Consider the following 144,179-nt stretch of genomic DNA (forward strand, 5'->3'; position numbering starts at 1 on the left):
AGAATGGAGGCATTATATTGCCAACTCTCTCAATCCCTATGCCAAGTTCCGCATAGGTGAAGGGAAGAAATGGGGCCAGAGAATCTAGCCCAGGTTTTACACCGTGCTCAGAGCATGTTACCCCAGAACTTTGTGAATTTAGTCACTCTGTGTGAATGCTCATACAGCATAAAATGGGGGCTGAGGGGAATTTTCAAACATACCTGCCTTTCAATGAGATTTAAGCACTTAGGTAGCTATGTCTTTTGAAAATGGGATTTCAGCTCCTGTGTCACTTTAGCACTTTTCAAAAGGTTGATAAAGTTTAGGTCACTGCTAGGTCTCCTTGATTAAAGGAGTGCCAAGTAAACAGCAATATAGCAACTGCATCCCAGCTGGAAACGGATGAAAATAATGAACTTGAAATTGCACTGACTTTCATTAGATATTGAAACCTGCATGTTAAGACAATGAATTATGAACCCTTGAACTCTAGCTTCAGCTTTTCTGCTAATAGATTCCAGTATGTTACATTTACATTACATGGTCTTCTGTAATTTGCTGACTCAAAGCAAGTCCAGTAGCACCAACATAATCTAGCCTGACCCAATGTTACCTGGAAATGTGAAACCTGACTTGGAAATGTGAAGGGGACTCAAATACCAGTGATTTCTCTAGCATGAAAACAACGAGGAGCTTCATTTGAGAACAATCACTGCATTAGTTTTGGAAAAGAAAAATCTCAAATAGGGTTAAACCTTGTGCTGGAAATCCCTTCCACTTATACGTTGGCTGAGATTATACATTTACCATGGTTTGACGTTGCATTTCTATTTTTAAAACAGTAGAACTTTTACAGAGTACTACAGCTCTTTAACAGTCAAATGCTGTGTAAAGAGAACAGTTACTGTGAAATGGAATATTTGGAATCAAAATGATAAATGTAACTAATTTAATACTTGCATTATAGTTGCGTTCCGACTTTTTTTTTTTTTTTAAAGTGCTGATGGCACTGGCGAGAGCCAGATGTAATGAGGCTATGCACGAGCAAGCATCCTGACAGCTGTGCCACTATCAATCCACCTCAATCCCAACCTGTGGTATCCTTGCTATCCTAGCCTGCTCATAACAGAAGCTACCAGTTGTACTGGATTCTATGGTGGTTCTCAAAAAGGTGTAGACATGTCTGTTGTATTGTAGATAAGACAGACCACCAGATTCAGTTCACCACCTGTGATATCAAATTTGAACAAGTCCTCCTGAAGTAAAAGTGGAGCATATCTAATCCACCATATCACCTAGCTCTCCTCATATTACAACATTAGTCACTTTCCTTATTATTCAGTCAAAATATGCTATATTGAAACAAATTAGATTCTTAGCACATATTTCATACACTGATCAAGTCTTGCAAGGGTTTTCTTTTATTATTTATAAGATCATGTACTGTCTTCCTGCTGAAAATGAGATGGTCTGCATGAGGAAAAAATGTACAAGAAATGCAGAGAAATGAAAATCAGATATTCCCTAATGATATTTAAAAATAGAAATTTTGCTGCTGTTACATACACCATGTTCCATCTTTTGATATTTAATGGCTCTCTTGTGGTTTAATGGAGAATTACTTTCAGTAATTGATTATTAAAATTTAAAATTGCTAACCATCTTCATTATTAGATGAGTGAACATGTTATCCTTGTAATTAAAAAAGCTTGAGATTCACTTTCATCCTGTTGACAGAATGGGTAGAGAGGCTCAGTACTCCAGCTTGATGGTTTCAGGCTTCTTCTTTGACAAAAAAATAGCCAGCAAGTTATTTAATGATGGAAATACAGAACATCCACAGAGAGCATAAAAATGAAGACAAAATAAAAAAACCCGACAAGCTAATTAAAGTTTTCAGGCCCAAATACTGTATGCAGCATTTATTGGATATTTTAATGTACTTCATGCATGTTAAAACCCACACACACATTTTTCTTGTTCCAAAATATACACTGAATTGCATCAAAAACTGGTTCCACTGGATGCACAGTCACATTTGCCCTTTGGAACTCAAAAAGTTAGAATTTGCCAAATGCTGAAGCAGCAGTTTGGGGGTCTGTGAAGGATCAGACGACTACACTCTCTCCAAAAGTGGGGAGGGAAAGGTGTTGTTGGCATGAAGGGAGCTGATTGACAGACTTGGTGCCCTCTAGCCATCCGCTCTATGGTACAAAAATGAGAAAGAGCTTTGAAGATTCCCTGCCAATAGAATTCTCAGCTGTGATCTGAACAGCCAAGTAGTGGAGAAATTTAGGTAAATTTCCCCCCAAAATGGCAAGTGGTAAATTCTGTAAATCTTCAACATTACTGCAACTGAGATACTTGTAGAGGTGAAAGAATAGTTTACTCTCTATGCTCATTCATTGAGCTTTTTGCTGAGACTACACAAGATTTGAAATCCCTGGGACAGCCAAATAGACCACTAATTAAAACCATGGGTTAGACTACAAAACAGTTAACTAAGATGGTGAGCAGGCTAAATTCCTCCAAGTGTGATCCTAAAATGTTGTGCAAGTCTGAAAGGCACAAGGTGACCCTAAAAATATAACATTGTATATGGAGCCAATGTCCCTACTTTCCATGAACAATTACTCAAAATGCTATTGAAAAATGTGAAAAATTTTTCAAATGTTTTACACACCCCCAACTACTCCGCTTATTAGTATGTCCATAAAAAAAAATCAGAATAGAGAGTGAGGGAAAGTCAATCAGAAAGCTTCCCACTTATGCAAGACAAACTTTACATAGCTGTCAAGACCCGAGTCTGAAGTAGAGTGTTCCTTCTGCTATAATGAATAATATGAAGCCAAAGTCTGGCCCATGTTGACTAAAGCAAAGTCTATTGATTTCAATATGAACAGGCTCTAAAAATGGTCAAATTTTGGGGTCATGTACAGACCTGCAGGATCTTATATTTCACTTTATAAGCAGGTAAATATAACAGGCTTTAATATTTGTAAAAATTAAAAAGTTTTAGCTCTAATACAGTAGTGCACAGCAATTAAGCATATTTTATTGATTGTGGAAAGAAAGGATGTAGAAAAAGTGTAAAAATAGTTGACAATTTTGGTTCATTTAAGCCATTACCACTGTACATAACTTCAAAATTATTCTTAAATATAATAAGTCTACTCCCTACTTTTTTTTTTTAAACTATCTGCTTTTCCTGGAGTTGTTTCAAGTTTAAGCAGACCAAAATGTGAAATCTTATTGACTGGCTATTTTTAAAATGGAACTCTTCTCACTAAAATACAAGTCATTTTTAAAGACTATACTGTTAGGATTATGTAGTACAATCAGTATAGGATTTTGCTAGAATAACTGTTCTGTCATTCAGGAATAGTGATGAGTTGCCATCAGCACACTGAACAGCTTCAGCTAGAAAATGCTTATCCTTCCATCAATGCACATGCCTTCTGCAAAATGAGAAAGCAATCACTGAAAATTCACAGAATAGTTATCTACAATTGAGACAGACAATGGGCTCAACCAACTCTCCGGTGTTCTCTTTTGATCATAGCCTTAACATTGGTGAACCATTTTGTCTTTGGTACAGGAACTTCAGTTCAGACACCATTATTTCAAATTCTTCTGGAGGCATATGTTCTCCAGGTTCTTAATTATAACCTGGAAGAACACTACCTACAGTGCTTGCCATTAAAAACCCAGAATTTGTCAGTTACCGCATACATCTGAAACACCATGTAGATGGAATAGGAAATGATTGTGCAGTATCTTTAAGTGTTGACACTTTAATGTCAACCACTGTTCCTTATGTGGCTATGAACCTGCATGCCCTTCCTCTCCCTCTCCCCAAGAATACAGCATGCATTCCCCAACGCTTTGCTAAGTGTATTTATAACCATTCTTGCCAATATGTATCCTCTGTTTTTCCGCTAGCACAAGCCGATTCTTTTCACATTCCTCTAGAGTCTGGTAATATGGTTTGCTGTATTTTTTGTGTCAGCATGGATAGAAGCCATCTCAGTGCAGTGGAAATAGCAGATGGTGAATAATCAACAGCAGGCATCAAGGCACTGACATGTCATTCATTGGTAACACCATGGGATGGAATGCCAATAATGCTTTCTAAATATGCCATTGAGGGAATTCCCGGATCCTTAACACAGTGTGCTTTAATGCATTATGTATAAAGGATAGCATCCAGTTTCTCCATATAAAAATAGTGCTAAAAAGCAAAGGTGGTTGTGGAGGAGGTGGGGACAGCAAGTGCATTAACCTTAAAATACATAGGACATTGGTTTCCAGTCCCCACTATTAAAAATAAGTGTTTATTACTGTAAATGATCTATATAGATGAGCTACATAGAATAAAGAATGGTTTCAGAGTAGCAGCCATGTTAGTCTGTATTCGCAAAAAGAAAAGGAGTACTTGTGGCAAGTACTCCTTTTCTTTTTATAGAAGAAGAAATCCTACTGCTGAATTTACTATAGTTTTATAAAAACAGACTGACTATCTTACCATTAGCAGGATATTACAAAGCAAGGCCACTATTCCGCAATGTGAGCCACATGTGGCTCCATGCATGTGCAGAGCCCCATTAACTTCAGTGGATGTCTTCTTATGTGTTGTGAGCTATGCAAAGTGCACCACATTCTGCACTAAAGTGCCTTTGCGTAGTCAAAAATTGCCAGGAACTGGAGACAAATAGGAGTACAATGTCGGTGAAGTACAATGAGTTTTAAAAAAAAATTAAAATAATTTCATTTTAGAATCCTAGGTACAGTGAGTCTCCTCTGATCATGAATTGGGGAAGATCAAAAATGCATCACAAGTCAATCCTGTGGTCTATGCTCCCACAATTAGACCTACTGAAGCCAAATGAGGCGTCTTTCTACCTTAAAGGAAAACTGCACCTAGTTTTGCCCTATCTAGGGGTCTGGGCAAAACACGTAATGAATAAACGTCAGCTTGCCTAATAGTTTAATAACTAAACCTATCAAAACAGATTTTTAACTCAAACGGTAGTTTATGCCCAGCAAGGTATGGTAGATTTGTTTAAGAAAAGGCTATATGGTATTTTAAACATGGGTTTTCTTTACACCTATGCCTCTCAGATGTTTTTCATTTTTCAAAATTATTTATACTTCACACACATTTGGCCATCCATTTGCTTTTTGAATGATATTTTGATCAGAAGTACAGAATCATGAAACTGGGGTTACAGAAGGAGATTTATGCTAAAAGAAGAAATTCCACAAAATTTTGTTTTGGTTCTATGTCACTCATTGCGCCCCCTATTATGGCCTTGGTAGGTATGTCTATACCTGTCCATACTGAAAGACAATTGTAAAGCTGAGACATCATTTAGACTATTCATACGAGTAGGAACAGGATAGGGCCCACTCTTCAATTTTCTGGAAATAAATACAAGTTGTGGGGCCAATGGGGCTTCCTCATATGGGTAAAAGATGTAGGATCAGGACCCTATTTAGTACCATTAAAACTTCAAACCCTCTGATTTTGAAGCCATGTAAATCTGCACCTTACATATGGTAGCATATTTTAACACATCTTTTTCTAAATCAGACTCACCGAGCCTTGCTGCCAAAAAAAGTCTCCTGAATTCAGCATAGTTTGTTTCAATTAACAATATTTTTGAGTATTGTATTGGCTACATTTAGAAGCAGGCTTGATGTTTTGGCTGGATTACAGACCCACTGTCATCTCTTCAGGTGATGCACTGTATCAGTTGGATGTTGGCTCTGTGCCTAGCTGCAAAGTGGGAGACTCAAACCTTCAAAGCTATCTTTGAGTCTTTCTGCCCACCTGAGCTTAGTTTCCTCTTGTTCATACATAGCTTCTCTGTACACTTATTATAGCAACAGAATGCCTTAAAACTAATCCTGAGCAAATAAATCTCTATTGGAAAGTGATAAAGCAGACATGGACCAGTGAGGCAGGCAATGTATATTTTAAAAGGTTTTTAAGATATGTTGAACCAGTGTCTTTCTACACTTCTACAAAGAAGTATATATTCTCTGGGCTGACCGAGCGGGACACAGCACCAGTCCAAGGCGGCAAGAGTAGGGGAAAGTCTCATTTGCTTTTCCCTCCCTCCCCCACCCCAGTACTGCATCTAGCCAACGATTGTCCTGCTCCAGGTTCTGGTCTGAGTAGCCTTCAGAGTCAGACTGCTTTCTTCTACAAGATTACCAGTGGTCCACAGGAGCCCTTGTAGCTGCAGGGAATGAGACAAGTGCAAAGGTGGCACAGCCACACCACCTGTACTGAAACTGGCAGATTCATAATTTAAGGCCAGAAGGGACCACTGGGATCAGCTTGACTGGCCTTCTGCATAATACAGGTCTTACACGTTATCCAAAATAATTCCTAGAGCACATTTTAAGGATAACATCCAGTCTTGATTAAGATCAGTGATGGAGACTCCCCCACAACCCTTGACAAAAATTGTTCCAGTGGTTAAATTACTCACTGTTAAAAAAAAAAGCCTTATTTCCAATCTGAATTTGTCTAGCTTTGTCTCCCAGCCATTGGATTGTGTTATACCTTTCTCTGCTAGACTGAAAATCCCCATTATTAAATATCTGTTCCCCATGTAGATACTTGGAGACTAATCAAGTCAGCCCTGAACCATCTCTTTGTTGATCTAAATAGACTGATAGACACAAGGAGCTGAACTCTATCAGCTCAGCAGTCATGTACAGGATGAGGGGATAGAAGCCCTAAACTACTAGAGAATTATCCTAATACAAGGGGAAATCTCCATGGGCAATTGAGTTTGTTTTAGGTCTGTTGGGTCAGCATAATGCAGATTTAGCTGTCCAACTCTGTAATTAGAAAGTTCCTGCTCCTATTTAAATAAATTGTGTAACTCCCACTGACTTCAATATGAAACCCCAAATGTTTAACCAACGTGCCACCCCAGTGGAACAGATGTTTAAAGCTACCCACACACACACACACACACGGACTTCTACTTGGCTTCTGACTTAACATCTGCATGTTCTCTACAGCCAATTGGCAGGTGAAAATACAATTGGTGCCCACACATGAGGTAGACAGACTTAGGTCTGTCATTTGTACTCATGATTGGTTACAAATGCCTGCACCTGTAATTTATTGCAGGGGCAAAATTATAGGCCATTTTTGGAAACCTGGCCATGAGAATCCTAATGTATCAACACAAAGAGCCCAATTCTCCACTATCTTGTAGTTATTCTCATCTGTGAAAAGTGAAGGCAAAAATACGTGTAAAATTCTACTGTTTCAATCTGGGGACATTTTACACTGTAGAAGTCTACTTATGGTGCAAGGTAGAGGAGAATCTTACCCACAATTTCCAATTGATCATCAGAAGTGTGTTGATGTTAGCCCAGGTGTTTCTGTAACAAATGCATAGGAGAAGATGTACATGTTCTTAAAACACACACTATGTAATATGAAGGATCTAGTATTCTGTAGATTTATGCATCACCAGGAAAGCATTTGAGCATTTACAATGGAATAATGGCTACATTTAAAATTTAATACATGAAAAGCAACATCCCAAAACAAGGATTACTTTTTACTATGAAGAATCTCCATAGTTGTTCCCAGAAATCTAAAGGTATCCCATTTCCCACCCCTTACACTCAGTCTTCTTACAAGAGACCCTCAACCAAGCAATCATCCTTTTCATAGATATTGTGTTCTGTGGAGCTAGTATGAGACTAGTAATATGGAAATTTTTTTTTAACTATTCAACATTACCATGTTGATTTGGTCTCACACACAATGGGAGTTTTTCCACGTTTACCTAAATTAGTTTCAGGAACTGCAAATCCAATGCATAATTTTCCAAGCATTACCACCCATTGATGTCTGGGTGGCTCAGAATGGCTGAAGTAATAAAGTGGAGAGAGTATGTCAAGCTATTAATGGTTTTTAGATTCCATGCCAACACAGGGGAAAAATGGTTTAAACTCCCTCCCAAAAGTAAAATGCTTCACTTTTTTCTTCCAAAGTCTTTTCCTTTTCTGATGGAAGCAGGGGCAACTGTGGGCACAACATATCTTCATGCAATCCTCCTGTCAGGGTTCCCTCCCCACTCTGAACTCTAGGGTACAGATGTAGGGACCTGCATGAAAGACCCCCTATGCTTATTTCTACCAGCTTAGGTTAAAACTTTCTCAAGGCACAAACTTTTTGCCCTGGGAGGGTACCCTGCCACCACCAAGTGATTTAACAATGAATCAGGGAAAGGACCACTTGGAGTTCCTATTCTCCCAAAATATTCCCCCCCCCCCAAACCCCTCAGACCTCCTTTCCTGGGGAGCCTTGAGAATAGCCTCTTAACCAAGTGGTTACAAAGTGATCACAGACCCAAACCCCTGGGTCTTAGGACAATAGAGAAATCAGTCAGGCTCTTAAAAGAACGAACTTTATTAGAAAGAAAAAAAGGTTAAAAAAAGAGTAACCTCTGTAAAATTAGAAGGGAAACTAATCTCACAGGGCAAACAGATTTAAAAAACAGAGGATTTCCTTCTGGGCAAAAACTTTAAAGTTACAAAGAAAACCAGGAATACACCTTCCTCTCATCACAGAGAAAAATCACAAGCCAAAACAAAAGTAAATTAACGCATTTCCTTGCTAGTAGTTACTCATTCTAATGGAGTTGGATTGTTTGCTTTCTTGATCTCTATATGGCAAGCACACAGGACAGACAGACAAAACCTCTCCTCCCTCCCCCCCCCCCGATTTGAAAGCATCTTGTCCCCTTGTTGGTCTTTTTGGACAGGTGCCAGCCAGGTTACCTGAGCTTCTTAACTCTTTACAGGTAAAAGGTTAGTGCGCCTCTGGTCAGAAGGGATTTTAGAGTACTGTATTCAGGAAGGTTGTTATCCTTCCCTTTATATTGATGACACCTCCCTTGCTGTTTTGTTCTAAAGAGGCCTAAACTATTCCTCTTCCAAAACATAGTCCCTTGTTTTAAGAGCACATTGCAACTGGCCAATAGATAAAATGTCAAAAATAACTATAGAGTGAATGTTTTACAAGCTAGAATCTATTATATAGATTTAGATGCAATTATGGACTATGAAGTGTCCTGAATAAGTAAAATGCTGGGTTGTTGCCTACAAGCATAACAAAGACTTCATTAAATGCTTTCCAAAAAAGGGATCCATTTTGTTATAACAATATTAAGTGATTTGAATTGTGTTATCTTTACTGAGAAAATTTACTGTTTGGCTTTTCCTTCTGTTCTTGTAACCATGACAATTGTTGATTTTTAATATGGCTATCAGTTTAAAAATACCTTCATTAGCATAAAATCAGTCAGTTTTGATGTTGTTAAAAGGGCTGTGACACTGACTGATAGCATGGAAATGAGCTAACTGAGATAGTTATGATAAACTGAGTGATTAGCAGCTAATGTGTTTAATAGAGAGGATTTGCTCAATTCCTCTAAGTTTCCGCCTGGTTTTAAATCCATACCCACATAGCTTACCTGAGGAAATTGATTGCACAGCCCTATGTGAGATAGAGTCTTACACATTCCAGTTCCATTGCAGTGAATTGGGATTTATATGATGGTTTTGCTTTTCTGAAGCATGACTCAAGTAAAGATGCTAGATGGCATTTGATGCGGATGCAGGAGTGACCCAGTACGGCCTATGGACTGCTGTGAATCAGACATGGGCAGTTTTACTGGCAGACATCCAATAGAGACGTGGGAAATCCTCATGCATTTGCTCAGTGAGGTCCAAATCCTCCTGAAGAAAACCCCTGTAGAAAACTCACCATGTTAGACACTCACCGTTTTGGCTGCATGGTCCTTTTTTGGGGGGACTTCCACTCATGGAGGGAGTTTAGGTATCCAAGGTCAGATATATGGCAGACCTCTTAAAGCAAGAGACTTTCTACATACTGCCTCTTCTAGCAACTTTTTTTTGCTTCTTTATTGCATTAACCTTGTCACTATCGCTATCGAGTGTCCTTCATTGCTCACAGGATCAAGAAACAAATTTGTAGATTAGCAAAAGGAAATTTTATTTTAAATTGATTCATCACCCTTAAAGCTCTGCACACTTCAGTACAGCCACCTCCATCCTAACAGAGAAACAGGTGGTCACACAGCAACCCTCAGCCTGGAACCAGAGAAAACTTCATTTAGAAATCAGTGTCCATTGAAATAAAGTTATATTGAAAATAATCCATTTTCTAGCCCTTAAATAGTTCACTTTTTTCCTGCCTAACATGTTCACATAGTACTGTGGCAGTGCCCAATATGCAAGGTTCTGTACAAATGGGTCAGAGCCTCTTACCCAAGCAGCTTACAATTTACAGACAAGAGACAAACCACACCAAACAACCTATCTATGAAATATTCAGGGTGAAGTTAGTCAATGGAGCTCAGTCAAATCTTTATAAAGAAGCATGCTGAACTCTGAACAGATGTGTACAGTACTCGTCATAAAGAGACAGCAAAAACACTTGCTGAACCAGTATCTAGATACGTCAAATAGTTTAGGTCAATTCCTTTAGGCTCCTTTAAAAATCAAATTGTAAGCTATTAGACACATGCCTTGCACAAGGAACTAAAAAGAGTAATCATCTCATAGTATACACAGATAGGCGGACCTGTAACCAATACACACTCTTAATTCCTACTGGCTAAAGTGACAGTCAAAATGTAATGCATTGAGCTATAAATTAAATACACTAATATTTTTTTTTTAACTTGGGCATGCATCTGTGGAGAGATTGGAGCAGAAATGATGGTTGCTTGTTAGACTGTCGTGCTTTTTGAAGGATTTAAAAGCCTTCTGCATTGTTACAGTAGGAACAGATATGATTCTGCACACAGTGCTGCCCTGCCTGATCTGGATATTCTCAAAACCCCACAGAAATAGATGTGGCACCATTTTAAAAAAAAAAAACAAACAAAAAAACACCACACACTCTGGAGAATAGCAAGCTCAGCAGAGTGAAGAGAACAATTGCTTGCTAAAAGGTTAGTAAATAGATAACTCTGCACTTAGCATAAAAATTGCTCAAATTTTTAACCCTGTGACCTCAGTTTCTCATACAATTAGACAGTAGCTAGTTATGTCACTGTAGAAAACTTTTCCAGAGCATCAGGAGGTCATTACTTCTGGAATCCACAGGCAGATAAAACCTATGGCACAGCTGGGCTTCTAGCAGAGTCCCTGAGGATCTCACTATATCCCTTCTACTATTCATGGTCTTTTAACACAACAGTGGCCATACAATGGCCCAACTAGCCCAGCATCCTATCTTCTGACAGTGGCCAGCATCAGATGCTTCAGAGGGAATTAACGTAACAGGGCAATTGAGTGATCCAACCCCTGTAATCCAGGCCCAGCTTCTGGCAGCCAGAGGTATAGGGACACCCAGAGCATGGGGTTGCATCCTTGACCATCTTGGCCAATAGTTATTGATGAACCTCTCCTCCATGAACTTAACTTCTTTTAGACCAATTATATTGTTTGCCTTCACAACATCCCCAACAAGGAGTTCCACAGGTTGACTATGCATTGTGTGAAGTAGTATTTCCTTATGTTTGTTTATGCCTATTAATTTCATTGGGAGACCCACAGTTCATGTATTACATGAAGGGGTAATGACACTTATCTAGTCACTTTCTGCTCACCATTCATATTATAGACCTCTACCACATTCCCCCTTAGTCATCTGTTTCTAACCTGAAAAGTCCTAATCTCTTCTCATATGGAGGCTGTTCCAGATACCTAATCATGTGTGTTACCCCTCTCTGTAGTTTCCCCAATTCTAATAGATCTTTTCCAGGGGGTAAAAAGAACTGCATGCAGTATTTGAGGAATGGGCATACCCTGTGTTTATGTAGTGGTATGAGATTTTCTGTTATTTATTCCTTTCCCAATGGTTCCTAACTTGTTAACTATTTTGACTGCTGCTGCACAGCAAGCAGATGTTTTCAGAAAACTATTTGCAATGATTTCAAGATATTTCTTGAATGGTAACAGCTAATTTAGATCCATCATTTTGAATGTATAGTTGGGATTAGAGTTTCCAATGTGCATTTATCAATATTTTAAATTCTGATGTTCAGTGCTTAAATATTGCTAAAGCCATCTGCAAAATAAAATACCTATAAGTATCCCTGGGGACATCACTTTTACAGCCAGATTTTCACTTGCTCACTAAATGCAGACCTATGATCTCCCCCTGGTCTTTGTTCCGGGAATTCCAAATGTAATAAAAGCGTCCCTCTGTTCCAATAGGATTTTTACTGCTATTAGATTTAAACAAGTATCTTAGCTGCCTGACTCATCAATTGCAAATAGCTTCTAGTCCAAGGCAGACACCTTAATAATGTATTGAGCCCTTCATTATGCCCCTAGTCCAACTTCCTGCTAGCCATTTGGAGACTGTAAGCAGCCATGAAAGGAAAACAGAGCTTCAGGCACTTGTCTTCTCAGGCCTCTCTCGGTATTTGTTTTGTTGTCCACAAAACAATCACAAATCAAAAAAAAAAATCAAAACTGAAACCGTGAGCAAGGAAAGCCTGTGGAAGTTATTGCCCAAAACAGTCACCCTTCCCCATTGGCCCATTTTCCCCTTTCTGCTATACTCTGCCCAAGCTGCCATGTGACAGGCAAGGAGCTATATAAATGTCTTTACAAACTGCTGTCTGTAACAAGGTAAAGGGACTTTCTAGACAAGACAGCCCAGCATAGGAAGTATTAGATATACACATAGCAAAAGTGACCTAGAGTACTTGGAGACACTTGGATCATCATGAATGTTAGGGGTCCTTCCCTGTCAAGATGCCAATTGTCCTCTTACAAGCAGAGCCAAGATAAGCATGTACTATGCCTACTCCTAACCATATACCTGCTAATACTTGGTTAGGTCTATAGGTGGCAATAGCCACATTCTATTTACAGCAAATTCCATCTCTAATGGGTGCACATGTACAGCACTTAAAAGGTCTGAAAGCTTGAGATCTTCTTGTTAAGTTCACTGCTTAGCATTTGGAAGCGTTATAGGAAATCTTTCCTCCTCCCCACTCTCGACCCTTTGAAAAAATTCATACACTTAGTATCATATGTAGAGTGATAGATGGAAGTGCTTTTTCCCCTCTGTTTGCCTGCCATTCCTAAAACCAATGACATTATTAACCTCTGTTTTTCAGCATCTAATAAAACTGTTTTGCTTCTGACATCTAAGAATAAATGCATCCTGGAATATCCTGTTTGGAGCTAAGGTATGCAAGAAGGAAAAGTAATGATATAAGTGATAAATGGAATAAAGATTTTAGGGAAATTTTATTGTATTTAATTAATCTACCATTTTTACTAAGTTGCTTTCAAGTGAAATGGCTTTTTACCAACTCCTTTTGAAAAGGTTAGAAGGGTATTCCCTGAGCTACAATCATTAGCATATAGATGTCTCCAAGTGTTAATTTCTGTTTTCATTGAATGAATGTAATTTAAAATGAGGCCCTTTCAAATCAGTTAACTTTGGTCATTTGAAAAAGAAAAATGGACTCAAGCATGAACCCCAGCAAAACCTGCTTCTTAAGGATAAATATGTCACTATTTAAGAGTCTTCATTTCTACATGCTGCATGTGATGGATTTCAGGAATATTATGGAGAAGGATGGGTACTAGGATTAGAGTCCCATTGCTAGGAGATGGAATCCATTAATAGGGTTAACAATTAAAAAAAAAAAAGGGAGGTTATTGTTCAATTCCTTTTCTAAAAGAAAGTTGAAAACCAGCCTAGAAATTAGAGCTGTGGCAATTAGTTTCATACCTACTGCAAAACCCATTGAAATTTTTCCTTTTCAGTTTCATGTAATAAAAGGGAGAATAATTTAGAGCCTGATCCAGCTCCTAGTGAAATTAATGGCACAGCAGCCATTGACTTCAGAGGGAACAGGACAAGGCATTTTTAGGTTTTAGTTTTAAACTCTTTAATATATGTGTAGTGTGAAATACTGTAGGCCCTTTCAAACACTTGTGCAACAGAGCATGAACCAAGTCATGCTCCTTAACAGCAGAAAGATTCTATTCAGCCTATGGGTCAATTGGACATAAACATGCATATATAAATGATAAATATATGCAGTTTGTATGAATATTCATTAGATGCAACATGCATGCCCCATCTATAGTTAAGGTTGCCTGGCACTTCCTATTTTAAGTTGCTTATATCTTTGTCTCATTCCCTTCTATTGTGTAGCCCACACAGAAAATAGCCTACTACTGCTACCAGCTACTCCATTAGCTCTAGTGGTAGAGACGAGCTGTAGATCAAAGGTCTGAAACTTGATGACCTAAAGTCAGGGTCAATATCATGCCACATGATAAAAATTCTATTTTCTCTGGGGCGGGGTTTAAATTAGGTAATTGTATCCAAAGAACATTTAAAATATTAATATTGCAAAGTCAGGTGTTCAAAAGTTATTAATATTGATATTTCCTAACAATGTAAGGCAAGGCTGAGCTCACAGAAAGAAGTCCTCCTTGATGGTGCCTTCCATTAAATGTGGGAGCAGGGCTAGCCCTTGACAAAAGTCACTTTAGCAAAATGTGATAGATTGAACAGGAACAGTTTTAGGAGCAACAGCTAGTTTGTACTTTATTTTAAAAATAAAATTTTTGCTTGTGAAATATGCCTAGTCAACGGCCCTCGAGAGTGAAGCTCTCTATTAACTCCTAGAACAGGGCAGCACCAGTCCAGAGTTTCCCCAAATTCTCTAGTCACTGTGTCTCAGACATGCCCTAGAGAAGAGAAGGTAGATCAGTACTTTTGTCTAGTCCTGCTGAAACTCTGCTGAAACTGCCCACAAGCAAACCAATTGGCGTCAGCTGTGATAGTAGTCTATTGGGTGAGAAATGGGTTGAGCATATAACTGATGGCAATAACTTTTGGTTAGGACACTGCTGCTTACTTGTTCAGAAAAATTTACTTAATATGTCAGTTATTCCATGACTTTGAAAAAATTGCACCTGAATCTAACATTATAGCTGCTCATTCAAATCAGACTGGTACAGTGAGTGGACACTGCTATGCATGGCTGCTGTTAACAGACTGGATTTGATCCAGCAATTTAGAGGTGAACATACTGTAGACATTACAAGTTTCCAGAGCTATCCAGACCCTGTGTCTGCTGAAGAAAATGGAGGTACATGAATTGCTCTCACCAGTGAGGATACATACTTTTATTGTAGGCAAAATTTTACATACAAGCCAATTTGCATTAATGGTCTATTTATAGGAGTAAGAACTGAACTGGTTACCTCTGAAAAGATGTATAGGATCAGCCCTTGGTTCCTCATGTAAGTAGCAAGTTTATCCAGTTCCACGCTGATTGAACAACTTTCTATCTGCAACACTTTCATGCAAGCATTGAAGTGGCTGATTTACTCATTATCTGCTGATAACCAAGTACTGGTTGCTCTCTCCATTTATAATTGACTCAATTCATGACTGAAGTGAATCATTTTGGTTTCAGAGTTTTATTTAGGCTGACTAAATTACTGTACCAACCTGTACCAGGGAATGCAAAGGTCTACCCAATTATGATCAACAACGCTCTTCTCAAGTCCATACAGATGTTTTTCTACCTATAGAGTGGCATTCTGGGACTGCCTACAACCAATTAGGAGATTATCCATTCCAAAGCTAAGGCCAGCTGTGTATTTGAAATGCTGTCACACTGCCTAGGGAACAGGGCAGTCAAAATAAGTACTTTAGCTAAATGTATATTGGGCAATGCTCCTATATGACTGAGACACAGACAACATGCCACCATCACATTAGGAAACTTGATCAGTTCCATATGCTGTCTCTGGTGTGTTTGCAGGGACAAGATTCCCTATATTGAAATCCTTAATCATTGGCAGAAGTCTGGCATTCAAAGCATGCTTATAAAAGCTCAGATGCATTGTCTGGGCATCTCATTCATACGGCCAAGTTGAGAATATGCAAGGCCATATTTTACAGCCAGCTAAAGCAAGGCACCTGATCTCATGGTGGCCAGTAGAAACAGAGACACCACAAGTCAAATTTGAAAGCATATCAGGTTGACCCCAGCAAATGGGAAACAGCCCACAAACAGAACAAGGTGGTGGCAGATTTGTCATGTTGCCGTTAACTGCTTTAAAGAAAGAATCTTTTATGTGATAAACAGCACAAAATAAAGATACAACTGCCTGGACTAGCCATGGACAATCTTGTCTGTCCTGTAGGTAACTCACAGGTTTCAGAGTAGCAGCCGTGTTAGTCTGTATTCGCAAAAAGAAAAGGAGTACTTGTGGCACCTTAGAGACTAACAAATTTATTAGAGCATAAGCTTTCGTGAGCTACAGCTCACTTCATCGGATGCATTTTCATCCGATGAAGTGAGCTGTAGCTCACGAAAGCTTATGCTCTAATAAATTTGTTACTCTAAGGTGCCACAAGTACTCCTTTTCTTTCTGTAGGTAACTGTTTGTGATTCTCTCATTGGTCTGACTTTGCATATACATGTTCACCTATAGTGATTGCTGAATCCTAGTATGTTGACATCAGCTGTATGCATCATCATCATCATGTAGTAAGCTTAGAAAATAGTGCACATCCACATGTCATTCCCCACCCCCATCCGCCCTTGTTTAAAATTAAACAACTTTGAGGAAAGATTTTAGTGTGTACTCATTTTTCCAAACTCAAATCAGTCTTCCCAATGCAAAAAAAAATTAAAAAGCAGAGGGCAGCAATAAGTTTTGTAGAAATTTCTATTTAAATGGCAGATGAAATTTCTTCAAATTTTCCCCACCAAAAAAAGTTATAAAAAAAAGAAAAACCCCATACACCACACACAGCCTGGCACTCCCTGCCCCCACAAGAACTCTGCGCATGCAGAATCCTTGTGCTCTGCTCCCAATGTGTATATTCTTTAGAAACACAGATAATCAAAAGAGCCACGAGGGACACAAAGTAATAGCATTAACTAATGCCACACAGTAATGTTTATTTAACAAATTGTGTTGCGTGCCTGACATTTCCCCTGGTATCAATTTATTTTGTTTTGCTTTTCTCTGATAGCAGCACAAATGCATTTAAAATGTAAATTTATTTTACACATACCAAAGCATATACACAACATAATAAAAATGTATACATCTTTTTAATGTCTTGGGGGAATACACACTAGAGATGCACAGAAAGCCCAGTGGCCAAAGTAAACAATTTTTAGCTGTTCTAATAGCTACTACAACTGCATTTATCATTGCACTGTATATCACTGCATTGTGTTAGATACTAGTGACAAAATGATGCTGTACATCAGGGTCCAATCTGAAATGAAGTTGGCAAAGGGAAGAGGAGGGGATGGGAGAAGTCCACCCAGTCCATTCAAACTGACAGTTTAGAGAGTTCACACTTGGCAATTTTTAGAAGTACTCAATCAATTCTCTGAAGAAAAATGGGACATTCTTCTCCTGCCAAACCCCTTATTGCATAATTCTTATTCCTGCAACTTCCACTACATCATTATAACCCTTAGTTTTCCATCCCCTCTTCTCATCTGCCTTAATTTTCAGCATTGATTCTTCTCTTCATTTAGAAAGCCAGCCCAGCCAACTAGCCTCCATTTAAAAAAAAGAATCATTCCCCCCCTTACTTTTTGCCCACTGCCCAAGACATCCTTCTGTCTTTGCCTTCCCCAGTTCACTAAATTACATAAATATGAAAGCACAGATTTTATATTTAAGAAATGTATGGTTTAGAGTCTCTTATGGACAATGACCAGAGTAATCATCCCATATCCCCTTTCATTCAGCTTCTAACAGCCCCAAGTCCTTTGCTCACAGTATGAAGGGGCACAACCTCACCCCCACATTACAGTAAAGATTATCCTTTCCACAAAACAATTGCTCTTCTCCTTTCCAGCACAGCAATACCCCTGGCACAAACGGCCCAGTTTCACTTACTGTCACCAAACCCCTGACTACCTACATCATTTAGATGTGCGTGTTTCTTCCCCCTTTATGGAAACAATCAACCTGCTTTTCCACCTCTAGCAGGGGTTAGGGACCTTCTGGTGCACAAAATTCTGGTCAGAAGTTCTGGTGCAGCTAAAAATGCACATTTACCATAACTTAGATGTTTACTTTGGCCATTGGCCTTTGGAACATCTCGTGTGTGTATTTCCACAAGATATTAAAAATATCTATGTTTATTATATTGAGTATACACCTTGGGAGGTATAAAATAAGAGAATGTGTCAAATGTACAGAATCGAGCTTTGAATCCAGTGAGGACGCCACGCTGATGAATTGCATGCATTTCCATATGGACCCTGTGATGCTGTAGGATTGAAGATACCATTTGCATCATAGTTGCTACCACTGTTCTACAATTGCAACTCTTATGCAAAGCGTATCCTGTAAAGTCTCAATGGAAAAATTACAATCTGTCAAGTATAATTATTCTGTTAATATGCATGTATCATCTTTGTATCTGAAGTTTTGAATATTGGTTGTGTACTTGTATCTCAAACAAATGTGTTCCTTGGCAACATCCCAGACAGATTTGCCTCAGGAATAGAGACAGCTGTGTGTTGATGGCCCATTGAGGCCACTCATCCCACCTAGTAGGCTTTTTCTGTGAATGCCTCAGACAGCCAGGAGTCATGGCCACACCTTTGATTCAGGAACCTACTATTGTTGCTACCATAGAAGGATCCAGAATAGGCTGCTGCCATATGGCACGGGTTGTATTTTGCCCAGCTGCCTACTAAATGCTACCATATACAATGGATCATTTAAAAACTCATTTCAATTTGGGTCAATGAAGTTATATCTGTTATGTATGTTTAGTTTGTCTGGTACCAGATGCATGTTAAAAATGTTTGCACACAAATTCCATAACTTTGAAATTTCAGTTTAAAAAAAAAACACCACTTTCAGCAAGTATAGAAAACTCAGTGCATTACATACTAGACAACCCTTACACTAATAAGTTTCTGCTAGCGCATGATCAAATGCCACAATTTCTGCTCCTATTATGTAGTATGTTCATATTCTACATCATTATTTTGCACTTTCCAATTTAAAGAGATTACACTAATTTGATCTGATGACCTCAACTAATCCCATGGCATTGCCTCAATAGGATTCTCTTCCTTCCAATAAGCTATTAGTAGGGCTCCATGTCTTTCATGGAGGTTGTGGAAGTCATGGATACTGTGACTTTCCATGACCTCCAGGACTTCTGCAGGGACCAGTGTGGCTGATCCCTGAGACAGCCACACCAGCCGTTGTTCTGGTAGTCCTCAGCAGCAGTCCCGGGACAGATGGAACAGCCACAGTCCATGGCCCCTGGCATCTGGTGACACTGCCCCACCCCACAGCAGAGCCCACGCCCTCCAAGATTTAATCAGAGATGTTTATAGTACAAGTCATGGACAGGTCACAGGACATGAATTTTTATTTGTTGCCCATGACCTGTCCATGACTTCTACTAAAAATTCCCACAACTAAATCGTAGCCTTAGCTATTAGCTACCAAAGATGGACCCATACATTGAAATGATTTAAAAAAAAACCACACAACACCACACCACCACCACCTTTCCAAGTCAACTACTACATACCTTCACCAGTGTAGCATGATTTACTTGGTTCATCATGCTGTATTCTTCATATTCTGCTCTTTTTGCTTCCCCCACAACAGAGCTCTCGGATGTAAAATTGCTGGAGTTGCTGCTTCCATGGATGAAAAGAACTTTCCAGTCTTACTTAAGTTGGGTCCAGAAATAAGCCATCAAGGTTGTTATACACTCATCACAGTGGTGGTATCTGAGGTCTTTATCATCTCCCCTTCCCCCAAAACATCTCACCCAGATATCTCTTAATTGCTGGAGTGAGTGTTTATAATTGGCCCAGTAAAGCCATACTGGTTTACTCTTCCCCTCCATAGTAGTGTTAGCACTAGACTAAAATACATTTTAGAGTCACTCCATTCTTCTCTCTGCTACAGACATTATGCTAGTCTGCCCATCCAAAGACCATCAGCCTCCATTCCTAGATCAGCTGAGATGGCATCTTACTGCTAGAGATGCACTCCAGGGACTGACTTCACTGATTCCACAGTACATTCAGCTGTTGCTGGATCAAGAGATCTGTGACAAAATAATTTTATTAAGCTGTTCATCACTCCCTTCTCCTGGGTGGACTGTTGGATCAGTTCAAATGTGTGATGTCACCCTCTAGTAGATAAAGCCTCTAGAGCATACCAAAACCAGATTTTGCCCTTTGAGGGAGTAATAAGTTTCCTGGGTTTGCACTAACTGTACATGAACCCCTGGTTACATATACTTATTTTGGCTTGTATACATAAATCTTTTAAAAATTTGATGCAACCCACTTCAATTTGTAATTCTTTGTTTTATAACTCTTATGTAGGCCATTAAGACAGTAGAAATGAGCCCAGTTTGCCTTAAAGGACCAGCCAGCCTCTAACAGTGCCCCATTGTAAAAGTTGGGGACTGCTGCGCTTCCAGGAACCCAGTAAAATCAAATTACTCTTTGCCCAATTGATTTGGGAAAAGAATGCCTGTTTGTATACTCCCAAACAGAGGCAAAGTGCCTGCACAGAACCCTCAGACATGATAAAAGTGGAGATGTCATCTGCACACGGCAACAGACAAACTGGGAAAGCATCCAGCATCCATGGTATAGAGAGCCTGGTCATTTGGCTCCAGGCTCAGGGCATAGAACATCCCGGACAGAGGGCACCCCGATGAATGCCTTTGCATACTAAGTAGCAGCTAAGACCCCCATTAATCTTTAAAACACTAAAAATGGTATGATACAATAAAAATATATGATGTAAACACTGGCCCAATCCCAAGTGCTTTTACATTTTTTAAAAGATAGCTTTTGACAGAGTTCACCATGGCTTTTGCCTGGTCCACTGAAATAAACCCCACATGCAGATTAAGAGGTTTGCTTATTGTAAAAATATCACAAATTAAAAACAAGTTATCAAAAATACAGCAGTTCAGGGATACAATTTGTTTGACCAAGGTGCATCAAAGAGTCCATCTGCCTATTCTATAAAATCCTATCCGGGATTTTAGCACAGAACAGAGAAGGGAAACAGGTCTTATTTCCCTAAATCATAAAGGTTTCTTTGGCAGCAGGGGTAATTAGTGCCCTGTGGCATGTGAGGGGCACCTTCTTCTCCTGGTCACACTTCAACACAACCAGGAAACTATCAGAACCAATCAGATTCAAAAAGTGTTTATGAAATTCAGAGTGTTTAAAAAATCCAGCTGTCTACTGAAACCTGGGATATTACCCATAGAGAGCTGCAGGTCTGCAAGAGAGCTCCTACAAAGACAAGTGCATTCGGATGCCACATCTCCTTGCCACTCAGACTGGGCAATGCCTGGTACAGCTCGTCCATTACCTGGACATCACAGGCTTCAGGCAAATACAGAACAGTAAAAGGAACAGCTGCTGTCCAGATCTCTGTAGTGTCAGTCATCAGGTGACCACCGGGCAGCCAAGGTTGTGAATCTTCTGGTGATCCATAGTCTTTTTATCAAAACCAAAAATAAATAAATAAAATCAAGTGGGAACATCAGTGTCATGCAGCTGGGTGAAACAGGCCCAAACCAGGACTCCCTACATCTTTCCCTTCAGTAAGCACCTCAGAAGCTGATATTTCTCCTACACGCTTGTCTGACTATAATTATGTCTCTCTCTTTTCCTGTGCGTGCTTCCTACTGGCACTTTATTGCTAACCTGTTGCAGAACTTGAATTTCACCCAGGCTGAGTTCTGGTAGCATTGGCAGCCGCAGAAGAAGCCCTTGTGTGAGTCCCTGAGACAGTGATGGGATGTCAGGAATGCCCAGTACACCACAGAGAAACATGAAAGTGGGATATCTGGAGAGACATGAGCCAAGGGGGAGACAATATGCCCTGAACAGTCCCTGAATGCTTCCTAACCTTACTCAGCAACTTCCTGAGAGAGAAATGTTTCCTGCAATTGATACAGGTGTCTCTCAGAATAAGAGCAGCAAAATGGGCAAAGCACAGCAAATTAGGGAAACAGGCCTTAACCTCAACTCACTTCTCCATTTTAGTGCTACCTAAGAAATCACTGATCTCGTGCACACTTTGCCCACCCTCTTGTTCACCCTCTTTGACTGGCTGGGACATCAGGGACCAGCAAGGACTCAGGGCAAGGACATCATCCTCCCCTTCTCCACCTTCAGACTCTACAAGTTCAGAAGAGCATTGCGCTACTGTGGCAGCACCCTCATCACTCACAAGGGAGATGCACTCCATGGGAGTGGCTGACATCTCTCTCTTCTCAAGAGTTGCAGGCATATTACCATTATTGTTTATACCATAACTATAAAATCCTATAGTATTTGTGTTACAGTTTCACCTCAGTCCTTGATCTATAAATGTCACAGCACTCATAGAGTATATACTGTATTGTTCATCAGAATTTTTTTGGTCCTTAATTTCTTAAACTATAACTATGTTTGCTACTGAATTTTGTTGACATGTTAGTCTGTACAAAGGCACTTTTCCATTGGCATGTTATTGACCCATTTTATCAGCTAGGGTTCATCATGTGAATTTCACCAGTATCTCTTAGACACTATTTGCTCTTTGGCATAATACAATCTTTCAGATATATCCACTCAACCAAATACATTTTATACCAAAATAATTTAAATTCAACTTGAACCCAAGTTGCCACATAATGTCAAACTCGTGTATTAGCCCCATAGATTTTCATATTATATTCTTCATAGCATGGAAAAATGTGTGTATGCGGGCTAGAGATTTTTCAGATTTACAAACCCCAGACATTTTAATGCTGAAAAAACACCCAATCACCCTCAGGTATGAGTTAAAAGAAAACTGCTGCATATGGCTGTGGATAGGGTAAATGTTAAGATTTGTTTTGGATTTTGAGGTACAAAATGTGGATACTCATAATATGAATGGCAGCCACTTTTAAAAGCTTTCCTACTCCATAACAAAAGTGATATATCCCTTATCCCCAAAAGGACATTTCATTGCCAGGCCTCTGTTCACTACTCAGATCCAATAAGGAAGCTGAAATCTTCCAGTCACCTTCAAAACAGTGACATTTTCTGATTTGGTTGGAAGAACCAATCCTTAATATTTTGTTGTTGTTCTTGTTTTAAACTCACATAGTAGTAACTACTGCTGAGGGATGGAGGATCTTAACACCTCCAGGGGAAGCTTTGGCCTCAGATCATTAAGAGGGGTGGTAGTCTTGTTCTTTACCTAGACTTCTCACCACTTCAGAACACTGCTGCAATAAGGTCCCTTTTCACCTATTGCAGGCCAGACGGCTACACAATGCTAGAACGCAGACTTGTGCAGCATGACAATTCATTAGTAAAGCTCAATTACTATAACTGACAATTACTATAAAGCTCAAAGCTCAATTACTATAAGAGACAATTTTTAAAATGCTCCAGGTGATAAATCTCAGCAGCCCTCTCAGCCACCCAGGCTGCAGGCACATACCACCCCAGTATTATGCTGTCTTCACCGGCTTGCTGTTGAACTCCACATCAATTTCAAGGTTTTACTCTTCACCTTCAGGGGACTGACCCAACTTGCTTGAGAGATAAGGTCACTGATTCAGAGTGATCTGGATCACTTGGTAAATAGGAAGCAAGCAAACAACTTGTGTTTTAATGAGGCTGATTGTAAATATATACATCTAGGAACAAAGAGTGTAGGTCATATGGACAGGACGCGGGGACGCTATCACATGACTGGGAATAGGGGTGGATAATCACCACCCCTGAACATGACCTCCCAATGTGACGCAGTCACCAAAAGAGTTAATGTAATCCTTGGCTGCATAAGCAGGAGAATCTAAGTAGACAAATTATTTTACCCCTACATTTGGCACTGGTGTGACCACTGCTGAAATACTGTGTCCAGTTCTGGTGCCCACAATTCAAGAATAATGTTGACAAATTGAAGAGCCTTCAGAGAAAAGCCACAAGATTGATTAAAGAATTAGAAAACATGCCTTATAGTGATAAATAGATTGAGCTTCTTGAATTTACCTTAGCAAAGAGAAGGTTAAAGGGTGACTTATTAGGTACCTACATGGGGAACAAATATTCAGTAATAGGCTCTTCAATCTAGTAAAGAAAGGTTAAACATGGAAGTTATACATAAATTCAGACTGGAAATAAACAGTAAAATTTTAACAGTTACTACTGGAACAATTTATCAAGGGTCATGTCAACACTGACAATTTTTAAATCAAGATGGGGTGTTTTTCTAAAAGATACGCTGTAGGAATTATTTTGGGGAAGTTCTGTGGTCTGTGCTATACAAGAGGTCAGACTAGATGATCACAGTGGTCCTTTCCGGCCTTGGAATCTATAAATCTCATCCTATAAGATCACAGTCTCCCATGGCTAGAGCAATAGAACTATCAGCCTCAAGAGTGAAGCTGGAGACAGAGCTTACCCGGCAACTAACCCACAGTTCTGCAACTCTCTTCCAAAAGAGATTAGAATGACCACAAGCCTTAGTGCCTTCAGAAAGAAAAGTTTGACCCATTCGTCCTTTAATACCCCAGAAGTCACATTTTTCAAACAAAGGGTCTATAAAAATTTCTCCCTAACAAAGAAAGTCTTGTGATTAAGTTACAGAACTGAGATTTGGCTTCAGTTCCTGGCTCTGCTACAAACACAGTATAGCACTGGCATGACCCTTAAATCTCTCTGTATCTGTTGCAGGACCCAACTGTAAAGTGGGAATACTACTATCTTGTTACTTCACTGTGGGGGTTGTGAAGTCCATGCATGCCTGGACAGTGCTCAGGTGAAAGCCACAGGAGTACTTAGAGAGACAAAATGGTGAAGGAGAAGAAGAGATACCTTGTGTTCGCTACAATAATGTAGTGTCATACTCTGTAGTCAGATACCAAAGTGATGCTCATGTTACAAAACAGATAGATTCTCATCTTTCTCCTACAGGCAACATGCTTAGTAGTATTCCTTGATTCTGGAATTTCCTCTCTCTCATTTCCAACAGAGGTGGCATTTGCTGAGTTTAAGGACATGCTGCCCAAGGACACAATAAAGGGGACTGCAAGTTTTGTTTCTTTGGGGTGGGGAGGATTTTGTTGTGCCTATTTGTCATTGAGTTCAAAATGCTATGTATGAATACCTGCACTTGCAGTGTGTAAGAGGAGTGATATTATGAAAAATAATCAGAATATTTTTAAAAATCAATGTCCCATATAGAGATTATATGTGAAAAAAAAAGCTGTAACGGGAAAGAAGAGTGCTTCCTAAAATAGTACAAGGGCAGAATAAGAGCTTTTAAAAAGAACTTTCATTACTTTAACTGAACATATTTGCAGTTTCCAAATTTATAGGTGTAGCTGTCAACATGTGTATTTACTTTTATAATAGCTTGCTGGCTTATTAAGTTTGCCTGGAACGATTGTTCTTTTAAATTAAATTACCTTTTGTAAAAGTTCATGCTGATTAGGGTTCCACCTGTTCAGTTCCTTGCACCATCTTGATTGGTGGCAGGTTCATCAACATGAAGGGGGACTTAACTTACCTTTACATTTTAAATATCTGATGAAACTTTGAAGAGTACGAGAACTTCATTCAAGAAGCCACAACTCTAGAACAACTGGCTTATTTATTAAAGTGTCTCTTCATAGAATGTAAAACATTAAAAATACTTGTTGGAACCATTAGTTAGGAAGGGCTGGAGACACAGAAGCTCAGTGTAAAAAACTTGAGTTAGAGAAGGCCACAAAACAAATCAATCACATTGCGATGCTGCCTCATTGCAATTAACTGTCATCACACATTGGTGCAACATGACAAAGCAATGTTAGAATGCTTCATTGATTAGTTTGTCTTTCTCATACTCCATTTTTCTCCCAAGCTTCCTGGCTACTGGATTGAAGGTGACATTTCTTTCTCTCATTTCTTCCTGACTTCTCTTTATTTGTTCTGCATTCCTCCATACAGACTGAACAGGAGAGCAATCTTGTGATGGCTGTTTCTTTCCGGCAGTATGATATCAGCCAAAGCATCAGAATCTCCAGTCAAACAGAGATTCCAAAATAAATCCTTGCAAGGACCCTTCCAGCAACGTGAAGCTCTTGAGCTATAAATTCAGGATTACCGAAGAATAAGACTATCTAGTGTGTCACCAATTAGCGCAAAATTGTTTCCTATACGACTTTCTCCACAACCTTGTATACTCTTAAATTTGAATACCTCCATCACTTCCTTTGGAAATTTGTTCCCTAATCCTCTTGACCTATAGCTCAGACTTTTTTTTCTTTCATCCTCAGTTATTCTTCCCCTTGTTAATGTTCATATACAAACAGTTCCCTTCCTATATTTATTTGTCGACTTTTAATACCCACTCTCGCAGTCTATGTTTGGCCAAGTTACAGTAGTTTATTAGCCTTTGTTTGAAGGTCAGGCCTTCCAAGTTCTTCATCATTTTTGTAGCTTTTCTTTGGATCACTTCCAATGTGTTGATTTCTTCCTTGAACTGGGGGCAAGCAAACTGTCCAGCATTCTCCAAATGCAGGCAAACCACTGCTCTGTGAAGAGGTCAATTAGCCCCTGCTCCATGATGCTATTCCTTGTCTGAACAACCTAGTATTGCACCTGCTTTTTTGCCACCCACGTCACTTTGCAAGTTAATCACCATTACAGTTTATCACCATACCAATTTTTTTCACCATTACTGCTTTGAAAGCATCTCTTTCCCAAGCATCTCAATAAGCACATGTGCAACCCTTCACTAACACCTTTCCCCAGCAGCAGATTTGTCATATTCATGAAACATGTGGGTATAGCACTCAAATTACTTCCAGTTGCACTTTTGTTGTTATAAAACACTTATATCACTCTGCCAATTTACAGAAAATTGACAAGACACATTCCCTGTCCCTGAAGAGCGTAAAATATATCCAGCAATCAAATGCTCCTCCATGATAGGTCATTCACCAGTAGTAGTAGTTCAAAGTGGTTTAAAATGAAAGGTGAGATGAAATTGTGCAAAGAGAAAAAGGATAAAGGAAAAGAAGTTGTGCAGGGAGAGAAAAGAAAAAACCCAGAAAGAATACCATTAGCTAGTTTTTTCTGATCTTTAGAACTAATGCAATGGCAACAGTAGGTTCATTCTTCTGACTCTGAATTCACACAAGATGTTTAAGCCTTAGTTCAAAATGAAAGAAGCAGTAGGAGTGGAACATGTTTCTGATGGCTGATATAGTCATTTTATTCATTATATTACTTATTTAATAGAACTAACAATGACAATCAAAATACTTTTGCAGTAAATGGCACTATCCTAAGCAAAGAGCAAGCTATTGACTTATTACAAATATTTTCTTCTACAGCTTCGCTTCTTTCTTTGGGTCATTTTGTGGGGAATCCCTTTTTAGCACCTCAGCACCATTAAATATGCTGTGAATTGGTGTGGTAATTTTTTTATAGCTACCTATAGAATCACAGAATCATAGGACTGGAAGGGATCTCGAGAGGTCATCTAGTCCAGTCCCCTGCACTCATGGCAGGACTAAGTATTATCTAAAACATCCCTGACAGGTGTTTCTCTAACCTGCCTCTTAAAAATCTCCAACGATGGAGATTCCACAACTACACTAAGCAATTCATTCCAGTGCTTAACCACCCTGACATTCTGTCCAACATAAACCTCCCTTGCTGCAATTTAAGCCCATTGCTTCTTGTCCTATCCTCAGAGGTTAAGAACAACAATTTTTCTCCCTCCTCCTTGTAACAACCTTTTACATACTTGAAAACTGTTATGTCCCCTCAGTCTGCTCTTTTCCAGACTAAACAAACCCAATTTTTTCAGTCTTCCCTCATAGGTCATGTTTTCTAGACCTTTAATCATTTTTATTGCTCTTCTCTGGACTCTCTCCAATTTGTTCACATCCTTCCTGAAATGTGGTGCCCAGAACTGGACACAATACTCCAGCTGAGCCCTAATCAGCATGGAGTAGAGCAGAAGAATTACGTCTTGTGTCTTGCTTACAACACACCTGCTAATACATTCCAGAAGAATGTTCCCTGGTTTTTTTGCAACAGCATTACTCAGTTGACTCATATTTAGCTTGTGGTCCACTATGACCCCCAGATTCTTTTCTGCAGTGCTCCTTCCTAGGCAATCATTTCCCATTTTGTATGTGTGCAACTGATTGTTCCTTCCTAAATGGAGTGCTTTGCATTTGTCCTTATTGAATTTCATCCTATATACCTCAGTCTATTTCTCCAGTTTGTCCAGATCATTTTGAATTTTAATCCTGTCCTCCAAAGCACTTGCAACCCCTCCCACCTTGGTATCATCTGAAAACTTTATAAGTGTACTCTGTATGCCATTTTCTAAATCACTGATGAAGAAATTGAACAGAACCGGACCCAGACTGATCCCTGCAGGACCCCACTTGTTATGCCCTTCCAGCATAACTGTGAACCACTAATAACTACTCTCTGGGAATGGGTGAAACAACAGTTTATTCCTGTTGTGTTTGTTAGCTTCTAATATAGTTTTCATTGATGTGTATAATATGGATTCCTTTTGTTTTTTATTTACTGACCACCAGCAGCATAAAAGGTCCTGTACAAAACAGAGAACAATATCATTTCAAGTGTAAGCATCTTATTACCAATTGTTTATTCTCCTATTTTTGCAACAAATAGCATTAAGTGCCAATAGTGTTAACAATTTACAGAGCACATAAAGAGGAAATAAGGCAAAAAGCTATTTTTGATTTCTCTCCATATGTGTCAGTTAGTGTATATCAGGAACATTTTCATACAGAGCGAGAGAGAGAGAGAGAGAGAGAGAGAGAAAGGGTGTATGAGCTATTATTTTCATTGCAACTACAATTAAAGCATCATTTTATTTCACCAGTGGTTTTCAACCTGTGGTCCACAAACCCCTTGGGGGGTCCACAGACTATGTCTAAGATTTCAGGGGTCCATACGTCCATTCAAAAATTTTTAGGAGTCCACAAATGAAAAAAGGTTGAAAACCACTGGGTTACACCTTCACTGATAGTGCACTGAAGATTTCCGATTTTGAAGTCTTAGATCTCAATCCTGCAAAGACTTGCATATCTGCTTAACTTTATGCACTATGAGTAATGCCAGTGAACAGGCCTAGTCAAGGTACATAAAGTTAAGCACCTGCATAAGTCTTTGCAGGACTGGGGCCTTAGGTTTTCCTTCCTACTACAGAAGCATAAACTGGGCCCTTTTGGGTACAGGTGTGAAAGAGTATTACACTGGAGTAATAAGATGCACAGTGTGGAAAATTAGTCCAATGACACATTCTCAAAATTATTGCTCCAAGTGTTATTATTACTTCTACCTTGCCCCCTCCCCACAGCTCCCTAAACTTCTACAAATAAATATATATGTGGTCTAAGCACCACCTCCCCACACTGTGTAACAGAAGAAGGAATAAATGAACTTTTGAACAGATGATCTGTACTTGTCATTTGAAATGCATTTTTCGCAATCTACTTTCCAGAGCTTTTGCATTTAGATTGCAATTGCAAACTTGTGAAATTCCGTAACTTTGAGTTTGTTTTGTGGTAAAAGTTTACTAAACAAAGAAAACATCAAAATCTTCAGCCACCTTATTCTTATTTCATACATTGTGAATTATGTGAACACTAATCATTCTCCTTCCCGTAGGATTCAGTAATCAGTCTTTTCTTTGGCAATGGCTTGATGATATTAACATCAGTCTAAACTTTCAGCCTACTCCAGAATAGATCATCATAGCCCTTACTTAACCATGCCGTGCAAGACCACCCTTACTCAGATTCTAATTCTTGCCATGATGACAAGAGCAATAGCTCCTTACTCAGTATTCCCTGCTGCAAGTATGTGGGAAGGAATGGGAAGAGGTAGGTATATGGGAGTGTCTTTTGCTCTGCCCCCTCCTCCCACCACTCATTGGCCATAGTAGCTAGTTGGTACATAGAAAGGGGCAATAAGCTTCATGAAAAAGGGGGGACCCCTTCCCTCCACAGCATAGAGGAAAACAGGAGAGGAACTGTGAGTCAAAGTTCCAATGCCTCCCAGAGCTCCTCTTGAGGTAATACAGCTAGGCCAGCGGTTCTCAACCAGGGGTTCCAGGGCCCACGGGGGCTGCGAGCAGGTTTCAGGAGGTCCGCCAAACAGGGCCAGAATTAGACTCGCTGCGAGGCCCAGGCCGCAGAAACGCTTTCTGAAAGAACTATTTTTGATTAACAGTTTGTACTTGCAGCAAACTTGGTATATCAAATAAAAGCTTCATTTCTATATGAATACCTTTTAAGGAAAGAAAGCAGGCCCCATATCATACTCAAAAATTTAGTAATTTTATTTATTTAATAAATTTATTATTATTTAATAAAATTTATTAAATAAAGTTTGGGATTGGCTTTTGGTGGGGTGGAGTTTAACACATAAAAGATAAAAACCAAGACCCCATTCTGCTTCATTTGCACACGTGACCAAAGGGCTACAGGGGCCTTCTTCGGTGTGTAACTAAAAGCAGAATCTGGCCCTGTCACATCATGTGAAAGACAAGAAGTGTTTGAGTAGAAGGTGTTTAAATAAAATCATCTTAAGATGTTTTACTGTAATATTCAGTTACTAACAACTGCTGTTTTCAAAAGTGGGGAAAGGTTCAGTAGGTTTGACAATAAGTATTGGAAAACAACATCACTTTAACCTATATCCATGATGAAAAAAATACAATTTGTATAGAATTAAAACATTGTGTGTAGCCCCATTTGCAATATTAAAAATGCTACTAAGTTGGGATGAGGCAAACAGTAGGAAAAAATGAATATTTTAATTACCCTCAGATAGTCTACATGTTCTCAAATCTCACCCTAAAAATCACACTTCAACAGAATACAGAAGCCAACACACATTTGAAATGGAAATTACAAGTGAAGAGATGTCAAATATATTCATATATTGGAAAACATGTTAAGTCAAAACACATAAAAGCTGCAGCTTCAAACACTATTCACAAGTTAGGAGTGGGAAAAGTGGGGAAAAAAAATTAAGCTTTTACTTTGTGTAGCTCACTATTTATCCAAGCACACTTCAATGTATAATTTACCCATCCTAAATGTACATCTGCCAGAATATCAACATTTAGGCTATGTCTACACTACAGCTTATGCCAGCATAACTTGTCACTCAAGGGTGTGAATAAAGCACACACAAACACACCCCAGAGCGACACAAGTTACACCAACATAAGCACAGAGTAGACAGTGTTTTACCACCACTCATTGGTTTTATTATGCTGTCAGGAGAGGACTTCATCAGATGCAGCGCAGCACTGTAGGTGTAGACAAGCCCTTACTATAGGGTCAAGGTGGGCGAGGTAGTATTTTTCTTTTTACCAACTTCTGTTAGTGAAACAAACAAGCTTTTGAGTTGTACAGAGCTCTTCAGATCTGGAAAAGGTACTCAAAGGTGGAACAGATTGTTTACTATAAGAAATTAACACATATTCCAAGGGATTATTTGAGGTGAAGTGGCCCATTAACACCTCTGCAGTCACAGGACAAAAGTGGGGGTTTTGTGGGTTACAGATTGTTGTATTAAGCCATAAATCCAGTGTCTTTATTAAGACCATGATTTTTAGTGTCTAGCAAAATTAGGAATGTAAGCTTTTTTGAAGGTGTTGTGCAGGTTTCCTTTGAAGGCGAGGACTGAGAGGTCACATAGGGAATGATCATTCTGTGAAAAGTGTTTGCCCTGGGCAATACGGTGTTTGTGTCTTATCATTTTTCTGTGCGAGTTCATTCATGAGCTTAGGGATGGTCTCATTTTACACACACAGTTGTTAGTGGGGCATTTAGTGCACTAGATGAAGTATACCATATGTGATAGGCATGTGTTGGCCCCATAGATCTTGAAAAGCGTGCTATGGAAGGTATAGATCATTGTAGCAGTGGAGATACATCTGCAGGTTTTGCATCTGTTGTTAAAGCAGGGTCTGGTGCAGCATTGAGTTGACAGGCCCTAGTCTGTGGGGATTTTGAAACCGTTAATGACAATTATTTTAAAGGGGGCAAAAAAGCAAAAATTTTCTGTCAGCAAATAATTTTACGACCATCTCATGTGATAGGTTCACTGCCTCCTCTGCATTTAATCCTCTCTCATGTCCTACTCTGCTTTAAAAAAAAAGTCTTTCAGGCTTTTTTTTTTAATTAATTATACAAATCATTAGTATTAAAAAGGTAATGTAATGGTTTCAAGAACAAGCTTCACAGACTATCTGCATATTTAATCATCTCTACTAATAAATTTTTAATCATTCATTGAGTTCAGGTTCTTGTCTTGAAGCTTAACTTGATAACAAACCTAGCAACTGGTAGAACTAATTGGTACAGAACAAGTTAATAATTTATAAGAGGAAAAAGCACTGGGTGTTCTGAAGGTGTGCGGTGATCGCAAGTCACAGATATTTCTGGAAGGAAATAGGCAAACAGCTGCAGATAGTAGGAATTCCATGATACACTGCTGCCATCCGGAGGCCAACTTTAAATATTGTTCACATTTCTTTCAGTTGGACTATAAAGCCAACTGTAAAGTCAGATTCATTGCATTTTAAATATTCATGCATTTCATTAAAGTTAACATTAATTGGGCTACCATACACATTGATTATGCATAGACCATCAAGTCTTTAACCTCTGAAAGCTTGCAAGCTTCAAACAACACAGTGTGTCTCATCTTAGATGACTTTAGTGAAATCTTCAGCTATGGCCTGAATTAGGAAAAATTACATTCCAATGCTAAAGGATAACCATTTAAAATATCAGAGAAATAATTAAATAATTTTTAACTGATTGGGAGACTTGGTGCAAGTTATGTTTTGCTTCCATATATTTGCAAAAAAACTGTAAAACATTTGGAAAACTAATAAAAAGGTAGTAAAATCTCATTGACTGATAGACTACTTAAAGTATATTGTGGAAGCTTCCAATTACATATATATTAAAATGTTGAACATTCAAATTATAAATTAAATTAGTCAGCTGTTCTTTTTTGGTGAAAATGACAATTTCAAATTGTATATCATATTAAAAACAAGATGATTGATCTCTTGAACCAGGAAAGGTAAAGTCAGTTTACAATATTTAATTTAAAAAAAAAATCTACAAAATAGGTTTTTCTTCCCTCACAGAAAACTATAATCCCAAAAATAGAATGCCTACGCTACTGGCAACTTTTGACAGAAGACTGAATTCTTCCCCAACTTCTAGCCAATTATATATCTAATGCTGTAGTATTTATTAGGTTAACCATGACTCAAAGCACTTGAGAATGTACATAACTTTAAGCATGTGCTTTAAGTCAATTTGACTTGAGCACATAAAATGCTTTGTTGAATTGAAGACTTGCCTGTTAAGTACAAAACATTTACAATCTTAATAAAATCTTGGAGTTTTTTACTTTACATTAAAAGAGTTAGGAAATGGCAGATATGTCATGTAAACTGAATCCTGCTCTTTTAACATATGTATTTGATCATCTTTAATTATATAATCAATTTTTCCCCATAGATCCCCTCCCTCAGGGCACAGGATAAAATATGCTCTAAGAACCAGGTAGCTGTTTAATACTTTTTATTCTCATCAGACAGTGTGTGTCACTATGCCTTATTTACTGTTCACCATCCAAGTTCTGCACTGGAATACTGAATTCACTTTTCAGGAGGTTTTCTACAACAGTCAGTGCTGTAGTATCAAACTGTATCTAAACGTTAATGAGTACACGTTCAATCACATGGGAGATAGGGATGTTTATCATCCCCATTTCACAGAGTGCAAACTGAGGCACTGAGACTATGGCTAAAATTGGTAGTACATGCACTAATTATGGTTCCTCAACAACTGGGCACCCAACTTGAGACATCTTGGAAAAATTTTTCAAAATAATATTTTTAACGTACAGGAGTTTGCCATTGACTTCAAAGTGTCCCAAATTTCACCCTTTATACCTTCCATGCACTGTGCAGACACTAACTAATCCTCACAACATCCCTATGAGGTAGGTGAGAAAGTATCATCCATATTTTGCAGATGAGGAAGCTGACAGAGTCCCAAAGTCAAAGTCAGCATTGGAACTCAAAGATTCCCTTCTCAACTTGGGCACCAAGAAAATAAGAAATACATAATTAGGGGCCATCTGGCAGAATTTTGGTTTAAGTGACCGCATCACACTGAAAGTTCGTGGCAGAGGCAAGGAAAGAACTAAGTTATCCTGAGTGAGATTCACCTGTCTTATTCACTACATGGCTTCCAACTTTTACCGGAAATGGGGCACCGTCCACCCTGTATAGCCTCTACGAGTGGCTAACAAAGAGCTTGATAAACAAGTTTGTACAATTTTGCCTGTTTAAGATTTGTGTGGAACACCAATAGTTTCTACATGTTAACCTCTCACTCAAGTTGCTTTTTCAGGTACTTCTACCACTATAATTTGATCAAAATATGTTTGTGTTGTCTTTTAAATACCAACTTAGATTTTTACCTCTTGTAATGTTTGGGTTTTATCAATGCTCTCAAACACTACACAAATAAAGGAAAATGTGCATATTTGAAAATAAGATTTTATATTCTCGGAAGAATTTCAGCTTAGTTTTCTGCTTTAGACTAGTTTGTCAGAAGTATTGTTAAAATAAAAAAGACAACATTTTTGTCTTGAATACTTCCCAGGTGAAAAGCATTAAAAATGTTCAAACAGTCTGCCAGCTCACTATACTATTTTTTCCATTAATTTAGCATTTGTGAAAAGTTCTGGACTGGAGAGCCATGGAGTCCTCTGTCCATAGAATAGATAAAGCAAAGTTGTAAGTTCAAGAGTTTGAACTGCCATTTCTCATCCCTGACCTGTAGGGACCCAAGGTGAAAGGATTCGGTTTCCACTTTCATTCAGTTTTTAACTTCTCTACTGAGAAGGTTGATGACTTGAATGCCAGAATGGCAATTACAGTATTTTTGAAAGTGACATTTTCCTGCTATGAAATGGACCAAAGTAAACAATTTGTTTTAAGTATCAGATGACAACCTGTGATCATTATTTGCCTAGTGATGTGAAGGATGTGTCTCTCTTTCTCACATTTGCAATCCCTGGAGCCGTGCAATACCTGCAAGTAAACCTATATACATGGTTAAATTGGGGTTCAACAAATTTCATTAAATAATGCAATAGCAACTTGGGAGCTTTTTAATTAAAATTATTCTTAGAATAAGATTTGAATTCATTTTCAGGTTTAATTTTAAAGTTAATGTATTTGGGATGCAAACACCTTAAAATTCAGTATTAATTTGAATGAGATGATGGAACACGAGTTGCATGTTCTGGAATGTTGCTTCTTTTCAGCCTGGTCTCTAGTAGAAAATTATGCCAGCTTAACTACATGACTCAGGGGTGTGAAAAATCAATTCCCCTGAGTGGTGTAGTTAGCTGACTTAACAACATAAAGTTGATGGAAGAGGAGTTCTTCCTTTGACGGGAATGTGGACTACCTGCCTCAATATGGAACTTCTCCGGTTGGTGTCGGTAGTGTCTACACTGCACTGAAGTGCTACAGTGGCGTAGATGTGGTACAATACTGTTGTATTTCAAGAGTAGACAAGCCAGGCTCTACTGTCATTTTGAAAACAAACGTTTTTACATTTAAGAGAGAAGGGGCTCTGGTGTGTGGCACATACTGGGTAGGGGTATTTTTGTTTTTGTTTTTTAGTTTTTATGGAAGTACTAGAACCTGAGTAGCTATTTAAAGGCCTTTGGGAAATAGGCTGGAAGCTAATACTGTAAATTTGAAATAGTTGCTGTCCAATTGGTCAATAGTGTTATCGGCTAGCAGACTATTAATATTGTAGCCAATCATTTGGGGGGGGAATTTAAAAAAAAAATATGAACACAGAGACAACCACAATCCAGTTTAACACTTAACCTGGGAAGGAGTAACATTCCACATACCCTTACTTCCAAAATATAACCCTAAAATCAGGGCCCTTTTAAGTGCCCATGGATAAACAAAAGATTGCATATATACACATGCACATTATGTGCACTACAAAATACATATATGCATGCTCAAATGCACATCATCTCCAAATCTGTATAATAAAATGTGGTTCAAGTCACTACTTAAAGGAGAAAACCTATAAAGAGTACTATTACAGCAGCAATAGTACAATTCATAACACAACTGATCCAGAATTAGTCAAGACATTAGAAGTAATTTTAATTGGTTAATTCAGAATATTTTCACTTTTGAATGCAAGACACCACAAAATAGCATTTAAAAATATAGCGCAAAATAGTTTTATTTACAAATTAAGTACAATCCAACTTCTAGAGTTTTTCCACCCAAAGTTCATGTTATACTCCACACATACAATTTCTATTGCACAGTGTAGAGTATTTCTGAATGCAATTAGCTCATTTATTAGTCATCTATTACTAACAAGGAGGCACCCTCCAATTTTATTTTGGTAAATAAAGTTGCATAATATTAAAAATATCTGTTTGCATTTGAAAAAGATTCCAGTGCTGCAACATTACATAATTTCACATGAAATATTTTTTTCTGAAGTTCATTTTTGCAGTGACAATTACAATGCAAAGTACTTTCAGTATAGAGCATATAAACTTTTCTTTGTATCTGAAATTCACAACCATTTCAATATAAATGACTTTTCCCCCTAGGAAATTGCCTTAGAAAAAAGAGTTCTAGCATCTCCTTTTTTTCTGTTTGGTGAACTGACTTGTTTTGGTTAAAGAGCAATTCGGGCACAATAGTGTTTTAACTTGCAAGGTAATACTCCTTTATTGAGCAGGTAGAACTCCACAAGCTGGATGAGATCAGTAAATCTGGTGTGACCATCATCCAGTGTATAGAACAGCTTTCCATCATCTTCTAGCTATAAAGGGGGAAAAAACAAAAAGATAACAAAAACACTATTGAGCTACAGTGTTTGTCAGACATTCAAAATATGTACATTGTTGATCTTTAATGAAATCAGGTCTTGTGACATCTTTGTGTAGATTCATGCTCCTGAGTTATTTATAGTCTGTGGGGAAGGGGAGAAACTTAGTGTTCATTCACAGCAAATTAGAAGTGACCAGTAGAAAAGTAGTGCATTCTCTAACTTCTTGTCAATTTTAGTTAAATACATAAGGTAAAAGGAAGCAAGATTGAATATGTATTAGAACATTAGGCCATGAAGACTGCTAACGTCAACCTATTATGCCTTTTCTTTTATTCAGAGAACATCTGATGACCATTGGCCTGCTAAACCCAGGGTTGTGAGTTCAATCCTTGAGGAGGCCATTTAGGGATCTGGGGCAAAAATTGGATTTTCAGCAGGGGGTTGGACAAGATGACCTCCTGTGGTCCCTTCCAACCCTGACATTCTATGAAAGAGGTGTCATATTATAACTGCCTTTTGCCCTACGCTCGTAATACACAATGTTCTGTGTACCTAGTATATTTTGTGTAGCAGCGAGTGGCTGTATATTCATAATTAGTTTTGTGCACTGATGTAGCCTTTAGTGCAAAAGGTGCTTCTAGGCAGGAGCCTTCTATTGTTGGTTACCATGATGGCAGCAGCATATGTTCATTGATGCCGGAGACAGCAATAGGGGAGTAGGAGGAGAGGAAAAAGAGAAAGACTCCTGCTCTTCCAGATAGCCATTAGCATGCTAGCCACAGGAAGAGAGAAGGAGGAGGAGAATACCCACTGTAAGGTTATCTTGGCTAACTTTAAAATACACCCCCCCCCCAAGATTTACAGGGAACATTTCCAATTTTAAACTATTACAAATGAATAGCCCCATAATTTGCAACACCCAATTAATTCTTAAGCTAATTCTATGGCTAATAGAATAAGATTTCAGATTTCACCAGTCCAGGGCCAAACACTACTAGGTAAGGAAGTGTTAACATGTGTCACACTGTGGGTCTGATCATGCCTATTTTCCAGCAAGAAATATGAAGATGCACGGTCATCCATGGGACTCTATGCATGCATACAATGATCATGCCAACATGATAGACATTGCAGAGCTGAAACATTTAGGAGAGCTGAGGCATTAGTTAGGCAGGAATTAAAATTTAACAATATTTTTTGTTTTTCCCAAACTGATGTATGCCTTGAATTACATGAATATTTCCTCAAGGGAAACAGCTCTTCAGAAGATAAATGAGGAAACCATATAGTGTCCAAGAATCTGACATATTCAGCACGTTTGCAAGGTTGTTATTCTGAATGATTGATCTTTTATTAGAAGATGATTGTCCGAGAACTAGTGTAATTGTATCTCTTTCCTCTCTCAATTTAAACAGCTGAATAGTGATTAGTGTTCTAGATATTAGAAGAGCAGAATATATGCTGATTAATTGGTAGTGGTGGCCCAGAGTCATAAAGCATAAATTGGGAATGGAACATACAGCAATGAAGGATTTTTTTTTAAAAGGAACATTCAAACATTTTCATAGATGGTGTAGCTCATAACAGAGAAATTGTCTCCTACCATACCCCCTTCCAACTTCCCAATCACACATCCATTTGTGAATATGAAACATCCCTTCATAAATTGCTAAATAGAGATTGCTAATATTGGAGAAGTTGGAGAATTGCTGCTCTCCATTAAATCCATTAAGGATTTAATCCAGGAACTCTTTTGATGTGTTCTCTCAGATCTGGCAGGCTAGAGTCCTTGTGCAAAAGCAGACATTATTAACAGATCAATTTAAGTTGGCAAAAACATACAATCCTTTTGGGATCTGAAGCACCTGAAGCAGAATTCCTGACTTTAGTGATCTGTGGGAACTGGGCTTATTGTTTAGTTTGTGTAAAAAAATGACAGTTTGTTTATTTTCCAAATCCCTGGAAAAAGCTAAGGTGAGGAATTAGTTTGGAGGGACAAGTATCCCTGGTCTAGGATTACTAGGCCATACATTTGCCCATGCAGGTCATCCTTCCTTCTAAGCAATTAATTAATGGAGATACTGGAGCCATCAGAATTTGATGGGGAAAATAATTGTTTAAAAAAAAATAGATAACTCCTTTTCAGATCTATTTTACAAAAGTGGAGCATGCCATCCTTCAGACAGGTGGAGGATTAAAATAATCATGTGTTTGAGGGAAATGTCTTTAAAAAAAAATCAACGAAGTCTCAGTGCCCCTGCTCCATCCACTGAGATCAATATCTTCCTACACAGAAAGCACTCTTGGCGTAGGCATAAAAAGGAAGGATCAATATTTGAAATGGATGAGAATTTTAGAAGATTGTCCTTTTGGACCTATTATTTTCATGAGGCTCTGTTTCTTGTGCTCTCTCTTTCTGGCTTGAATTGTTCTGATTTACACTATTTATTCTAGTGACTGTGGTATAGGATAAACTGTTTTGCCTTCTTTACTTTTCATTTTAAGAGAATCTTGTTTGGACTGAAGTGATATAGACAAAGGTTTCTCAGTTTCCAAAATGGTCTGAATAAACGTGATGAGATCTTCCAGATCACCCCATGGAAAAGTTGGCCTGACTCTTGACTGAGAATGCTACCAAGTAGATATTTCCTCTTCCTCCACCAGGGATCTTATTGCAGGAGAGAGAGGTTTTAGCAGCCATGAAGGATGAACAATACTTGTATTTTTTGCACAGTGCTTCTATTTGGCAGAGCAACCTGCAGAGGTGTATGAGAAATGACTGGCTTTTTGAGAAGGGAAGAAGGGGTATATCTGGGTCAGAAGGAAGGGAACTTTCTAAAGAAGAACTGAAGTTTCCTCCACAGGAGAAGTTAAAGAGCTAGGGGCCTGTTTCCTGATAGGGGAAGAGAAGGTGCTCTCTGTTTAGCAAGTCAAAGGGGGCCATGCTGATTGGACTGAATCATTCAGTTTTTTTTATGGAATCTAAAAAGCTGTTTCAACTATATTCCATCTGATCCAAGGACAGATAGGAAACAACTGGATAATGGAGGTGCATCGTCAGTGGCCCTGACTATAGAGAACACAGGGTGGGTCCAAAGAGGAAAGACACTGGTGCCACAAGTCCTCTCCTTGAGCTATTTAGGCCAGAGATACCCCCACCCCATCTGTCTAGGCAGTGCAAAACTGTGGACATTTTTGTCCTGGCACTGACTTTGCTTAATGGTTCACAATGCTTAAGGGGTTATGGGCTGGTTTTCAAGCACTAGATCAGATTTACTGAATCCCCTGAAGTGTTTCAGCTCCATTTTGCAGCAAAGAGGGAGGTTTCTAGGATGCTCGCTACAGGAGCAGGGTGAAGCATGGAAATACCAAATGGTGGCCCTCTGAAATCTCTCACTGGAGCCAGTGAGTGCCAGTGAGTCAGGGGAAAGAGCATTTGGGGAAGTGCCCAGTGTTGCAGAATAGAAGAATTCCCTGAAAAACCCAACAGGGGAACCTAATTATCAAGAGGCCTGGAGATTGTGGATAGAAGACAGTCTGGGAGGGAGGTTCTTTGAGAAGTAGTAGTTGTGGCTCCTAGGTAAAGGCAAAGCACTGCTAAGCAGGGATGAAAATATATTTCAACGTAAAGCAGGATGGAAAGGAAGTGGAAGAACTTTAATACTGCCTCCAGAGTCAGCGGAATGGATAGGATTACACATATGATGTAATTGCTTTCACTGAGAAAGGGAAATATTGCTGTACCTCAGTAAATCCACAAGGGATTTCAAGATTAACCCCAGGTAATTGATCTGTAAAAGCATGATATCAATTTTAACCAAAAAGTGAACGTACACTGAGGAAGAGCGAAAACACCTATCTACCCTACTGGCCTTGTACCTAGAGACATCAAGGCAACATGAGGCAGGAAATGGGGCCTGTGATGCTGTATGGAATGGGTGGGGACTTTAGGATATTATGAACACCAATATTGTAAAACTGCAACGGGTGATGCCAGATATGCCGTGTAAGGTATCTGCAAAAATGTTATAATTTGCCAGGTCTGATATCTTGTTATGTGTTTGTATCACCTTTGTATTGTAACTTATATATATGGTACGTAGTTCCAAACTTGTGCTGTGCATCTGAGTGACACCCCCAGACAGGTTGGCATTAGAACTGCCTACCCTGCTTAACAACCCATTCAGGGACATCAGCTATACAATTGACCCATTGAAAGAAGGCAAGGGATACACCTTGTGACTCAGCAAGGCATGCAGGGGCATGCTTATGGACAGAACTCTAAAGGTTTCCAGGCCATGTGCTGGGCAGCTTGTGTTCGGAACGAAGATGATCAAGCTGCATAGCAAAAAGATGATAAAAGGCAGCTGCACCTTCTGCTTTTTGTCTTCATTCCTGTTTCTTACCTCAGGAAGAATTTTGCTACAAATGAAGCTCTAAACAAGGGACTCTGTGAGTGTTACAGAAGGACTTTCAAGCCAGCAAACTCACCAATTCTGCTAGGAACCTGATAGACTGTGAAGTCTTTGTATGTATGTGACTACTTTACCATCTCTCTTGTTTTTTTTTTCCCCCCTTTAGAATAGACCTTTAGTTTTAGGCATTAAAAGGACTGGCTGACAGCATTGTATTTTGGGTAAGATCCAAACCTATACTGACCTGGTAATGTGGCTGATCCTTTGGGATCAGGAGAACATTTTATATATGTGAGCAGAGTTTTTTAAATAACTACTCACTGTACTGGACCTATGTGCTGACTGGGGGCTCCTTGATAACCAGTCAGGGGGCGGGATGTCAGAAGCACAGTTTGTGACTGGTTGGGGAGTTTAACTTCAGTGTTACCCACCAGTCTTGGTATCTGCTCTCCCTTTTGCAGTCTACCCTGTCCCGGGCATTTCCAGTGAGGGCTGCCTCAGGCACCTGGGTCACAGGGCACTGAACCAAAAAGACTGGGCTCTGAGACATGAAGGAAGCGGCTCTGAACAGAGGGAGTGCCTGTGCATGTGGCTAAGATTTCTAACCTAGGGGGGTCCATCTAACCGAAATTTAAGAAAAAAAAGGCACGGGGCCAGGAGGAAAATAAAACATTTTCATCCCATAAGAGCAGTTTCTATTTAGTTTGAAAATTAGACTTGCCTTCATCTTAGGACAGCTCACACAAAACCCAAACGATATTGCCAAATCTTATAACAAATCAAACCACAAGTTCCATAAATGTTTAATTCTATCTATGCAGGGTTGTTGTAACTGTGCTGGTCCCAGGATATTAGACACACAAGGTGGGTGAGATAATAGCTTTTGTTGGACCAACTTCTGTTGATGAGAGAGACAAGCTTTTCTAGCGTCTAATACCTTAGTACCAATATCTACCATGTTCCGTATACCAGAAAAAATAACTTCAGAAGTTTGGCACGCTATTATACTTTTTCAATTATATACAAATTAACAAGCGTTACTTACTGGTACAATTTGAAAGTGCTTTATTTTTTGTCCATGGCTCATTGACAATACAAACGTTTTGGGGTTACTTTGGCTATCCCGTACCAAGAAAACCCTAGGGAGAGAGATTAGGAATTTTCAAAGTAAGCTCATGTTGAATTGTTAGAAATTTTTTGTAGCTTTCCAATGAACACTGTAATGAATTGCAAACACAGTATTAATGAACATCAATAATAAGTCAATCAATTTTGTAACAAAATTTAATTTCAAGAGTTCTGCTTTAAATCTTCATATGTTTTAAGAAAGTATCAGAATTGGAAATACAAGCTTTAAAATAGTCTATTTAATCAAACACTGTCTCGTGAAAAAATATGCATCTACACAATGATAGATACAGGAGCTGTTATGTATATCAATGTCAAGATGAAGCTCTTTATCACAGACATAAAAACATGTTTAAGAGTTTGTACTTTTAGCAAAGTTTTGCCCAAGATCTTGACAGATAACAAAATCACAAATTATACAGGGGTAGAATGCTAAGAATTGGCAGCCTGTGGTTTTTCACACTGGAATTGTAAAAACTTATTTATTTTCATCAGAAAAAGCCACAGGCATCAATCACCAGTCGATTGACATACGGAAATTTTACCTTAGAAAGTACTTCAGAGCAAAGAAAAAGATTTCAGTTTATATATTCAATAGAATATATCCAATTGATACATTGCTACTTATTTCTTTAAATCTTCAAATAGTATGGCTGGAAATTAAGCATATTACTCTCATTAAAAATCAATGGAATTTGGACATCTAATTCCCTTAAGGGCTTTCGAAAATCCCAGTCTATGTGCGTGTTGCTCATGTGGCATAAGAGCAAAAGCATACAAGATAGCTTGAAAAGTTAGCCGTTCAATGGAAAGTTTATAGGAGATATGGTACAAGACTTGACGCTGGCCAGATTGTTACAGCTGGCAAATATCTGCATACAACAAACATTAACATCTGTAGAGCAGGAAAATTCCCCATTCAGGATCAAACTCTCAAGCTTACAAGTTACTGGTTGTTTTATTGCAAAGCTCAAGTAAATTATTCTTAACTATCAACAGACCCAGTCTTAGTTGGGCTGTTCTAAGATTTGGAAAGCCATTCCAAACCAGGTTTTCCGACAGCCATTGACCTGGGCACTGTTGCAGCTGGAGGGATGAGGAGGGAGGCTGTCAGGGTGCCTCCCTCCCCTGCTTACCCTATCTAGAGCAGGGCAGGACATGACAGGGCTCACGAGGGAGGGAGTTTGGTGCAGCAGCTGCTGTCTTAACTTGCTGATCTACTTAAAAAGGCAGTGTACTTCGAGTGGGGTCAGCGTACTTAAAGGGGCAATGTGTATCTCTCTCTCTCTCTCACACACACACACACACGATGTGTGTCTTTGTCTTCCATGCTGTCTCCTATCCCTCCATTTGTGCTGCCTTGTAGAGTGTGAGGCTACATTAACAATAATGTGTTAACCCTTGAGGGCTCAGCCAAGTGCTGGTTCATCATTTAGCAGTAAGGCATTCCCTGGGTAATATCCCACCCTCTGACTTCACCACCTCAACCAAGCTTCACAATCATCATTGCTATGTATAGCATTAAATTGTTTGTTTACAATTTTTACAAAAAGTTTGTAAAATTGCTGGAGATTAGATCTGTGACTCATTAGTACTCCCTTCATCCCTTGAGAAAGCAGTTGAACCATGATGAGTCTCAAAAAATGCTTTAAAAATCACTGCTATCTGTAATTAGGTTCAGCGCTCTCTTCACGTGATGGCACCATTATCAGACCGCTGCAGTTCCTTTCCATGATAGCCCTTGTTAAACTATTAACTTTCCTCTTTTATAAGCCAGTATGAACACTATTTATCAGCATTAGATACAGCATTAGAACAGCAGCCTATACATCTGTTTGCATCTGCATAGTGGATTTCATTGCCTGGAACAGTTATCTTTGACTTGACACCCACCAAGGCTCTGCTCAAGGAATGCAGAATTTTGCCTGATACATGGGCAAGCCTATACAGAAAGAACATCTTATTATCCTCATGCAAAGCCTCTACATTCATGGTGGTAGATCATTTTTTCAGACAACTAAGCAAGTGAAACATTTGTCACATATTGTATTATCAGTATTTGTGAAAGACTTCTGTGCCAGTTTCCGCTAATGTCTAGTATACAATTTGGGCAGATATATCTGTGTTCAACACAAGCTGCCAGTCCATGATTACAGATACTACCAGTTTCAAATAATTCTAGACAGTAAATTCGACAAGATCCCTGCCACCAAACAGCAATGCACATCTCTCTATAGACACCAGGGTATTATCACACACCAACATGATACAGAGGTACCTTTGGGTCACTTTCTAGGCTCAAATAGTATTGCTCTTTGCTCCCCAATCCACTGTTTCTTTTCATTTTTTTTTCATTTAAAAACAGGTTTTGCATTTTGGTTCTGCTAAAATATGGCTCAACTTTAAATCTGCATACCTCAGAAACATTACTTGCTGGGGTGTATTACTAGAAATCTTACTTCCTTTTATTAGACAAGCTTCTAATATCATTGCAGTGAACAGAATTCAAGGAGGATGGAGCTCTTGGTTTTGCAGCCGAGATTCAGAGCTCCACAATGGAAAAATGTTTTCAGCCCTGTGAGCCACTTTTTGTGCAGCCCTTTCTGACAGATATAGGAAACTGTGTTAAATCAGTGATCTGAAGGGGTTTCCAATAGCATTACTCTGAGCTCCAGAAAGATTTAAAGTGGTGGCCCAATATAATAGGTAAGATAGATGATAAGAGTTCATATCTGGAACGCCAGCAGGTAGGCCAAAATAAGAGGGGAACGTATACAGATAAGTTATGGGACTGAGGAAGCCCTAAACTTTAATTACAAAATGCAGTTGTATTACAGCAGGAGAAGAGATTTAGAAGCAATAAAATAAATATGAAAATTTGGACAAATAAATATTTATTATCTTTGTACTTTTTTTTCCCAGAGAAATACTTTAAATATTCTAAATATTCTATCATTAGAAGACTAAATGACTCATCCTGAAGTTCAACATTTACGCTCTCTCGCAATTACTTTCATAGCATCTCTGCTCAGTTTACAAATTAAATGGATTCTTCCAACAGCCAGTGCTAGAAACTCAACCTTGGATTTGAAAGCCAAGTAGTGTTTTTTTGATTCATCACTAGTAAGAGACGCTGGAATTCAACTTTAAGCCCTGATCTTACAGTTGACAGTGCAGACGACAGACAGTTGTGCCAATCCAGAGCCCATTGATTTCAACATGGCTCTGTGCAAATGCAGCAGTCCATCCACTCAACTGCAGGAGCAGAGCTTTAGAGCACTATTTTATTGTTCAAGAAAGATGCCCAATACAATCCAAATCATTCTCCAATAACTCTAATAATATGAATGTTTTTATATTATTTCCATTAAGTAAGCAGATATCACAACACAAACCCTTCAATAAGCAAATAATGTTTCTATGTAGTTATTTTTCTGACCATACCTACAACCCAAAAAAGTTAAGAAAAAGATCAGCTTACCCATCTACGAGTCCTTGCTGTAAAATAAGTCGTTGAGCTTCATCCCTAGCGATTTTATGGTGAAACCACAATTGTGTTCTATGTATAGCTAGAAAAATTATAAAGATCTTTGTTCTAACAATATTGTTTTATCACAAACATTATTGCATCTCTTCTGGGCTGTAAATTAACTCACACATACCTACACTGGATGTGGCACTTTGAGAAGTGGTAGGACTTCCATGTGTGTTGAGTCGTAAACACCCTTTTTCTCTGAGTGGGGAGAGGAAAAAAAAAGTGTCAACAGCTTTTTGTGTGAGAATAAATTAGAAAAAATACTTTGAAAAAAAGTAGAGATGTTTATACCGCCATGCTAACCCTTCTTCAACTGCAACTGAAGGGCTTCTGTTGGATTTTCAATAACTCTGCTTCTATGTCTGAGAAGTCCATTGCTACCAAGGAATTTTCTGAATGCTTCTCTGGGGGATGGAGGGTGGAAAAGATGGGATTCAGTTTTGAAAGAAAAAAAAAAGTTTAGGAGGTTTCTAAACCTATTTTGAAATATTATATTTTGCAGTTGTGTTTCAAATTTTTGCAAGGTTTTCCCCTCTCAACCAAGATGTGTTTCACTTTGGACAACATTGTAGTTCTAATTCTCTTCAAGGGGGACTATCCAGCTGAACTTTAAGTTTGGCCAGTCAGCAAGACAACTGTGGGAGGAAGGAGAGGTAATGGCTACTTAGTATTGTAAGATTATAATGTACAACTAAATTGTAACGTAGACTTGTTTTTGCATCACTGCAGCCTAAATAACCTGGTCTGAAGATGTTTAAGCTACTGAAGACAGGTCCGCACCAGCTGTAGTTGAGGTTGTGGATTTAAACTATCTCAGCTTGCTATTTAGGCTAGTTTAAGACAGTTGTCATGAGACACTGGACACAAACTTCTGCTTTTGCTTACTTCAACTGATAGCCTCCATCTACCAAAAAAGCCACACAAGTCGAATGGAGTATGTGGTCTCACTATGCTATAAAACTAGATCCTACAAATAACTGTACTCACACCTTCTGAGAAGTAATTTCAACTTCCCGAAACTCAAATACGTACAAAAAAACAAAAAAGCAACACACTGAACCACTTCAAAGGACTAAAAATTTCAAGACTATTCTGTAATATTCCATCACTGTTCTGTGCCTCTGATACATTAAGAGGAGGGGAAGTCAAACAAGGATGCAATTTCCTTTTCAATGGCCACCAATGAATAGAATGGAAAAGATAAGGAAAGAAAAACTGCAAACCATGAAAAAACAATGCGACTTTTTGATGGCTAAATCATTGATGTGACTGCTATGTTACAGTTGTGAAAATACAGCTTTTTCCAAGATCCCATCTAAATTTAAGAGTGGATAGACGATGGGCTTACCTACTATTACTGCTTTTGAAAACTGACTAAACATGCACCGATTAATATGATTTGGTACTCACAATGCAGACCTCTTTTCAACATAACAGAGTACTCAACTCACTAAACTCATTCCATGTGAATAGGCAGGCTGAGATGAGGTATGGGGAGAACAGAGATTATTCCATTCAGGAAACCCATTTTGCTACACAAATAGGAAGCCTATTAAAACTCCAACACTTCAGCATGGACTGAACTGTTGTCCAATGCTGTGACATAGCATGGCCAGCCTGTACAGGCTGAAGTTAACCATGTTTAGACAAGGATTTTTCTGCTAGTGCTCAAAGAGCCAAAAGGCTTATTTTCTGAGACATCAAGCCGTTCTGGAATAGAGAATACCAATAACAATCTTATTTTGTCTTGTGTGGCTTTGGCCACTTTCCTTTCTGTTCAAACGCCCTTTACAACACCCCTAAACCAGGAAGGGAAATTGAGATGCCCTTCAGACCCTGGAGATTCTCATACTCTACTTGTTTCTCCCCCAATCCATTAAAGTCAACAAAATTGTCTAATACTTGGGCTATGTGTGAATGTACACTAGGCTTCACAGTCTAAACTTCCAATCGAAGTTTCTGTGGGACCACTAAGAGGAACTGAGTAATGTAGTTGTATACCTTAAGGGATTGTAAGATCTACTTTAGAGCTTTCTGTTAAGCTTCCTGGCTGTTACGAAGGAGCATAAAAACAGTAAATGCAAGTTCGTGTATAAAATATTCTGAGGGGCAGGTTTGCAAGATGAAAGTAGTTTAATGTTTTATGTAATTGAGTAAACATGGATTCATGAGCAAGGAAGACCCAAAGTTAGCACAAGCACTTATATCTTAGGCATTCAGGTTATAAATGAGCTTGATACTAAGTACACTAGCTCCACAGCAACCATTGGTGGGCACTGGGATATAAATAAATAGAAAAACCTCTACCCTTCTATAATTTGAAGCAATATGTAGAGAACAAAAGACTTGCCTAACCAAAATCTCTGGTCTTAAAATATTCTGTTCAGTTACAACCCTAGAAAGATTATTTTAGAAGTCAGATAAATGGAAGTAGAAGAGATTTCAATACTATGTATTAGGACAGCTTATCCTATCAAAACATTAATTGCAATTTACTTCATCAGAGATCACAACTGAGTGACTCAATCCTGGGGCCATATCCTGAGCTGAAGGATCGGGCAATGAATTACAGCTGCTTAAAAACTTTTTACCAAGGTCAAAACAAGGATGGATAAAAGGCAATGTTTGCCTGTAGGGGAGTTTAGATAATGGGACCTGCATTGCTGAGACAGTTGTGAACTATGATTCAGGACTGTGAGAAATTAACTGCTTTTTATATGAGAATGAATGTACAGAATAATCTCAGTTAATCATTTATATAGCCCTTTTTCAAGAGTGCTGCTGGACTGACTGGTTTCTTTATACAAAAGTGGTGAATTGCTTAATATTCCCTTTTAGCTAGAGCATGGTGCAAATACATTTTTCAAGATTCTCTCCTGCACCAAGATCCACTATTGGCACAGAAAGAGACACAGGGGGAGTGCATGTCAGGAATCAGTAAGGGCTTCCTGGACTGGCTCAACCTCCTCTCCAATGTCAATAAGGGCAGCTGATCATTCTCCCTAAGATTTGGTAAGTGCTTAAAATGCAAGCACACTCACAAATGTTTCTAGGATCACAGACACAGGTTCCATTGCTTCTGCCATAGGTTCAATTTTAAGTAGTTATTTGCTCAATAAGTTATCACAGTACATACCATAGGTGATATAGTCAGAGAACTGCAGCTACCTCTACCTTGATATGGTTGCATGTAATTCTGATACAGCTGCATTCCATACTAGAACCAAAAAAAGAATATACTTTATCACTATTAGTTTATTGTGGGGATTTTTGTAGTACCCCACCTTGATGTATTAAATAAAATGATTTATACAGGAGCTCCTGAATACTATACAATGGATTTCATTTTGAAAATTTTGACTTCTATTAGCTTAATTAATTTAAAAATAGAACTGCCTGCACAGATAATAGTAATCCTTTCCTTAGAAATATATTTTTCCATTATTGTTTTCTGCCACTACATTTAAAGAGAATTCTAAGTCCAAAACTGGAATGTGTAAATTTTGTTCCCCCCCCCCCCCAAAAACACAAAAAGTTGACCAGAATAAGTAAATGGCTACAGTTTTCATTTCTTAGAAATAACTTACATGTATGTTAATTCTAGCCATTATAGGCACCATATGACCCATTCTGCCTACTTTGCAACTAAAACAGGCTCTTCTACCACTCAAATAAGTTCTGCATCATAATCGGCCAGCACCAGTAGCAGCAATGCCAGCTTTTTCTATTGTACTGGAAATTCAATGTCTATCTTCTTTATTGGGAGAAGTCAAAAGAGCCCACAGTGTACAAAATTAAGGATTTGTATTACACTGAAACCTACAAATAATCCTTGCTTCTCTATTCCAGAATGTAAAAGCACTTAACTTCACAGAAGATTGTACCTTAAGTAATCTAATTGCTGTCATCCAGCAGGTCCTACTCTGTTCATCATCTGCACAAAGCTGCTTCAGGTCTCTGACTCCTCCTGCTTTGTTAGGCTAGAAGGCCACAGCACATTGTTTATCATAATGCATATCTTGCAGATAATACCTGTTGAAATAAAAGCCACTAATTCTCCTATTTTATAATAGACAGCTGAATCTTTTTTTAAAAAAAATCTTATAGAAACTTAAGCTTACCTAAGAACTGTGGCTTGCTTTAGCATATATCTATCAAAATATTAAGCCTGTACCTTAGAGCAGAATCCATAGTTTGTTGGTGTTCCAGACGTCTTTTTGCCTGCCAAAGACATATACATATCACTACTGCTGAATTCACTGAAAAACTGCAGATGTCTTGGTTCCTGAAAGGAAAAGCAATATAAACAATTAGACCTTTTACTTTATATAAACCAATGAAGGAATTATAATAAATAACTATATGAAAATCAGAAAAATATTTTATACAGTAAATTATTTAAATACATGATAAATATATCTCCTGGAAATAGAACTATTTTTTAAGATGAATTGTAGTGTATCTATGCTAAAAATACGTCCCTATCAACCACTCAGGTTTGCATGTGCCTAGGCCCTTACCATCAATCAAGTTATGTGCTTTCCATCTATGAGGCTTTTATACATCTGATCCAAATCAGATTTGCATGCACCCAACCCTATCCATCAGGTTAGTTTGCACCTGGCCTCCATCAATAAGGTTTGTGCACAATGCATAAATTTTCATATATAATGTGAACAATGGCCAAAAATGGCCCTAAATCAAAACTAAAAGCTTCCCTGTTGCATCATATCTCCTCAAGTCCTAACTTCCTAACAGGCTTTGCATTGATAGACGGTAGTTTTTGAGATGTCACTTAACAGTGAAAAGCAAACCTCGCAAGAAAAACCATTCAGGTGGAGCTTAAATCCTAATTATTAAAAATGCACAAGGAGAAACCAAAACCATACTACACAGAAAATTAAAAGGGTATAAAAACTAACCTGGTGTGAAATGTCACACCAACTGGCCACCTATTTTTAGAGAAATAGGAATTTTTACTCCATTTTAAAAACACAAACTTGACTGCATAATGTGATGATTATCTCATCATCCAGCATTTCCTTGTGAAGAGGCTGGGTGGAGGAATTGTTGTTTTGGAGGGAGCTGCTGTTCCTGGGGGGGGGGGGGAAGACGACAACTGTATAGTCGTTTTAAAATTACATTCTGTGCATTTGCCCTAAGACACAATAATAGCATTCCTCTTGTAAATAAAAATACCGCACACACTGCTTGAGGAAAATTTATAAAAATTAAACTTGCAATTTACCTTTAAAAGGAAATTAACAGCAAGTTCAGAAAATAAAAAAAATAAAAATAAAAAAAAGAGCAAGTTACATAGAACATTTCAGGGAGAGAAACACTGAGCGTGCCTCCTTTTAGACAGACAGCCTCTTTAAATACCAATAACTACACTCAGCTGAGGCTCTTATCTTGTTCCAAATGGCAGCTTTCCTGATACTATGACAGAAGAAGTTGAACTGACTGAAGAAATCCAGAAAAAGAACATTCTACCTGCTGCAGCAGAGGAAAAGGCCCAAACTAGACAAAGCCAAAAAGCAAAAACTTTCCATTTTTTGTAGAAAAATATGTAGCACCAATGAACTGATTTCTGGAAAAGTATATGAGATATAAGCCATCATGCTTAACAATTCATTACATCTTAAAATGTTAGAACTTTTGAAGTCACTTTGCAGTTTATTTTTAATTCCATCATCAGAACCAAGAAAACAACATTTTTAGCCATTACTGTCCAGTCCCATTCTAAATATTAATTCCATTCCCCAAGTTGAAACCAGTCAAGTTTCTTTTGTTTGATTCTTTGTGTCCTCAGTTAAATGAGGATAGCTGTGGAAATATTTTGACAGCTAACACAAAAGTCCAGACTGACATAAAACCTTTTTTCCTAAGTGGGTTACATAAAAGTTCTCTCATCTCCAAAGCACTCTGTTTAACAGGTGTCAATAGTTATGCTTCCAATATAGACAAAAAAATTGAAGTAAAGTGGGAAGGAGGTATGGATACAAAAGGTCATTATAAAAATTGAGGCGCTCCAAACATTTTCCTACGCATTATTTTTCTGCAAATTTTCTCCTTTAATTTGCTTCAAAATAATTCATGATCTGAAAGACAGGTCCAAATGGTACATTCAGGAACAACAGTTAACATTTGCTTATGTTCTCACCCTTCAAAATTCTCAACCAGTACATCTGAAATGCAGAATTTATTTTTGAAGAGCTCGGGTGTTGACTGACTGAAAATAAATTCAAATTAATACAATCAGAATGAACCAGACTGTTAGGCCAGAGTACTCAGGTTTATACAGGAAATTCTAATTTATTCTGAAGCCCAGTTCTTACATATCCTTACTCCCACCAATCTCGTTTTATCCTTAGAATGGACACTTGAATAGGAAATTTGGGAGCAAGGTTTTTTCCTTTAATTACCATGGATTGAAATAAAATTAGGTTAAACTACTGCAAATGAAAATACATCTACCCTATGCATATTGTTCTCTATCATATTTTATAGTCTTACCTTTGATGTCCCTTAGTGGAAAAATATAGGCCAGATCTTCTCAAAGAAAGTATAATTTTTTCCATGATGATTTCTTCCCCTGCTCCTTTGCATGCAAATAACCATGAATTTCAGGATATGTGCTGGAACTTAGGAACATCTGAAACAAATATTGCATATTTATTTCCCACCTGAAGTCAGCTTTCTCTTCTATTGACATACTATTCCACAGTTTTGCCAACATTATACTGAAATTTAAATGTTTAAAAAGGTGAAAATACACACTTCAAAAATGGAAAATTATACACATGCCTCAAACAGGGGGATCATTTACTTACAACAGCATAAAAGACACTGAACAAAGCTTCTGGTAACTAAAGGAGGAGGTTAATCCTTCAAAGATTTATCAGAAATTTAAAGAAGGCAATAAACAACACTATATAAAACCTAAGTTCTTGTACCCTAAAAGAAAGAACAGCCTTCTACAAACTTGAAAGTTCAGACAGATATTCATGGCAGTAGTTTGTAAGATTAAAAACAATGCTTTAAGGTATTTTGTTTGTTTTTGTTCTATTTTTAAAAGTGGTGGGTTAATGCCACATCTCCCAATTCTAACTCTCACCAGCTTTTTTATCTCCCAATTCTAACTCTCGTCATTTGGTGGTGACGGAGCATATCACCATTTATACATACAACCCTCTCACTCTACCACACACAAACCCAACATACACACTTGAGCACCGACAGAAAACTAAGTACGCATAAAGCGACCCTGAAATCAAAGCTAAATTTCAAACCCTCAGGAGAAAAGTCTTCCTCCTTCGAAAAAAAAATTTAGCTGCATTATTTTGCAAGTACATTAGACTGACAAATATTCCAAGTCCTTGACAAGGTAAAAATTTGTTATTCCCTAGAATAGTTTGCAGATATCTACACAGTATGTTACCACAACGTTCTGGTCCAATGTGACGCTATAGTTTTAGAGTAGCAGCCGTGTTAATCTGTATTCGCAAAAAGAAAAGGAGTACTTGTGGCACTTCTTAGTCTCTAAGGTGCCACAAGTACTCCTTTTCTTTTTGCTATAGTTTTACTAACATTGAAGCTACAGAGAAGCAAATACTATTTATTATGAGGGAATTGACCTTTAATAGACAGATAAAGGGATATATACACTCTATAAAGAGCATTCCTTATTAGTTCAATGCATTGCCCTTGTTATTTGTACTGAATTTTCTAAAGGAATATATCATGCCTTTTGAAAATTTGACAGAATGCCCAAGAAATTGTATCAGATACTGGAACACTTCCTAATTCAACCCAAGAAACAGATTCAGCTCTAGGCCAGGGGTTCTCAATCCATTTCCCTCATATAAATCTCTCATCTTGGAGTCCTTTGTGTAAGTCTCTGCAGCTATTCTAAGGATTTCAGACACCTGGGAAGAGGACTCCATTCACTCTTCTCTATAAAACCCAACTGCTCAAGGAAGGTAGTACCTCCTTTCCACTGCAAGGTATCACAGCATCCCTTCCCGACACAGGTCCTTTCAAACCTCTAAATAGTAGGCATTTTATAGCTCTCTCCGTTCTGCCCTGTACACATCTATTAAGGAAAGTGATGAGCCCTCCTGGGATCAGCACTCCATTCCTTCTTTTCAAGGATAAACAGAAAAGTTGACAGAGGCAACTCCTATCAATCTACCTCTTCCCAGCACATCCCCCTCAAAAGAATTAAATAGATCAGTTTACCTAAAGGAGGAACATATCTGCTCTAAGAGGTTCCATTGTAAATAAAAAAAGGACTTATGTTCTGCTACTAACACAGTAATTTGTTCAATACACTATAACCATGATCCTGCAAAATCTTAAGCAGATGTGTAACTTTATGTACTCTGCAGCAAATTGTGCATCCGAAACACATGTTCTGAAGCAATATTAAATTTATTCTATCATGCAATACCCTTCATTCCCACATCTCTACACCCTCACAAACACATACAGCAATAAATATTGAAATAAAATTATTGATTGCCAGAAAAAACCCCACATCCTGAAATAATCATCATAGAAAACAAAACAAATCTCCACACCATGGGCCTGGACTATGCACAATGTTTTCTAGGCAGTCAGGTCAGAACCACCTTCCCCACCTGAATGGCAAGGAAAGGGGAATGCTGTAGCTATCTGCAATGGCTCATCTCCCTGGCTCCAGAGTCCTTGGCAGTTGTGCTTTTCTTCAAGCTGTCTAGCTCATGAACTTGTATTTCTGGCACTCCCTGCTCACTCTCTGAATGTTGGACACCTGTTGTAGCGTCTCAGCAATAGGATGGCTTCATGGCACAGAGCAAGAAGCATGCACTAAAACTGGAAATAAGGAATACATTTTTTAATGGTGCGAGTAATTAGCCATTGGAACAGTTCAGCAAGGGTCATGGTGGATTCTCCATCACTGACAATTTTTTAAAACAAGATTAGATTTTTTTTTTTTGAAAAGTTATGCTCTGCAAATTATTTTGGGTAAATTCAATGGCCTGTGCTATACAGGAAGTCAGACTAGATGATCACGATGGCCCCTTCTGGGCTTAGAATCTGTAAACTATGAGCCAATTAACTTCCACTTGTAGGGGAAGCTGGAGACAAAAAGCTGCACGCAGAATCCAGGAGAGCAGGAAGACAGAACATAGTATCAGGCACCTGGTTGCAGAAAATGGCTAATTTCATCAGGAAATATGCTAAATTCTTATGGCTACAGAATCACTGAGCCCATAGAGCCTTGAATTATATTAGAGCAGTGTGTATCTCAAAGCTATTGTTTCAGCCTTGCTACAGATTCAGGCAGGCACACTGCTTTAATTATCATCCATTTCCTGTTTCTGAGGTTTGCCCCATGGCCATAAGAGCTAAACACATTTTTTTTAAATGAAAGGAAAGATTGTGGAGCACAATTCTGCAGCAAAAGGTTAAATTCCTCAGTAAATTTTTGCCCACAGAATTGTAGAATAGACAAGGTTCTCTATGTCAATAGTCCCCTCAACAGGACTATACATGCACAGAACAATCTCAGATTCAGGGCCTAGAGCTGCTTACGCAAACCATTTTCCAGCTTTGCTCACAGTTGAAGGGAACGACATCTCCATTCCAATGTAGGCACTGTTCCACAACACAGCTTCATTTCAGTAGCCATAAGTGATATTTATCATGCAAGAGTGCACTTGAAGGAGGCATAAAACTTGTGATTAGTGAAAAGAAGGAAACACTAATTTTGCTTCTTATTGCTTTTGGTTTTCAACATTGCTTGATGAGCCCACAAATATCAAATAATGCGGGCTTCTAGAAGCAAGAAGTTTGAGGCAAAGACATTTTAATCTCAACTTGAAAGTGTACGTGTCTGAGATATTATCAAGGCTAAGAAGGTTTTACGGCAAATGACGAAAAGGAAGATCAATAACGTAAACATACAAATACATTATTTTTCAGGCACATGTGAGTGAATAAAAAGACTATATTAAAGCTGTAATTTAATTCAATTCTACAGACCAAGTTCAAAGGGAGGCTTTAGGAGAGTTTGAAAGAGTGAAGGAATGTCTACACTAGAAATACTACAGTTGCACAGCTGCAGTGCTGTGGTATAGACTCTTACAACAGTGATGGAAGGGAGTCTTCGGTCGCTGCAGTAAATCCACCTCTCAAAGGCAGTAGCTAGGTCAATGAAGAATTCTTTGGTCATCCTAGCATGGTCTACACTGGGGCTTACGCACCTGAATGCTACAGCTAGGTCAATCTAACTTTCTCGTACAGGCCAGCTGTTGATTTTCTTCAGGGAGATTGTGAGGAAGAATCTCTCTCCCCACCTCTCCCTGATGGCTCTTAATTTTAGTACCTTTGCCCATTTTGTCTGATGATTCAATTAATGGCTCCCTAACCCCATAAGACACCCATTTTAGGCCTTGTATCCTTGCACCCATCCTCTCACTAGGAAGATATCCATGACAAAATTATAACCAAAACATCATTCCTTCAACAGCAGGCCAAAGTTGCTGAAAGCAAAACAAAGCTCTGCTTTAGCAATCAACATTGCACCCATACTAGTGTTATCAATTTAAAGTAGTTCACAACAACATTACTTGGAATGAGGCAAGACTAAATCATCTGTTTTTTTTTCTTCCCAGGATAGCAAAAGATTGCATGGCAAAACACATCATGACTAACAGCATCAGACAAAATCATTATTGCCATGATGAAAGAATACTGAAAATCCAAGACAATGATAAGAATAACCTGCTCTTCGGGTTATGGAGTTGTAAAAGATGGTAGGATGATAAATATACTCTGATGAAAATCCAACCAAGTTAAGACCAAAGTTAATTAAAAAGCTAATGTACTCAATGCTTTTTTTGCCTCTGTTTTCACTAACAAGGTCAGCTCCCAGACTGCTGTGCTGGGCATCACAAAATGGGGAAGAGATGGCCAGCCCTCTGTAGAGATAGAGGTGGTTAGGGACTATTTAGAAAGCTGGACGTGCACAAGTCCATGGGGCCGGACGAATTGCATCGAGAGTGCTGAGGGAATTGGCGGCTGTGATTGCAGAGCCCTTGGCCATTATCTTTGAAAACTCGTGGCGAACGGGGGAAGTCCCGGATGACTGGAAAAAGGCTAATGTAGTGCCCATCTTTAAAAAAGGGAAGAAGGAGGATCCTGGGAACTACAGGCCGGTCAGCCTCACCTCAGTCCCTGGAAAAATCATGGAGCAGGTCCTCAAGAATCAATCCTGAAGCACTTAGAGGAGAGGAAAGTGATCAGGAACAGTCAGCATGGATTCACCAAGGGAAGGTCATGCCTGACTAATCTAATCGCCTTTTATGATGAGATTACTGGTTCTGTGGATGAAGGGAAAGCAGTAGATGTATTGTTTCTTGACTTTAGCAAAGCTTTTGACACGGTCTCCCACAGCATTCTTGTCAGCAAGTTAAGGAAGTATGGGCTGGATGAATGCACTATAAGGTGGGTAGAAAGCTGGCTAGATTGTCAGGCTCAACGGGTAGTGATCAATGGCTCCATGTCTAGTTGGCAGCCGGTGTCAAGTGGAGTGCCCCAGGGGTCGGTCCTGGGGCCCGTTTTGTTCAATATCTTCATAAATGATCTGGAGGATGGTGTGGATTGCACTCTCAGCAAATTTGCGGATGATACTAAACTGGGAGGAGTGGTAGATACGCTGGAGGGGAGGGATAGGATACAGAAGGACCTAGACAAATTGGAAGATTGGGCCAAAAGAAATCTAATGAGGTTCAATAAGGATAAGTGCAGGGTCCTGCACTTAGGATGGAAGAATCCAATGCACCGCTACAGACTAGGGACCGAATGGCTCGGCAGCAGTTCTGCGGAAAAGGACCTAGGGGTGACAGTGGACTGAGAAGCTGGATATGAGTCAGCAGTGTGCCCTTGTTGCCAAGAAGGCCAATGGCATTTTGGGATGTATAAGTAGGGGCATAGCGAGCAGATCGAGGGACGTGATCGTTCCCCTCTATTCGGACACTGGTGAGGCCTCATCTGGAGTACTGTGTCCAGTTTTGGGCCCCACACTACAAGAAGGATGTGGATAAATTGGAAAGAGTACAGCGAAGGGCAACAAAAATGATTAGGGGTCTAGAGCACATGACTTATGAGGAGAGGCTGAGGGAGCTGGGATTGTTTAGTCTGCAGAAGAGAAGAATGAGGGGAGATTTGATAGCTGCTTTCAACTACCTGAAAGGGGGTTTCAAAGAGGATGGCTCTAGACTGTTCTCAATGGTAGCAGATGACAGAACGAGGAGTAATGGTCTCAAGTTGCAATGGGGGAGGTTTAGATTGGATATTAGGAAAACTTTTTCACTAAGAGGGTGGTGAAACACTGGAATGCGTTACCTAGGGAGGTGGTAGAATCTCCTTCCTTAGAGGTTTTTAAGGTCAGGCTTGACAAAGCCCTGGCTAGGATGATTTTAACTGGGACTTGGTCCTGCTTTGAGCAGGGGGTTGGACTAGATGACCTTCTGGGGTCCCTTCCAACCCTGATATTCTATGATTCTATGAATTACAGCTGGAAGAATTATCAATGACAAAGAAAAGCTTTATTAGGGAGCCAAGTAACACTGGGAAAAAAGTACAGAAAATTAGAGGATTCCTCTCAAAAAAAAAAAAAAGGGGGTGGATTGGTTATATAAAATGCAGTAATATCAATGTATTTTACTCTATGGGGATGAAATATATGATATTATTTATAGCAAATGAACTGTAAAAATATCATTGGTGTAAAATGTCATTATGTATTACAGATTCTACTATACCACAGTATCACACATATTTATAACTTGGTTTGTACGTCTGTAAAGCCTACTTAAAGAGAAATGAATTAAGCAGATAACAGGAGGGTGCAAACTCAAATGTCTGAGATGAATATAAAAGCCAAGGAAGAGGAAAGTTAGAAGAGGTGGATGTTCTTGCACATCTAGGCCTAAAGTTACGCTTCCCCTTATATAAATCTTATTCATATATATCCCCCAAACTTACAGTGAAACATCTGAAGTGCTAGAGCTGTTAACAGCGCCCTTGAAGTTAGATGCACCATCTTGCTTCTTGAGCAGAGACCCTGACTCTCACAGATGAGATGGGATGAAGACTAATTTCAGAGAAAGCCAGCTTCTTTTTTTAAACTTTCAGATTTGAATTAGAGCCTTTGTGTATCCAGTTTGTAACCAGACTGCTTTTAAGTTTCTCTTAATTGCTCAGATTTTAACTCAGTCCCATTAAATCAAATTTGGTTGTTGAAATCTTCTTTTGCTCATGTGTGTACTACTGATCAATATTTAAGAATTGCCTCCAAAAATGTTCCAATAAATTTGTGAGCATGCCCTCTTGCAAGCAAATTGGTGATAATGCAGGCACAAATGGAGGGCTATATGTGCACATTTAGCATATAAATTGTGGTTATATTTTGGAAGTATCTTTGAAAATTACTAACTGAAAAACAACATTTTGGGCTCAGTTATATTATAGGCAGAGCTGGTAGCACTGTAAACTGGTGAAGTTGCCGAATGACTGCCATTATAAAGCCCAGTTTTCAGTTGCTTAAAACTTTGCCAAACTACCTATCCATGCTGAAATTTTCCATGCTGGGCATCTGCCTCAGGCTGAATATTTTTGGAACATTTCTGCAAAAGGAGTTCATCAATTTCTCCAAACAAGATTATGGAAAAATATATTGGTTTACCCATCTTAAAATCATTTTACCATGTTTGTTGCAAAGTTATAATGCCTTCATTCTTTGGAGCAGGGACATGAAATTTGGCAGGAAGTCACCTTCGCTGTTCCCATGGAAAGCCAGCCCAGATTTGACCAGATTATAAATAGAGTTTGGTGGAAAGAGGTTTTCATTCTGCTTTGAGGGAAACCCAAGTCTTATCAAAAATGTTTATGAAAAACCAGAAACCAAAAAGCTAACATTCTGGTGAACAGTCACATGTGATGTGAAAGTTGCTGCTCTGGCTGATTCACAGCAGGGACTTGAACCTGGGTCTCCTACATTCCAGGTGAGTGTCCTATCCACTGGGCTTTTGGCTAATCATCTCTCTCCCTTTCAGATGAGAAACCTTTCCACAAAAAGTTTAGGTTCCAACAAAGAAGCATTTTCTGAAAACATGTTTTGTCAAATAACTCCCAGCTACCTCTGTTTATAAACCTTGGAGGGGTGGGGGAAAACACAGCTCACACATGCTCAATAGAGACTTGACAAGTGAACTTTCCAGATTCCATCTGAACTGGGCATGCTCCAGCCCCAAGCTGCGGGGGATAAGCAGGGTTTTCCTTGCAATTGCCACTCCTGGATGCTGCAGAACCAAGCATCAGAACTGAGACCAAGGAGACAGAGACTCAATGCTCCCCCTGCTGGTGCCCAAGCAGTATGGCAGCCTGTCTGGAACACAGAGGGGACAGAAGGTGGTGGGGAGGGCAGTGAAGAAAGTAGAATGGGACAAGGAAGTAGGGTGACCAGATGTCCTGATTTTATAGGGACAGTCCAGATTTTGGGGTCTTTTTCTTATATAGGCTACTATTAGCCACCCACCCCCTGTCCCGATTTTTTACATTTGCTGTCTGGTCACCCTACAAGGAAGGGTGGTGGGTTGAGAAGAGACTGGGATTGGGAGGTCTGTGGAAGTTTGGGCCTGGATGGGCATGAAGACTGGATGTAGAACCCAGGGTGGGGGAGACTCAATGCTTTGAGCTGAAGTACTCAATGCTTTTTTTTGCCTCTGTCTTCACAGACAAGGTCAGCTCCCAGACTGCTGCATTAAGCAACACAGTATGGGGAGGAGGTGAGCAGCCCTCAGTGGTGAAAGAGCAGGTTAAGAACTATTTAGAAAAGCTGTACATGCACAAGTCCATGGGTCCAGATCTAATGCATCCAAAGGTGCTGAGGGAGTTGGCTGATGTGATTGCAGAGCCTTGGCCATTATCTTTGAAAACTGTGGCAATCAGGGGAGGTCCCGGATGATTGGAAAAAGACAAATATAATGCCCATATTTTAAAAAGTGAAGAAAGAGAACCCAGGGAACTACAGACCAGTCAGCCTCACTTCAGTCCCCCAGCAAAATCATGGTGCAGGTCCTCAAGGAATCCATTTTGAAGCACTTGGAGGAGAGGAAGGTGATCAGGAACAGTCAACATGGATTCACCAAGGGCAAGTCATGCCTGACCAACTTGATTGTCTTCTATGATGAGATAACTGGCTCTGTAGATACAGGGAAAGCAGTGGATGTGATATATCTTGACTTTAGCAAAGCCTTTATATGATCTCCCACAGTATTCTTGCCAGCAAGTTAAAGAAGTATGGATTGGATGTATGGACTATAAGGTGGATAGAAAGCTGGCTAGATTGTCAGGCTCAACAGGTAGTGATCAATGGCTCAATGTCTAGTTGGCAGCCGGTATCAAGCAGAGTGCCCCGGGGTCGGTCCTGGGGCCAGTTTTGTTCAACATCTTTATTAATGATCTGGATGATGGGATGAATTGCACCCTCAGCAAATTCTCAGAGAACATTATGCTGGGGGGAGGGGGAGAGGTAGGTACACTGGAGGGTAGGGATAGGGTCCAGACTGATCTAGACAAATTGGAGGATTGGGCTAAAAGAAATCTGATGAGGTTCAACAAGGACAAGTGCAGAGTCCTGCACTTAGGAAGGAAGAATCCCGTGTACCGCTACAGGCAAAGGACCGACTGGCTAAGCAGCAGTTCTGGGGATTACAGTGCACGAGAAGCTGGATATGAGTCAGCAGTGTGCCCTCATTGCCAAGGAGGGCCAACGGCATATTGGGCTGTATTAGTAGGAGCATTGCCAGCAGATCGAGGGAAGTGATTATTCCCCTCTATTTGGCACTGGTGAGGCCGCACTTGGAGTAGTGTGTCCAGTTTTGGTACCCCCACTACAGAAAGGATGTGGACAAATTGGAGAGAGTCCAGCGGAGGGCAACAAAAATGATTAGGGGGCTGGGGCATATGACTTATGAGGAGAGGCTGAGGGAACTGAGGTTATTTAGTCTGCAGAAGAGAAGAGTGAGGGGGGATTTGATAGCAGCCTTCAACTACCTGAAGTGGGGTTCCAAAGAGGATAGAGCTAGGAGGGAGATTGGATGGGGATAAAGGAGACAAACTCTGCTGAGGAGCCCAGAGCAGGAGATGGGGACTGGAGCGAGGAGCACAGAGGAGTGAGAAATAGGAATGAGACAAGACAAGGAGCTGGGGCTGATAGGAGGGAGAAAAGAGAACAGGGCAGAAGGGGTCAGGTTTGAGGGGAGATTCTTCAAGATTCCCGAGTCTCAACATTTCTCTGTCATCAGCAAATATCTGTGAAACCCTCTGGCAAAGCGCATGTTTCATCCCTCTCTAGTCCACAAAGGATGACAACTTACTGGTCTGTGAAGTGGATCTAAAGACTCAAACCCTGCTGATGTCCCATGTCGCTATTCCCATAGGATTAAAAAGGCAAACTGAAAAACAGAAAATTAAAGACCTCAGAAATTACACACACAAAACTGCATTAAAGAGAACATTAAGATTGCAAAGTCAAGTACTCAAAAGTTAGGACATGCCAGAATTGAGTGCTTTGCAGCCTTCTTGCTCTTTTAACATAGTTTTTGTGTATATATTTCATACAAAAACTATTTTAATTGTCTAGAAAGGAAGTGTGCCCTGTTCTTTAACATATATTTTACATTAAGATAAAAATACTTTGTTTCATTGCTTGTGAAAAATGGCTTGTACATATGCTATCTACACGTATTTTCTAATGTATTTGCATTCTGCTGAAAAGGCAATAAGAAAGAAGCAGCTAAATTAGTCAATACAAGATTTGCACTCTGAACTCAAAGTACACCTACAGAACCTGAATATCAATTGTATCTATCGACAAACCAGACTTGGGGAAAATAGAGCTACCCTTAAAGAAAAAGTAGAAAAACATAATCAGGATAATTTTACAGACTAAAAATTGTGAAATTGTTGCTCTCAAAGTACAAAATAATTAACAATATTCTGCAGAGTGAAAAAATTAATCCTGGTCCCAGAAACCACTGCAGCCAAAAGTTTTGAATAGTACGAAGAACAGAGAAGTGTTATTCATATAAGTAAAAAATGAACTCTTAACCCCAACAAAGTAATAGCAAAACTAACATTTACTTCAATGGGACTAGGATTTCACCCATTAACCAAGTTAGCTCAAACGGGACCTAATCCTATGCACATGATTAACTCAATGGGAGTATTTGTAAGAACTAACAACATGAAATTTTTATCCATATATTGTTATTGAAAAGGTGTGGAGGGTGTTGCCATAGAAAGCACTGGTGCAAGCTACTGAATAGGTTTTACAAATGAAAAAATCTGATTTTAAATTAGGTTTGAAGACATCAGCTTCACATTTAATATTAGAAACAGGTGAACTATAAATGAATCCATTCATACTATGAGACCTATAATTTCTCAAAGAAAGATAAAATGAAATATCAGAATATTCTATTAATATTACTGTGAAGGCCTCAGGTTTAAAATCCATTTAATCTATTAATTTTTTATGTTTAAAATTGATCACATTCATGAAAACCCAGAATATGAACTGTGCTCAGTGATTCCACACTCAATACCCAAGGAATGCATGCACAAATACTGTGCCTCCCTAAAGTAGACTATGAGACAGCCTCATACCATCTACGCATCGCAACCCCCTCTCCTTCTTCTTTAGACTTAAGACTTGTTGGGGGCAGGGATTACACTTCTCGCTCTTTGAGAAGTGCTACCAGAAACAATTTTTACAAATCAATGCACATCTGATAGTTAAGCACCAGAATATGCCTCTAAGAGAGGCTCTGGAACCCCCTTCAATGGAGGTTTTTAAGAACAGGGTGCAAAAACACCTGTCAGAGATAGTCTAGGTATACTTGGTCCTGCCTCTGTGCAGGGGGTGGGATTAGATGACTCTTGAGGTCTCCTTCACCCCTACATTTCTATGACTCTGTGACTATTAGAGAAGAACTAAGGAAAACAAATCAGTACATTTTTAGGTATTTCAGCTCTTTGAGTTAAAAGGAAGGAGCCAATATTCTTACCTTCTCTTACTCTTGCCTTATAACAAAAGGCAAGAAAAATGGTTAACACATAGCTGGAGAATATTTTATTTGCATATATCTCAACCCACTGAAAACTATAAGAAAATTTCAAAATTGGATTGTTAAAACTAACATCTCTCTTGACACTTGACCAAGCATGTCACAGATAATAACACAAGCCCATTAATTTGTCTTAATGAAAGTTTCCAAGGAAAGAAAGAGTGGCATACTTTAAATGATCTACTGAATGGCTTTTGTTGAAATGTGTGTGATGGCTTTGTAATTCACAAAGGTGTTCTGTACTTAATGTGTAGTAAGTCCTATTGAACCAAATATAAATAATCAGACAATACTATGAAAAAAATAGTAACAAGAAATACAGTTTTATCCAGTTTTGATTGTTTGACAGGTTAACCTGTAATCTCATATTTGGAGTAAAACTGAACCCTATGCAGAAGGCCAGCATACAAACTATGTACTGCTTAAACACTATTTTTGAGGACTTAAGTGATTTAGTGGTACATAGGCCTTAAACTTGCTCTGCGCACAGGTTTTTAGCAGATATACTTTAGTTTTTTTAAAATAAGTCAAATATTTCTTTCAAAACCATTACTTTTGGAGATAAAGAGATGCTAAATTCTATTAGCACAGAGGCCAAAATTTTGAAATATAGGTGCCTAAAGTTAGACTCTGAAATCCATATTTAGGCAGCAAGAGAAAAAATGGCCCAATTTTCAAAAGGTCAGCACCTTTGAAAGGTTAGACTTTTTTTAATGTTCTTATTTTTGGTTCCTGAAGATGATTTTAGGGACTGAACTAAAAGCAAATTTAAGTTTCAATGTTTTGCCCACAGCAGGGGGTTAGAATCAGGAAATCTACACTTTATCTTAACTCTGCCACAAACCTAACCACTCACTTTAGCTCTCCTTTCTGTAAAATGCGTCTGTGATAAATGAAGGGGCTGGGGGTAGCTCTCTTTTATGGACACCCAGCCAGCCAGCCATAAAATCCCTATTAGTAGTTGTTCTCTACTTGCTTTACCTGTAAAGGGTTAAAAAGTCTCCCTGCATAGGTAAAAGGGAGGGAGGGGGCACTGACCAAGAGAGACAATGGGAAGGCTAGAACTTTTCAACACTGGGGAAAAAATTCCCCTTTGTCTGTCTGGTTGTTCTCCTGGAGAGCAGAGACAGGGCTGGAGCTATGCTGTAAAAGCTTGTGCCAGGTATGAAAATCATCAGATCATACCTAGAAACTACTCTTTTAAAACCCCAGATATGTACTAGAAGAGTAGCCATGTTAGTCTGTATCCACAAAACGAGGAGTCCGGTGGCACCTTACAAGACTAACAGATTTACTTGGGCATAAACTTTCATGGGTAAAAAACCCACTTCTTGATAACCTTATACCCAAATAAATCTCTGTTAGTCTTTAAGGTGTCACCAGACTCCAGATATGTAAGTAGATCAGGAAATGTCTAGGAAGACACGATTAGGTTTCTCTTTTAATTTCTTTAGGGCTTGTGTACTCCTGTGCGCTAACCCCAGATGCTTTTGTTTTGCTTGTAACCTTTAAGCTGAACCTCAAGGAAGCTATCCTGATGCTTAATCCTTATAAATTGTTTTTTGGAGTTTTTTTAATCTAGTAAAAAGCCTAAATTCAAGATGTATTTTCTTTCTTTTTGTTTTAATAAAATTTGCCTTTTTTAAGAACAGGATTGGATTTGTGTGTCCCTAAGAGGTTTGTGCATATGTTGTTTAATTAGCTGATGGCAACACCTGATTTCCTTTGTTTTCTTTCTCAACTCTTCCCTGGGGGAGGGGTGAAAGGGCTTGAGGGTACCTATAGGGAGGCGGTGTGGTTCCCCGCTGCTCCGGAGAGGGATAAGCTCTGCCAGACACCAGAGTGGGCAGGGCCAGAGCACTCCAAGCCTGCCCTCCAGAGGGTCAGGTGCCGGACAGGAAGTATAAGAGCCCAACCCCAAAGCATCAGCCACTGCAGGGGTCAGACACCTCTGGACTCCAGCAAATAGTGGCGGACCTGGAGATTGGCCTGACCAGCAAATACTTGACACGGATCAGTGTGTGGGAGAGTTGCCGAGCCTACCCCTCGCCAGCTACCCCAAGCATCCAATGGTGATCGATCCCCCGAGGGCACCACCTTGACCAAGGTACCTCCAGAGAGGAAGTTGCGAAGTAGCCCGGGGGCAGCCGACCCGAGTCTGGCTACAACGCTGCCGGAACCCACGTCAATGTGTTGCAGCCAGGATCCCCACTGACACAGCAGCAGGCCTTTGGCCGCTGCTAGGACCCTGGGCTGGGATGCAGTGGAGTGGGAGGGCCTGCGTCCCCCCGCCACCCACACGTTGGGTGGCAGTCTCCTCCTTTTCAAGGCCACTCAGAGCCTGAATATGCTATTTACCTGCATTTGCTCAGCCCCTGCCTGAGGTCTGAGCCTAAGACTCACTGCTGCTGACTATATAAACTGCTGCTCAGCCCCTGCTTGAGGGCCTGTGCCTTGAACTCATTTCTGCCCCGCCCTGACCCAGGCCCTGGGCCTGTTAACTGCTAACTGTTACTCGTGTTTGCTCAGCCCCTGCCCCAGGGACCAGTCCAGGGATTAAGGGAGGTGGTGTGGTTCCCTGCTGCCCCAGAGAGGGACGAGCCCTGACAAACCCTCTCTATAGTACCCCACAGGAAGGAATTCATAAGTCCATCTTTCTGGGTTCTCAAAGGGGTTTTTGCACTTGGGTGGTGGCTAGGGTGACCAGAGAGCAAGCGTGAAAATCGGGGATGGGGTGAGGGGCAATAGGGACCTATATAAGAAAGACCCAAAAATCATGACTGTCCCTATAAAAATCGGGACATCTGGTCATCCTAGTTACTACCCATCCAAGGTCAGAGAAAAGCTGTAACCTTGGGAGTTTGATACAAGTCTGGAGTGGCCAGAATTAATTTTTAGAATCCTTGTGGGCCCCCACTTTCTGCACTTCAAATGCCAGAGTGGGGCATCAGTGCTGACAGTGTCCTACACTTATAACAGACATGTTTTGAAATTTAATTTATTAATGTTTTTAAAGCACTTTTTGCTTTTCCCCACCAAAGTATATTAAACTATCTTCCAATTTTAACAAATCTTGCTGTTAGGATTTTTTAAAAAAAAAGTTATTTGGTCACTGTTCCTTTTCAACACCCTCTTAGTCCCAAATACATATGGTAGGTTGCTCTCTCTAGCACTAATGAAAGCTTTCCCCTGGGTAAGTGTTGCCATTTCAAATATATAATAAAAGAAAGGGAAGATCTTTGTTTAGGATCCATCTCATGGCCACTACAGGATTGTTTTCTATTCTGTAGATTGCGCCCCATTTTACATTTAAAATGATGCATCCAGCTTATATTTAAAACATACTGTGGATATTATTTGTTATTTGTATTACCATAGTGCCCAGAAGCCTGGAAGTCGTACCATTGTACTAGGTTCTACCACTTCTTTTGGGAGACTGCAACATTCCACAGACTAACAAACCGTGCCAGCCGTAAGATTTTTTTTTCTGCTAATCAGTCAATCTTCCTTTCATTAAGTTCATCCCTTTACTCCACTTTTACAATGTGTTAAAAATCTTGTTTTCCTTTGCATGTACCACTGTCAAACAGTTGAGGACTGTTGGGCTCCCATACTTTTAGATGGGGTACACTACTTTAATCTTTCAGTCATTTCTTGCAAGTTACTCCACCCAACTCAGCCAAACCATTTTTTTGCTGCATTTTGTTCTTTTCTGAACTCTCTCCAGTTGGTCAATATCTTTATGGCAATGAATTCCCCAAAACTGAATCATTCCAGGTGCAGTTATCTCAGAACGGCATAGCGGGGGAATATTACCTTTATGGTTCATGACAAAACGTCTCTCTAGTCATCCAATAGGCCACTACAATTCTGTCAGTTACAAAATAGTATGTATGCACAAACTAGACACCTGAAATTGAGGTATTCTGCTGTGAATTGGTTTATCTTAATGCAAGTACTGTATACCTGTAATATCTGCGTGTGGCCTATCATTCCACTGATCTCGCTTGACAACGACACCATATGCTCTGGAAAATAATTCTGTTAGAATAGAACATATTATTAAAACTTCTATAAATGTGAATAGAAAAACCTTCAGATTTCTCTTAGACATATAAACAGATCCACCACCCAATTGCACAGAGCAAAAGACAATGAGATTTCCCTCTCAAAGAATTTAGGAAAGGGGAGGAAGCCATTAAAATAGTCTCATATTGTGGTATCTTGTAGATTCAGCTGCTGAGTTTGTGAGAGCAAACTTCAAAGTTTGGTTGGGTTTTGTTTTTTGTTTGTTTTTTTAAAAGATTTCAATGCAGGCATAAAGAGTCTGCTGCATCAAGTCAGACTGCAGGAAGGACCATACTTAGGATACATCTATACTGCAAAAACCTGTGGGCCTAAAGTAGCAGTATAGATCTTCCCACTTGGACTGGAGCCTAGGGTTTGAAACCTGCACAAGTCCCATTTACCAAAGTCTGTTAACTCAGGCTCATATTCGCTGCTAGGTTGTGGTTTGTTGGCTGTTGTGATTCATTATTTTTGTTTGTTTATTTTATTTTTTTTTTTGAAGTCTAGACATTACCTGACAATCTAAGGTTATCATTCACCCTCCCCTTGACGCCTAATAGGCCTGCCCTAGGCTTCAACATATTACTATCTAGGAAGAGGGAAAATGTATTTAAAAGGAAAGTTTTGTTAAAGTTGATATGGTATCCCAGTGGAAGAAGGAAAAAAGTGGGAGATATTGTCAAAACATTTAAAATCTTATTTGAAACAAAATGTTGGTTACTATATTTTTTGCTACCTTTTACTAATTCAGAAAAAATCCTCTCTGATTTGTTGTGAATGCTCTCTTTATTCTGTATGATATTAATATGGATCAAATGGGGGAAACAAAAATACAAAAGAGGTATTATAGGCCAGAGCTAGTGTAAGTCAGCACAGCTCCACTGACTGAATTGTAGCTATGCAGGTTTAAACCAGTTGAGGATTTGACCCCAGATCTAAAGTGATAGTCTTTCCTAATAGCTGGACAATTCCTAAATTAAATCCTTCACAAAGTACATAAAGTAACCTTTCATGTTGGGCCCCGATTGGTAAGCTAATGAGAGTCTATATTGCCCACCAAGGCTGAATGACCATGGTCAAATCAATGTACTGGGTCTAATTATATAAAGTTATTTCCATGGACCACTATAATATCTGACCCCTTACTATTAATTAATTTAGCAACATCTCTGTGAGATGGAGTTATCCCCATTCAGAAATAGGGAACTGAGGGAGAGAGTGATTAAATGATTTGCTCAAGATAATACATGCAGAGCAAGGAATGGAACCCAAAGCTCTTGTGTCCCTTAAGATATGTCTGCACCACAGCTGGAAGGTGTAAATTCCAGCTTGAGGAGACATACTCGCATTAGCTCTGATCAAGCTAGTGTGGTAAACTAAGCTAGAGTGTAGTCACAGTGGGACAAATGGGGCAGATGTGGGGAGCTGCCATAAGTATGACCTTGTTGAGACCATAGATATGTATTGGGCAGCTAGACCATCCCAGAGCTTATGCTGTGGCGACTACACTGCTATTTTTACCATACTGACGCAATTGGAGCTAATGCAGGCATATCTCCTCAAGTTGGAATTTACACCTTCCAGCTCTTGCTTAGACATACCTATAGTGATTTAAGATCATTCTTCCTTTCCTTTTAACAGGTCACAGGTAGATTTAGGTTCCATTACATTTTACAGCTCACTCTAAGTCCTCCTGCATTTCTGACATTCCCCCTCATCACTATGCCACATGGTGTCAGATGTCAGGGCAGCAGTAGCATCTGCCCAGACAGTGCTTTTAAGACGACAAACTTACCATTGGGTGTTTAAAAAACTCATATTTGGCATAGTTTTTTCTAAAATACAGTCTATTTTCTTCTTCGATTCCCCAGTTTGACTGAACTTCAATTACCAATTCGTGGTCTTCTATCATTCTTTCTGTAAAACAAACAAACAAACAAACAAAAAACATAGCCTTGCACACAAGACCACCATCGTGGTAAACCCATGAGAACTTAGGCTCAGACACAAATGAAGAGTTATGTTCAACCCAACATGAACAAAGTAATATGAACACCTTCAATTCATCAAGTCTGTTTTACATTTTGTCACCAAAGTCGGTCATTATACAGTGCTCTTTTATAAGCTAACTCTGCTCGTGAAACATGAATATCTGCAGTCTGTGAGCAAGCTAACTTCTCCTCCTCTTCCTCAAACACCAACAAGGTTTTAAAGTCTCTCATATAAATGCAAAATGAGATATTGCCTCTTCCAAAGCCAACTTATTACATACTGTAACATTTTTACACAGCTTGGAATAGAGAAATGGCGATTTTGGCAGCTAGACTTCTTAGTTGTATAACTTCCTTCTTTGAGAAACGAGAGACTTAGAGCCAAAAATTAATTAAGGGGAATGGTTAATTACAAAAACACCCAACATTCATTCATAAAGCGTTTTTTTCACATTGGAAGAGTTCATCCTGAAATTACTCAAGAGCTGGCAAAGCTATTACAAGTGATCCCATTTGTATAGCTGTGAGCTCATTAGCTAGGTTGGATGCCAGACATTTAGATCTGCAAAGCCAGGTAGGGAATTTGAATCTTTTGAAAACCAATTCTGATTGCTAATTGCCTTTACAGTAATTGGGGATTTAGAAAAATCTAAACAAAATGGCAAACAAAGGACTTATATAAATGGATAATAAAACCAATCAATCCGCCTGTCTGCTCCAGAGTTTTTTCTAAAGATTTCAGAATACTGTTGCATCTCCTCTGCAAGCTGTTTTTAATCTCATTTTTGACAGTTTCCTGCAATGTAAAAAACACTAAACTACATTTGTATGAAAGGAAATATGGTTTAGAATTTAAGGCCCCAAACCTGCAAAGAGTTATGCATGTGCTTAATTATAAACACTAGGAGCGCTATCGTTGATTTCAATGAGACTACTCAGAGTATATAAAGATAAGCCCATGGATCATCCTTTGCAGGATTGTGACTAAATATATTTCTGTACATTGGATATCACTTATTAAAAAAAAAAAAACTCATTTAACTTTCATGCTACAAAGAAAAAAAGAATACATTTCAGTGCACAGGAAAAAGTTTGGTGGGCAATTTTATTTTGCTGATGGCATGAACCAACAAGGGAAACAAGTTATTTTAAAATGTAAGTGAGGAATATTTTTTCTGGAACTTTATTGAATTGTACTTAAAGGGTCACTGTCAATTTCAAATCTAATTAGTTCCAACAAATAAACAATTTAAAATGGTTTCAACGACTGCTCCTGGGTCCCCCTGCAAATTATACAATTTTACACAGCCACCTTATTTTATTTAATTTCTCTCTCCCCCCAGTATTGCCAAAAAGCAAGAGCACAAAAATCATAGTCAAGCTCTAAAAATGCATGAGATGAACGGGGGGGGGGGTTGTCTATGTATTTTCCTTCTAGTTTTTCAGCCTTTAAAGGTACAACCAGTTCATGTTCTCAAGCTTTATTCCATAACCACGAGGACTTTAAGCTTAATTTAAAGAAAAACAAAAAAACCCCACCTCTTACATAATCACTTTAGTCCAGGAGCTGGGGGCTTTAAGAAATACCAAATATCTCAAGACTTGTGATAAAATTGTGAGCTCACATCACTGCTTTCCAGGACTGTGGGAACAGAGTGATGCAGCAAAACACAAAATGTCCATTAAATTCTTGAAATACATTGGGGACAAATGTTTGTTTCAGAAGGTGGAGGAAGTAACTGAGGAAACTGCCATTTTAGACTTTATTCTGACTAACAGCATTGTGAATCTGAAGTTGAAGGCAATCTGGGTGAAAGTGATCATGAAATGGTGATTATGTGATTCTAAGGAAAAGAAACAAGAAACAACAAAATAAGGACAATGGCCTTTAAAAAGCAGACTTTACCAACCACTTCTCTGAGTTTTGTAATGGCCCACGGGAATAAAATCTAAAAGAAAAAAGGAGTTCAGGAGAGTTCTAAGTTTCTCAAAGAGACAACGTTAAAAGGTACAACAGCAAACTGTTGATAGGATGAATACTAAAAACAGAGCCCTGCGTGGATACAAAATTTGTACCTGCAGATGCGAATATCCATGGATATAAAGCAGATACCCGTTGAAGCTGCAGGGCTCTATCAGGAACCACAGCAGCCTGTCAGGCCACCAATCACAGAAGCCAGAGCCGAGCCTGGGCAGCTCCTCCAGCGCAGCTGTACCGCCCCCAGCCCTGCCCACAAGGGTGGGCACCAACCTCACCAGCAGCTGCCCATCATCACGCTAGAGTGTGCAGGCAGCTTGCATGCTCCTGGACAGAAGTAGCAACCTTAAAGAGGAAAAACAGTACACTTCTATCCTTTTTTTAAAAACCAAATTTTGCTGTATCGCTAAGATTTTCAAAAGGGTTAAGTCATTTTGAGGGCCCAAATAGAGCATGTGGAGCCCCTGTCCTCTGCAAATCAGACCCGATTTAGGGTATCTCAAGTTGGGCACACAAAATCTTTTAAAATTAATTTGGAATATCTTGGCCCAGAAAGAATTAAAAGGGCAGGAGTACAATTGCAGCCTCTTTCCATCAATTGTCTTCACTTCTTGTGGCAACACCCACTTTCACCAAAACAAACAAAACAAAACAAAAAAAATACTATCCACAGCCCAAATACGGCCAAGTCTTCAAATCTAGATTAATAACTGTGCCAAGAAGTCTCCAAATCGCCACTGAGTGAGTTATTACCATTCACACAGCTAAATTCTGCAAGTAGGAAAAGAAGTGGGCTCACTGTAGGCCACATATACTGATAGTGCTCATGCAATGATGAGACCAATTGTTCATCTTAAACAGTTCTCTTTTTAGTTAATAATACAAATTAGAATTGGGTAAGTCCTTGATTGACTAATTTTATTTATATTTTAATCCCAATGTATTTTTCATAGTGTTTAGCACTTGAAGGAAGTATGAGAAATTAATTAGTTAACCATATATTTATTTAAGAGCATAAACAACTGTATAAAAAAAAAACCACCTAACTGGCTTCCTCTGATGAAATGACAAGTTAAAAACCACCTTAATTAAAGGGACTGTAATTAAACATTAGACTCTAGTCCTGAAAACCCACTAGTATTATTATGTCATGCCTAATCCAAAGAAAAATGCAGCAGCCCACCATAATCTACTAAATACAATAGGATTTGTAAAATAAATGACCTCCACTCCCACTGACTAAAGTCAAACAACTCAGTTGAGAAGCTAATTTAACCCCTCATCACAGGGATAAATAAATGAAGCAAAATTGTGTAGTAATCATACCTACATAATTCAACCAATATAGTTTCTCAAAAATTCTCTGAAAATTAAACTGAACCAGGTACACAGCTTTTCTCCAAATGCATCTTTCATATTTATGGAAAAAAAACATGGAGAACTGAGGTGCCGTCTTAAAACAATTTTTTGTTGTTTTTCACCAGTTTTTACAGAAAGCCAGTGCTGTTCTGGTATGTTATTTGAACTGTTACATTTCTGGCACTGTGACATTTAAATAAATACCATCTTCTGGAGACTTGCTTCTTGGAACAAAAACCAAGACGTAGTGCATCACCTCATAATAGATAAAGATCCTGGTATAGCATATGAACTCTACTCAATGGATTTTTAAGGTAGCAGATTATAGAACTTCTAATGTGGATTCGGATTACTTTTTAAAGGAATTGAACTATTAACAGAGTACTATACTTTAAAACAATCCTATGATTGGATTGGATTACTTTTCTTAACAATGCTGTCTATCCAGTCTTGAATAAGGACTCCCTAAAACTACAGTACAGTCTCTGTGCAGCTCACATAAACGATACAAAGGAACTTCCAGGAAAGCAATTGGTAGAAATCATTGTAATCTCAAAATGCTGTTCAAGACATTAAGTCTCAACACCATAGTAAGGAATTCTTAGATATTTTACAGATTGGTGAACTGAAGCAACAGGACTCATATACGAGTCCAAAACCCCCCCGTCCCCTGCTCTAACCAGTAGACCACACTTCCACAAAAGCTTTCAGCCATAGTTTAAAATACCTTGCACAGCTCTTCCCCCTGAAGGCCTGCCTGATAAATGCTGAAATCGTCTTCAGGCAGAAAGGTGACAAGACTATTTATTGGGACCTACGTAAAAAGGCTTCTTTTGGCTGTGGACATCTTTCAGTATCCTCAGAACAATTCATCTTATGAAAACATACAATACGGATTCTCAGCAGACTAGGTTCCTACTGAAACCTGTCATGGAGAGAAGGGAGTTCGCAAAATTCTATCTTCGTTTTGGACGGAAGAGTTTTATCCTGGGACTTGATTTGTTATCCTCTTTTTTCTAGAAATCTCTGATAGTGGACACCATTTCCTTTCCTCTTGTCTCAAATGCATTTCCTACTACTGGGCTAGCATTTATCATGGTCAAATATTGACCTTTCCCCCTCATTCAGGGGAGGATGCTGAAGCTGATGGAAGAGAACGAGTATCTTGAATGCTTTCTGGCTTATGTCCTCTATCTTACTGGCTCTTCGACTTTTCTTTTGGGAGGAGAAGATTTCATCCTTGCCTGCGGATTGTTTCCTTTTCTTAAATAGTGCCCTTTTTGGGGCTTAGCCTGAGGGGAGGGCTTCAGGCCTACATGCTCTCACTGAAACGGACCCAGATCCTCCACTTGGGAGGAAGGCAAGGCAAAAAGAATGCCAGGACTCTTGCTGTGAGACTATTATCCAACTGAGAATACAAGTAAGGATGCTGGAACTTTTCTTCTTGTGGTTGATTGGGCTGAGAGGCAATTAGATGAATATTTGGACTTAACTTGCAAGAAATCCCTAATCAACAAAGATGGATCTATCTGCCAGGTCCCAAGTGCTGAAGACTGACCTCAGGTGTCTCAGAAGAAGTCTCCAACTCTGTGAGGCTTAAATAAGCCATCCAAACTCCATCACCTTTCTCACATACAAAGCAAAGGTCCACAGGCTGCAATCATGGCAGAGCTCCCCTTTCTGTGGCACCCAGACAATCTGCATACTCCATTTTAAATGACTCTGCCAGGCTGGAGAAGGAGATCAGCATGGAGATCATTCCAGAGTATAAGGGGGTGGGGGAGGAAGAGGACATGTCCTTCTGCATCAGGAAAAAAGGGTGGGGAATACTGCTCACCTATTCTCCAAAATTTTGGCTTCAAAAATCCAGGATAACCAATAGGGTAACACAGGATTCTTAGAGCCAGATTTCTCTGTCTGGCAGCATTCTGGGTATGTCAGAGCCGCCTTCAATATTTTCAGGAAGAAATGCACAGCACAAACATTTTGGAGTGGCAGACAGGTCCCTAATTCATAAAGGCGTATTTGTGATATATGGCTGCTACATATAGTTATTTTACACAAATAGCCAATGAATAAAAACTACACCCAGGAAGCATGAAGTTCACATAATACTGCCTAAGACTATGTCTACATTTGGAGCTGGGGTTGTGATTCCCAATCCAAGCAGATATGCTCATGCCAACTCTCATCAAGCTAGCACGCTAAAAATCGTATCAATCATGGCAGCATGGTCAGCCGCAAGCAGCACCAAAAAGCTACCTGCCCAGAATATGCACCCAACTGGATACCCTGGGTACACACTTGGGCTGGTAGCTCGTGCTGTTGCTCACCGCGCTCTGACAGATGTGGCTATTGCCTACAATATTCTGGACAAATCTTATTGAACTAAGTTAAAATATCTTAGGAATTCATTGTAATAAAAATGCAAATGGTTATGCATTATTGTGGGACCGTAGATAACATCTCTAGGAAGGAGATATGACAAATATCTCCTGGGAAGCGTTATGGCATCACAGGACTATTTTAAAACCAAAACAGGCCAGATAAGTAGTATGTTTTGGGGGAAAACAAAATTAAATGGATTCCCAAGGAAAATACCCTGGGGAGGGAATGCAATTTCCCCACCTCCGGACCAAACCTTTGAAAGCTTCGCCTTGTGGAGAAAACCATTGTCCATCTGATCACCTATTCCTGGTCTCTAAGGAACAAAGGACCTAAACTGTTATAAAGGAGAAAACAAAAATCACAGATTTATGGTATGCTAGTTCTGAGCCAAGGCACTTATGAACTTGTAACCACTCGAAAACCCCTTGATGATGTCAGTATTGCAGATGAATGGAATGAAGTCCTTGATGATGTCTGCAGGACTGTTTACCTACCAGAGCCCTTATTGGAGTCAGGGTAATCTCTGATAATCTTATTTGCATGTCTGGTCAGTTCTTTTTATTCTTTTTTCCATAATCTTTTACTTTAAGAATAAATGTGATAGTTTTAGAAAGAACTATATGATCATTTAACACTGTTTATAGCCTCTGGGGAAGAAAGGCAAACAGGCCTGATGAGGCAGTTTACTTTGCTGGAGAATCACAGTGTACACAGTGAACTGGGCAGCATGGAAATCCTCGGATAGGAGGGAGAGGGAGCGGGAGAGAGAGAGATGTACATCTCTCCTCAAGACAGGTGATGATGGGGGAGCTGGAAGCCTCAGAGCAGACCACAGAGGGATAATAGAGATGCATTTGCCCAGAACTGTGAAAATTGCAGCTATACTTCTATTTTTTAGTATGTTAGCTTGATGTCTACTGGAACTGGGAATCACACTCCCCTCTCAACTGTAGACATAGCCTAAGGGCTTGTCTATAGAGCTTCTCGGTTTGGACTATGGAAGTGTGAACTGTAGCACACACTAGTGCACCTCCACTGTATAGACACTGCTGTTGCAAACTACAAGGTACCTAGTTCGCATTAACATGGTCCTCTTTAAACAGGACTATTTAAATTGCAAACTAAGTACCTTTTAGTTCATGCCCTTCGCATCCACTTAGGGGAATTACAGTGAGGCAACCAATGCGCACTGCAATTTGTACACCCTATAGTCCAAATTGTGGGACTGCATAAACACAGCCCTAAGATTCAAGTGCTACCATTTATTCTGCTAAAATAAATCTGGTACTGTACTGTACATGAGGAACAACAGTGACATCTGGTGGATATTAAAAAAAAAATCCCACACACCTGTGATAAGCATAATTGTTAGAGAAAGAATTGTAAGTTAAACATTTGAGGAAGCATAACAATTATCTCTAAAATGTACTATGCAGAACCAAATATATTTTAGCATTTGCTGTCCCTGACAAAGGTAAAAAAACTATTTTTTTTTTAAATTAATGTCTACTGGATTCTGAAATTTCTGGTAAACACATCCCCTTTCAGGGTACATACCCCCTTTGAATGTGCATGTAACTACTCAAATATATGTACACAGATTAGAGCATATTCCAATGACTTTGTGATAATTAATGTCTTTTTATATAAAAACAGCTGACTTGTGGCTTATTTGCAAATAAAAAGCACCATGTTCAGTTCACTATGATTCATGGGGTCAAAAAAAACACAAGTATTTGGATAGCTGTTGGATATTAGCGAAAATGTTTGTGTCCATGACAGATTCAGGAATTTTAACATTAAATTATTATTATCCAAAAAGTTTTATTGGAAATGAGCTTTTTGCTATTTCTGTTTCAAGTGCTTCAGTCATTCAACCAGGCAGTTGAAAAAAAATGCCAGATGTGTGTGTTTTAGTGGATAAATCACACAACGGTACCAATAGCAACCGTCACCAAACTGTTCACAAACCACAATCTGAAAGTTATTCATCCAGTACTTACAAATAGTGAATTCATTTGCTACAAGAAAGATCATCAGTTTGTGAATATATCACACCGCTAAACAGGGTCTACATGTGTGTCATAATAAACATTAGAGTTGGTTTAACTATTTTTAAAGTATTACAGAGGATGAGGCATCCTAAAAGAGAATTAATCTCCATACCTACTGGTACCTCATTAGTCTCCAGCATCAGCCTGAAGAAGGCAGCCTGACTAAAAAAGGGAAATATAGTCTCTTACTAAAGTTAAACCTGAAGGAGAACCAGATATCTCAGAGAATTGGTTAGGGAATGCAGTGCCTTAGTGCTGGTCACATTCAGCAGAGCTCAATAGTTGCGACTGGAAGAGTTTGTATGCCTAAGTGAAACAACTTGATGGTCTCAATCTGTTCTCTAGAAGGACGTGGGCATGTCTCAACATAGTACTTCATAGAGGTTTAAAATTCCCATATTTTGAAAAAGGGACTAGTAGCTTAAGAAAAGTGACAACTAAAGATTGATATTTCAGCAACAACTACTGTCATTTGGATTGAAGCGGTCCAATTACATGACAAAATATGTATTGTATCAATAATTGAGACAGACTGGACCGTGAACCATTTCAGTGTCACTTCTTCAGGTTTATAGTTCATTTTGTTTTCCTTAATGCTTTTTTACTAACTTTCTTCTCTATTTTAAACACCAGTCTTATTGATAGAGGGAGAAATATTTCTATTATTTGTATAATAGCTTTAGACAATAGTATCCCTAGCCTTTTTCCAATAGCACATTTAGTCAATGTACAGTCCTGACCCAGTTTTAACTCTGACCTTATTCTCTGAGCTAGAAGCATCTTACAACCAATGCACTCAGGGTTAAAAAGTTATAAATATCTTTGAAATGCTACAACGGAGAAATAACTTTTTTTTCAAAAATATTTGTGGCTGTCTTTATAAGCCATAAAAGAGCAGTAAAGGGAAAAAAACAATTTTAGCTTTGTAGTTCATCTTTAAAATACTGCTGTTAAACATAATACAGTATAAACAACGAGGCATCCTTGTGGCACCTAAGAGACTCAAATTTATTTGGGCATAAGCTTTCGTGGGCTAGAACCCACTTCATCGGATTGATGGAATGAAATACAGAAGCAGGTATAAATACATGAAACGATGGGGGGTTGCTTTACCAAGTGTGAGGTCAGTCTAATGAGTTAAATCAATTAACAGCAGGATACCAAGGGAGGAAAAATAAAACTTTGAAGTGGTAAGAGAGTGGCCCATTACAGGCAGTTGACAAGAAGGTGCGAGTAACATTAGGAGAAATTAGTATTGGGGGGAAATTAAGTTTAGGTTTTGTAATGACCCAACCACTCCCAGTCTTCATTCAGGCCTAATCTGATGGTATCCAATTGGCAAATAGTTCCAGGTCTGCAGCTTCACGTTGGAGTCTGGTTTGACGGTTTTTTTTGTTGAAGAATTGCAACTTTGAGGGCTGTTATTGATGTGACTAGAGAGATTGAAGTGTTCTACTGGTTTTTGAATATTATGGATCCTGATGTCAGATTTGTGGTCCATTTATTCTTTTGCATAGAGACTGTCCGGTTTGGCGATGTACATGGCAGAGGGGCATTGCTGGCACATGATGGCATATATCACATTGGTAGACGTGCAGGTGAACGAGTCCTTGATGATGTGGCTGATGTTGGTTAGGTCCTATGATGGTTGTCCCTTGAATAGTATGTGGCAGAGTTGGGGTTTGTAGCAGGGTTTGGTTCCTGGGTTGGTGTTTTTGTTGTGTGGTGTGTAGTTGCTGGTGACTATTTGCTTCAGGTTGGGGGGACTGTCTGTAAGCGAGGACTGGCCTGTCTCCCAAGGTCTGTGAGAGTGAGGATTGTCTTTCAGGATAGGTTGTAGATCCTTGATGATGCGCTGGAAGCAGTTTAGGTGCTGTGGGTGACGGGCTAGTGGCATTCTGTTACTTTCTTTATTGGGTGTGTCCTGGAGTAGGTGACTTCTCGGTACCATTCTGGCTCTGTCAATCTGTTTCTTCACTTCAGCAGGTGGGTACTGCAGTTTTAAGAATGCTTGATAGAGATTCTGCTAGGTTGTTTGTCTCTGTCTGAGGGATCGGAGCAAAAGCAGTTGCCTCTCGAGCTTGGCTGTAGACAATGGATCATTGATGTGGTCTGGATGAAAGCTGGAGGCATGTAGGTAAGTATAGCAGTCAGTAGGTTTCCGATATAGGTGGCGTTTTTGTGACCATTGCTTATTAGCTCTGTAGTGCCAGGAAGGGACCTCTTGTGTGGACTGGTCCAGGCTGAGGTTGATGGTAGGGTGGAAATCATTGAAATCTTGGTGGAATCCTCGAGGGCCTCCTTTCCATGGATCCAGATGATGAAGATGTCATCAATGTAGTGCAAGTAGAGCAGGAGTGTGAGGGGACAAGAGCTGAGGAAGAATTGTTCTAAGTCAGGCATAAAATGTTAGCATATGAGGGGCCATGCGGGTACATCTTTATAATCTGGACCCATGGAAAGGAGGCGCCCTCAAGAATTCCACCAAGATTTCAATGATTTCCATCCTACCATCAACCTCAAGCTGGACCAGTCCACACAGAGGTCCACTTCCTAGCACTACAGTGTGTGGGGATGTGCACAGGCAGCCTATAGAGGTGTGGCTCCTCCAAGAGGGGAAAGACCCCTGACAGCATGGTGAGAGGGTATGCTTCCTGAAGGGGAAAGAAAAAGGGCTTGAAAATCAGCAATACAAAAGCCGGAAGGGAGCTGCTTTTGTTCTCTCTTCCAATACTAAACACACATTGTATGTTACTGAGTTTGTGACTGTGTCATCATTCCAGGGACTCTGCCTGCTTATGCTAACCCACAAGGAGACCAAAAGGTCACGTAACAATACACTCTAAGCTGCACAGTTGGGTATCATTTTACATAAACACACATTGTTCATGGATGACACTAAGCTCAGGGGAGAGGTAGATATGCTGAGGGTAGGGAGAAGGTTTCAGAGTGACCTAGACAAATTGGAGGATGAGCCAAAAGGAATCTGATGAGGTTCAACAAGGACAAGTGCAGAGTCCTGCTCTTAGGATGGAAGAATCCCATGCACACCGCTACAGGCTGGGTACTGATGGACTGAAGCGGCAATTCTGCAGAAAAGGACCTGGGGATTACAGTGGATGAGAAGCTGGATACGAATCAGCAGCATGCCCTTGTTGCCAAGAAGGCAACATATTGGGCAGCATAAGTAGGAGCATTGCCAGCAGATCAAGGGAATGATTATTCCCCTCTATTTGGCACTGGTGAGCCACACCTGGACTATTGCATCCAGTTTTGGGGCCCCCACTACAGAAAGGATGTGGACAAATTAGAGAGAGAGTCCAGCGGAGAGCAATGAAAATGATCAAGGGGCTGGGGCCCATGACTTACAAGGAGAGGCTGAGGAAACTGGGCTTGTTTAGTTTGCAGAAGAGAAGAGAGTGAGGGGGATTTTATAGCAGCCTTCAACTACCTGAAGGGGGGTTCCAAAGAGGATGGAGCTCAGCTGTTCTCCGTGGTGGTCGACGTCAGAACAAGGAGCAATGGTCTCAAGTTGCAGTGGGAGAGGTCTAGGTTGGATATTAGGAAACACTAGTTCACTATGCAGGTGGAGAAGCACTGGAATGGGTTCCCTAGTGAGGTAGTAGAATCTCCATCCTTAGAGGTTTTTAAGGCCCGGCTTGACAAAGCCCTGGCTGGGATGATTTTGTTGGTGTTGGTCCTGCTTTGAGCAAGGGGTTGGACTAGATGACCTCCTGAGATCTCTTCCAACTCTAATCTTCTATAGCTGGGGCCAGACTTTCTGGAGCAACAAGAAATCAGCTCAAAACACAGTGATGGAAAAGCATTATTGACCATTCTTTTAGTTACAAATTGAATCAGGTGATTTCATATCTGCTGATAGGGGGTAACTGAATTGTTTGAAATTATTATATAGTTTTATGACTTGATTTATAGTAGATTTCTCCATTATAGCTCTCTCTCAAAAAAAAAAATCACAAGATCTAATATGCGTAGGTATTGTCCTACTTTTATACTGAAAATGGTATTTAGACTAGAAAAGTAACTTTAAATTGATGTCTTTGGCAAAATCTTTACTGTGTTACATATTTTTAACATGTCTAATCCTTGATCTGCCCTTACTACTTTTTTATTGCAGAGTTTTGAAACTATGTATACACTGAAATCAGGAAGTGAGACCACTACAATAACATAACATTACAGTGGTTATCTGAAACACACAAAAGTTAGTATCGGTCACCTTACGCATAAATGCACAGGGTTGTGAGTTCAATCCTTGAGGGGGCCATTTAGGGATTTGGGGCAAAAATTGGGGATTGGTCCTGCTTTGAGCAGGGGTTGGACTAGATGATCTCCTGAGGTCCCTTCCAACCCTGATATTCTATGATTCTATGATTTAAATATGTAGACGGGGGAGGGGGGAGTTTAAATAAAATAGGTCAATTTCTCTGGAGTTTAAATCAAAACCTCACCAAGCTAATTGACTGTATTGCAGTAGGATGTTGATAAGTCTACTTCAATAGAACAAGATGTAATTTAGAGGGATAGACTCCCACTGTCCACACAAAAGTATGAAATATGACAGCTCTTCTGTCCTTTGTTTGAGATATTCATTGACAATGCCCTCTCAAAAATTTCAGCTGGTTGTGTTGGTTTGGCACAGCTACCATTTGCACTGGAATACTGGCCAAGCTTTTGCTAGAGGTAAACAGGAGCAAGTCAAGAAAGTAAAAGGAGAGAACTGTCCAAAAAAAGCAGGAAAGAACTAAAAGCCATTTATCATAAAAGTGTTAAGAATCTATGTCCTAGAGACCCAGCTTCAGATTCAGACCAAGTAATTTGGGAACAGTGAAAGAGCATGCCTTATGACTATGCAGCAGAAAAAAACATGGGAAACAGAAGAATGAGTTTTAAATAGCTTCCTAGTCTTCCTACATAAAAAAAAAACCCACAACCACACAGCGATGATACTTTTTTTAAGCCATGAACAAGGCAATCTTACCTAGACCTATGCGAGGAAGGTGTTCAAACAGTGTCCAGCTGTGGTCATCTATGTAATGATTCTTCAGTATTAACAGCTGGCATACATCTCTGGCTGTTACATCACTTGGCACTTCCAAAGCTCTGCTAGTGTCATTCTCACTGTATACTTTAATTACCTGCAAAAATAATGAGTATAAAAAGAGAAAGCTAAAGTGCCCATACATTTAAAATTGCAAAGCACTGGTTAAATCAGCCCAGACAACTTATTAATCTCCACACCTTATGACTAAAAGTGTCATATGAAATTCAACAAAAGCAGAACGCTTCCATGTCCCCTTCTAGTAGCTGGATTTCCACATTAATATGAGACAGGGATGGTGCTGCAGATTACTAACGGTACAATTCAAGGACCCTGAGAATGTAGCTATCCAGAAAGGTTAGTGAAAACCAGGTCTGAATTTGTTGGAAGAAATTAGACAAAGAGAGGTGAGCTAATTTGAGATGTACACAATTCTGTAGGGAATAGAAAGGATAGATGCCACAAGGCTGTTTGAATTTGGACAAGCAAGAATCAGGGCATTAAAAAAGGGATTGACACACAAGGGAATGGAATTAGAATTAAAAACATGCACCTGAACAAAAGTGATACATATGAATGATCCCCAGGGGCTATGAGCAACTAGAGAGTAGTTCAAAATATCGTAGGAGGGACATAGCACAAGTGAACAGATTTATTTGCTCATCTTCTATCCTTACAACTTCCAAGTTTCTTCCTATTGTATTATATTCTTTATATAAATTTGTAATTTTCTGGTGATCTTCAGCAATGAGGAGTTGTTGACTTGAAAATTTCATTAAAGATCCATGCTTCTGAAAGATAGGGAAATGTGTATTATTTAAATACCATATAGCTTTTTGGAAAAGAAGAGAAGGTTTGAGTTGAAATTGCTCATCCTTGCACCCAGACAAAAGATGAATCCCAAATGCGTACAGAAGGACCAAACTTCAGCCAAATCAGATGGAATTGATGAAACTTGCTATTCCCTTACTTTCTGAAGTGCTGTACACCTACTGCTCCAATTTAAAAAACATGGAAGAGTTCACGTATTCAGGAAACATTTCTGAATTTCTTCATTTTCATGCAATTATAACAGAATCTTGAAACTGAATTAATACAGCACCATATTTTGCATTTGCCTTTATTTTTACTTTTCCATTTTTAAAAAGATAACAAAAAAAAGCAATGAAAAATATAGACGACACCTGGCAACAGCCTGGCCTCTCATTAACTTCATTGTGGTATTAGAACCTCAACATTATCACTGAATATATGTAAGTGTTTTGAGTTTAATTATAAAATGATAGACCGATCAACATATGAAGTAGGTGTAGGAAAAATATGCACATTAAAAAAAGGTCTTTTAGATCTTCTGAAGTCCAGTAAAATGGCACAGCCATTACAGACAGCCCCCCAACCTGAAGCAAATACTCACCAGCAACCACACACCACACAACAGAACCACTAACCCAGGAACCTATCCTTGCAACAAAGCCTGTTGCCAACTCTGTCCACGTATCTATTCAGGAGACACCATCATAGGGCCTAATCACATCAGCCATACCATCAGAGGCTCATTCACCTGCGCATCTACCAATGTGATATATGCCATCATGTGCCAGCAATGCCCCTCTACCATGTACATTGGTCAAACTGGACAGTCTCTACGTAAAAGAATAAATGGACACAAATCAGACGTCAAGAATTATAACATTCAAAAACCAGTTGGAGAACACTTCAGTCTCTCCGGTCACTCGATTACAGACCTGAGGGTGGCTATCCTTCAACAAAAAAGCTTCAAAAACAGACTCCAACGAGAGACTGTGAATTGGAATTAATTTGCAAACTGGATACAATTAACTTAGGCTTGAATAGAGACTGGGAATGGATGAGTCATTACACAAAGTAAAACTATTTCTCTCCCCCACCCACCCCCCACTTTTCCTCCGATGTTCTTGTTAACTGCTGGAAATAGCCTACCTTGCTTGTCACCATGAAAGGTTTTCCTCCTTTCCCCCCCCCCCCCGTGCTGGTGATGGCTCATCTTAAGTGATCACTCTCCTTACAGTGTGTATGATAAAACCCATTGTTTCATGTTCTCTGTGTGTGTATATAAATCTCCCCTCTGTTTTTCCACCAAATGCATCCGATGAAGTGAGCTGTAGCTCACGAAAGCTTATGCTCAAATAAAGTTAGTCTCTAAGGTGCCAAAGTACTCCTTTTCTTTTTGTGAATACAGACTAACACGGCTGCTACTCTGAAATAGGAAATCCCACCCACTCATGCAGCCAGTGCCTCAAGAAGAGACAACATTGCTGCAGTAGTAGCAACATGTGCCCAGGCTAAAGTCAGCAAATCCAAATGGAGCCTTACAGGAGACATAGGCCAGAGAGCAGCCTGAATGCAAGGTCACTGTGAGCCTGCATGGCAGGTAAGAATTGCCATTTAACAATACAATGGGAAAGAGGCACCTTAACATAAGGGAATGATGCCTGAGGGGTAGTTGAGATTGTTTGTTAGCGATGGAATTAGTTTCCTTAAAACCGTCTTGGATTGTGTCAGATTTATTAACTTTTTTTTTTCCAATGACATACAGCTTCTGTCCCTGTAGTTGTTGGGGACACGATCTATGCTTGGAATGATTCCTGTCTCTGCCGAGGTCATAGGAGGTTGGAACAACATAGCAAAGAAGCCCCTACCAGTCCTAGAGGAAAAAAATACTATACTCCACTGTTCAAGATACACTGGTATTATTTATTGTATACATTAATATAGCACCCAGAAGCTCCAGCTAAGTTTGGTGCCCCATTGCAGTGGGCCCTATCCTAAAGAGCTTACTGTCTAAGCAAATAAGACAAACTGTGCAAGAGAAACAGAGCAAAGTGACTTGCCCACAGTAACACATGTTGGTTGCAGACCGAGATGCAACTCCCATTCCAGCAACTTGTCTCCTAGAAGAGGATACTGCCAGTATGTATGTTGCATATAGAGATTCTTTAGATATACATCAAGTCAGGTGTCAATAATGTCACTTTATAGCAAGAATATGCACAAGAGAGTGTGCTGAGGCCTTTGTTAGCCATTTTAAAAGAAAAACTTGTGTAAGATTGCAGTGCAGATGACTAATCTCTGTATTACTGCTGAAGATATAGAAATTAGCTTTTTTAAAATACTGAAGACTGCAACACACATCCTGATAATGAGCTGACTGAGGCCATTTGACTTGGGGACAGGGAAGCCTTGGAGGTGGCCTTGGACCACAGCATTACAGCTGAAGCAAAACAAAACAAAAATTTTAAAGTAGAGTTTATATTCCAAGTCTCCTCACTTTCTTAGTATAGGTGAATACATCCTGCCTAAGTCTAAGACAGCCAATTACCCACTACTCTCAGTTATGACATGTGATACCTTGTAAAACATAGCTACACTGTGCCATTTAGTTCTGTTCCTTGCAAAAGATCCAAATTCTGCTGGGAGACAACTGACGGCTTGTAGCATCTTTCTGAACTTTTGTTACAGTTTGATGAAGTAACTGTGACAGGGTAAGTCTCATCAAGTTAGAGTGACTTTTTGTTTTCCTTTTAATTAAGAAAATAAAAAACTGTACAATATGTATAGTCTGGATACATGCATTTGAGACAAGTCCAGGGCAGATTTCTTAGGAATTTGTTTGTTTCAAAGGTCTCAAGAATAGAGCCACCTGAAAGAGGATGTAGGGAGATGCTTCCTTTCCTTAAAATGCAGAGCTATACATTTTTCTTGCCAGAAGCAGGGAGAAGGGAAATGTTCTCTAGGAGTAAAATGAGGATATGTCATGGCCAAGAATGTGACCACACTGACCTCCCCTGACCTACAACCTATGAGGCACCTGACTAAGTGAATGTCTGTCTCTATTTTTGCTATACCTTTCCTGAACCGAGCCAGTCATCTTCACTCTCTATCCGTTTCCTGTCTCCTGACACCTACCAAGACTGGAAACAGAAAGATAAGGAAAACAAAGGCTGCTTCCTTTACTTATTTTAAGCACCTGGCAAGTATAAAGCAATAAGTCAGTACAGTAGGACATTTTAAAAGTGGGCCCCAGCCCCTGGTACTTATATGTCTACATGCATTAGAAGACTCACAGCATGGCTGCGGCTGGCCCAGGTCAGTTGACTCAGACTTGAGGGCCTCAGGCTGTGGGGCTAATAATCACAGTGTAAACATTTGGGCTGGAGCCCAGGCTCTGAAAGTCCATGAGGCTAGAGGTCTCATAGCCCATGTGCCAGCCGGAGCCCAAACATCTACACTATACATTTTAACCCCGCAGCCCAAGCCCTTCAAGCCAGTCAATTGACCTAGGCTTTGAGACTTGGTACCGCAGGTTTTTATTTCAGCATAGACAGACATAGGGTCTTAAAGTGGAAGAGATTCTACTATTAGTTCAGAGAAGTGTTTGTGCATAAAGGGAAGGCACCACCTTTAGTGCAACAGGCATTAAGTGGTTACGTTGCTTGAAGAGTGAGATGGGGGATTGTCTTTTTTTGGTCTTTTTTTTTTTAATTTATTTTTATCACTAAATTTTGAATATTGAAATAGACTCATGAAAGCATTTGAGCCACAAAATAAACCCAGAAGTGTCACAGTGTACATTTTATTTGGATTATGTTTGTTTCTTTAGTCATCTTATTCAGATTGTCAAATCATGGTTGACTTATATTTCAGGTGGAAATTTATACTGTGTGAATTGTTTTGAAATATCATTAACAAAGGAGAGCAGTAACTGCTTGAAATGAAGAGGGAGCAGCAGAGGGAAGGAAGCATAAAAGGTAACCAGAGCAGGGGATTTTTTGTCCCCTGCTTCTCCCAATCCATCATGCTGAGAAGTCTCCTAGCGGACCAAGGGCAGCAATTGTGAACTTCATGGATTTGTTGGAGGAGTCTTGCAAATCCTACAGAATCAGGTTTGAAAACTAATTCCTATTGGTATTTTATTCAGACTGAATTATTTGTATTACAACACAGTAGGAGGCAGACACTATATGAACATACAGAAAGACACACTCACACTCCTAAAGAGTTTAAATCTAATTCATTTAATGCATGGTCTAGACAATGCAATAAGATGTAAACTACCATACAAGTAAAGAGCCAACTACAGCTAACAGACAAAACTATTGAGCTTGAGTGCCAAAACCCAGTCATTGAAATCCATATTTAGGCACTTAAATCAAAATGACCAGATTTTCAGAAGATGATCATCTATGGTTCAGAGATGCTCAGCAACACCTCTGAAAACCAGTCCACATTTATATAGATTTAGGTGCCTAACTTTAGGTCATCACTACCACAATTTTTTTTTGCCCTGTGAATAAAACTTTGCACATTTTGTACTTAATTACAGTTTGTCACGTATATTAACTAGATTATTGTATGTCAGAACCAGGTTTTAAAAGTCCTTCATACCTCCCGAGATCCTGATTAGTATCATCCATGATCATCAATAACCCACCATCTTATAGTTAATTAAAAGGCTGCTTGCCTGGAGCACTTGTTCTCTAGTCCCCAACCTTCTCTTCTAGTTTAAAGGTTTGCTTATTGAGGCTGGCAGAGTAGGGTAATGGGATAAGAAACATTTTACAATTCCTAACAATTTTCCCCATCACTATCCAGATAATTCCACAAGAAATGGGAAAATTTTGCAAAACAGTTAAAAGGCACCCATATATTTCTAAAAGGCTAGTGTTAGCCTATTGGCCAACTGACAGGATTCCACCTACCCATCATGTAGAGTCTCCATCACCAGGTGGCTTTCCTGGGTGTGATAGAATGCCAATCTAGGGAGTTTAAGGACCTTCCTAGGATTTTTCTTTTAAATTTTTCATCCTCTAGCATTTACCCACAAAGGGCAGGTGAATAGAGAGAAAGACTCTCATAACTCTCAGAAACTACCTTATGCAATCATGTCAAAAAGAAGGAAAATGTGATCAGGACAGATCTCTCTCCCTATTCTAAGCTAATTAGGTATTATTAATTATTGTATTACCATAGCACCAATATGGCCTCCTTTACTGTAGTATCTGAGTACATCACAAGCATGTATGAATTTGTGCTCATCACACTCGTGTGATAGGGAATTATTATTACCATATTGCAGATGGGGAAAACTGAAGCATCAAGACACTAAGTGACTTGCGCAAAATCATACAGCAAGTCTGTGCCAGAGCAGGGATTGTCTCCTGGGTCCAGGCAATAGCCTGGACCATCCATCCTTTTGCTTTTGAATATCCAGTGGAAAGGAAATTGCTCTGTTTCAGCCAAGGGTAAGAACATTTCCACATAGCTCCAGCACCAACAGGGTTCCAGAATCAAACAATCAAGGAAAAAAACAAGGGCATATATGGAAGAATTCAGGAACAAGCACAATTACAGCTATCTCAAGTATGCTGTTCATACCTGGAAGTGACTTAGTCCAGATGAAAAGCACACAGAAGAATGCATAAATTTTTAATTGTTTTGAAAGACTCAATGTTTCTGTGTAAAATATAATGGTTTAAAATGTTTTAACATTAAACTGATCACCTCTAAAAGTGAATGAGGAACTGCATACAATGAAGTTGGCAGAGGGAAGGAAATAGAACTAAAGATGTTCTGGGTAGGAAAACAGAAGAAGAAATAACATAAGACCACACACACAAAGGACAGGGTCCTACATACATCTTGTACTTGGCAATCCAAGTACTGGTTGTAGCTTTATGCAAATATTAGTGGTAAATATATTATGTTAGATACTTCCCCTCCATCTCTATGCTTAAAACTAACTGGTTCCCTATTGCAGTTAAAAGGGTAGAGTCAAATAAAATGCTCTCATATTATTCTAGTAACTTCAGATATATGCAGTAAACAGGAAATAGCAAAAATACATTAGTACTATAGTCTGTAAAAGCAAAAGAGGCAGCAAAGAAGGGGTAAACAAAGAAGATCTGGGTTCTCTTTCTGGGTCTACCACATACTTCCTGCATGGCCTTGAGCAAGTCAATCTCCAGGCCTCCACTTCATCTTCGTATAATGGACTGGAGAGTAATAACATTTCTATATGGCAGGGTAACAGGTTGAACTCATTAAGATTTGTGAAGTGATTCGACTTCATGTGATTAGTGCTTTATATATTTAACATATCATTATACTATCTGCTTAGCCTAAAGGATTTACAAACAGAATAAAAAACTTTACAGATCAGATTTGCTGCAAGATCTTATGCAAGCAATTCACAAATAAATGACATTTCACTAATCCACCAACAGCTAAACTGACTTTAGGAAAGTCACCTGACCTCCTTGTAATTATGATTCCCATCAGTAAGACAGGTACACTGCTTATCTTCCCAACAGTGATTATAAAGCACTTGAAATCTTTAGATGAAAGTATCATCATTATTGAAGATATGGGGGGCAGGGAAAGATGGGCAGAGAGAGAGAGAGAGAAAAGCTTACACTGCACTCACATTTCTTCTCCTAAACTAGCAATACATTAAGAAGCAGCCACATACAGGTACACCTACAAAAAAAAAAAAAGGTTTCATAGTAGCAGCCGTGTTAGTCTGTATTCGCAAAAAGAAAAGGAGTACTTGTGGCACCTTAGAGACTAACAAATTTATTTGAGCATAAGCTTTCGTGAGCTACAGCTCACTTCATCCGATGCATTTGGTGGAAAAAACAGAGGGGAGATTTATATACACACACACAGAAAACATGAAACAATGGGTTTATCATACACACTGTAAGGAGAGTGATCACTTAAGATAAGCCATCACCAGCAGCAGGGGCGGGAAGGAGGAAAACCTTTCATGGTGACAAGCAAGGTAGGCTAATTCCAGCAGTTAACAAGACTATCTGAGGAACAGTGGGGGGTGGGGTGGGGGGGAGAAATAACATGGGGAAATAGTTTTACTTTGTGTAATGACTCATCCATTCCCAGTCTCTATTCAAGCCTAAATTAATCTGTATCCAGTTTGCAAATTAATTCCAATTCAGCAGTCTCTCCTTGGAGTCTGTTTTTGAAGCTTTTTTGTTGAAGGACAGCCACTTCCAGGTCTGCAATCGAGTGACCAGAGAGACCGAAGTGTTCTCCAACTGGTCTTTGAATGCCATAATTCCTGACGTCTGATCTGCGTCCATTCACTCTTCTACGCAGAGACTGTCCAGCCTGGCCAATGCACATTGCAGAGGGGCAATTAACTTAGTATGATAAACCCATTGTTTCATGTTTTCTGTGTGTGTATATAAATCTCCCCTCTGTTTTTTCCACCAAATGCATCCGATGAAGAGAGCTGTAGCTCACGAAAGCTTAATGCTCTAATAAATTTGTTAGTCTCTAAGGTGCCACAAGTACTCCTTTTCTTTCTACAAAAAAAGTCACCTATGAAAATGAGGGAAAGAAAGGACTTCCAAAATCAAGCTAACATAACATTACTTCTCATTTTTGTTTGCTGTGGTCAGTGAAGCTAAGAGCAGGAGATCAGCAGCCATACATTTGAATTCCTTGTTCTCGTTTGTGTCAAGTGTCACCAATATAGTATTTAAATGGTGTTTTGTAATTAACTGTCCAACATATTCTTTGCTTGTCAGAGAGCAATAGAATTTGGTGTTCTTACATAAAGAAAATCTGTTACGGCCACATTCAGGGTGGGATTAAAGAATTTGGGAGCCCTAGGGGAATTAGGGGACTCCCACCTTTCCTTCCCTAAGGAGGTAGGAAGCTTGGGGAGGGAGCTGTTGGCAAGCAAGACTGCTCTGCACTCATCCTGCAGCAGATGCTGCTATTCAATAAGAGGAGCAGATTATGTTTTTTCTGGGCAGCAATTTATACAGGAAATCTAGGCTGAACAAGAACATACAGGCTTCAAGGTAAAAATGCCAATATTAAATATCAGTTTATCTTCCTGGAGCTCATTAGAGAAGGAATATAGATGGGAATTTCAGCTTTAAATTTAAAAGTTGATAATTTGTCTGCTCATTATAGCATTATTCTCTGATAGTAGCCTACATTGTCCAGGCAGATTTTTCCCTTGACCTGGCACAAATATATGCCACATCTCTCATGGATTATTATTTGTACTGTGGTCAAGCCTAAAGGACCCTTTGTTTTTTCTAAAGAATCTAGCTCAAAAGGAAGACAGAAATATCTCTGAAGCAGTGTCTATCTAACTTGAAACAAGACAAGTGAACGTAACAAAAAAAAAAAGCGTGTGTGGGGGGAATTAAGATACTGTCTTGTGGTTACAGAAGGAATTCCATGCCTAAAGGACAACAAGTGTGACAACGTCTGCGGCAGTAAACAAATAGATATTCAAGATTGGGGGATGGGGATGATAAAATAAGTGACAAATGTGGATACATAGCAAATGGCAGAGTTGTGGAAGGCCTTGAAAGCAAGGATAAGAAGTTTGAATTTTATGTAGTGAAGAAAGAAGAAAGGGCATTATCAGATGAACAGACAAAAAAGATGCTCTAGTATGGAGGGGGGGCAAGGTGGGTGTCAGGGAAGCCAGCTAGGAGGTGGTTAACATTGTCAACACTTGAGATGAGGGCCAGAATAAGAGTTTTACTAATATGGAAACAAAAGATTGGATTTCAGGGATTTTATAGAGGAAGCAGGAAATTTTGGACACAGCATGGCTGTGCACAGCAAGAGAAAAGAAGAACTTAAAGAAGACACCCAAGTTACAGACTTAAATGACAAAAGGATATTAGTGTTATTAAAAGGTGACAAAATGGGGTGGGGTGGGGTGGGAGGCGCCAGTCTAGAAGAACAGGTAAGGAGTTCAGTTTTGACCATAATATGTTTAAGTCTGCACTACGGAGACTCTACAGGCATAGCTATGCAGGCATAGGCTTGAAGTGTAGATGCTGCTTACACCCATCAGAAGGGGTTTTTCTGTTGGTGTAGGACCACCATCTACTTAAACAAAATTGCGATATCAATGGAAGCCCTAAGTACCATCAACATAGCTGTGTCTACATTGGGATTAGTTGTCATAGTTACATCAGTCAGACATAGCTGATCTCACAGGAAAGGGGAGGACTTACTCGGATTGCTGATTTGGTAATATTTTAAAAAACGGACACTCCAGCAGGAGAGCCAGAACATCTCCTGCCCCACCTCTTCCCCCCCCCAAGGAACCTCCCCTGCCCCACCTCTTCCCAGAGTCCTCCCCACCATCCACTCCTCTTCCCCCTCCCCCACCCTTCACTCATTGCTTTTCCCCTCCCACTCCCCCATCCAGGTCAAGAGGAACTCACCTAGCAGAGCCAGGCCTGGGAGCTGCAGCCACTGGACACAGATAGGAGGTGGCCCCAGCTGAGTAGGACTGGTGCAGGTGATGACCTGGCAACATCCCCGTCTTCCCCACCCACAATAACCAGACGTTGGTTGTCCGGTCAGTAGATCTGACCAAACACTGTCAGGTCCCCCTTTTCAACTGGTAAGTCCAGTCAAAACTGTGCACTTGGCCACCCTAGGACTCACTTTAAAAGATGCTAAAAGAAATGGTCAGAAAGGTAGGAGGGACAAACATGAAAGCTAAAGAAAGGCAAGATTTCAAGGACCGTATGATCAATAATGTCAAAAACAGCGCAAAGGTCAAAGAAGGCAAGAATAGAATAGCGGCCCTGAGATCTGGTCTTTAGAGACTCAGCAAGAGCAGTTTCAGTGAGGAGGAGGAGAAGGCGGATGCCAGATCAGAGGGAATTCAGAATGGAGTTGGAGGACAGGAATTCAGGGCAATGGTTGAAGAAGGCACAGAATGTGCTTAGAGGTGATAGAAAAAGGGAAATGGGTTGTTATTTGCACAGGCACGTGCGGGAGACCAGAGCATGCTTGTGTGAAGAGAGGGATATAAAGAAGGTCTGGAGGCCTATAAGTAGAAAAAAAGCAAGAGACACATTAGGGTCAGTCCTGGAGAAAGAAAATAATTGGGGAGAGAAAAGGGGAGACCAGTCTAAACCTGATGCATGATTCAGTACATTGTGTTGAATTCTTCCTGGGCAAGTTAGTGTGTGTAGATTTTATACAAAGCTCAAATACCTCAATAACTAACTATATATTTATATAGATCAGAATAATCTCAAAGCTGCACATAAAATCTTAGATATAGTTATGGGAAATACTTTAGTTTTAGTATAAAAAGCCTAAGCAATTCCTTTTGTGCTGTATATATGCTACATTTATTCTTTTATTATACAGCTATGCAGAATCAGGTCTACTAAGTAAGAGATTTACTCCTAGCCGAAATAACTATTCAGCAAAGCCTCTTGATACACTTCAAGGCTAGATAACAGAGTCTGAAGGTTAAGTTACAACTTACTGGAAGCCTAATTTTTTCAAAGGAGGCTAAAGTAGTAGGGCTAGGAAATGACCAAGCACTTTCCCCAATTGATGAGAAATCAGTTTTCTTCCAAGGGATTTCTGCCAAAAAGAAAGGATTATGAGCAGAGAAAAGCACTAAACACTGCCAATTTCCTTGGTTACTATATGAAGAATGTTAGATGTTCAAAGAAGTCAAGAAGAAACTGAAAAACATATCAAAGAACTGAAGGGGGGGGGTGGAGTGCAACATTAATTGTGCCACTAGAGATTGTTAGGCCACCCCAGCTAATAAGTAATGAAAGAATGCATTGCACCATTGAGATTTAAAGACTTGAAAAAAAAACCCCACACATTATGACTTCTCTCTCTCTCTACTCTTCGCTCTACTCTCTCACACACACCACACACAAATTTCAGATGAGCTGTGCAACATTTTGCCATTACAATTCACATTAGATCATGTGATTCTGTGACTAAAATCTGAAAAAGCCCATGAACAAGTGGTAGAGCCAGAGTGTCATTGAGTGACTATCATGCAGCAACTGAACTAATACACAGTCTATTGCACATATAAAATATTTAGCATGCACATGTTAGAAAAAGCAAAAAGGTTGGAACAGGGATTTTTACAAAGACTGTGGAAAAACCAAACACCCTCGTCTTTCCTACTAGGTTTGTTTTTGGGGGGGTTTGGGGGTTGTGTTTGTTTTTAAGATTATTCCTTTGACATGGCTAACAATTAAAAAAAATTGTATTGCATATTTGTAAACAAACATGGCTATTTGCTGAAATAATGTTTAAATAATCTGTATGTGCGTGTTAAAATTAGTTGTCAACTATTTCTCTCCCCTGCTCAAAGGGTAGCCATTTCAATACATAGAGAAGGCAAGGCCACAAACTTGTCTCCCTCTATTCAGTCTGAATCATATCTGGTCTCTGTGTCATCTCCTGTTAGGTTTCTCAATCAGTTTAAAAATTTAACCACCACCAAAATAAACCTTTATCTTCGCTGCCCAACAGCTCTTCACTCCTCCTGTTCTCGTCACCTCAGGCTCATAACCTGAGGTCAACTTTGACTATTTTGATCCCCCTCCCTGTCCCGTCACATCAAAGCCTCTGCAATCCAATGCTGTCCTAGCGGTCATGTCTAGGATCTTGTCCATTACAGCTTAAAATCCCATTTAGGCCTTCATGATTGCCTCTCATGGTTATTTCTACAGTCTTCTCTCTGGCCAAACTGACAAACCATGCTCCCCTCCCATTTCCAGTCAAAATACACACACACACACACACACACACACACACACACACACACACACCCTCCAAAACCATAGCCATTAAGATAATCTGCCTAACCATTGTTCTGACATATCACCACTGTCTTTGAACTCATGTTCCCCGCCCCCGCCATCCTCTGTCGCCTCCCTATCAAAGTGAAGTTCTTGTCATGTCTTCAAGCCCTCCCATAATTCTGCTCATCCTTTTCAAGCCTTTTCTCAGGTTGATGTCAGCATAGCCTAAAAATTGCGGACATTTGAATATTCAATGGAAAATGGAAAAAGTTCATTCAAGTTTCAGAACATGTATACAGTTAAAGATCTGCAAAATTAATTAATAGGGAGAAATAAATAAGACCTAAAATCACACTAATTTAAAATTCAATCACAGGTGTCTTTCAGCTAAGATCAGCCTTTCAGCTGCATCTTCTCTTCAAAAAGCTATGTCAGGCAAAACAGCCAGGATTTAGAGTATGCAGGGGAGACAGCGGGCTCACAACAATCTAAATGCCCAATATTAAAATTGATGCATTTGGAATATACGTCCAAGCTCCCAGTCCTTTTAACTACATTTCACCCCCCCCCATGCCTTATTATTTGTATGATAGCAGCAGACAGAGGCCTCAACTGAGACTGGGACCCTGTTGTGCTAAATGCTATACATACATACAGTAGAAGACAGGTCCTGCCCTGAAAAGCTGGCAGGCTAAGTAAGTCAGACACACAAAGAATGGAAGGGGAAACTGAGGCACCAAGCAGTGAAGTGATTTACCAAAGGTTACACATAAAGTTACCGTTAGAGCCAAGAACAGAACCCAGGTCTCCCGACTGTCAGAGCATGCTTTGTCAATTAGACTACGTCATCTGACCTCATTTTTATCTTAGTTCCACTCCGGTTAGAGGAACATAAGCAAATAGTTTTATTTCCCCCAGTTTTATTACAGAGCAGCCCAGGACAACAGACATGGCTGCTCCCTGCCATTGGCTGCCGTCCATAGCATTGGGCTAAGAAGATCATAAACATTCAAATTGCAGATGTTCAGCCATGTAGACGGTTTGTGCATTATACCCTTCCCCGCCCTTTCCTATGTATTTAAATAAGCTCTTTGAGGCAGGGACTGTCTACCACCATGTGTTTGTACAGGGCCTAGTGCAATAGGTCCCATTCTTGGTTGGCCCTTAAGCGACTCCATAATAAATAATATTAATAGGGGTTTTCATCCTTCATTTAGGATACGTCTACACTACAGCTAGGAGCATAATTCCCAGCTCAGGAAGGCAAGCACACACTAGCTCTGCTTGAGCCAATGCTCTTAAAAAATTATATATAAATAATAAATAATAATAGAGAGAGAGAGCACGTGAGTGAGCGCACGTGCGTGCGCCAGGGATTGCACAGGCAAGCAGCTCAGGCTCGCTGCTTGATACAAGCCTGCCTGGACCCCCCAGTTATATACTCAGGCAGCTAGCCTCAGCTACCACCTGCACTACCACTGGCTAACTATCACCTGTCTCTCTTTCTGAGCGGGGAAGTATGCTCCCAGTTGCAGCGTAGATGTACCCTTAAAGTGCTTGCACTTTTCTGGATGCAGCACAATACTCAGTAATAATCACCTGGGCCAATAATAAAAACCACCACCAATACTTCTCCTCCTCCCTATTTCAGCTGCAATTCTCCTATGGTGTGAGAATTCCTAGCAGCATTAGCTGTATTATCCCATAGAAAGTGCTCAGAAGGAACTTTATCAACCATCTGCTATTGAACAGTTTGTATTCTGATTCTTCTCCATGTGAGCCAGCTCCCGCTATACACCTATGGGAAGTTATGGAAAGACTTATTCGCAGGGCAAAAGTTCACACTCACATAAGACCCCTCTACATGTGGAGTAGGTTTTAGCACTACTTCAATAACCAGAGAAGTAAACAGAGAATTTCAGTAATAAGACATTACAGTAGGTCTGTAATCAGCATGGATGTGTTATTTAAGCTGCTGTAATACTTCATACTTTAATGACAATGTGCTAGAAGACAATATTTGAGAGTAGGACAAAAGCGCACTAATCTCCATTCCACCCTGTTTGGAATTACCTTGTTCCAGCCTCCAGTCTCAATGGTTGCAATTTGTGAGCTATTCCGGCTTTCTGGGTTGGACTCCCCAGGCTCCGCAGAAGGCAGATCTGAATATAGTTAGTGCCCACAACAAACTCATTTCTTCTGGCAATATACCAGAGCCTGGATTTTGTGAGCTTCAAGAAGCGGAACAAGACTTCCCTGTTCAGTAAGGCCTTTAGACAAAGTTTTGCAGTTTGAATCTAAAGAAGGTGCTCAGGTGTTTATGCAATGGGTGGTATTTCTACATCTTTAAATAACTCCATTTTTCCCAATTGTCCTTATGGATAGGAAGACAAAATATTCCAAGAAGAAACCACTGCCTCCAGATGTAACCATGTACAGACACCATTGGTATGTCAATTTGAGTGCTTTTATGTTAAGTTCCCAGGTTAATGCACTAGCATTTCACCTCTGGGGACCAGAATACAAATTGAAAAATGGCTCTCAGCCTAACAGATACATGTTCTCATCACTAATTCTGAATAAGATTTAGCTTACATTGCAATTTTTGCTGAGAAAAGGCCCAGGATTAAAGTATAATGGCAGATGCAGGCCAGAAGTTAGGGGCACTAGAGGTGTATGGGGAAACTTTCATATTGCTTCCTTACATCCATCCTGACTTTAACCAATCTAATGAGACCCTCATATTCTTATAAATGACAAATTGTATTGTTTTAAAAAAAAGAAAAGGAGGACTTGTGGCACCTTAGAGGCTAACAAATTTATTTGAACATAAGTTTTCGTGAGCTACAGCTCACTTCATCGGATGCATTCGATTGTTTGTTTTAAGTTACCTTATGTAATATTTTTAAAAACAATGGGCATGACACAGTTACGTGTCATGCTATATATGCACTCAGAGGTTTTATATGCAGAATGACTTATAAAACCTTATGAAAGTAGATCCTAGCTAGCATGAAATGTCATGGAATGCTTTTATCATTCCTTATTCCTCATTCCATGTACATGAGTGTCTATGTTTACCTATTACCACAACCAATCTTGTGGATTCATCAGTATTTATTTTTAATGACTAACTGATTCTCAGACAGACATAAATAAATGTTTTTTAATGAAGGTTGATACTTTAGTCAGATTCCTTAAAAACAGTTTATAGAAGAGTAAAAAGTTATCAAAGACTAGAGAGAGAAAACAACTAATTCTGAATCATTAATTCAATGATCGTGGGGCCAAAATGTATAGATCTGATTTGAACAACGCTTAATATGCACATTTGCCTATTCAATAAATCACCTTTCCGGCTGACTTTTAAAGACCCTTTTGGAGAAAGCAGTGTCCATTTATGGTCTGTAGAAAAGGAATTGCATGAATCATGGAAGTACATTCTAGAGGCAATAAAGCTTGTACTGCATTTTATTCTTATGAGATATAGTTGAGTGGCAATGGTATGAATAGCATTTGTCTATATTAGGATACAACAGATACATATTTGGAGTATGTATTCCTTTCAGCTTTTCAAAAAGAAAATGAAGGTGAGTAGTGCATCCATCAGGAACTAGCAGGATAGCCAAAGATCAGCTAAGTAATGCAACTAATTTTTCTTCTCATGAAAAAAATGCCATTGCTATTTTTTTGTATAATTGGTAAAATCTGCACTTTTGTCCTACTATATTTGATGGATATTAAATCAAATTCTTATGGAATAGATGACCATCAATTGAGAATACTTCGTGGACTAAGGCTGTTTTCATTTGATAAGAAGTAGAGCTGCTATTTTTAAAATTGTCTGACAATATATTCCTAATTACCATTGAATACCAATATAACATTTCATACTTTACTTATACTTTTCCCCCATTTTTAACATTGTATATAAATCTATTACGCAAAAAATAGGACAAAAATAGTACATTTGTGACGTTTTAAAAGCACATTTTTGGAAAAAAGAAAACAATGGAGACGACCTTTTAAAATGTGCTTTCATTCTTCTAAGGAAAAATCTGCTATTTGAAATAGTATGAAACATAAGAAAAGCCTAAAGATGCTGTGGTTCAAGTCAATGAGAGCTTTGACCTTGGTTTCAAGAATAGTATGACTGGATCCTAAATGTTATACTACATGATGCAGTCTCTGTATTTACTAGAAATATACTAGAAAGAACTAACCAAAAAAAATCTTAACTTTTTAAGTTAAGAAGAATGATACTCTCCCCCATTATAAACATTTCCCCAACTTTGTTTCTACACTAGAGCGATTTAAATAGCTGTAATAAAACTTATGGGGAAGGATTCATAGGAGGAAGTCTCTGCAAGGAGTTCCCCACAATTGTTCTGGAGTGGGGGGTGCTCTCTGCAGAACCCACTCTCAAACCTGGAGGATCCCAAGAATATTAGAACTATACCCATGGAGACCTGCTGCACCCCTTCCCTCAACTACCCTTTATGCCCAGCTCCCTAGAAACACAACTCTATTGGCGCTGCTCTACAAGGGTATCTTCCTGCGCATGGTAGCTCCCAGAAGCATTAGGTGAGGGGGCTATACAGAAATAAACACACCTTAGGCTGTGTTTATTTTTTGCCTAATGTCCACAAGGAGACAGAATGATACATATCCCAACCTGATCATCTCAGATGCACTCCTGCCTTTGGCCTGCCCAGTTTCTGTTCCCTCCTCCATTGTGGCTGCCCATAATCAGGAAAGATCTAGGATTTCCCTACACCTCCTCTGAATTTCCCCAATCCTTAGTGATCAATGGCTCCATGTCTAGTTGGCAGCCGGTGTCAAGTGGAGTGCCCCAGGGGTCGGTCCTGGGGCCCGTTTTGTTCAATATCTTCATAAATGATCTGGAGGATGGTGTGGATTGCACTCTCAGCAAATTTGCGGATGATACTAAACTGGGAGGAGTGGTAGATACGCTGGAGGGGAGGGATAGGATACAGAAGGACCTAGACAAATTGGAGGATTGGGCCAAAAGAAATCTAATGAGGTTCAATAAGGATAAGTGCAGGGTCCTGCACTTAGGATGGAAGAATCCAATGCACCGCTACAGACTAGGGACCGAATGGCTCGGCAGCAGTTCTGCGGAAAAGGACCTAGGGGTGACAGTGGACGAGAAGCTGGATATGAGTCAGCAGTGTGCCCTTGTTGCCAAGAAGGCCAATGGCATTTTGGGATGTATAAGTAGGGGCATAGCGAGCAGATCGAGGGACGTGATCGTTCCCCTCTATTCGACACTGGTGAGGCCTCATCTGGAGTACTGTGTCCAGTTTTGGGCCCCACACTACAGGAAGGATGTGGATAAATTGGAAAGAGTACAACGAAGGGCAACAAAAATGATTAGGGGTCTAGAGCACATGACTTATGAGGAGAGGCTGAGGGAGCTGGGATTGTTTAGTCTGCAGAAGAGAAGAATGAGGGGGGATTTGATAGCTGCTTTCAACTACCTGAAAGGGGGTTTCAAAGAGGATGGCTCTAGACTGTTCTCAATGGTAGCAGATGACAGAACGAGGAGTAATGGTCTCAAGTTGCAATGGGGGAGGTTTAGATTGGATATTAGGAAAAACTTTTTCACTAAGAGGGTGGTGAAACACTGGAATGCGTTACCTAGGGAGGTGGTAGAATCTCCTTCCTTAGAGGTTTTTAAGGTCAGGCTCGACAAAGCCCTGGCTGGGATGATTTAACTGGGACTTGGTCCTGCTTTGAGCAGGGGGTTGGACTAGATGACCTTCTGGGGTCCCTTCCAACCCTGATATTCTATGATTCTATGATTCTCCCCTCCCCCCATTACATGCAGTGCTGCCAATTTGGTTGTTGGCTGGAAATTTGAATTGAAATTGAAATTGAAATAATACATACTTTAAAAGCATATACAGTACGTGAAAAAATACTTGTACCTGAGAAAGCATAACGGGTTTGAAAAAGTATGAACAAAGACTAGCTTCTTCATACAATTGTTATTTCCGACAATGTCAGCACATTTTGGGGGGGGCCTATTTGGCCTACCTAATGATGTCAAATTATGATTTGTAAGCAAGGTCTGAATGAGCTCTCCTTTGACAGCTAGTGATGAGCCAGGGGTGGGTGGAAAGGCTTCAGGACCAGACTGTATTTATATGAACACACCTATCCTGCCTAGGTATCTAGCAGACAGAGCTGTGCTGCCAAGTGATCAATTTTAGCTGGTGTTGGGTTACAAATCACTTGAGTATTGAATTTGGGGGTCATGAAATGTTATTATCCTTATTGTATGAGTAAAGGGCAGCAGAACTGTACGTAGTGTGCCTGAATGAGGGGATCTCCCTCAGAGCTTAATTTGTGCTAGGGCTTGCCAGGGCTGAGCCCCGGCACCTCTAAACTTGACAGTTCATAGCCCTGAGACCTCATGGCTTGCCACATCAGTTATGAAAGTAACAAACTTGTTTGAGACCCGGCACCCCACTCATTACAAATAAGCACTGGTCACCCTCAACTGAACTGCACTCTCTAAGCAGGAGGTTTGGATGGCATATCCTAGTGAAAAGAGGGGGTGGGGGGGATGGGGCACAGATGTTTTGCTTGGTGGTATGGGCTCTGCCCTCAAGACACAAGCACTATTTGACCTGCCCCCTCTTCTGTTTAGAGATAGAGCTGATTAGGCTCCATAGAGAGCCTTTTGGTTTGTTAAGTGACCACTAGAGCTGAAATCAGAGAAAAATCAGGTCTAAATGCTTAGACCTGCTGTGAGAGTGTTTCTGTGAAAGAGACAGCCCAGCCTGCACTAGCAGCAAGGTTCCCCCACAGAGATGAAATCACTGAGAGCTGGGTGGAATTTTGAGACCCCAACTCACAGAGGTCACAGTGGCAGGAGAAGGTGATGGTGCAGAGCCATTGGGGACAGAGCGGTGGAGCGAACAGTGACATGATGAACAACAGTGGCCAGAGCATGTGTTTGTTGGACTATGTTTTAGGTACTCTGGTTCTTGTATTAAGTGATGGGGTAAATAACATTTCCTTATTAATTTTCCTCCATACCCAGTCAAGATTTTATAGGCCTCTATCACATCCACTCTTAGTCATCTCTTTTCCAAGCTGAAAAGTCAGTCTTTTTAATTTCTCCTCATATGGAATCTGTTCCACATCCCTAGTAATTTTTGTTGCCCTTCTCTGTACCTTTTCCAATTCCAATATATCTTTTTTGAGATGGGGTGACCAGAACTGCACACAGTATTCAAGTTATGGGTATATCATGGATTTATATAGTAAAAGTGGGCGAGCTTGGTTTGCCAGACTGATCAGCCAAGCCAATACTGACAACCTACATGAAAAGGCTGCAAATCAACATGCAAAAAGCCTTATAAGCCAGTCACTGTCAAAGCTAATTTTAGAAGTACTTAATAATGCTGTTAATAATGTTGGAGACAACTCAGTTTACGTGAGCCAACATGGCTTTTGCATCATACATTCTATTTAAGCAAGAGATACCACACACTAAAAGCTGGAGGCCAATTTTAAGTGAATTGTCATTTGTTAATCCTGAAGTTGGACACTGGTTCTGAACAAGACCAGCAAATGCTCACTTACTTTCTGCAAGAAACTCAACTGACTGGTTAGAAACATACAGTGCAACAGTGAAAGCCTCAGTAGTTGAAAAAGTGAAGAACTCTCTCACCAAATTCAGAAAATTTCCACATATGGCTGATGAATGCACCAATGCAAATGGGTGTTAAGTATTAAGTTATTGCATATGTTAGCTTGATAGCTGTGGTAGGCCAGTAGATGCCTTCTAGATGTTCAGGTTATAGAAGAGACATCAGCTGCATCTGTGACATCTTAGAGTTAAATGTTTGTAAATTGAATCCCCAAAGAGATGGCTGCTTGTGCATTTGATGGAGCTGCAAACTTCTCTGGAAGACATAGTGGAATACAGGCTTTGCTCAGAGAAAAGCGTAACTCTAAACTCTCCTACACACACTGCAGAGGCCATCTACTCCAGATAGCATTAGTATAGCTGCAGAATTTTCAAAAGACATTAGCAAAGCCATAAATTTAATGCCTGTGTTATAGTCTTTTTTTCAAGCAAGAGTCCAGAAGGACTGAACATCTTGGAAACAAAAGGAAGATGCACTGGGACTGAAGTTCAGATTAGTCCAACCTGGGAAAACCTGCTGGCTTTCTCATTAGCAATTCTTGGCTGTTTTAAAATTACTGCAACCATTATTACTGGCTTTGGAAAGTATCTACCCAGATCTAAGTAGTGAGGATGGTGGACTACTTTTGTTACTAAGTTCATAAAAGACTATTGCCATGCTCTCTCTCTGGTAAGTCTACTGTTGAAACCACTTGGGTCATTAAACAATGTCATCCAGGCATCTGCTACAATAGTAGTAGATCTTTGTCCAGCAGTAGAAGCTACCCTTGGATCAATCAGACATCCACTGAAAACATATTGGAAGAAACAAAGGCTTCAGTCCAGAAGTTGACTAATGAAGGCACTTATATTGACTCCTTATGTGAGGAGGGCAAGTAGTGTTTGTCAAGCCAGCTGGAAAATGTACACAGACTTGATTCTTACAAATCTACAATAGTGCTTTCTGGATTCTACCAACTTCTACATAGCTTTTACAGATGCCTGTCTTAAAAAACACCTACAGCCTACAGTTGAGTTGAGTGAGGTGCTACCAGCAATGAGCTGCTATGTGATCAGGACAGAATAGAGAATTTTGAACACAGACTGCATATCATACAAACAAATGAAGATTTAAGTTCAGCTTCTTCTTTATCATCACTAGTGATTCGACCCAATCTTTGTGCTATGTTTCCTGGTGTAACCGGATGCAGACTCACCAGCGGCGCCTCCTGCTGGTGGTCTCAGGGAATTAGCATTCCAGCCTCCGGAGCGCCCTCTTCAGGCTGGTGTCTTGCCCTGATGCTAGCTCCCATGTCCCTCCCAGGACGCTGGTGCCCCTTTCACTGGGTGCTGCCCCTGGCAGTACCCCCACAGTTCTGGGTCTCCCCCTCCCAGGGGAACCCCCCACCCATTATCCCTACCTCGCCTCAGTCGTAGGCTTCTGCCAGTGACCAGCTAGCCCCCGCGCCCTTGGACAGACTGCAATATGAGCCACTCATCACGGGCAAGGTTGGGTTTGGGCCTGCTGCCTCTGCCCACCCGTGGCTGCCCCCTTGGAACCTCAGTACCCAATAGGCCTTCCCAGGCCTGCAGCCTGGGGCTTTCCTAGGCCAGACCTCCCCGGCTCCCTTGGCCTTTCCCCAGCCCTGCTCCAAACTAGGTCCTCTTATTCAGGTCTCTGCAACCAGGCCCCTTTCTCTCAGAGCTAGAGAGAGTGCTCTTCTACTCCTGGCTTCCCTGGCTTTTATAAGGCCTGCTGGGTCTGTTTGGGGCATGGCTCCCAGCTGCAGCTGCTCTGCCAATCAGCCCAACTCTTCCCCTGCCCCAGCCCTCTCCCAGAGCTATCTTAAACTCCTCTGGGCCCGAGCAGGTGTCCACCCCGCTACACCTGGGATGAAAGAAGTAGGAAATCATCTCTTGCTACACCCAATCACAACAGCTACAGTTGAGCATTCTTTTTCCTCATTGAGTAGAATGTTGTGTTCTGAAAGAAATCGCCTTCTGTATGATCATATCACGAAGGACTGGAATTAATGGACACACAAGACGACACCAAAGAGTTGTGCAAAATTACAAGAAACCAAGAAGGACGTAGATGTAGTATTCATAGTAGGCTTGAGTAGCCAACTTTAATTTCTGTGATGATTTTAAAACATGAGTTAAATCTAATAAAATGGTCGTGAAACATTTTTCCGCCTTTACTATGGTACTATACAGCCCACCTTCGCCCTCACAGTCCCAACCCTCGTCGACCCTTTCCCACCCTCCGTATATTCAAAAACTCCCCCTAATTTCAATTCCTGGGGAAAACACAGGCGAAGATGGTGCTACAGAAGTGGCTAAGTCATCCTTTGGGGTGGGTAGGAAGATCACTACAGAAGGTATGCCACATGCACAGATACAAAGAGCACAAGCTGCAGCAGGAAGTTTACATTTGGCATTGAATTAGCCCTGATCGAGGGCATGCGTCTTTGAATATTCCAGTGTAAAAGTTGTTTGGACCAGATATCCATTGAATATTGGACTCTGGGTGCACACAGTAATTTTCGCAGTTTTCTGACTGAGCTTATAAAATGTGCAGATAAGGAAGGCTGTACTAAGCATGCATGCGTATCTAACTTAGCTGCATGTTGAAAGACTTCATGAAGTTGTGCAGTGCTTGGGCAAGAGCTATACAGGCACACTTGTCCCATTCACTATCTGTAAAGTATGTAAAGAACACTTAAAATACTTGCTAAGGTTCATGGAAGAATGGGGTCTTTCAGGCATACCTTATAAAGTTTTAGAAGATTGGGCACTGGTGATATTTAACTAAATAACAAAAATAAACTCCCAAATGTGGAATTGCTTTTTCCTTCATTAGTGCACATAGAAAATTCTGACAAAAACTTTAAGGCTGCCAGTGAAGTATTCAAAAACCAGGGAACTCAAAAGTTACAGGTACACCTTGACCTATGTCTGTGTGTACAGCATAAAGTGTAGTGGGTAATATTGTGTATTACTCTGTCTATTCTAGACAAAGTGCATTAAAACAAATGCCCAATAAACAAAAATAGAGCAATAATGAAAGATTGTGGCTCATGTAGACCGCCTAAGTTTACAACTGAATTATCTTGAAGCTAGCTGCCTCATTTCCTAAAATACATGAAAGGATTGTTGAAAATAAAATGCATAATACGAGGGTATTGATTAACTTAACATTCAAACATCTTAGATGATAGAGAAGAAAATTTTCTTCTCTGGCAAGTCAGTTAAGCTATATTGGACTATTAGGACAAAAAATGTAAGAGACAAGGACACAGACATTTACAAGATGCTATATGCATATCTAAGGTTGGGGGTGGAATATTATATCCTAGATATAGTACGCAATCATCTAATTAGGACAGAATCATAAAAACTTAACTATATTTGTATTATACGTAAAACCTTAACTGCATTTCCTGAATTTTGAATGTTCAACTGGGTAATCTTACCATTCTCCTAATGTACTTTTTTTGATAGAACACTTGACTCAAAACTGTTTTTTGAGTAAGAAGAGCTATAAAATCTGTATGATCAAATGGTGTAGACACCATGGGCCAAAACAGGTCATAACAAACATGCACTATGTCTTATTTCTGTAGAGATGGCCTTGAAAACCTCTTAAAACTACAATGATGTTTCTCACTGAAATTCCATCTTTCATAGCTGTGACAGTGTCTCAAGAGTAACTGAATAACAAAAGACCCTATTTATCAGGATTTCATTTACTTTGGGAAAATAAAGCTAACACCACATGGCAATGAAACCTACCTTTGCAAATTTATTTTAAAAACACGAGTTTTTTTAAAAACTGATAGAGATTCCTGCATTTAATAGAAATTAATACCACTGTATTAGAAAAGAAGAACTCCCTCCCTCACCTTGCTGTTTTTAAGTGTCTATACATCTACACTACATAGACTGGCTAGTTTCTAACTCTGGTTCTTATTCACAAGGTGTAATATCAAAATTGTATGATTCTATATCATACGTATATTTTTAAAAGTTAAATCCTTATGAACTGGAACAAATAAGTTTAGTTTAAAAATCTGTTAGAAACTATTTTAAAACATTAATACTCACATTCAACTTTTAAACTGAAACTTAGCCAAAAGAGTCTGTAAGAGAGTATAGGAACATAGATGCTGATTCAAACTTCAGCGGGGATTTGGATCAAGCCCTTAAAACCCCCTACAAAAAGGGCATATTTTAACATTTATTAATGGAATTATGATATTTTCGGCCCAACTAAGATATTCTATACATACAAATTTTTCTATAACCACAAAAATTAGGATAGAGAAAAAGGTATGTATGACAAGTAGTCTAATAAGCATTAAATCAACCCAATGAAATAAAGACATTTCACTATTTTCTTAAGATATTATAGGATTTTTAAAAATCATATATGCTTATATATGGCTACATTATATGTATTTAAAGCATTGTTTGCTTAAACTGTACAACCACTTATCCCGCACAGACATCACAGTGAATGTTACAAACTTATATAAATGCCCTACCCTTTTTTGAAGAACTATTGGAGTAATCGCTGGCAAAGTTACCCTTCTTGCATACAAGTTCATGTCTGCTCTTCACAGAATTAGATAAACAGCATCCATTCAGGTCATACATGAAATAAAGTAAGTCCCTGGCAACATTCCTTGGAGCCTCAGTTCTCAGAACCCAATACCTTAGAGTCAGTGCAAAGAAACAAGAAAGAATGCAATAAATGTCACCCTCCTTATGTGACTCCAACCCTACCCAAAGCCAATTAAGGAGGACTCTGGGACAGGACTAACTAGCAACCAACCAATCACAGGGCTTGCAAACTCCTCCTTTGTCCTTGTAAATATGTTCTGATACTTTTGTTTATGATGATATTTAAAGAACCAGATTAACAAGTATTTAAATCACACAAGAGCCTCTCCCCCACATCTCCATCCCCCCCTCCTCAAAAAAACAGAGCAATTGTATGCCTTGTTTGCTGGTCGGAGAGAAAGAGAATTGTGCCTTTTTTTGTTTAGACAGAACATCATTATACTTTTAAATAGTAAAGAGTAGGCATATTTAGATTACATTTAAAACATGCTGTTCTTAAAATGACTTAAATTGAAGCAGATTATGCAGTAGATATGGTTAGAACTATGAGATTAAAATATGTTTTAAACACAAGCCTCTTTTGATCAAGTATGTAGCATCTAAAATGTTACTCACACTTGATTAACAAGGTAAACAATCTACAACAGTTCAAGTCAAAAGTTCATAACATTTCAAACAATGATGTGCAAGATATACAGCTATTGCAGTCTTTTTTAAAAAACCACTGAGTAAATTATTTAGTGCATGTCTGAGTACTGTACATATCCTTGAAATGTTCAGAGCTGACTTGGCAAATACTATATTAATCCATGCCAAAACCACCTTATCCTTGTGATGGGGGCAGGGCAGAAGAATAATTGGAAGATGAAGATAGTCATTTATGCTCAGAATGTGGTGGGGAGGGAAAAACTGATTACAAGCCACATTAGTGAGTGATTTTAAAGAATTAAATGCTGATGAGTTAAAGAGAAACAATACTATCATTTATAATTAACACTCAGTACAAGAGAGTCTTTTAAATAGCAAAAATATATAATCTAAACATGCCACTTGTACTGATAGGGCACAAATTAGAGCTCAGAAATTCAGTGTGCCCATTCATGATTTTAAAGTTAGGCATGTGCTTGATCACCTTGGTGAGGCCTTGGAGTCAATAGGGCTTAATCACATTCTTAAGTACTCTGCAGAATTCGACCCTGAATCAGAGCCTTAATGCACTTTTGCACAGAGCAATATGCAGATTTAAAAAAAAAAAAACAATTTAACCTGTAGTATGTTGATGCTGTTACCCACAGCTGTTAAAGAATGACAAAATATTGTCAGATAATAGGAAGTACAGGCAAGCAGTTTCCTGCAGTTTCAAAATCTATTGGCCTTGATTATGACATTATGAATAGCTGCTGTAAACTGATGCAAAGTCATAAAGGGATTTAGATTGGAGGCCAGAATTTGATCCTTGTCAAGTTAACTTTAATCATTTAATAAAGTCATAAAACCAATTAAAATGTGCCAAAAGTCTTTCTGTTAGCTCAATGAAAGATGCTCAGTGTTCACTTTGGTTCATTTCACACTCGAGCTACAGAAAAAACAAAAACTCATGGTAACTATGTAATCTCCCAAATATTAGATACGGTACTCATTCACTTTATACTTCATTACTGCTTATCTCGAGATTTAGGTAAAGAATTCATTATACCTATCTGTTGGAAATTTTCTAGGATGTAGTTACTCTTGTAGGTCAAACTTTAATCTCCATTCTATACCATCTGGAATGAGCATCTCCTTTTACTACTACCATTCTCAGATTGGCTACAATAAATGTCAAGTGTTTGATTATATATTTTTCACCTTTTACCCCATAATGTGACTTTAATTTGCAGTAAAACTTGACACACAAACAGTGTTTGCAGGATTGGGGCGTCATACTTTACTCTCAGGAATACAGTTACACATGTGCAAGTTTGCAGCAAAGGGCTTTAAGATCCCATGATGATTTTTTTTAAATCTTCTAGAAAAAGTGAGGTTTAAAAAACAATAATAGTAATCCCAATATATTGCACCAACCATTTTACTACAAAGAGAATAAAAATATTAAACTGATTTTGGTTCTTACCCTCGGGTCTTGAAGTTCCTTGTCTGCTGCCAAGAATTTCAATGCTTTTCATTGTATGAATAATATTTTCCTGTTTGTCTACAAGGTGCGGCAGAGGATTATTTTCCCCAGTGAGACTATTTGTGTTTGTTCTGCTCCAAGCAGACATATTGACCACACCAAGTATTTTCTTACTTTCCAAGGTTTTACTAAATGTTTGAGTTTAACAGGAAGCCATAATTCAGATGTTGATGCTTTTAAAATCATACCTACCCACATTGTGCATGTCTGTTTTCAAAAGTCACTCTAAAATGGTACTGTGGGATACTTCCATTTCTTAATTATTTCCAAATCAAATCAGCAGTTTAGAAAAGACATCTTTTAAACTTGCATAGAGATAAAGCCAAAAGAGATCATTAAACCACCTGTATATCACAGGCCATTAGTTTTAACCTATATTAAACCCAAAATATTTTAGTGACACCAAAGCATTTTAGTCCTTGGGAGACTAAACTGTGTCCCACAGGCAGAAAATAGCAGAGACTAAGGTGCCACTAATGCCTGAGGTCCCTGCAGTGGCAGAGAATTGATTAGGTAAAATATGTCCGGATGATCCAAGCAGCCAAACCATGCTCCATTTTGTAGGGGAGGGTGAGAAACCCCCAAGGTACCAGCCAATCTGACCTGGGGGGAAATTCCTTCCTGATGCCAAATATGGCAGTTAGTATGACCCTGAACATGTGAGCTATCTCAAGGGAAATTAGTTTAGGCTACTTTCAGTTACAAGCTGTGTGCATGGAATATAAATAAAATACAGGAAATACTCAGGCAAAATAATATTTCAAGAAGATGGTGGAATAGACTTGAGAGTGGTTTTCCTGGAAAGGAAAAAGGGAACCAGCATTTGTCTAGGCCTTGATCATTTCCATGTGTGTCTGGCAGCATGCAAGTACCAATTTCTACCTCCCCCATGCCATTAGCTATTTACCTTTAGCTATTTCATCTAGAAAGAAGATTCTCTGCACCACCTCAGAGCACTAGCCCACCCCATATGGTACCCCATCTCTGATGTAGTCTGGATTTTGCCACCTTCCTCTGAAACATCTGGACAACTGCATTCGGGAAAAAAAATCCTTCCTGATCCTTACAAGTGACCAGTGAAGCCCTGAAGCATGAGATTTGATTATAGTCATTATCTTCTAGTGCAGAGCTGCAAGCATTCGGAGCATATTGAAAGCAATTCAGTCAATCCCTTTCTTACTGTGGCTCCTAAAGGAAAGGGATGAACAGGACGAACTTTCAACTGCCAGCTCTGCAAAGTTAAGTTGAGGTCTGCTTATCTCATTCATCAACTTCAAAGAGATTTTTTTTCAGGCTAAATAATATATTTTGTACACGTGTTTAACTCCTTTGCCTTCTGTGGGTTGAAGTTATTACTGATCTGGCTCTAGAGCAGCCACTTAGTAAACATCCATGTTGATGATGCACAAAAAATAGAATCTAGCCCACTCTATGTTTGAACTAGTTTCATCACTAAAAGAGCAGATATTACTCTGAATACATACAGGGAGTAGATCAGCTGAGTAAGAAGGTGCCAGTTTTTCCCATAGTACTTCTGAGAGTAACTACACTTAAATGTTTGTTATATTGGATAATAAATTCTAGAGAAGCTAACTACATTTGTCATCACTCTCTTTATATATATAAAAAAGTAACTATGTGGGAGAGGAAGTGGGAAAATATCTAAAACCTGTGGAAAGCTCATGAAAATCAGCGGCTACAATCAACTGTTTTATCAATAGCACATGCAGTGCTAGTGGTGGAAGGCTGGCCCTATGAAGGCCCTGGCCCAGGAGTAATGAGAGCTGAGTTCTGTTACTGCCACAAATATAGCATGTGAACTTGGACAAGTCACAATCTTTGTGCCTCAGTTCTACTTCTTTAGAATAAGGATACCACCATTGAGAAGCTAGATTCATTAATATTTGTAAAGAGCTTTGAGACCTTTACATGAAAGATGCTACAGAACTATTATTTTAACCTAATACATTAGTATTAGATTACTATAAAAGACCAATAGATAGTCAGTTAAGTCTGTTAGTCATACCATCTGCATTTCTTTACCAGAGCCACTGAATAGGTCAGACAATCATCCTTCTGGATTTCTCTCTTTACCAGAAGAATCAGAGAGTTATACGATCAAGGTTACTGAGGAAACGTGTTATACTGAGCATTCAGCATTTTTCTGAAAAAGTATTTTCTTTGTAAGTAAAACTGAAGCACACAAGACAAAAAATTTCAGTCTTTAAAGTGCAATTTGGTTCCTTGCATAAAATGGAACAAGGTCTTATTTCCAAACTGAACATGGAATGTGATTTCAGATATGCTTGAAGTAGGGCTGGAGTAAATATTTATTAATTCCCACGTAGAGACAACTGCATTAAAATGTTACCCCATAAAACAACATTCACAGTATATATATCTCCAAATATTTAAACTTGAATTCTAGATACCTAGGAAGTTTACAATTAAGGTTAAATAATTATCATCAGCTATATACCTCTATTCCTCCACATCCATCTTCCACCTACTTAACTTGCACTTGTTAAAACTAGCATGGTACAGTATAGAATTCCAACAGCACGCTCTTCAGTTGTAGGAGGATACCACCACATCGACTTCTCCAGCCTATATTGTGTACAAGCCATGTATAACATTACCCATTTCAGGGCAAGTTAAGGGCAAATCATGATAGCCTTGAGATTCTGAGCCCTGTGCTGAAAACTGAACCCAGATTAGTCAATTGGTGGTGCTCAGCTGACAGCCAGCTGCTGGTGCTGCAACCAAGACCAAGAGGAGGCAAAGAAACAAGTGTACTGTGTACATTTTGAAACCCCTCTACTTCTTTCCCTCAGATGGGATGTGAGCATATTACTAGTAGATTCATCACCAAATTTGGTCAGCTGGCTGTAGCATTAGCTTCCCCAGCTTGTGCTGGATACTGACAGGAATTACTGCTCACAAACCGGGAAGAATTAGTAGGGGAAGCAAAAGTGGATGGGAACCTGGGAGACAGTGAGAGTATCTGGTAGAGTTCAGGATCCTGACACAAGGAAGAAAGGAGAGCAGCAGAATACGGACCCTGGACTTCAGAAAAGCAGACTTTGACTCCCTCAGGGAACTGATGGGCAGGATTCCCTGGGAGAACAACGCAAGGGGGGGAAGGAGTCCAGGAGAGCTGGCTGTATTTTAAAGAATCCTTATTGAGGTTACAGGGACAAACCATCCCGATGTGTAGAAAGAATAGTAAATATGGCAGGCGACCAGCTTGGCTTAATAGTGAAATCCTTGCTGATCTTAAACACTAAAAAGAAACTTACAAGAAGTGGAAGATTGGACAAATGACCAAGGAAGAGTATAAAAATATTGCTCGGGCATGCAGGAGTGAAATCAGGAAGGCCAAATCACACCTGGAGTTGCAGCTAGCAAGAGATGTTAAGAGTAACAAGAAGGGTTTCTTCAGGTATGTTAGCAACAAGAAGAAAGTCAAGGAAAATGTGGGCCCCTTACTGAATGAGGGAGGCAACCTTGTGACAGAGGATGTGGAAAAAGCTAATGTACTCATTGCTTTTTTTGCCTCTGTCTTAACGAACAAGGTCAGCTCCCAGACTACTGCACTGGGCAGCACAGCATGGGGAGGAGGTGACCAGCCCTCTGTGGAGAAAGAAGTTGTTTAGGACTATTTAGAAAAGTTGGACGAGCATAAGTCCATGGGGCCAGATGCGCTGCATCCGAGAGTGCTAAAGGAGTTGGCAGACGTGATTGCAGCGCCATTGGCCATTATCTTTGAAAACTCATGGCGATCGGGGGAGGTCCCGGATGACTGAAAAAAGGCTAATGTAGTGCCTATCTTTAAGAAAGGGAAGGAGGATGATCCTGGGAACTACAGGCCAGTCATCCTCCTCAGTCCCTGAAAAAATCATGGAGCAGGTCCTCAAAGAATCAATTCTGAAGCACTTAGAGGAGAGGAAAGTGATCAGGAACAGTCAGCATGGATTGACCAAGGGCAAGTCATGCCTGACTAATCTAATTGCCTTCTATGACAAGATAACTGGCTCTGTGGATGAGGGGAAAAGCAGTGGACGTGTTATTCTTTGACTTTAGCCAAGCTTTTGATATGGTCTCCCACAGTATTTTTTGCCAGCAAGTTAAAGAAGTATGGGCTGGATGAATGGACTATAAGGTGGATAGAAAGCTGGCTAGATTGTCATGCTCAACGGGTAGTGATCAATGGCTCCATGTCTAGTTGGCAGCCGGTATCAAGTGGAGTGTCCCAAGGGTCAGTCCTGGGGCCGGTTTTGTTCAATATCTTCCTTAATGATCTGGAGGATGGTGTGGATTGCACCCTCAGCAAGTTTGCAGATGACATTAAACTGGGAAGAGAGGTAGATACGCTGGAGGGTAGGGATAGGATACAGAAGGCCCTAGACAAATTAGAGGATTGGGCCAAAAGAAATCTGATGAGATTCAACAAGGACAAGTGCAGAGTCCTGCACCTTAGGATAGAAGAATCCCATGCACCACTACAGTCTAGGGACCGAATGGCAAGGCAGCAGTTTTGCAGAAAAGGACCTAGGGGTTACAGTGGACGAGAAACTGGATATGAGTCAACAGTATGCCCTTGTTGCCAAGAAGGCCAATGGCATTTTGGGATGTATACGTAGGGGCGTTGCCAGCAGATCGAGGGATGTGATCATTCCCCTCTATTCAACATTGGTGAGGCCTCATCTGGAGTACTCTGTCCAGTTTTGGGCCCCACACTACAAGAAGGATGTGGAAAAATTGGAAAACGTCCAGCGGAGAGCAACACAAATGATTAGGGGACTGGAACACATGACTTATGAAGAGAGGCTGAGGGAACTGGGATTGTTTAGTCTGCGGAAGAGAAGAATGAGGGGGGATTTGATAGCTGCTTTCAACTACCTGAAAGGGGGTTCCAAAGAGGATGGATCTAGACTGTTCTCAGTGGTAGCAGATGACAGAAGGAGGAGGAATGGTCTCAAGTTGCAGCGGGGGAGATTTAGGTTGAATATTAGGAAAAACTTTTTCACTAGGAGGGTGGTGAAACACTAGAATGCGTTACCTAGGGAGGTGGTGGAATCTCTTTCCTTAGAAGTTTTTAAGGTGAAGCTTGACAAAGCCCTGGCTGGGATGATTTAGTTGGGGATTGGTCCTGCTTTGAGCAGGGGATTGGACTAGATGACCTCCTGCGGTCCCTTCCAACCCTGATATTCTATTAATTGAGACGTGACCGCTGATCCATTGCCCCCTCTCCCCCCATCATGTTATCATGACTGACCCAGTAAATAGCTAATGGAGTTGGGGAGATGAAATTGGCACTTGCATGCTGCCAGAGAGACAGACTGACAAACAAGGCCTAGACACATGCTGGTTCACTTTTCTATTCCAAGAACAGTTGTTCTAAGATGAGTTTAGAAGCTCTGCAGGCTGTGCTAAGAGACAAACTTCTGTCAAGTTTCAATATTTATTTTCCCAATGGGAGTAAGTAGTAATATGTAACTATGTAAGTATGTAATATGTAAATATGTAAGTAGTATGTAACTTGACAGAAGGAGCACAGGCTGCAAGAGAGAAGGGTTTGCGGGGGAAAATAGAGCAGCCTCTCTACATGCACATGGATGGAATGCTAGATGCAGATGCAGCACCACTGGGAATAGTTCTCTTAATAAAGAGTCAGTTTAGTTTTAGAAACATGGAGTCCTGTCACATAATTACCTAGCAGAGGATACATGAAACAGAGTGAGGATCCGAATATCATCCTGAGTAGAATCATATTCAAGGCCTCAGAAGCTAATCAGGAATAACTTTCGCCAGGAATAATTATCATGAGTCACACATTTTAGGCCTCACTAAGTAATATGTTCCACTAGCATGCAGTTCACAGTGGTTTCAAAAACCACTGACATGGAACTCACACATCTTATAACCTTCTGGCAAAGTTCAGGGTTTAAATAAATTCTTAAGGTTAAAACTACACAAAATCCAGGACTCCTGGCTATAATCATTTTGTTTTCAGGCATGCAGATGTGAAGGAACAGTTACTTCCCTGCTCCACCCTGCAGGCAGGGCAGGGCAGGGCACGGTACGGCACACATGTCCCCCTTCTTCTCAGCCCGCAGAGCACCAGGAATAGATTTCATCCCCAGCCTCACTCCAAGGGACTTTCCCTCCCCTCCCCGACAGAAATAGTGAGAAATGGTTCTGGGACTTGGGTAAAACGCTGCCAGTTTCTTTAGATGTTGGTTAGAGGGAGGCAGGAACTGGTTTTCTTATCCTGCAAAGATTTTTAAGATTTCAGAAAATTTTCCCATTACACATTGGGATGAACCCGAGACTTTTCAAAAAATATTGCAAAAAAGAGACAGACAAATCCACAATAGCCTGGTGTTAGTGTACTCACCTTGAAGGCGGGAGATACAGCTTCAAATCTCTGCTCTGCCTGATTTGGAACAGCGACTTGAACCCAGGTCTCTCACATCCCAGGTGAGTGCCAAAACCACCAGGATATTGTGGGTCAAGAGAAGTTCTCTCTCTCTTTCTCTGCCCAGAAAATCCATTGTGGACCTGAGACAACTTCTTGATTAAAGTTGTGTTAAAACCAGCCCATTCCCACACAAAGTTTAGTTTTCATAAAAAAAAAAAGTTTAATTGAAAAATTCCCCAGTCAGTTTTAGTGGTGGGGCTGGAGGAGTTTTGGAAGCAGACACCAGGGACCCAAGATGGGCTTGTTGACTACACACACACATACATTAGATGGGTATAAAGAGTCTACTACTGTGTTTCTTTTCCCCACACCTCCTCAGTTTCTATCTTTATCTGAAGCCTAGTTCTAGTGACTCATTTCTCTCCCCAGTAAGACCCTGTCATATCCCCCCCCCATCTACTGTATTTGCAGATATACCACCAACTCCTCACTCGGGCTCAAGAAGCTGAATAACTTCTACTTGTTAAGCTGGTCAGGACTCAGGCACATCTCTAATTCATAGATTCATAGATACTAAGGTCAGAAGGGACCACTCTGATCATCTAGTCCGACCTCCTGCACAGCGCAGGCCACAGAATGTCACCCACCCACTCCTATGAAAAACCTCACCCATGTCTGAGTGAATTCAAAGCACCCTGGAAGATGAAGACAAAAGTAACCAAGTTGAGTTAGTTTGTCTCAGCTGATAAATCTATCACACTGAGTATTTTTCTTCACTTATATGGCATAGTTACCAAGCAAATTTTAGTCTTCAAACTAATATCCATTGTTGCCATAGAGAATCCATGCATTACTTCAGCTTTTGTCACCTTGTCCTTTAATATGCTCAAAATGTATTACAGGACTTCAAAGGTCACCATTCACATGTACAAATCCTCCACCTGTTAGCCCCCTGCTTCGTTAAAATTAGGGCTGTCAATTAATCGCAGTTAACTCACGCGATTAACTCAAAAAAAATTAATTGTGATTAATTGCACTTATCACAATAGAATACCAATTGAAATTTACTAAATATTTTTTGATGTTTTTCTACCTTTTCAATATTGATTTCAATTATAAACACAGAATACAAAGTGCACGGTGCTCACTTTATATTATTGGTTTTTTTTTTTTTTTTTAAAACAAATATATGCACTGTAAAAATGATAAAAAATATTTTTCAATTCACTTCATACAAGTACTGAAGTGCAATCTCTTTATCGTGAAAGCATAATTTACAAATGCAGATTTTTTATTTCTGCTTACATAACTGCACTCAAAAAAACAAAAACAGCGTAAAACTTTAGAGCCTACAAGTCCTACTTCTGATTCTGCCAATCACTAAGACAAACAAGTTTGTTTACATTGACGGGAGATACTGCTGCCTGCTTCTTATTTACATCACCCGAAAGTGAGAACAGGCGATGTTGTAGCTGGCATTGCAAGATATTTACGTGCCAGATGCGCTAAAGATTCATATGTCTCTTCATGCTTCAACCACCATTCCAGAGGACATGCTTCCATGCTGATGATGGGTTCTGTTCAATAATGCATGTTCTGATGCATGTTCATTTTCATCATCCGAGTCAGATGCCACCAGCAGAAGGTTGATTTTCTTTTTTGGTGGTTTAGATTCTGTAGTTTGCACATCAGAGCGTTGCTCTTTTAACACTTCTAAAGGCATCCTCCACACCTCATCCCTCTCTGATTTTGGATGGCACTTTGGATTCTTAAACCTTGGGTCAAGTGCTGTAGCTATTTTTAGAAATCTCATATCAGTACCTTCTTTGCATTTTGTCAAGTCTGCTGTGAAAGTGTTCTTAAAATGAACATGTGCTGGGTCATCATCCGAGACTGCTATAACATGAAATATATGCAGAATGCAGGTAAAACAGAGTGGGAGACGTACAATTCTCCCACCAAGGAGTACAGTCACAAAATTTAATTGACGCATTTTTTTTTAAACAAGCATCATCAGCATGGAAACACGTCCTCTGGAATGGCGGCCGAAGCATGAAGGGGCATATGAATCTTTAGCGCATCTGGCACGTAAATATCTTGTAATGCCAGCTACATCGCCTGTTCTCACTTTCGAGTGACGTAAATAAGAAGCAGGCAGCATTATCTCCTGCAAATTGTAACCAACCTTGTTTGTCTGAGTAATTGACTGACCAAGAAGTAGGACTGAGGGGACTTGTAGGCTCGAAAGTTTTACATTGTTTTGTTTTTGAATGCAGGTTCTTTTGTACATAATTCTACATTTGTAAGTTCAACTTTCATGGTAAAGAGATTGTATTTTTTCAATTCACCTCATAAAAGTACTGTAGTGCAATTTTTGTTTTTTACAGTGCAAATATTTGCAATAAAAATATAAAGTGAGCACTGTACACTTTGTATTCTGTGTTGTAATTGAAATTAATACATTTGAAAATGTAGTAAACATTCAAAATAAATGGTATTCTGTTGTTGTTTAATCACGTGATTAACTTTTTAATCGCTTGCTAGCCCTAGTTAAAATGAGTAAAGTGAGTTACAGAACTCCTGCCAGATAACATGGGATTGAAGTAAGGCAGGTAACATTTAATGTTCAATACGGTGTGCCTATTTTATCCCTATGCCTGTCTATTCTAAAGAGTAATTTAAAGGATGCACTCTATGTTCTATTTGTTAAAAAACAAATCACATCTTTTCATTCTTGTTCCTTAATTGAATTTTAGAGGTGAACATTACAGTGGTATAATGTTCTAATTCATCCTAATGGAACTTAGTAGCCACAAAAATTTCCAAAAGTACCACAAATTATTCACCCATCAACAAAAAAAAATGTGGTAGATGGTACACTGGTTAGTTATCACACTACTTTTCTTCAGACCCCTGCCCAAAGGCACCATGTTCCAAAGATGGCTGAATATCATCAGCTTTGTATAGTTTATCTCCAGTTAAAAAGGCAAACAAAACTAAAGTTGGTCAGAACATCTTTGACTAAATGAAAATTCACCAAAATATTTTGCAAAGATATATCAGTTTCACTGGGAAAGAAGGTCAGAGTCTGTGTGACTTGGAGCACAGTTTTTCATCCCAGATCACACTCTGGCAGAGCAGGGACTTGAAACTGGATCTCCCACATTCCATGTCAATGCTCTAAGCACCAGGGTACAAAGTGAGGGAGTCAGTTATCAGAAGGGACCAGAGAGCACCCTGGACCCAAAAAGACCTTCCTGAACTGAAAAACTCAGGTTTAGATCCAAAAAGAAACATTTCAATACAAATGCATTTCTGCAAAATGTTCAAAAGGTTTTGTTGACATTCCAGCATGGAACAATAACAAATTTGATACCTTGAACGTTGCTGTGAAGAAACTGTCAGTCTCCATTTTTAGCTCTACAGAAAAACACAATTTGCAACTACATTTAATTTAATATTAAAATAGGTTTTAAAAACATTGTTTCAGTGGGGACAAACAGTTGTCAGAAGAGACCAAAGAGACATTCAGATAGTAAATACAACCAAGAAACGCTTTCATACCAAAGTCTACAGGTATGGTCATCTGGTTAATGCACTAACAGGTCCTCAGGAGATTTGGGTTTTACCTCCATCTTTGCTACAGATTATGCATACGAGCTAGGAACAGGGGCACTATGGGGCGGCAGCCCCTCCCAATTGGCCAGAGACCCAATGTGTGGTGTGGTGAAAGAAGTAGTCCTGGCCAGTCCCAGCAGGTTTCTCTTACCCAGGCCTGGTCCACTTACCAGGATGCCCCAGACCCAGGTCCCCGCTTCTGGGAACCCTGGGCTGCCATAGGCAGTAAGTGGCTAGGGCTAGAGGGGGCTCAGCCTCCCCAAATCTATTTTCTGAGCCACCCCTACATATGCCCAGTTTGGCAAGAAAAACCACATGTCTAGCAGCATCAGGGTCAGGAAAGGGGTAGGGTGGGGCCCCACTTGTGTGCTGGATTCTCAGCAAGTGGAGCTGGATTCCTCAGTCCTGGCAGGGGAGTGCTGGCTCCTGGGGTGTGCTTCCCAGCCAGGTTCACTGCGACAGGGCAGGAGATCGGAGAGTCCCTGGGGAATCCCTGAGGTTATGAGGGGAAAGAGATCCTGAGGTAATGATCAGGGTGTGGGAGGAGAGTGGGAGGTAACCTGGAAAATTCTTGTTGTGCCCTTGGCTGGGGAACTGAGAAAGATTCAGTGACTTGCTCAAACTGTAAAATAGGGAGAATACTTCCCTATATGAGAGGCTAAATTAATATCTATGAAACATTCAGATATTATGGTGATGAACACAGAAAAAAACCTATAAATAAAAATAAAATCAATGGTGGAATGTTCTGTGGCCTTATTAGACTAATCATCTGCACAGCTGCTGTGGGGATATTAGTCCCCACCTTGCATGTCAACTGTTCCTAAGTTTAGATACACAGTGGAGACAGCCGAAGATTACTTTCTTCTAGGTTCTTGATTACAAAAATTGTGAGAGAAGTCACATTAGATAGCATAATACAGGGTTCTCCCCTCCTCTGCCCATTCCCCCCCTTCTGTTCTGTAGATTGTTAAACTCCTCGTTACAAGCAATTCCTGGAAATCTGTGTATTTTTCAACTCTTTGCTAATCATGTAATAATTGATATCCTCAAGTTAAATCAAAGAACATTAACTCCAAAGCTCTGCCAACTCAGTCATAACAAAGCCATTGTATTTCATGTTTTCTTTTTTCCCTTAATATATCAATAACTCATAGTAATGAGGAAAAGGGTTGGAAGTTTGCAAGAATGTTTTCTCAACATTTGATAGCATTTCTAGGTCATTATCAAGTGCTTGCAGCTGCTCACAAACTCAAGGTCTTAAAGCAATCAGTAATAGGAGTTCTCATAACAGAACTCATATAAAAAGTCTATTTATAACCTAAGTGCAGCACTAACTGAAAATTTCAGTTTCGGGGTCACAAGACAATTTATACCATTTTGCTTTGCTGCATATCATGAATATTGTAGCAAGTTCTGAAGTGCATACGCATATACACCAGTATTTATCACATATACTTGCCACACCGTGTATATGTATGTACCTGAAATAGGAATGTGACAGTGTATCTGTGTACTGATTTTAAAAAAAAAAAAAAAAAAAAAAAAAGATGTGCATGCATGCACACAAACACAGTGACTTCTCAAAGTTAAGCAATATCATGAAATCTCTATCTGGAGCTGTTGAGTGGGTAATTTCACATATTAACAAAGCTGTCATTAAAATGCTGGGCCAAACTGGCAGCTTATTAGCAACAGAATGCTTTCCCATGACAAGCATCAGAGTTAGGGACTGAGAAGAGGAGGGAGTTTCCCTTGTTGTTGGCCATCTCATTTCTCCCATCTTGTCCTTACTTCCTCTCCCCACAATTGCCTTTTTTGTGTGAAAGGGAGGTTACCTCTTTTAGATCTCCCTAGCTAAGAGACGCTCATTTTAAAGCTATAAGACAGGATGAGTCCATTTGCAAAAGCACTGTCTTTAAGAACTCCCTTCTCCCCACGCAAGCCTGCAAGGGAAGAATATTTTGTGATAAGAGCTATAGACATAAACTAAGGGATGGTCTACACTGCGAATTTAAATCAGCAGAGCTACATCCACACCTAAGAGATGTAGCTATGCCAACCTAACCCCGCCCCCCCCCATGTAGACAGTTCTAGGTCAATGGAAGAAATCTTCCATCAAACTAGCCACTGCATCTCAGAGAGGTAGATTAAATACAGCAATGGGAGAACCCCTCCCATTGCTGTAGTGAGTGTCTACACTTAAAATGCTGCAGCTGCACCACTGCAGTCTTCAATGTAGACACTCACTAAGAGTGAAACTAGACACACTGAACATGCTCAGTGATCCAATGTAATCTCTTAAGGCCCAGTCACCATCTATGATATTTGAGCTGGAGTCTCTACCAGCTGCTTATGGCAGCACCCTGCTTTATATGGCTTTTTCTAGATGGAGAGCACTCTCACATGGATAGTCGTTTCTCCAAACTAGATTACTCCTCTTTTTCCTAAAGGATGTCAACCCCTGCTTCCTGCAACATACAATAAGAAAAAGTTCCCCCAAACCTAGGTGCTTGGAAAAAAAAAAAAAGCACACACACACACTTTCAGCTGGAATTTACCTAATTTCCTCTCTGCAGCAAGGACATACATAGTGGGAGCCTATCTTCTCTAAGGAAGGTCAGAGAATTAACCCCTACACCTCCCTAATAATTCTACACTATAAAATTACGTTGACCTAACTTATGTTGGCATACAGCCACTGCAGTTAAGTCACTTGTGTGTGCATACATTTGGCTTCTTGTGTCAGCAGGGTGCAACTTCACCAGGAGGTCTTGTATCGATTGTATTTTCAGGATGGAGCATTGTGGGATGGCTCTTGAATGACTGTAACAGGTGACATAAGCAATGCAGCATCTGCACTGATGCCGCATTGACCTAAAAAGAAAAGGAGTACTTGTGGCACCTTAGAGACTAACAAATTTATTTGAGCATAAGCTTTCGTGAGCTACAGCTCACTTCATCGGATGCATTTGGTGGAAAATACAGTGGGGAGATTTATATACACACACAGAGAACATGAAACAATGGGTTTTATAATACACACTGTAAGGAGAGTGATCACTTAAGGTGAGCCATCACCAGCAGCGGGGGGGGAGGGGAGTAGGAAAACCTTTCATGGTGACAAGCAAGGTAGGCTATTTCCAGCAGTTAACAAGAACATCTGACAGACTAACACGGCTGCTACTCTGAAACCTGCATTGACCTAACTACATTGACCATGAGTTTACAGCACTAAAGGAGGTGGTGTTACTAAATTGGCATAGAGAGGCACTTATGTCAGCAGGAGCTAAATTTAAGTGAAGACACTTCCACAGATAGGTTGCAGGGCCACCCAGATGGGGGGGGACGGGGGGCGGGCAAGTGGGGAAATTAGCCCCAGGCCCCACAGGGGCCCCGACGAGAGTTTTCAGGGGCCCCCTGAGAGTTTTCAGCAGCGGGTCCTTCAGTGCCGCCAAACACACCCGCAGCGAAGAACCCACCGCCACTTCCGCTCCATGTCTTTGGCGAAGTGCCCCAAAGACCCAGAGTGGAAGGACCCCTGCCGCTGAAGACCCCAGGCCCCCTGAATCCTCTGGGCAGCCCTGATAGGTTGACATAAGCTGCCTTGCGTCGACCTAATTGTGTAGTATAGACCAGGCTTAAGACTGAAATGTCGTAGTAGAATGTTGAAGTCTGGGTGCTCTGAAACCCAATATGCTGTATCAGTCTTTGGCCCTGCAGGAAAAAAAAAAAAGCATGCACCAAATTAATAATTATTTGTTGTAGTAGCAGCGGCAGCATTTCAGGAATGCCTAGGAGCACTAGCCATAGACCAGAACCCCATTTTGCTAGGCACTGTACAAACACTGTACACAAAGATGGTCCTCCTCCCCCAAACCCCTTACACTCTAAGTAACCAATGGATGGCCAAATGCTCTACCATAAAACTGTGATCTTAGTGGCCTTAGAGTTTTTAAGTAATTTTCACCATCCTCTTTCTTACTGAAAGCAGGCTTTCCTTACCATCCGGATTCTCCTGATTCAAAGTTTTTAGTGCTGAGGGGAGTGGACAGGCTGAGGAACAGAAAGAGAAACAAGATAAGTAGCAAAGTCTCAGTTTCCCGTGGACTACGTGAGTGAAAACCAGTCTCGTGTCCAGATGAGCTGTTCTCATTGGCAAGCTAGAAATAATCTTAAAAGGACTGACATTGCAGTGGTAAACTTAGTTATGTAGGTGACAACTAGGATCCAAGTGTGATTAGAAATTTCTTGCATTCTAATAGTCTTCAAATGACAGCCCTGTTTAGAATGATCAAGTGTCATCACAGATATCCTTGTATAGCATATAACTGGAAAGTAAATACCTGCACAGACCAAAGCAATTTTAATTAACATCTACTTCTTAAAATTACTTTATATACATTATCAAATGTTAATGTCACTGACCAAGTTTAGCTGTTGGTATCTGCTTGGCAGTATGTTCTGTTTATTTCAAAATATTGAAATAAATATAATATTTTTATTTATTTTTATATATATATATATATATATATATATATATATATATATATATATATATATATATATATATTTCAATTCTTCCTATTGCAGCTACATTTTTATTTTGTGAGTGTTTCTCCCTAAATTCATGTCACCTTCTCTTTTCAGAGACCTCTGAGTACACATCTTCACCATTTAATGGTTACCTATTTTTAGTTTGGATAGAAATAGAATAAAATAAAATTACACACACACACACACACACACACACACACACACCCCCTTAAGAGCTTCCCAACCATTTAAAATGCAACAGTCTAAAGATGCATTGGGATCACACCATTCTTCTGCAACAAAAAAGCTGCACAGTAACTAAGAATAGAAACCATGTTGAATTTGATTTACACTGAAGTAACAAATTAAAAAAGCCAAAAAATGCACAAGGTGGAGACAGCAAATAAAAGCTTTGATCCCAAAACATCTTAGTTTCTGGGAAATTCGCACAATATAGCTTATGGAGAAAGCTATCAACTAGTTATTATCTCATTCAGTATTGAATCGTGTCTAAGTTATCCAAAACCTACAGTATATGAGGCAGTGCAGATATTTATACAACACTGTTATGAAGTCAAAAAGTCACAACCCCCTCTCAATCTCCTATGATGATCAAGTTAGTTTACAAATATACAGTACAATGCCCTGATCCTGCAACTGGATCTGTGCAAGCAGAACATTGCACTTGCATGGAACATCTCTGAAGTCAGTGAGACTTCGCACAGGTTTGCTCTCATGGTTTGTGATTGAGGCCCAGATAATGCAGGCATACTCTTAGCAAGACAATAAAGAGATCCATATGTCTAAAACAAAGTAGAGGAGATTATTGCAACGCTGGTTCTTCTTCACATCTTGCCTCCAGTCAACCCCCTTTTTGGTTGGTTATCCTTACTTGGCATGTCTAACATTCTAGCTCTTTGGGGAAAGAAAGTTGGTTGAGATTTTGAAATCAGTAAAAAGGGAATGAACCACACAATCTTCCATTAACTTCAATGGAAGGTGTATGGCACTAGGTCTCCAGTATAGCTGTGATGCTTTCTCGGCATCCAGAACTGAAAGCCACCCTATCACCCTCCTGCCTTAGCAAAGGAGGGGTATGCGGATGCCATAATGTGTGGCAACTCCCTGCCATCCCAGTCTGTTAGCCAGTCAAACAAACTCTTTAGGACTCTGCCACTCCTAACTTTGCCTTGCAGGATAACCTTTGGTGTACTTCAGTTCCCTAACACTCCAGAAGGGCCTCCCTGCAGCATCCAGCCTGTCACTGGATGCCCACAGAAATACAGATCTGCTGTCTCTAAAGGGACAGAATATACACCAGCCTGTACATCTCACTTAAACATAACAGAACTGAAATGAATTTATAATAAAACAAGTATTACTAAAGAACGGAGATTTAAGTGATACTAACCTGAGATAATAGAAACAGAAATGGTTGCAAATAAAAACAAAAGTATATCATGCTTCTAGGAGACTACATATAACCTTAGCAGGCTCCAAGTTTTGGCTAAAGCAGTTTTCTCATTTATCCCTGCACCACCAACCCACTTAGCTGGGGATCCACTGTTCATAGATGCCAAGAGCACTGAGCCAAAGCTAGGTAGTACCAGTGGAACGGGAGGACAATAAGTAGGCTTCCAAAGACGGAGTGATGGGTGTGGAAGCAAATATAATGAGTCCATGGATACGTCTACACTAACCACCGGATCAGCCAGTAGTGATCGATCGATTTATCACATCTAGCGTAGACATAATAAATCAATCCCCGATCACTCTGCCATCAACTCCTGTACTCCACTGCGGCGAGAGGTGAAAGACGGGTGAGTGGCGGCAGAATACATTGTGAGGACGCAAGGTAAGTCAGCCTAAGATGCACAATTTCAGCTCCAAGAATAGCGTAGCTGAAGTCGGCGTATCTTAGATCGATCCTCCACGGTCAGCGTAGACCAGCCTAAGGAAGCACTTACCAAAAGGCCATGTAGAATGTGTTGCCTTGGAGGGTAAATAAAAAAAAATAAGGGGGACTCTCCAGGCACCTCAGAGTGGTGGGAAGAAATTTCTATATCTTGCAAGCTGGCCTTTCTAGAGATATAGATGAAGATGACACTTCTTTCTATATGTGTCTGCATCTAGGAGGCTAAGGTGCAAAAAGAAATCAATGCAGGAAGAAAAAACACCACACACACACCTAGATTAAAATAAAAAAAAAAAAAAAAAAAAAGAGGTCTACAGTAGGGCTGGTCAGAAATTTTCCATCAATATTGTTTTGACAACAAAAAAATTGTCAAGACTGTTTTTTTTGTGAAGTATTTGCTTTCTGCAGAAAATTTTGATTTTTCCAACATAAAATATTTCAGTTTGGATATGTCACCACTGTGCTTCATATCCCTTTTCTCCTGTATGGGCCAAGCTACCCGAACAGAGATTTTGTATCCCATGATGCACCACATACCCTTACCAAGAGGAAAGGCTGTAGTGTATCATATGCCCAGCCTATAGAGGAGAATAGGAGCATGAGATACCTGAACTACAACTCCCATGAGGGCATTTCTGAATCAAATTATTTGGTTTCAGAGATTAGAGGCAACAGACTGAGCTCTGCTGCACCAACGTGGCTAGAAAGAAGGGAAGGACAGGTTCCCACTGTATTGTAGAAGAGGGCAAACAATTCTAGGTTCCCTTCATCAGCAGCACACCTGGCAGCTGCCCTCCTGAGGATGAGAAACAAATCTGGGCTGAGAGGGCTGGGACAGAGACTGCACTTAGTGTACAGACACTGAAGTCAGGGAAATCTGGAGCCTATGAAAATAAAGACAAAAGGGTTTTGTCCCAGTTCTTGGAGTCATGTGATTATCTATTAGATTTAATTTAAACAAAAGATTCTAGCCCTCATGATTGCAACAGGAATTAACTGGAAACAGGAACCAAACATAACTTTGCATGGTGTGCCTGCAATAGTCTGAGACAATAGCTCAGAGACGTGAGCTACACCACGTACATCAGTAGGATGTTAACTCCAAGACCAACTGCTCTGGGAGATCCTGCCAGCAGGATCTTTTATGCAATAGCAAAGTCTGAGAGTGGTTGACTCTCTGGATGGGGGAAAAGTATGTTTATAAAAACAGCAGATGACACCAAACTGGGAGGGGTTGCAAGCACTTTGGAGGACAGTATTAGAATTCAAGACGACCTTGACAAATTGAATTCAACAAGATTAAACTCAATAAAAACCACATACAAAGTACTTCATTTAGGAAGGAAATAAATCATGGGTAAAGCAAAATGGCCAAAAAGCAGTTTTTAGCCCACTGGGTCATTTTCAGTCTGTGCATAATGCTTTTCTGAGATAATGGGTAAACATCCTCTCCATAAAAAGACAAAAGACAGGGGAATGTAGTAGGCAACGTATTCATGCAAACACATCCTGATATCAAGTGGTACGAAAACATCCTAATATCAAGGATGGTGCAAAAACATTCCCCAAGGATAACAGGAATACACTGACCCCTCCTAAAAGATAAGATCAGGATAACAGTATGTAATGAAATGTTTTAATCAAACCGACACGTTCAAGGTGATGGGTAGTAACTAGCCACATCAGGGTAGTAAATAACTCTGTCAAAGGAGCAGTATGTAACTTGTTTGTATTGGGGTATACAAATTTATCTCAGATGAAGTGTCTATATCTAGCCTAGGGAGGAATGGAAAGTCCCACAGTTCACTGAGCTGGTCCATTGTGATGGGCATCCATGTATTAGCGGTCTGGCAGAGTCTGCAGCATACTAGTACCATGCTTTGTTGACAAACCTGGGTAGATGCTTTCATCCCTTAATCAGTCTTGCAGTCATTGGGCAGTTTGCTCGAGGTCTGACAGGCCAACTGTCTGCGCAGAGCTCAGGCAGCACACAGGGGGAACACACACACACGCAGCCAAATATCTATCAACAACTAACCATCGTATTCATCAGTTGATGCAGCAGCTAAATATATCCTGACAATAGATTGGAAACATGTTAACAATTATCAAAGATGGAAATGGAAATGTAGAGAATATATGGCAGCTTATTAGGCCTCATCTACATGCAAAAGTTGTACTGTTTTAACTACACAGATATAGTTAAAGTGGCACAATTCCCCTAGTTTCAACAGTTATACAAGTATAATAGTGTGGTTATGACAGTATATCTTAGTGTACAGAAAGGGAGATAAACTATGCCAATATAAGGCACCTTTATACCAGTAGAGTTGCATCCATACTAAGGGCTGCACTGGTATAAACTATATTATATTATATTATATTAACACACAGGTGTATGCACACACACCAGCCAAAGTTGTTATACTAGTACAAAAATCCATATGTAGAACAAGCCTTTGTTTAGCAGACTACTTTTCCAGGTTAGCTGAAACATGACAGTTATCCTTAAGTTTCTACCTACTTACCACTAACACTTTTTGCTGTTATTGTTTTGTAGTTTGCATTCATTTTTTGCCTTTTTTTTAATCTAATAGTCATTAATGCATTCAATTCCCTGCTGTACTCCCAGCCTTAAAAATCTGAGCATAATATAACAAAATTTGAAGGAAATGGAACCTTAAGGTTCATGAGTCCTAAAAGCATTTATATCTTGTGCAAAAATGAATCTAAAAATAAGATAGTTCATAGACCTACATGACTCCTAATATTCACAAGTACAACTGCCAATACTTAACTGGAAATTCATGAACCATTGAAGTGGGAGCACGGGTGTCTCCCCTTTCTATTTCAGTTAATCAACCCTAAGCCTGAGGGAGTTTTCAAGTCAAGAGATAATTTTTGTTTTTATCAAGTTTTGTCACTGGAATTTAGCAAATTTGTCAGATATTTAGCAATGCACAATTACTAACAGTTCTATATTTGTAGCTCTGTGAAAAATGAGATTTCAAATGGAAACGCTGGAAAACTTTGAACTATAGTGGCAGTAAAGGAGAAGGGTTACAATTGAGTCAAATGTTTAATGTTAATTTTAATCTTTGATTAGTAAATATTTAAAGAAAGGCCATGTTTATGCCATAAAGTTGTTCTTTGCAATGAAATTTTAAACAAAGTTACTAATGCAAGTCAGGAAATTCTGAAAGGAAGCAAACAATCATACTGGAACTTAAAATATGTATCTAAGATTCTCTTACAGCACTGTATTTGGTCTCAATGATAAAAATATCCATTTGTTGAGAACATCAAGAGAGAAACACACAAAGATAACATTTGAAGGAATAAACTGTTCTTCACCTTGAGATTCACTGTACTTTATTTTTACACTTGAAATTGGATTCAAGGAAACTTGAAGCACTAATTACCTTGAATGACTTTTGTGATGAAATAGTTTTTGGCTTATCCTTGGGCAGAGTCACTCCAAGGCAAATTACTCTTGTTTTGTCATCATAGAGCACTGAAAACTGAAACTTAACTGATTCTAGGGTTTAATAATTTCAATAACCCTTTAAAAATACTTGTCTTTATATAACAAGAATATAAAACTAGATTGTTTTATGCTTTAAAGTGTGACCATTAAATATATGAATGGTCAATACTTTCTTCTGTAATTTATATAAAATAGAATCCAACAGTAAAATGGGTATTGATTGGGTAATCTGCTAATGATCAGAAAAACAAAGTTCAGAACTATAATCTATTTTCCTCTTTAAATTAAGAAACTACAAGGAACATAAAAATACATGTACTATAGTATGCATAGAATCCAATAAAATATACCAAAGATAGAAATGCAATTTGCCATTCCTGATCATACCATAGATTCAACTCTTATTTACTTCTGACAATAACAAATGGTTGACTCTTAAGAGAAAGGCAAAATTCCCCACCAACACACTTAGCCCTAAAGTACAACTTTGCAGAATTGGCCAGATTTTCTTCCTGATCCCTGCAGAGGAATATATTATGCCCTGAAGCAAGATATTTGATTACTCTTCATTGAGCATGCATATATACATGAGTTAATTATGGCCAAAACTATTCATCCATCTTATTATACATCTTGACAGTGTTTTCCTAGAGCAGTGGTCTCCAGACTTTTTTTGATCACACACCCCTATCAAATTTTTGAGCATGCATCCCCAATATATGTATGTATAAATTATATACATGTACTACTTTACTAATATGTTGTGTAAATTATAAAACATACACAAAAATAGAAATTAAAAAACAATGAGATAAAGATGAAACAATATTTTTAAAATAATTTTATTTATTAACAGTACAAAAAACCTTTTTGCTCTCACCAAAAAAAAAAAAAATTAATATTTTTAGTGAGAGCAAGGTGATTGAATATGCGTTATTATTTTTGAAAATCGTGGTTTAACACTTTGTGATACAGGGGGCGCTCAGGGTGGGGGTGCGGGAGGAGGCTCAGGGCTGGGGCAGGCAGGAGGTGCAGAGCACTTACCTGGGGCAGCTCCTGTTTGGTTCAGGGGGCTCTGCGCAGCGCAGCGCAGCACCACCCCCATGGCTGCGATTCTGGGAGCTGCCCCCCCACCCCCGGCAGGCAGGGCCACCCAGAACGCAGGGGCTTTAGGGGCTAAGGGGGCCCCGGCCTGCAGCTCTAAAGCCCCTTTCGGAACGCGGCCCTGCGAGCACGGGCCGGAGGACTCGGGAGGAGCAGGGGCAGCTGCGCAGCCGGCGGCCGGAGAGAAGCGGCACTTTCCCCTTCGAAGCGCCGCTTCTCTCCGGCCGGCTTTAAAGAGGAAAGTGCCGCTTCTTTCCGGCGGGTGGCTGCGCGGCTGCCCTTGCTCCTCCACGGGCGGGAGGACTCAGGGCCGCCCCCTTCCCCCCCCCCCCCCGCTCCGGCGGTGCCCCTCCTGCTGCACCCCCCAATCCATCGTCTTGCGCACCCCACTTTGGAGACCACTGCCCTAGAGAAGTGAATTCCACAGACTGATTACATATGTACTGTTACTGTATGCAGCGTTTCCTTTTATTTGTTCTAAATTTGACAGACACTGATTTTGTCTCTGTTCTTGTATTACTCATATACTAAGTAAAGAGAATAAAAGAACAGGGAACAGATTGGTTTTCTCTCAGCAGAGAAATAAAATTCAGCGTTTTGTATTCTTAGACCAAGGCCTGATCTTGCAATCAGACCCACCCAGGTGCAATCTCATACCCACACAACTCCTTGCTGAAATCAAGTCTTACAAATACCTAACATAGATTGATAGGTATTAGTTCAGGAAGTACCCGTGTACCTCGAAATATACAGCTCACTCCCTGGGATACCCATCTCAGTCCTTCTTTCACCACTTGAAAAGAACTCAAGACTTGTGACCCTGCTGGTCCTGTAGTACAGAGAGTCTTTTTTTGTTTATTAAGCCAAAGCTCTGGTGTACTTTTATCTGTTCAAATTTTAAGTGTTAAGTTTGTTCACTAAAAGCTATTCCGTTTATATGGTGTTGGTTCATTAGAATATCGATGTTTTAACAGAAAGTTTCAGGCACCTGTGGTACAAACTTCTGCTCTAATAAATGTTCCCATAATATCAGGACTGCAATCAATCACAACATAATGCAAAACTTTCCCAAACTGTATGAGGAAATGGGAGAGTGACAGCTGTGTTGACAGCGCAGAACTGAATAACATTTAAATACAGATGGCCCACTTCCCAAGCACATAGGCAATTGATCATTCTGCTATAAAAGCAAGTTAGTAGCCCACGTAAACTCAAGTCCAGCAAGTCTGCCCCATTAAACAGGTGTCTTAGTCTGTCAGCATGCACTGTGTTGTGTTTGACAATGCTTTAAAACAAAGACAAAAGATCAACAGAACAGTAAACTTCAGCTTCAGAAAGTAAAAGTTCACACTTAACGTAATAGTTTTAAGCAATCTTTCATTTTTGACTAAGTTGTAAGTCCATCTCTGGGTGTATCCTAAAGACTATGAATAAAATAGAGCTGACAATTTGAATTAGGCTGTGTGATGGATATTTGACAGCTAAAAGGGTTTATGAAAATAAATAAATAAAATGATGTGCAAATTAGGAGGACACAATTGTTGAATCTAGGGGATACAGGTCTATTCCAATCAGGTGTCTGATAATATCCTAATAAATAATTCAAACCTCTTTCAAATTAGAGAATTAAACTGGAAGCCACATGAGAAGGTGTTTGATTACTTTGACTTGTAGTGTGGTGTGACATATGAATAGAGGAAAACCATGGATATCTTGAATAGCCCATGAGACTGGAGTCAAATTAAACCTCTCCTTCTTGAGACCAAAGATTATAGGGAAAATCCCTCCCAACAAGGCAGAAAATCCCTCCCAAAAATCTATTAGACACCCAAAGACATCTCCAGAATGGTCCAAGTACTTGTAAAATAGTTTGTCAGACTCACATAGAAAAAGGGTTTGATAAAATGAAAAGTTATTTTACGGATATATGAAATGGTTCTGTTGTATATATCTAGTTGGTCTTATTTTTATAATGTTAGGTATTTTTCTTTTAGAGACATACTTGGCTGATAATGATACGTTGGCTTATGTAGAAGCTAACTTTGTAAATTTTCCTTTACTTATCTCTATTGCTTAAATCCATCAGGAAAATAAATTAAGGTGAGAAGGAAGCAGTCTAATATGATAGTCTGCGAAAACATATCTGGATCAGAGGTATGAAAGAGAAAACCCTTTAGCCATGAGCATTATATATAATAAAGTATTTGACAGTAACATAAATTACGTTTTTCTTTTTAGTGAGATAATGAATTCCTTTATTGTAGGTGGCTTTGAGGTTTCCAGTAGACTAACATTCATGTACTTCAGCAGAGTTATAATATAGTCACAGTAATGTTTGTGTATGTATTAAATATACTGGAGCTCTGTTACAAAGGAATAAAAATAAGTGGCTAAAGCAACCACTGGGAACCTGGACTCATGAATTTTAACACAGAGAATCTGACACTTACTCTGTGAAACCTTTGACAAATTACTTCAGCTCTCTGCACATCCGTTTACCCATGTGCAAGGAAGATATACTTTACTGTAAAAAAAGTATTAGACGGTTTAAATCTGAATCCGTGTTCTCAGCAAACAGATATTATGAGTTTGATCAAATGCCCAGTGAAATCAATAGAAAAGACCCCTTTACCGATCATTGGATCAAGCCCTATAAAATAGTTATTTTAACTCCATCTTTGAAGAAGTCCCTAGATTTTTAATCCACTGATACTGCTTTTACCACACACAATATTTTTCTCCTTAAATGGGAAATAAAAAGATAGTACAAAGAGTAGGAATGGGACCAAAGATTTGGGTCCTGGGGCAAGATCCTTTAACTGAACTAGACAGCAATAAAAAGCAGTAAAGATATGAAACTCATACACCAACCCCAGGATCAAGTTAACTAATGAAAACAAACACTTTTCAACTTGACGGGCTACATCATTATGCACTTGGGCTCTTGCATGTTAAAGCAGGACTTGAAAAATCCATTTACTAGTTTCAAGTAGGAAGATTGACATGCTGAGAGAAGGCAGAGACAGGTCTAAGCCTTCAATATGAGGTGTTTAAAAACTTACTTTAAAAAAAGTTTCTAGCCCTTATGATGGCAAAGAATTTTCCAAACATGAGTTGATTTAATGTATTCTTCCTTCCTCTGCTGCTGTTTAGAGCTTCCCCAGGCATTAAAATTACAAGTGTGCACTCGGTTTCATGGCTGACATTCAAAATCCTGTGGGCAGTTGTGAAACTGACAAGAGTGATGTCAATTTTACTTCCTTATTGCAAAACTCAGAGCAATAATAGTATAAGCAAACACCACTGCTATTCCTAGGAGAAGATGAGAAGGGAACAGAATTAGGTGGGGAGGGTTAAAGTAGTGATGATCTCTAGCTTTAGTCCCCCATCACCCACCCCCAATCTTCACAGTGGGAGGTTGCAGAAAAGTAAAGTAATGGACACTCTCGCACAACGTGTCATAGGGAAAAAGGGGTTGAGAGAGAAGTTGTCAGAGGCCAATATTGAAAGACAGAGCCTCTAAAAAGAGACCGTGCCACCAGCGAGAGGTCAGGAAGTGGCATCTCACCAAAGTGCTACCCTTGCATTTTGCTGATAAGCGCCTAGTACCCATTCTTTGCATCAGCCTCAAGATATGTATTGCAAAGGAGCTTACTATGACTGGGAAGAAGTTGAGACATAGCAACACAGCAATTGGAACAGTGAGCCAGATTTTCTCCATGACAAGGGCTCTCATGTGAGGACAACCAAAGGGGCCTGAAATTGCCATCCAGATGGATTTCTTTCAGACCACCACCACCTGCAATAGGACAGGTTTAAAGGAATTATCAAAGAGATCCTCCACACAAAAGGGCCCTCTCAGATTTTTGAGACCTCACATACTCCAGGAGGACATTTTCCAATAGAAGCAATGCTGCCACTGAGTCTCCCTACAGTTGAACACCAGCACCTACGGAGGGGTCAACTCCAGATAAATGAATGTTGCTGGTAGCTATGTTAGCTTCCACAGTTTCTTAGTGAAAATCTGAGGGTTGAGCAAGGAGCAATACTACAGTGAGTAGGTACTCATCAGCTCTACTTCCTCTTGCACTTGCCCTGCATCTAAAACACTTCCCAGGAAAGATCCCACAGAGAACAAGCATACAGAGACAATGTCCTGGAGGTAGCACCCAGGAGGGAGCGTTCCACCCAGATAAAGTTTATTCCACCCACAAAAAAAAAAAACCTGAAGAGTTGAGATGGGCCAGTTTTTGAGACACAAACTGAAAGTTTGAACACCGCTGCTTTCTTCAGTTCAATGCTGAAATGAAAGCTTAACTGCTCTTGCTCTCTAGTATCCATCCCTGGTCAAGCATGTTACAAGGGAACGTGGACTACAAAAAGAATAGTTTCTGGCAACTTATTTTTTTTTTCCTTGCCAGAAAAGATGACCCACTATTGGAATGCAAATCCTACCTGAACTCTTGAAAGCTGTGACAATGCTTCCTCTGACTCGCATTTGAGATTCACTTAAAATAAATATTGTATATGTATACCACATAATTTGGACATAAACCCGCTATCCACCTAGCATGGTGAAAAGCTTGGTATCTGAGCCCTTTAATTATCAATATGTTTTGTTTTTACAGCTTTACTAACAACATTAGACTCTTTAGATAAAAAGCTGTTTAGTTACTGTGGACACCCAGCTGCTACAGTCTAATTATAATGATAGGCAAGGTATAAATTTAATTCTTCATTTAAGGATGACAAAGCAAATCACTGCTTGTGATTTCTCTACAATCTTTACCTAATTTACCCAGATTAGTCAGTCACATCTCAATTGTGAAAAATATTCATACCTCCTAGATTTGATTCCAAAAAGTCATTATCATCACCATTAATAGTCTGTTTATTAGACTGTATATCTTAATTTCTTGGGAAGGTTTGGAATTTATTGTTTGGAATTTAGAATTGGATCAGTTAAGTAGATAATTGTATATTTCATTGAGGGTTGGAGTAAAAAAAAAATTCACACTTTTGTAGAACTAAGTGTTTTAACAAAAAATAATTTACAAATCTTACCTGCTTTTTTTTTGAAGTTGTCTTGGGCAACAGGCTGGCTGACAAAACCGGTGAAAGTGGAGAGCAACATAGCTCAGGAAAAGGGTTTGGAATTGCCAACACATCAAGCTCTTTCTTTTTGATCCTATATCAACAAACAACATGGTTTTTATAAATGCAGTGTACATTAGGACATTAATATTAGGAGATTTGACACATTAGTTATTGGCCACATTACTAGCACTATTTTTAATCAAAAGGCTGTACTGATTAAAATGCACATGATTAATTTTGCACATGCAGGATTTCCTTATACCCCCTTAACTCTCCCATCTCCCCCAGTGGTTGCAGTGTTGCCAATTTAGTCGTTTTACAAACCTCTCCCGTAAAGTTAACACCCCCTCTAATTTCAATTAAGGGGAAGACTAAATTAAATCCCAGTGACAACCCATGGTTGTCAAATTAATTGATAGTGTAAATCTTTACAGCACCAGGGCTTAAGTGTGTCCATACTGTCCTCAGGTATTGCAAATATTCTCAGGCCCCTGATTCTTACGCATATGCTTAACTTTACTATAATGAGTAGTTCTATCTGTTTGAACAGAGCTACTTATGATAAAAAGTAAAGCACCTGCATGAGTTTTTGTGGGGTCAGGTCCCAAGGTGATTCATAGCTTGGAATTTCACATAGGAAAAATATTCTTTTCTGCCTCTAACTGTCTCGGTGTTTGTCTTCTTTCTTTAACGACTCCTTAATTAGCTATAAGACTCAGTATAGGGTCATGTTTTTAAAATCTAACTTTGTATTTGTTTCAAATACCACCAGCCAGAACCTGTGAGAGTTTGAGCAGATTACCACTTCCATAATCATTTTGCAAGAGCCCATATGCGTTAATTTAAAAAAATTAATAATTTTAACCAGCAACATCTAAGCTTTTAGAATGCTGTGCACACTACATTACACAATTTTCTGACATGTAAAATATAAATTTGTGCCTATTCTTCTAGGCAATAGAAATCAAAACACCATAAATCTTGGTTTGATTTTGCGAGCATTCCTTCCCCCGTTCCCCATTTATGGGAATTGAAGACAGGGATTAATATTTAACCTCTTTGTTACCTGTATTAGTGTCATTCTATGAGTCTCTTGTTAATTGGTATGATAAAAATGTTTAGACTCTTCCACATCATTAAATTACTTTTGAGGCTGCTTTTATTTCTTGAAGTATTTAGAGAACATTAATTTACAGGGAATAGATAGTGTTTAGCAGGAGTGGAAAGTATTGTGCCCACAATGTTTTGAAGTGCGTGAGAAGTTAATGTAGACAAACTATCAGACACTTCATAAAAGCCTAACAGCTCTCTCTCTCTTTTAATACAAGTTGAACTATCTTCCTTTTGAAGCATGAGCTTAACAATTGGTAAAAGTACTTGATACAAATGTCACTTAAAGTGGTTATAACTCTTACAGAAGCGGCTTTAATAGTAGATGTTCTGGCAAATGGAGTTCTCTTATCTTACAAGCTGGTTCATTTCACTTTAAAAAAGTGTGGTGTATAATGTTGCCCATAGCCTTGCCAGATCAAGTTCTGAAACTACAAACAGCAATATTAATTAGGTCCAAAAAAAGCCAATGGACGTTGATGGTTTGTGAGAAATATTTTTTTGCTGATAAGATTCAATTTTAAACCCCTTTAAAAAGTAAAACGTGAATTAAAAGCTCTTAAGGGACAAATTAAAGAAGAGAAGACCTAAAACATTGCCACATAAATGGTAAAGGTCCCTATCCTGCAAAGACTTGTGAGCGTACTTAATTTTACTACTGTAAGTAATTCCATTGGATTTCAAAGAGACTACTCACAGTAGGAAAGGTCAGCGTATGCTTAAGCGTTTGCAGGAGTAGGGACTAACGTTGTGTTCAGAGCCAATAAAAAAAAAGAGGGGGGGGGGGGTATTTTAATTGAAGAAAAAGATGCTTCCACTACAGGACACCTCGCATCTCTTTCCATTTCCAGCTGCAACTTCCTTACTCTGCTTTGGATGGGGCAAACCTTTGATAGTATTTTTCGAAAATTGCGCGCATAGTTTTTAGTCTGTTCCTGTCCGACCCCACCATTGCTCAGACATCAGACCTCTGCGATGGCTTCCTCGGGTTGGTTTTGATCACCCCCCCCCCCGCCCCCCAGGCTTCAGTAGCAGCAGAACTGGAGCGTCGCCTCGTGTAACCAACACACGTTCACCTCCGAGCCTCTTGTCGCCCGGGAGCCTGCCCGCAAAACGCCCGCGAGGCTCCCGAGGGGAGACGGCGCGTTTCTAGGGCGTTACGGTGGGCTGCTGCCTCCCTGCTGAAAGCGACTCTCTCTCCGCCCGCTGCCGGGAGCTCGGAGCCAGCTGTAGCCACACACAGTGCGGAGGGACAGGCGGCGTCCGTCCGGCAGAGACGCTGCCCCCCACCCTTCAGCCTTACCTGTCCGGCCCGGGCCGGGGCCCCGCCTGGGAATGGGGCACAGCAGGGGGCATGAGAGGAGCCCGCTGGGCTCGCCAGGGGGAAGGAGCCAAGTCCCGGCTGCTCTCCTGGGAGGGAGCCGGCGTCTCTGCAGCCCTCCCTGCGCTCCGCGGCAAATGGGGCAGCGGGGCAGCCATCGCGGCGGCTCCTCCTCTAAGGTGCCATCCTCTGGCTCAGCCCAAACGGGAGGCACCGGCAGCAGCGGGAGCGCCGGCGGGCCGGACTTGTAGGGTGGAGACGGGGCGGGGGGAGCGCGAGCGCCGCCCGGGCTGCAGCCGCCCCCCAAGGCCCTTCCCCAACACACGTGCGGCAGGAGGCCGGGCTGCCCCCGGCGGCCCGAAGTCCCCCGGCGATGAGCGGAGCGCCCCGCGCTGCCGCGGCACCAGCGCTGGGGACCCCGGGCGAGGGGGGCTCCCTAAACTCAGGGCCGAGCCCAGCACGGCCGCGCGCCCAGGGGACCCCGTCAGCCAGCCCCGGAGGTGCCCCCTGGAGAGCCCGCTCCAGAGCCGTCACCCGCCGGGCGGGGTCTTATGGGGGCCACTCTCCTGCCGCGCCTCGTCCCCCCGCCCCGCGACAGAAACAGAGACGAAAGCAACCCTTAACGTGCTGAGGGGAAGGGCAGTTTTGTTCCCGCTCGGCCCCTGCTACGTGGGCGGTTGCTTGTGAGAGTCGCTGGCTCCCCGGCCAGCTGCAGCCCCTTGGGACAGTTAGCAACGGGTTGACTCCGCCGCGGGTCGGGTCGGCAGGCGGCTGAGGCACTAACCTAGGCTCGGGAAGCCTTTGATTCAATCCCCACCTCGGTCACATCCCTCCTATGGGACCTCGGGTACTTACTCTCTCCCTGGCCCCCTTCCTCTTCTGGAAAAAGTAAGTTCAAATCTCTCTTTCCCCCTCCCCCTGGACTCGTCTGTTTAGGTTGTAAACTCCCGAGGCAGGGCCTTGTCTCTGACTATGCGTATGTACAACCCCACCCCAAGCGGGGCCCAGTCATCCTTGGGGCCTCGTACACATTGGGCCGGAGCCACCACGGAGCTTAGATGCCTGAAGTCCAGACTGAGGTACTATTGTGAGCCAAAAAACCCTCCACTCAGCTAATTAGGGGCCTAAGATCAGGCCGTGCTAACCTTTCAGCTATAGAAGTTCCCTAGCCGCCTACATTTCTACCTCTGAGCATGCATATGGCTACCTCAGGCACGCTATCGTGCCTACAGCCCAGCAGGATCCGCAAACCATGGGAAGAGAGGTGTCGTCCCCCCTTTCTGTCACGCGGGGTCTGCTCGAGTAACTCCACACAGAACCCGCCCGCTCGTGGGGACAAAGACCGGATCCCTTTAACTTTTAGCCCAGTGATTAGGGTATTAAACCAAGATGTAAAGCTCCTGGTTCAGTTCCTTCTCTTGCTTGATGATGTGAAGGAATTTGAACAGGAGTTTCCCTCCTTTCAGGAGAGCACCCTAAGCCCACAACTACCCCTATTCTGCTGTTTCTCTCTCAATTGCTTCTGTTGGGGGCAGGGATAGCTCAGTGGTTTGAACATTGGTCTGCTAAACCCAGGCTTGTGAATTCAATCCTTGAGGGGGCCATTTAGGGATCTGTGGCAAAAATTGGGGACTGGTCCTGCTTTGAGCAGGGGGTTGGACTAGATGATCTCCTGAGGTCCCTTCCAACCCTGATATTCTATGCAAGAAACCAGTCTAAGCCAGAAACACTGCAAGTGACTTTATAGGCTAGGGTTTAGGGCACCCATCTGACAGGTGAATAACCCCTGTTCAACTCCCTTCTCATCAATCTCTTTGTGGAGCTCCACCATTAGTAATACGCATGTTCCAAGTGCTTTACAATTCATTAACTAAACTTCCCAATACCTCTGTGAGATAGGAATGTATTTTTACACATTGGAGAAGAAAGAAATGAGCAGATCTGGAAAAGGCAACACCCATGGGCCAAAACAATGAACTGATCCCAGGCTAGGGTTTGGCCCTTCCAGGAATGTAGAGACATGCAAAAAGAGATTATACATCCTGGCTTGAGCGTGCCTGGATGCATGTTCACAAGCATTCCTTGGGCCATGTCTACTCAAAGAGTATGTCTACACTACCATGCCAGATGACTTGGGCTTGTGGGGTTCAGGCTGAGGTGCTATTTAATCACAGTGTAGACATTCTGGCTTGGTCTATAGCCTGAATTCTGGGACCCTCCCTTCTTGCAGGCTCCAGCCCAAGCAAAAGCCTACAGAGCATTAGTCTGAGCCCAAGTCAGCAAGCATAGGCTAGCTGGAGGTTTTAATTGCAGTGTAGACGTATTCAAATAGCATAGAGTCAAATTGTGAGTTGCACTTTTGGGGCAATATCCTCAGATTAGGAAGCCTAACTCAGACTCTGTTTTATATGCACAAAAATCAGATTAAAAACATGACAATTTCCAGATCGTTTTTGGTCAACACTCAACTGACTACAACACAAAACACCTGAATCACAAAACTTTAACTGCACAGAACTGACTGCATGAGATGCACTCATGCTAGTGAATAGAAGATAAAGTGTTTGTGAAAAGATTAGAGCCCACTCCAACTCCCAATGAAGTATGGAGAAGTACATGGAACTCTGGTGGTATTTAACTTAAAGAAAGTAAATGTTTTGAGACTAATGAGAAAACAAAAATAAAATGTTTTGGGATAAAATGTGTTTTGCTGTTTTTAAACTCACTGAAGAAATCCAGATATGGAGAACAACATTTTAATAAGTGAGGGATGTTCTAATAGGAACACCACCAGCAGTTTTCATTCTGTCTTAGTTAGAGATGATTTTCCATGAAGTTGATAAAACTAGGAATTCTCCATCACTCACTCTATGGCAGTTGAAAATTTGGGCTGATGAATTCTTATATACTGGCATTTGCAAATGTATTCTGAATGTAATAGCATCCAATGATTCATTATAATTGGCTGGTTGATGTAATGGTGTAAAAGACTGGCAGGATTCTCCTATGAGGAGAGACGGAATGGCAGGTTTATTTTTGCCGACTCACTGAGGCAGGTGGGACTTGTTGAACTCCACCATGGGAGAATATGGTAGGTATCAGAAGAAATAACTTGTGAGTAGAAAACTAGGATCTTGGGTAGATAGGAATCATAAATACTACCTTTAGGCTGATGTTTATTACATATATAATATAAAGTTAAATTATAGAAAGAAGGCAACATCTAAACGGTCACAAAATCTGTAAAAAAAAAATTGTTTGAACAGGATAGGGACTGACACTGTATATATATGGCAAATCTTTGATTTCATATATAGTAGTGCAATTAGCTGGATAATTTAATTGTTTATATTCATCTTTTGTTATAACAACTTTGAAAATTAATGTATTGAAAATACATTAAAATAGTGAAATATGTTCCAACACTCCAAACTTCAATCGAGTATTAGTAGCTCACAGCAGTGCAAAAATCAGTTGTAGGAAGACCATAAACAAAGGGTAAATGCTATTGATATTCTGGTTCTAATTTAAAGGGCTTTAGCAAGGAACTAGAAGAAATACATCTGACTTACATTTTATATAAAATGTCTTCCCCTTCTTTTCATAGTCTTTGATGCTACTTTGCACTTATATTACCTTCTAGAGGAGAATCTATAATGGAAATTTTACAGATGGGGAAACGGAAGCAAAAATACATCAAGTGATTCACCCAGGGTTGCACAGGTAACATAAAATCAAGCTCTCATGACTGCTAGGTCTGTTCTCCAAAAAGTACAACTACCTTTCCTCTCTATTTTGATGTCCTTTGCATTCCACAGAATGGAAAATGCTGCCTGTGCATCTTTAAGGATAACCTGAACTATGAGTACTTCAAAGGAATACGCTAACATTCAAGAGTAACCTTCTTAAACCTACTTCACTGAACAAGTGCATTTTAAAAAACATGTTGAAGGTAGAATAAAAAGCAAGCTTGAACTTCAAATCAAAATACAATTTCATCAGTTGCAAGGATCTTATTTATACGTCATCCATTGGCCTCAAATGACTTTACCATAAATGCTCCAATAAATTGCTTTGCTACCTGTCTATCACTGAACTGGGCAGTAGTAACTCTGCATCACTCCACCTCTTGCCTCTTCTTGGTTCTTGTTCAGCTAAGCTAGAGGTGAGCAAACTACAGCCTGTGGGACCCTCCTGCCCGCCCCTGAACTCCTGGCCTGGGACGCTAACCCCCGGCTTCTCCCCTGCTGTTCCCCCGCCCCTGCAGCCTCAGCTCACTGCACTGCCCGCAGTGGCACTGACCTGCGGTACTGCACAGTGGCATGGCTGGCTCCAGCTGGGCAGCGTGGCTGCCTGTCCTGGAGCTCTGGGCGGCGCGGCTGTAGCACTGCCAGCCACCGGTGCTCCAGGCAGCACGGTAAGGGGGCAGTGAGTGGGGGGGGCATTGGATAGAGGGCAGAGGAGTTCGGGGTGGTGGTTGGGGGCAGGGTGTGGGTAGAGGTCGGTCAGAGGATGGGGAACAAGGGGGTTGAATGGGGGCAGGGTTCCGGGGGGGCAGTTAGGAATAGAAGAAGGGGTTGAATGGGGCGGCGAGGGGCAGTCAGGGGAGGGGGATCTGGGTGCAGCCAGGGGATGGGGGGGAGATTGGACGGGGCAGGGGTCGGTCAGATAGGGGATGGGGGCTAGGCACATCCTCACCTAACCAGCCCTCCATACAATTTCAGAAACCCAATGTGGCCCTCAGGCCAAAAAGTTAGCAGAGGGGTGGGCAAAGCAGATGTTTTGCCAAAACTAGCTCTGTAGACAACCTTCAAGCCCCATGCCAGTAGCATTACAGTTTCCCCTTTCCTCTTTCATTTCCATGATTCCATCACCAGAGTAGCAATAAGATGGACATCTGAAGGCAAGTGAAAATGAGGCTGCCTGAAAATAATAAGGTGAAGAGCTGTGGAAGCCATGCTGAAAAGCCTGGGGCACAGCTGGGGAACCATTGAAAGACTTGCCAGAAACAGACAGGAGTGGAGGAGCTTCATTGCTGCCCTAAATGCCAGAGGCTTAATAGGAACATGATGATGATAATTTTTTCTCTTTCATAGCCACCTATTGAGATCCAAAAGTCGGTGGGGACAAGCCCACCCATGCCTGAAGATCCCTCTCCCAGCCTAAAGAGAGGAACCACTGAACCGAAGCCTCAAATGATTCTGGGGGACAACTAATAAGAAACGGACAGGAGAGAGGTCATAGGGCCATAAGCTGGGAACCAGATGGGGCCACTGA

At 40.1% G+C, this 144,179-nt stretch overlaps 2 protein-coding genes across 2 annotated transcripts; both read right to left on the reverse strand.

Moving 5' to 3' along the window:
• Positions 1-36,025: 36,025 nt before the first annotated feature.
• Positions 36,026-108,259, reverse strand: GRB14 (growth factor receptor bound protein 14). Its single transcript, XM_038422040.2, is given in 17 exon segments — positions 36,026-37,042; positions 42,512-42,605; positions 46,076-46,163; positions 46,257-46,327; positions 46,421-46,454; positions 46,457-46,492; positions 46,495-46,531; positions 49,266-49,346; positions 50,014-50,109; positions 50,304-50,414; positions 51,130-51,223; positions 52,646-52,691; positions 52,694-52,784; positions 68,278-68,352; positions 70,175-70,296; positions 83,152-83,308; positions 108,039-108,259. Coding segments are annotated over 17 exon segments (1,443 nt in total). The 5' UTR covers positions 108,102-108,259; the 3' UTR covers positions 36,026-36,895.
• Positions 108,260-132,132: 23,873 nt separating this feature from the next.
• On the reverse strand, positions 132,133-139,524 carry LOC119840932 (growth factor receptor-bound protein 14-like). The gene is made up of 3 exons (XM_038367727.1): positions 138,885-139,524; positions 136,439-136,562; positions 132,133-134,686 (listed from the first exon to the last, which is right to left on the reverse strand). Exons 1-3 carry the CDS (start codon positions 139,058-139,060, stop codon positions 134,681-134,683), a joined length of 306 nt encoding a protein of 101 aa, XP_038223655.1. The 5' UTR covers positions 139,061-139,524; the 3' UTR covers positions 132,133-134,680.
• Positions 139,525-144,179: the final 4,655 nt, after the last annotated feature.

This window comes from Dermochelys coriacea, chromosome 11 (genome assembly GCF_009764565.3).
Source record: "Dermochelys coriacea isolate rDerCor1 chromosome 11, rDerCor1.pri.v4, whole genome shotgun sequence".
NCBI classification, from domain to species: Eukaryota; Metazoa; Chordata; order Testudines; family Dermochelyidae; genus Dermochelys; species Dermochelys coriacea.

What these genes read in the sequence shown, in the direction of transcription:
- LOC119840932 (XM_038367727.1), bottom strand. Translation starts at nt 139,060, where the DNA reads ATGGCTGCCCCGCTGCCCCATTTGCCGCGGAGCGCAGGGAGGGCTGCA. An exon ending in CCCCGGCCCGGGCCGGACAG is followed by an intron (nt 136,563 to 138,884) that starts GTAAGGCTGAAG and finishes TTGTTGATATAG; the next exon opens with GATCAAAAAGAAAGAGCTTG.